This window comes from Solanum dulcamara, chromosome 1, assembly GCF_947179165.1.
Source record: "Solanum dulcamara chromosome 1, daSolDulc1.2, whole genome shotgun sequence".
Classification (NCBI taxonomy): Eukaryota; Viridiplantae; Streptophyta; class Magnoliopsida; order Solanales; family Solanaceae; genus Solanum; species Solanum dulcamara.
In genome coordinates this window covers 5,196,089-5,340,267 of record NC_077237.1, presented here as the reverse complement: position 1 = coordinate 5,340,267, position 144,179 = coordinate 5,196,089, and the positions used below count along the sequence as shown (strand labels likewise).

Genomic DNA, 144,179 nt, shown 5'->3' with positions numbered 1-144,179 from the left:
AATATTTTTCATCATTACAGGAGAAGTATTTCTCACTTCTCTAGGAAAATATGTTGGTATAGGAAAGTAATTAAGAGGATTTCAAATTAATTTCTTTATAAATAATTAGACAGTATCCTTAAAGTGGGTATTTTATTTGGTAGGAAATATTGATGAGTTTAGAAACGGACAGAATTTTGAAATGATTCTAAATCATAGGGTTCTAATAATTAAAGATAGCCACTTTTAATTTATTTTAATTAATAGAATGTCAGCCAAATGTCACATATAAGCTCATACATTAAAACTAAATTCTTTATTTCTTATGCCAATGTTGATATAGAATTGGTGATATTATTGTGAAGGAATTGTCATTTAAGATTGTGGAAAAAATTATTAATCCAACTGATTTTACGAAATACTTATCACCTTCCACTAGAATATGTATCATATTTATCGAGTTGTCAACTCAAAACATGGTGTCTATACCTCCTACCAACATAGAAACCAAATAAATACGCGTCTATATGTTATCAAAGTATGGATAGATATTAAAAAATCACCTAATTTTTTTTATCCTCGACTAAAATCTTGTCATGACCCGTTAGGTCATTTTGAGGACTATTCTTCTTTCCTTCATAAAAGACTCTTTTGTAAATTTAAATTGAGAATTTTGGACTATTCGGTAATTACGATTAATTAGTTGATGGATGATTTTAAATAAATAATTTAATTGGTGGGCTAAAGTGTTAATTTATTCAATATCTTATATCACTTTATTTATTAAAATAAGTTAGTGGGGTTTGTGACTTTTGGAACATAATTAGTTTGGAAAGAAAGAAAAAAAGAAAAGCAGAAACTTACCCTTGCGGACTGCGAAAAGAGAACTCCGCCCTTCATTCAAGTAAACAAACCAGTGCCAAACCTTAATTTTCTATAATATTTGTAGTCAATTATGAGTAATAAGGAAGTAGTGACATGGGTAATGATTGGGTGATGGAGAAACTATATTACTAGTTAATTTTTTGAAGATAAAAGAATTATACGGCTAAATTTTTTGAAAAGAGTAATTGTTTTATTATTGGCTAATGATTAGCTATCATTAATGAATCATTTGTAGTATAAAACTTGACATTGGATCCTACATTGTCATTTTATACATATATTTTTTTTCGTTCTTTTTGTTTTTTATTTTTTGCAGGTTATATTTTCATATATGGATATAGGTAATCAAATATTAGGTGAATATCATTAGCTTTATGACATTTGGAAGAATTGAGACTTAACCTTAGGCTTAAAATTTAGGAATATGAAATTTGATATATTAATTGATATCAAAATTAAAAACGTGATTATAAAATTGTGTGAGGTCATAAGTCTACGCTAGACATATAGTAGTGTGGGTATTGTTAGTTTTAAAATCTTATTGTAATTATTTATTTTATTAGATTATATTGATTTGGAAGCCTAACGAAATGAGAAGACTCAAGTCCAATAGTGATTGCTTGATTACTTGAGGCAAGAGAACTTGTAGACGCTAGTATTTCCTTGTTATGTGCGTTGGAGAGTAATGAGAATTGGACTAGGTTATTGACTATATGAGTGATCTTAAAAATGAAGATGAGGGGTATAAAATGACAATCTAATGACGTGTATTGGTGTGATCGATATGATGAGATTATTGACTTATTTTGGACATATGAAGTGACTATATTGATATGAGATGTGAAAATTATTATTGATATCATATTATTATTGTGAATTATATAAACCTTAATTAATTGCATTGGTTCTGATATATTGTGCTAAGACTAAAAAATAATATGAAATAAAGAGGTCGGGCCACACGCTTTATGTCAGGTGTTATGAAATAAAGGAGTCGGGCCACACGCTTTGTGTCAGGTGTTATGAAACAAAGGGGGTGGGCTACACGCTTCGTGGCAAGATATGTATATTGAGGGGATAGGCCACACACTCTGTGGCAGGTTACATAGACAGAAATGTCCCCCATTGGTTCCGGACTGTGATTCAGCAGATGTGTACTGATAGAACAGACATACATCATTTTATTGCATTGCATCGCATTTTTTTTTTGATATTTGTGAATTCGTGTTTATCACTTATTACTCTATATATGTTGAACTTGATTTGATATGATGAACTTGATGAGACTATTGATGAGTATTCGTGGACTGTATTATTATTATTATGCAAAATGTAGAGTTAAGCTGGTTTTATGCAGGTAGTAGTTAAAGAGGTTCGGTTGGAATGACGGGAGTAGTTGTATCTCTTGAGCTTTGCTTAGTTTTAGTTGTACACTTGCTGAGTACCATGTTGTTTGGTACTCACTCCTTGCTTCAACACTTATGTAGGTTGTGAGCCTGGACCTGATTGATCTCTTAGTGTTTCCTACCACATCCGAAGTTATCATTTTGAGTGTTGAGGTAGCTGATGCATCCATCTAGCGGACACATCTTACTCTTTTATTATATTTTAGTCCTATTCTAGACAAAGACATTGCGATTGTATTTCCTTTCTTATTTTGTATTAGTGTCTTGTATACGTGACAATCATTCTTGGGGAATTTTGAGTTTGTTTTACGTGTTTTCAATTAAGTTAAATTTTAATTCATTTCATTTTCTTTTGCATTTACTTTCCATTGGGTATTAGGCTGACTTGTCTTGGTGGGTTGAGATGAGTGTCATCACACCCGGATTCGGATCGTGACAAAATGGTATCAGTGCTCTAGGTTCATAGGTCTTACGTGTATACAAGATGAGTCTAAGTAGAGTCTTGAGGATCAGTACGGAGACGTCTACACTTATCTTCGAGAGGCTATGAGAACTTTTAGGAAATTTTCCTTTTTGTTCTTTCACTTAGTATCGTGCGTAATTGCTTGTGTTGGTACTGAATTGTCGCGTGTCCTTTTTGATAGATGGCTAGGACCAGAGCTACGGCTAGTGGTAGAGGAGGGGAGTCACTCCCCGAGGTTGATGTTGGGACCCCAACTAGGGATAGAAATAGAGGCCGAGCTAGAGGCCGTGGCCGTGGACTGGCGACAGGTAGAGGTCGTGCCCCTAGGAGCAACACTAGCTAGAGATCATGCTAGAAAGGCTTCTCCTGAGCTACAGATTGATGCTAGAGAGGAACAGGTCCCTCCAGAGCTTGCTACTGCACCATTGCTTCAGGCTACTTTGATGCGAGTATTGGATGCGCTCGAAGGATTTAATCAGAGTATGGGGACGATAGGTACACCCGAGGGTTCTCAAACTAGAGTAGGGGCCCAGACCCTAGGGAAACATCAGATTCCAATTGTTCAGGGTCTAGTGGGCCAGCCACCCACGGGCCGTAAAGCTGATAAGGGTAGAGTACAGGTAGGGAGAGTTCAAGGTGCGCTTTTAATCATGTTGACTAACGACGAGTAACGCCGATATGAAAGGTTCCAAAAAATAGATCCATCATAATTTTAGGGTGGGAAGATTGAGGATTTATATGGGTTTCTGACCATGTGTCGATAATTGTTGGAGACAGTGTGGTTAGCTAAGACTCACAAAGTTCATTATACTACACTCCAGTTACGTAGGCCAGCTAGAGAGTAGTGAAAAATGTATTTGAGTTTCAGGCCAGTTGGGTTACACTAGGTGACTTGGGATGAGTTTGCTAGTCCTTTTATGACCGTTTCGTCCCCTGGAGTGTGAGGGAATAGAGCCGATTACAGTTCGAGAGTTTCAGGCAGGAGGTTCTTACAGGTGCTGAGTATAAGACTCATTTCTACTAGTTATCCAGACATGACACAGCTGTCCTTCCTGATGAGATAGAGAGAATTCGCAGATTTGTGCGAGAACTAAACTATTCCATTCATACAATAGTTTTTCAACCTACCCATGAGGGTGCTTCCTTCCAGTCCATCGTGGGTATTGCCAAAGAGGCGGATTTAATAGAGAGAGAGGAGTTTGGAGACCCCAAAAGGGCCCATGCTTCTGGTCAGTTTTCGGGTACCTCATCTGAAGGTAAAAGGTCCTATAGAGTAGGTAGTTCTTTCTGGCGTAGAGGACCAGTTCATGCATCTATGCTGGATTTTGAGGATGGTCAGACACCTCGTGGGTCCTATAGTACAGGTCAGAGTTACCAGGGGTCATAGTAGAGACTGATGAATCGGGGTGGTTATATAAGTTCCTCAGGTTCATTATAAAGATTTTCGCACGAGAGAGCATGTTATACTTATGGAGATTTGGATCATCTTTCATAGCAGTGCACATCTTAGGGTCGAGGAGGAACCCAGTCTAGTTCTTTAATTTCAGTTAGAGGACCAGCGCCGCCGATCAAAGATCGAGGTAAAGCCTAGACTAGTAAAGGTGGTCCCATTCCTGGTAGGGATGCTGGTAGTACTATAGTCCCTCAAGGAGGAGGTAGAAATGTTGTGCAGGCTGGAGGTGGTAAGGGAGCTCAGTGTTATGTTTTTTTGGGAAGACCCGAGGCTGAGACTTCCGATCCAGTTATTACAAATATCGTTCTAATCTGCCATCGACCTGCATCTGTGTTATTTGATTCAGGTTATACATTTTTCTATATGTCTGCCTATTTTGCATCTGGATTTCATTTGATATGTGGTCGTATACCCGTGTTTGTTCATGTTTCTACATCCGTGGGTGAGCTCTTAATGGTGGATTGAGTGTATCGATCCTATCTTATTTTCTTGGCCGAATATGATACTTGGGTAGATATGATTATTCTGGAGATGGTAGATTTTGATATGATATTGGGTGTGGATTGACTTTCTCCCTATCGTGCTATTCTTGATTGTTATGCTAAGACTATTACCTTAGAGATACCTAGTGCCTCGAGGATTGAGTGGAAGGGTAATAATGGCTCCTATCCTAGTAAGGTTATCTCATATATTCGTGCTCAGAGGTTGATTGATGGAGCGTGTATGTCTTATTTGGCCTTTAATGTGGATACCAGTATTGAGTCACCTCCTATGAAGACTATTCCGGTGGTTAAAGAGTTTTCTGATATATTTCCTACTGATCTTCCTAGTGTTTCTCTGGATAGAGACATTGATTTTGCTATTGACTTAGAGCCTGGCACTAAACTCATTTTTATTCATTCATATCGCATGGCTCCAGCTGAGTTGAAGGATCAATTGCAAGACTTGTTGAGTTAGGGGTTTATTCGCCTTAGTGTGTTGCCTTGGGGTGCACCGGTTCTGTTTTAAGGAAGAAAGATTGGACTATGAGGATGTGTATTAATTATAGGCAGTTGAACAAGGTAATTATTAAGAACAAGTATCCTCTTCCCCGTATTGATGATTTATTTGATCAGCTTTAGGAAGCGACATTGTTTTCTAAAATAGACTTAAGGTACGATTATCATCAGTTGAAGATTAGGGCATCAGATATCCCTAAGATAACTTTTCGGACTCATTATGGCCACTATGAGCTCTTGGTGATGTCATCTGGGTTGACCAACGCCCCTACAATACTTATAGAGTTGATGAACGGGGTATTTTGCTCGTACTTAGATTCTTTTATGATAGTATTCATTGATGACATCTTGGTGTAATCCAAGACTGAGGTAAATCATGTCCGCCATTTGAGGTTGGTACTTCAGAAGTTGAGAGAAGAAAAGTTGTATGCAAAGTTCTCCAAGTGTGAGTTTTGGCTTGATTCTGTGACATTCTTGGGACACGTGGTGTCCAAAGAGGGGGATTAGAGTGGATTCGGCTAAGATTGAGGCAATTAGAGTTTGGACAAGGCCTACTTCTCTTACTGAGATTCGTAGTTTTCTGGGGTTAGCCAATTACTACAAAAATTTTATGCAGGTCTTCTCCACTATTACAACTCAATTGACTAGATTGACTCAGAAGACCATGAATTTTCATTGATCCGACAAGTGTGAGGCGAGCTTTCAAAAGCTCAAAACTTTATTGACTTTGGCTTCTATTTTGACGCTACCCGATGAGGGTGTGGGCTTTATTGTATACTGTGATGCTTTTGGTGTTGGTTTAGGCTGTGTGTTCATGCAAAAGGGGAAAGTTATTGCCTATGCTTCTAGACAGTTGAAGGCCCATGAGAAAAATTATTCTACTCATGATTTGGAGTTAGCGGTTGTGGTCTTTGTAGTTAAGTTGTGGCATCATTACCTATACGATGTGCATTGCGAGGTCTTCACCGATCATAAGAGTCTTCAGTATATATCCAGTCAGACGAATCTGAACTTGAGGCAACGTAGATGGCTTGAGTTGCTGAAGGACTATGACATGACTATATTGTATCACCCAAAAAAACCCAATATGGTGGCGGATGCCTTGAGTGGGAAGTCCTCAAGTATGAGAAGTCTTGACGCAATCCGAGTTGAGGAGCGACCGTTGGCTAGTGATATTCAGAGGCTGGCTAATAGCCTTGTCTGATTGCAGATTTTAGAGGATGGTGGTGTTCTTGCCTTTGTGGAGGCACACTCTTTCATGGTTGAGCAGATTCGGGAGAGACAGTTTGAGGATGAGAAGTTATGTACCATTCGAGACAAGGTATTGAGAGGTGAATCTAAGGAGGCGATACTTGATTCAGAAGGTGTATTGAGGATTGGCAGCAGAATTTATGTGCCTAAGGTGGGTGACCTGACTAGACTTATTTTGGACGAGGCTCATTGTTCGGGGTATTCTATCTATCCAAGAGCAGCCAAGATGTATCATGATCTGAGCCAGCACTATTGGTGGTATAGGATGAAGAATGACATTGCAGAGTTCGTGTCCAAGTATTTGACTTACCAGCAGGTAAAGCGTGAGCACCGCCGGCCTTGGGGTGTGAGTCATAGGATGTCTATTCCCACTTGGAAGTGGGAAATGATTACTATGGACTTCGTTATGGGTTTATCTCCCACCGTGAGTTCGTGGATGGTTATGATTCTATATGGGTGGTTGTTGATAGACTGACCAAGTCCGTCCATTTTATTCCAATTAAGGTGAGGTACACAGCGGATAAGCTAGCCTAATTGTAAATTAGTCAGATCATTCGGCTTTATTATGTGCCAGTATCCATTGTTTCGAATTGGGATTTAATATTTACTTCGCACTTTTAACAAACATTATAGCATGATTTGGGCACTAGACTTGCTATGAGTACAACTTTTCACCCACAGACCAATGGTCAGTTCGAGCGAACGATTTAGGTGTTGAAGGACATGCTCCGAGCTTGTGTTATTAATTTTGGTGCTAGATGGGATCAACACTTTCCCCTAGCGGAGTTTGCCTACAACAACAATTATCACTCCAATATCTAGATGGCCCCATTTGAGGCTTTGTATGGTAGGCGGTGTCAATCTCCTATTGGGTGGTTTGGTTTAGCTGAGATGGACTCTTTAGAGACAGACTTGCTTAGAGATGCTGTGGAGAAGGTTCGTATGATTCAGGGTAGACTCTTGACAATTTATAGTAGGCAGAAGAGTTATGCAAACAAGAGAGTTCAACCATTGAAGTTTATGGAGGGTGATCATGTTTGACTTTGAGTGTCCCCCATGAAGGGCGTGATACGGTTTAGAATGAAGGACAAGCTCAACCCTCGATTCATTGGCCCATTTGAGATTTTGGCGCGCGTTGGAGAGATGGCTTATAGATTGTCCTTACCACCTAGCTTATCGGCTGTGCATAACGTGTTTCATGTTTTCATGTATCGAAAGTATGTTTCTGATGAGGCCCATGTGTTATCACTCGATTCAATGGAGTTGGGTATAGACCTGAAATTTGAGGAGGAGCCTATAATTATTCTAAATAGGCAGTACCTAAGCTTACAACCAAGGAGATAGCTTCATTTAAGGTACAATGAAAGCACCGTTCAGTCGCAGAGGCTATTTGGGAGACGGAGGCTGATGTGCGTGCTTGATATCCCCATTTTTTTTAGGCTTCAGGTATATTCCTTTACTTTATGTTCGAGGACGGACATTGTTTTTAGTGGTGGATAATGTAATGACCCGTTAGGTCATTTTGAGGACTATTCTTCTTTCCTTCATAAAAGACTCTTTCCGTAAATTTAAATTTAGAATTTTGGACTATTCGGTAACTACTATTAATTAGTTGATGGATGATTTTAAATAATTAATTTAATTAGTGGGCTAAAGTGTTAATTTATTCAATACCCTATACCACTTTATTTATTAAAATAAGATAGTGGGGTTTGTGACTTTTGGTACATAATTAGTTTGGAAAGAAAGAAAAAAAGAAAAGCAGAAACTTCCTTTGTGGACTGCAAAAAGAGAACGTTGCCGTTCATTCAGGTAAACAAACCAGCCTTAATTTTCTATAATATTTGTAGTCAATTATGAGTAATAAGGAAGAAGTGGCATGGGTAAAGATTGGGTGATGGATAAACTGTATCACTAGTTAATTTTTTGAGGATAAAAGAGTTATACGACTAAAATTTTTGAAAAGGGTAATTGTTTCATTATTGACTAATGATTAGCTATCATTAATGAATCATTTGTAGTATAAAACTTGACATTGGATCCTGCATTGTCATTTTATACATATATTTTTTTTCGTTCTTTTTGTTTTCTATTTCTTGCAGGTTATATTTTCATATATAAAAAGGGCATCCCGGTGCACTTAAGCTCCCGCTATGCGCAGGGTCCGGGGAAGGGCCCGACCACAAGGGTCTATTGTACGCAGCCTTACCTTGCATTTCTGTCAGAGGCTGTTTCCAAGGCTTGAACCTGTGACCTCCTGGTCACATGACAACAACTTTACCAGTTACTCCAAGGCTCCCCTTCAATATTTTCATATATGGATATAGGTAATCAAATATTAGGTTAATATCATTAGTTTTATGATATTTGGGGGAATTGAGACTTAACCTTATGCTTAAAATTTAGGAATATGAAACTTGGTATATTAATTGATATCAAAATTAGAAATGTGATTATAAAATTGTGTGGGGTCATAGGTCTAGGCTAGACATATAGTAGTGTGGGTATTGTTAGTTTTAAAATCTTATTGTGGTTATTTATTTTATTAGATTATATTAATTTGGAAGGCTAACAAAAGGGGAATATTCAAGTCACAGAGTGATTACTTGATTATTTGAGGCAAGTGAATTTTTAAACCCCAGTTTAAGCTTGTAGATGCTAGTATTTTCTTGTTATGTGCGTTGGAGAGTAATGAGAATTGAACTGGTTATTGACTTATGCGTGATCTTAAAAATGGAGATAAGGGTATAAAATGACAATCTAATGACATGTATTGGTGTGATTGCGTGATGAGATTATTGACTTATTTTGGACATGTGAAGTGATTATATTGATATGAGATGTGAAAATTATTATTGATATCATGCTATTATTGTGAATTATATGAACCTTAATTGATTGCATTGGTTCTGATATATTGTGCTAAGATTAGAAAATGATATGAAATAAAGGGGTCAGGCCACAGGTTCTGTGTTAGGTGTTATGAAACAAAGGGGTCAGGCGACAAGTTCTGTGTTAGGTGTTATGAAACAAAGGGGTCGGACCACACGCTCTGTGGCAGGATATGTATATTGAGGGGATGGGCCACACGCTCCATGGTAGGTTACATGGAGAGGAATGTCCCACATGGGTTCCGGAGTGTGATTCAGCGGATGTATACTGATAGGACATACATGCATCATTTCATTGCATTGCATCGCATTTTTTTTGATATTTGTGAATTCGTGTTTACCACTTATTACTCTGTATATGCTGAACTTGACTTGATATGATAAACTTGATGAGACTATTTATGAGTATTCGTGGACTGTATAATTATTATTGTGCAAAGTGTAGAGTTGGGCTGGTTTTATGCAGTTTGTAGTTCAGGAGGTTCGGTTGGGATGACAGGAGTAGTTGTATCTATTGAGCTTTGCTTAGTTTTAGTTGTACACTTGCGGAGTACCGTGTTGTTTGATACTTAATCTTGCTTCTACACTTATGTAGGTTGTGAGCCCGGACCTGCTTGATCTCCTAGTATTTTCTACCACATCCGAGACTATCATTTCGAGTGTTGAGATAGTTGTTGCATTTATCTAGCGGACACCTCTTACTCTTTTATTATGTTTTAGTCCTATTCTAGAGACAAAGACATTGCGATTGTATTTCCTTTCTTATTTTGTATTAGTGGCTTGTACACGTGACAACCAATTTTGGGGGATTTTGAGTTTGTTTTACGTGTTTTTGATTAAATTAAATTTTATTCATTTCATTTTCTTCCGCATTTACTTTCTGTTGGGTATTAGACTGACTTATCTCGGTGGATTGAGATGAGTATCATCATACCCGAATTCGAATCGTGACAAATCTAAATTAAAATTTTTATAATTCTCAACTCACTTCATAAACTAATCTGACCGCTAGTATATGTTATAGAGTTTACTGATTAGATCCATTAATCTTGTGACTTTGGCATTATCATCATGTATTATATCCCGTTGCTTAAGCAACACTAATAAATCTTGTTGAATCATAATTGGTTATAATTAATTTAGATAAAAGATACTAAAATTTGTGTCAATGTAGTGATTTATTTGGCAATAAATGGCTGCGAGGTAGTTGATCATATATAGGGACAACAATCGTGACATCAATCAAATAAAATTAAATAAAATTAAAGTTGGTCAAAGAAAAGATAATAGGACCCTCAAACTTGGAGTAAAATTCCACCGTTTCAACTTTGAATCGACCATTGGAATAAAAATGATTAAATGGATCATTCGGTTGGAAATATAAGGTATTAAAATTAATACTAACATAAAATTCATCATTATCAATATGGTATTTGATGAGCATTTTAATATTTAGATACTTTTTTTTTTAAAAAAATGTTGTTTTAGCTCATTTCACACATTCACTAAGAAAAACAATAAGTATAAGGTACAGTTTATTAAGTTGTCTATTTATTAGATATTTATTGATATTAAACACTATTAAAAAGTAGTTCTTTAATATTAGTTTAGTTAGACATACTTTACTATATTTGACTTGAATTACTAAAGCGATACATTTTTTTTTTATTAAAGCGACAATTATTTTGGAATGAATTAAGGATGTAATACTCACCATTATGCGGTGTTTGATTATTATTTTTGTTGTCCGGAGAAAAACTATATACATGCATTATGAAGGAATCTATATTTATAACATTTTATATGAGATATAAGGTAAAAGAAAATATATTTGTGATTAATTTACATGGATTGAAATAACTAAAATGAACACTCTTGAATTAAATATTTTTTTAAAAAGAAAGTAAATAGAACATATTTTAAACCTTGCTTTACAATTTATCCTTTCTTACTCCCCGCATTGCAATTTTACTTTATTAATCCCTACATTATAATTGCTAGATTAACAATGAATGCATTTTATTAAAAGATAATAGCACTTTTGGTCCTTAGGATTGGTAAATTTTGATTTTAGTTCTTTTGAAATCTAATTAAGTATGTTTAATCTTGATTGATTGAAATGTGTATTTTGATTTCTTTATATAGGAAATATATTATATTTGAATTATGTTTAAAACTATATAACTGTCAAATATAAAGTAATAATACAAGCTTAATATAACCTGTATAATTAATAAAAGGGTAACATTTAAGAGAATATTTAGGTATTTAGCCTTATTAATTATTTAAGTGGCAGTAATAGAGTCCTACTAATTAGAAAAAAAACAGGTTGATAACTAAACCAGGAGTGCTAAAGTGTAATTATTATTATTAGGATCCATATTGATAGAGACACCCCAAATTAATGGACCATGCAAATAATATTATTGATTAGATTGCCAGCAAAATTTTCAACAAATTTGAAATTTTCCACTAAATGAAGAGGATTTTATTAATATGTTTTCCGTTTTCTATTAAACATAATTATAATCATGATAACGTCTTAATGATTGACCCCATTATTTTGATTACTAAGTGACAAAGCAAGACATTTGTTTGATTTTTTTGACCATAGATGGTGTAGGGGTCACAACAGAGCAAATCGTACCATTTTACTATAGTCATAAGTTTATTTATCGTCATAGTTGTTATCACAGTCAATAAGATTGAAATTTTGGAAAATAAATTTGATTTAGGAGGGTGATCCTCCAATGAACTAATTGCACTTCGGACTAATAAAAATGAACGAATAGAATATACTAAAATGCTCGAGAGAACCATATCGAAATAACTCAAACATATTGAGGGACTAAATAAGGCATTTAGTTTTTTTTACCACACATGGCGAACGTTTGTCCCTAAAATATTTGAACTTCTCTAAAGAAAATCAATTTTGATTGTTTATAACATGGAAATATATGCAAAATTATGAGTGCAACAGCCAACATATAATATTTTCGAAATTTTAGTAACTTCACACACATATAATAACATATAATACACAAACACACAATATATATATATATATATATTATTTATTTATTTATTTTATTTTTCTATCCGATGTTTAAAATTCAAGCCCTGATTAAATTTAGATCACGTTCTGCAGGCCTCATTTAGGTGTGACATTTCCAACAGGCTTTTTCCAGACTCAGGGCTCAAATCAAGATCTTTAGTTAAGGGTGGAGCAGTCCCACCACTGCACCACAATTCATGTTGGTTATATAAAAAAATTATTGTATTCAATTGAATCTATCATTTATTTGTGCTCCATCCGCCACTTAAAAGGGCAAATATACCTTGCTCCAAGCGGTGTTATGGGACATCGCTTTATTACTTTCTCAGTTTCAATTTATTTATCATGTTTTATTTACCGAAATTTAAGAAAGTAAAAAGGTAATTGAATCTTGTGCTCGTAAATTAGAGATACGTCAAATATATCAAAATGTCATTTAATCTTATGGTTTAAACTTTAAACTTGTCTTGTGAAAAATTGAAATTAGAGAGTTGCCAATAAAAAGAAAATACATTCTTTTTTGAAACAAACTCATACAAAGGAAAGTAGGACAACAAATCGAAATGGAGGGAGTAATTATTTATTTTTTGCTAAAACATATATATATAAATAAGAATTAGTATTATAAAAATATTGGATGTAAATTACAAATAATGACATCATTTATTCATTATAAATAATTTACACATTTATTCATTTTTCAAATATGGATATCGTTTACGAAAAATTTTGCGCACATTATTACCTAAGGGTGGTTAATACATAATAAAAAAGTTTCCTCATGTCTTTTCATATTCTAAAGATTGGAAAGTTCTCTCTAATTATTATACTACATGATAAAGCATTTAATTGGAAAAACATTTTAATAACTCAGTTAATTGACTATCTAAATTTTATCTTATTAATAAGAGTTCGATTGCCCTAACCCCTAGTCTAGTATGCCAGAAAACAATTATGTTTTCTCATATACAAATGTATTTTTTTAATTTTAGAATTAACAAAAAAAAACAGATGTATTAACCCAACCAACAGGACAACTAACACTTATGTTGGTTAACTAAAAATATTCAATGAGATCATGTAAATAGACAACTGCTTGGGGTTGGTTTAATTGACAAATTAAAATTTTTAATATGATAATCAATCGGTTTGATATATCGATAATTTTTTAAATTTATCAATAAATTTTATTTAAAAATTTAAATTGTATTTTATTTTAATTGAGCATCTGCACATATAATAAAGTATTTCTATTAGATTTTTTATTTAAAAATCTTGAAATATTTTTTTTTTGTGTTCTCAAGTGTCTAACAAGTGGTTAAGTTAACCACATAAATATGTCATCTCATTTAATTTGAATCTAAAGTGATTAATAAAAATATACTTTATCATGTGTTCAGTTAATCAATTAAAACAAGTTATAGTTTGAGCGACATCCCCATAATTTGAATTTGCTTGTGTTTTTTATATTTTTCCTTTTTTTCAAAAAAAAAAACTTTAAAATTGTCTAACAATATTTTAAAAATTAATTAGTCTAATATAAAACATTATTTTTCTTATAAAAACTTTTCAGAATAAATAAAATTCAGAAATTTGACTAAACAAACTATAAAAGTTTAATTTTTTTCATCTACTTTATCATCTCTTATTGTCAAATTTTGTTATTGATAACTTTGACCACACTTTAAGTTTCAAATGACTATAAATTTCCTCGTTAAGAGCTACGGTCGGTACAATTTGATTTTGAGGTTTATCGATTCTGATTTATTGGTTATAGATTTGTAGACATGTTAAATCATTATAGAATTATTAAGATATTGACTTATTGGTTATTGGTTTATTAGTTATTGATTGTTATGAGTTTGGTTATCAGTTTAACCGTTAAGATTTAACAAAAAAATAAATCATTGAAAATCACTTAAAAACAAGGTGACAAAACAAATGAACCATGCACATGAGTTGTCATATTGCATCATGTTCAAAAGCAAATATTGACACATTTTAGAATAACTGAGAGTTTGAAACAATCAGAAATAAAAATATGAAACTAAACCCTAAGTCAAAGACTTTATATACCGAATGATATAAGATATAACTAGTTAATTTACTATTGACTTATCGATTAACCCGTTAAGAAAAAACCTCCAACCGTTAAAAATTGATAATCTGATAAAAAAAATTAAAACCGTTATCGAAACGATTAAATCAATAATCCATTATCGCTAAATTAGTAACTTTTTTTTTTCGATTCAAGTTATCTATTTCGATTCGATTTTGAACAGCTTCAACTAGTTTATTCAACATTACTCCATATGTACACATTAAATTAACTAAACTTTTAATATTATATAAGTCAATTTATAGATTTCATGATGATGTTACAAAATACTATCATTACGAAAGAGTTTTTAATACGTAAATATTGTCTAATGAATGCACGAAACCTGGAAAACTTTCAAACAAAAGAAGACAAACAAGAAATAATTAAAAAATAGAGGCACAACGTAAGTTGAATTATAAAATTAAAATTTATCCTATCAAAGTTTGATTATATCAGACCAAATTTTAAAACTGTAGTATTAAGTATTTTATCTATTTTAATTTATTTATCTGATTTTAATATAACACGAATTTTAAAAAAGTAAATAAAATTTTAAAATTTTATAATTTTAACTCTTAAGTATATCATATAAAAAAGTTAAAATTAAAAAATTGATAAAAAAATTAAAATATTCTTTTTCAAATGAATCAGCAAGAAAATAACACAAATAAATTTAAATGACGAAAATATCTATTTTTAATTATCTGAGACCAAATTTTAAAAATATCGTATCGAAAATCGAACGTTCAACAATAATGGGTCTTTTAAATGAGATGATAACTACTTTCTAATGCTGGCGCGTGTACAGATCTTCCACACAAATGTCTCTATAAAAAGACAACATTTGTCCTACTGAATATTTTACTATTTCACCCGCCAACTCCAAAATCTTTTTTTTTTAATTTTCAAAATTCTATTTTTTTATAATTTAAAACATTTTCAGTACCCACTGTTCATTTTTTTTTAAAATTTGGGTTTTCTTTCTTGTTTCCAACTACAACTTTTGAGTGTGAGATTTTGAGAAAAAAAGAGATTTTTTAATTTTTTTTGTAAGTGTTCAAGTATGTGGACTTAAAATTAGTGTTTTTTTTTCTTGATGATGGGTACGGGGAAGAATGAGAACGTTGGATTTAGTAGTAGCTATGATTATTCATTCAAGATTCTGCTTGTTGGAGATTCTGGGGTTGGAAAAAGTAGTCTTCTTCTCACTTTTATTTCACACCATCCTCCTCAAGATCTTTCTCCAACTGTTGGTAAATAAAAATTGAAACACCCTTTTTATAGTTTTGTTTGGTTTTTGTTGTTGTTGTTGTTTTCCTTTAAAGTTTTGATCTTTGTTAGATATATGTCATATTTTTGTTTTTTGTTTGGTTGAGTTTGATTGGAAACAGTCTCTCTGTCGTCTCAAGTTAGGGGTAGAGGTAGAGGTAAGGCTGCGTACACACTATTCTTTCTGGACCCCACTTGTGTTATTATAATGGGATGTTGTTGTTGTTGTTTGATTCTAATAATTTCCGTTCCATAGGGTGGAGCTAGAATTTTGAGTTGATGGATTTTGGAGGATAGATGGAGCTAGAATTTTGAGTTAATGGATTCTAGAACATGGGCAAAGCTAGAATTTTGAGTTAATGGATTTTTGATCATAGGCGGAGCTAGGACTTTGAGTTAATGGATTTTGGAGTATAAACGGAGCTAGAATTTTGAGTTAATGAATTCTGGATCATGGATGGAGCTAGAATTTTGAGTTGATGGATTTTGTATCATATGCGGAGCTAGAATTTTGAGTTGATTTGAGTTGATGGATTTTGGATTATAGGCGAAGCTAGGATTTTGAGTTAATGGATTTTGTATCATAGGCGGAGCTAGAATTTTGAGTTGATGGATTTTGTATCATAGGTGGAGCTAGGATTTTGAGTTGATGGATTTTGGATCATAGGCGGAGCTAGGATTTTGAGTTGATGGATTTTGTATCATAGGTGGAGCTAGGATTTTGAGTTGATGGATTTTGGATCATAAGCCGAGCTAGGATTTTGAGTTGATGGATTCTATATCGTAGGCGGAGCTAGTATTTTGAGTTGATGGATTCTGGATCATAGGCGGAGCTAGAATTTTGAGTTATGAATTTTGGATTTTAGTTCATTGAGTTCTTAATAAGTTATGTATATATATTAAGTGGAATTTTTGAATACATATACAGAGTTTGAGGCTTTGAGCTAAAGCTGCTGGTTCTGCTGAAATCATAGGCCGAGCTATATCTAGCCCCGCCCTGATTTCCGCTATGGTGTTCCTCAGGTTACTAACCTGGGAACTGACCTGTATTATGTGTTACTCTTTCTGGTACCAGATATAATTTGTTTTGGCAGATTTGATTTGTTTTTGAATAGTTGACATTTTTGACAAACGAGGAGTATTATTACAGTACCTTTCTTTTTTTCGAAATACATCATTGCTCCAATTAGTAGTGTTAATTGAGTGAAATATTTAATGAGAGATAATTATATGTCTTTCTTAAGGAAGGACAGGCATAAGCATGTATTTTTATTGCACTTGCGATGCACATATTTGACATTTTTGACAAACGAGGAGTATTATTACAGTACCTTTCTTTTTTTCGAAATACATCATTGCTCCAATTAGTAGTGTTAATTGAGTGAAATATTTAATGAGAGATAATTATATGTCTTTCTTAAGGAAGGACAGGCATAAGCATGTATTTTTATTGCACTTGCGATGCACTTAAATTTCGTTTTGTTTCCTCCAGAATCAGAAGATTGTTCTACATTAGTTTTTCATTAACAATAGGAGAAATCTCCTCTATTAAAGCACCTAGTGGCTTTATATTCTGTTTTTCCCTCATTGAGAGGGATGAACGTCTTTCAATTTATTACTTTGATTACCTAAGGAAATGGAGAAAGCGGATCTCTGATGTTTTATTTGAAATGTTAAGGTGTGGACTTCAAAATCAGGATGCTAACAGTTGGCGGCAAGAGGTTGAAATTAACCATTTGGGATACAGGTAATAAAATATAACTTTGACGTTACGCTATTTTATATTGGAAATTATACTACCTTATGGTGCCAAAAATAAAATAAAGTACAATATGTTCAGTAAAAGCAGTATTGGTAGTCGGTAGATGTGTGCCTTCTTCCTAAAAGTGCACTGATATAAATATCATGTTACTCAACTTATACTTCTTAAAAGTAGCCAAATTCCCCTTTTTTGCAATTTTAAGTAAGGCTTTTGAGTATCCGTCATCTCTCTGCAGCTGGACAAGAGAGGTTTGGTGCATTAACAAGCTCATACTATCGAGGGGCTCACGGGATAATACTAGGTAAGACATCAGAGATAATTTCTCTTACTTTCTGAATTAGTTTATGATCGTTAGATAGGTGGCTTAATTTATATCATTGCTGCAGAAGTGAACTGCTAAACCATGTTATTTGTACTTATTCTTTTCATGGAAGTGCTAGTTGCTATTCTTGGTGTTAACTAATATTGATCTTTGCTAATCTTAGTGTATGATGTAACAAGGCGAGAGACCTTTACAAACTTATCAGAAACTTGGGCGAAGGATATTAAGTCTTACTCCACGAATCCCGAGTGTATCAAGATGCTAGTTGGGAACAAAGTTGATAGGGTGAGTGTGCTTATCCTTTTGTATCATGATAACGTCGAATGTTAGGTAATCCATTCATTTGGTGGTTCATTTGTATTTGAAAAGAAGTCCTATTTACGCCGTGGAAAAGAATTACTAAAAGAGTGAAATGCTTTGATCATTTGATGATTATTCTCGAGTCACTGTCTATGAACCTAATCTACAAATGCACGTTGCAACTCAACTCATTCAAAGTCAAATTTTCTTGAAGTTGGAAGTATTTCACACCTCGCTTTTGACATCCAAAAATATTACTAAAGTCATCTGTGATCATCTAATAATTTCCCTCAAACAATCATGCTCAAGTATTCTCATCTTTAACATATATGCACCAAAAAAGAAAAATATCAAGCTCAGCTACGGTGAAGTTGCTCATTTTACTGACAACCTATTTCCAGGATAGTGAAAGAGCTGTAACTAGAGAAGAAGGCCTGGCATTTGCAAAGGAGCACAATTGTTTATTTCTTGAATGTAGTGCTAAGACAAGAGAAAATGTGCAGCTGTGTTTTAAAGATCTCACACTGAGGGTATACTCAAAAGACTCTTTTTTCCGCTATTGTTGATCAAAGTTTCTTGTGGGCACGCGTATAGATGTTTGGTTTACCAATACACAGGGTAGAGTATCTAGTTGTTTCGAAATGCAGGGAAATAACTCTTTGTACAGCTATATTTTCTGAGCTGATGTCCTAATTGCTGTAACTTGTAAGTTTAAAATATGAGACATATTTCTTTAGTACGAATGCCACACTATGCTTTTTGTTAGTTTGGTTCGTTTGCCAAATATTTCACTTCAAAGCATTAGTATCTAAGACTTGATGAAGCGGCTAGGAGAGATGTGCTTTGAACTGTTCTGCGTCTCTCTTCTGGTCCTGAAAGACGATAGCTCAATTCTGCAGTTTATCAGTTGGAAGCATTCAATGTATTTTCATATTGCCTGCTTGTTTAACATATTAAGTTTTCTTCAACTCCGCGAGCTAGTTGTTGCAGCGTGTGATTCCGTACACTTGATGTTTTGGTAAACTACTCGAATTTTGCTTTTACAGATGCTGGATGTACCAAGTCTACTGGAGAAAGGTTCTGCAGTAGTGAAAAAACAAATTTTGAAACAGAAAGAAGTGCACAAGTCTCAACGTAGCGGAAACTGTTGCTCCTAGTTGAAACACTTGTTACACTAAACTGCAACTGTGAGTAAATCTTGTAAATGAGCAATGCTCGTTACAAGGGTGTGCTGTCAGACAACGACAAGTTCATCGTTCGATCTAGTGAACGTGCTGTTCTTTTTTTTTTTCCGCTGGCTGGCCGTGGCTAGATTTTGTTCATGTATGTAGATGTAAAGTTTTTCTTTTCATTTGTTAAATCTTTTACAAGAATGGTGTCATAATAGTGCTTCTATATCTCACGGGGAGATGTAGAAGTTTTGTATCAAAAACAATTTTGTGGCTTATAGAAAGTTTTTCAATATAAAATGTACAATATCAACATCTCTTGGAGAGGTGTGATCAAAACAATTTTTGGCTTATACAGACTTGTTTAAGGGAAAATAAATTGTATCAAGTTCCCTCTTAGATTAGATTGGTATTATGATTTACACTTTCTGGTTGTTTCATATTGTATTGTATTGTATTATTTTTCGTCGATATATAAAGTTACACATAAGTAATTTGAAGGCCAAATATATAGATAGCCCCTCTAACTTAGACCCCAAAAAAGAAAAGAAAAAAAAAACCTCTTTAACTTACTCTCATTTTTCAAAATGAAAAAGTAGTTTTAGCATTTTTTTCTTATTCGCAATGAATAAGATTCTTTTTTAACCTATATTGAAGAAGCGTTCTTTTTTTTTTTGTATTGAGTTAAAGAAAAAAGTAGAAAAGAGAGTATTTGCGTTAAATCCAGATAGCCTGGATGATATGAAAAAAATAAAATATGTGGTGTTATTTAATTTAATTGATTGTTTAAGGAAGAAAATCGAAACACCTTTTTCACGCAAAAATACAGAGAATTTCAAAAAAAATTATTTCTTTTTCTAAAAAAAATCAATATTCGTTCACAATTTTTATTTTTACTAAAACTAAAGGACGTATGTCAATTTTTAAAATACAAAGCTGCTGTTAAAGAACATAAAACAAAAATAAGAAAATCATAAAAATTAGTATTTTGTGTTTAAACGGTTCATAAAAAATAAAGTTTAAGGGTTAAAATGGAACAAGACTAAAATACAGCACCAAAACAAAAAATGAGGGCAAGTTAGATAGGCTCTTTATGTATTTGGCCTAATTTGAAAGATAAATTTACAAGAAAAGTAGAGTAGGAGGTAAAATACTAAAAAGATAGAATGATAAAGGATAAAATATGATTATTAGATTCTATTAGATAATAAATAAATACAACCTGGGGAAAAGAAAAAAGATAATGACACAACCATACCAAATTGGTACCCCAGAAAATGAAAATTTTCATTTTTATATGCCGATGAATTTAACGATATGATATTATAAAATTTAAGTAATAAGTAAAATAAATATTGTATTTAAACTAACAATATAATATAATACAATCGGTAATAACTGTAACGACCTATTAGGTCGTTTTGAGAAGTAGAGCTTTTTATTTCATAAAATACTCATCCCATAAATTTTTAATGGGTATTTTGGACTATTCAATAACTATGATTATTTAGTTGAGGGGTGAATTTAAATAACTAATTAAATTAATGGATTAAAGTGTTAATTCAATTAATACTCTATACCAATTATTAAAGGAAAATGATAGGGTTTATTAATTTTAATACATATTAGTTTGAGGGAAAAAAACAGAAGAGAACAGCGACGAGCAAGTGAAAGAAAAGGGTTTTCTTGCTTTTTTCCCCCTCAACACAGAACGCAGAAACTGGGAAAAATAAATACGGAGGAAGAAAGAAAAGAAAAATAAAGGAGAAGAGAAAAATAGAAATTTTTATTCCAAAGCATCAAGGTAATTATTCTCATCCTTTTCATTAAATTTTTATGTGATTATGAACATATTTTTAGGGTATATTGGTGGACAAATAACGCTGAAATAAGAAAATATGACCCTAGATGTCTTCACATAAAATCTTGATTTGGGGGTCGAAAAAAGATCCGTTTTAGCTGAAATTTGACATGTGGGTTTATATTATCATGAGTGAACATAATCGGAAAGAAAATTTCAGATTTGACTTCAATGACTCGGGATGACTTTTTGACCCAATTTTTGATCCAAAAATAAATATAGCAATATGGGTGTCATTGGATTCGTATTCTTATGAAGATTATGTATTTGAACAGATTTTGATAGTTCGGAAGCATTACGAAAGGCTCAAGTTTTAAAGTGATTATTTAATTTAATTGAGGTTTAACCCTAATTTTGAAATTCAGAAAATATGGGAGTTAACATGTTAAGTAGCATCAAAATTAGGAACGTGTTTATAGAATTAGGTGAGTTATTGGGTCTAGGTTAAACATATATATAATATTGGTGTTTATGGATTAGTTTACTTATAAATATTATATATTTGATAGATTGAAATTGGTCTGAGGCATTAAAGAAAGGAAAGACATTGGTGGATTAGATTGCTTTACTTCGGTTCTTCGGTTGAGGTAGGTTATGATTTTTATTCTATATCATAGATAGACTCTTAATAGTGATTGATATCCATTGAGTAATGTGTAAAGTTTACTACGCATTTAATTGTTGTGGTTTGGATGATTGATATGTTGTTGTGATTGGTCTGAAATTCGGAGGCCATGAAATTCATAATCTTGAACTTGCCTATCAAAAATGGTGTCTTGAATATAGAAGGCTTGATGAAATATTATTAATGAAGTGAAATGTAATAATAAAGAATGATAAGGCAATTATATCTGGATCGGGTGTCACGAGCCGACATGGTATATTTGGATCGGATGTCACATTCCGACACGGTATATTTGGATCGGGTGTCACGTTCCAACACGATATATTTGGATCGGGTGTCACTTTCTGACACGATATATTTGAATCGGGTGTCACATTCTGACACGGTATATTTGTGTCACGTTCCGACACGATATATTTGGATCGGGTATCACGTTCCAACACGGTATATTTAGATCGGGTGTCACGTTCCGACATGGTAATATTAAAGGAAAATAAATTAAAATGACTTAATACTACCCAATCTCCAATAACTCATTTTCCAAAAGAGTGTGATATGGAGGCTTGAGTCCTCATGTGTGATCTTAATACTGTTGATTGGTTATGAAATTGTTCATTGTGTTGTCACTTGATCTTGATCTTGTTGGTTGCCACCTGTTAAGTGCTACGGTTGATTTTCCGCTATTACTTATTGCATATTGATTCCTATTTTGAGTCGGCCGATGATACCTACTCAGTTAATGTTGTCCTGTACTGACCCCTACTTGTATCTTTTCTTGTTTTATTTTGTGGAGTGCAGCGAGTGTTCCACCGACTTTGACTCGACCATAACTCTAGTCAGTCTCCAGTTCATAAGATTTCAGGGTGAGCTATCCTTCTAGCTGGCGATGGAATCTCTTGTCATGGCATGGTGTCCTTAGTTTTCGGACACGTTATGTTATATATTTATTTGGTGTTTGATAATTCGAGATTTTGTTTTAGAATTTAGATGTTCTTCATGTGATGACTTTCAGGTTTTGGGAAAAACGTATTTAATTGAGCTTCCGCGTTATTGTCATATTTATTAGTTGGGGTTTGTATCGTTGGTTCTCCCACCCAGGAGGTTAAGTGTGAGTGCCACTCATGGCCCATTTTGGATCGTGACAATAACTATCCAAACAACCTGTTAGCTATGTTTTTGATATTGTTCGATATGTTTTTGATTATGGTTTTAATATTTACAATAACTTATAAAATTTTAGATTGTGATTTAACATTTTTTCACCGGATAGAATTCTTTAGACTATGATCTAAAGGTTCATAAATTCCAAAAAAACAATATAAAAGGGTCATTTTTTCAAATATATATATATTATGATTCTAAATTATATGTTGTGACGTGGAAGAGACGATTACGAGAAAGAGAATTACAATGAGAATTTTTTGGATGTATAACAACATTTGTAATTTACTACTTTGTCTTTTTCTTTAAATATTTTAAATTAAATAATCTCTTAGGGAAATAAAAACATTCACAAAAGTTAATATCCTATCGATTACAAATAAGTAAAATGAACCTTATTTAAGGCTATCTAATTAATAATTAGTTGGCAGGCTCCAACAAAAATATAGTTGTATTGGTCTTAGACAAAAACAATGCTATGAAAAAAAACAATGACATAATATATAAATATGACTCTTAATTTTCTTTTAGCTGACAATTATGACCTCTAACTTTACTAATGTACAAGTACACATTTTAACTATCCAAAACTTGAACAAATAGATAAATTCGTCCTACATGACAATTTTGTGTCATGTGTGGCGTCCTACGTGTATTGTGTCACGTAGGACGTGTGTGTCTACTTGTTCAATTTTATACAAGTTTAAGTGTCAATTTGTGCACATCCAAAATTGGAGAGCATAAATATGAAATGAGGCCAAGTTAAAGTTCATATTTATGTATTATGCCAAAAACAATTTATAAGAATCTAATTTTCATATTTTGACTCTTTTCTTATCTTAAACCTATATATAATTAAAACCGCTTGTAGCTTCATTAGTCATCATTATAGTGAGATTAATAAGTTACTAAGGAGATAATTAATGAGGGGATTACCAATAAAGCTAGTTCTTTTCTTGGTTTTATTCTCTATTTTTTCCATACAAGTTATTATTAATGGAGAAGAAATATTTCTTGAGTGGCATGTTGATGAAGACAATAATATCAAACCAATTTCTGTGGATCAACCAGTATGATCTCAAAACTCTTCCAACTTTTTTTTCTTCTTCATTATTTAGAGTTGTTTTTACATTGGAGGAAAATTTAAAATTTCAATTTTATAGATTCTGAATTTAGAGGCTAAATCAGGATTATAGCTTTTAGATTTGAGGATACGGTCTCAACTCTCAAGTGCTAGTAATTTAAATTTGGATTGTTGTAATCCTTAGGTTGATGGACGGAGTTAATTGGATACATTTCTTTACACTCAAATTATATATGCCAAAAAAATAATAATTCATATATGTAATTATACTCATTTTGAACTCACCGACTTTATATTTACTAAGTCTTATAATTTTAATTAATTTTTTCAGGTGATAACTATCAATGGTAAATTTCCTGGACCTTTATTGAATGCGACCACCAATGATAATATTCATGTCAATGTGTTCAATGATATGGACAAATATCCTGTCCTTATTACATGGTACTATGTTTCTTTTTTTTTTTACTATTTATTCTAATTTTTAGATTCAATTAATTTTCTACTTACGTTATTGGTAATTAAATAAATACACTTTTATTTTTAGTTATCTTTGATGTTATGTTCTTAAAATCTTAACAATACCATATGTTAAAAAAAAAAATGCAAATTCTAAAAATATTTTTAATAATATCAACATACTATTATTCTTTTTTAATTTCAGCTCTGATCAAATACGACCATATAATAATCGAATCACCTAAATACGACCAAAGATTACTCCCGCCCTCACTCCTCCCTACCCCAAACCTCCTCCACCCCCTCTCCGTCCCACCCCACTGACTCCACTTCCAATACCATAATGTTCGTCTAAAAATGCTTTTGAGACACATTTTTCATGAAAAATATTTTCCTTTCATACCAGACATATAACAGACATATAACAAGGCAAGTTTTCTTTATTGGGCCTATAGGAATGGGATCCAACAAAGGCACAACTCGTGGCAAGATGGAGTATCGGGTACCAACTGTGCGATCCGTCCCAATACTAATTGGACTTATGAATTTCAATTGAAAGACCAAATTGGAAGCTTCTTCTATTTCCCAAGCCTACATTTCGAAAAGGCCGGTGGAGCATTCGGTCCAATTCGAATTAACAATCGGGTCATGATCCAACCCCCATTCGCGGAGCCCCACGGAGATTTCGATCTTCTCATTGGTGATTGGTATGGAAATAGCTTCAAGGTAAATAATCTTTTTTGTTTTTGTCCCTATGATACTTGAGATTGGATTTTGTACTTTTAATAGTTTCACCACTTAATTACTCACGCGTTATGTTAAGTTTGTATTGTTATTTCATATTTGATGTTGATATAATTTTACAAATAGTCAAATATAACATATTTTTTATGTGAAGGGACCTAAAACATAGATTTTAATTTTGCATATACCATCACAAGGACCAAAAATAATGTTTACCAATAAGTTAAGAGACCAAAAATACCATTATCCCATAAAATTTATGTTATTTAAACTTACATGGTTCATCTTTCTAACAAAAAGTTATAGTTTTTTCACATTTATTTATTTCCTTGCATAAATAAAGTTAAATTTCCTTTAATTAAATAATTTTGGACTATGTGAAAAAAATGAATAGGTTATTGGAGACAAGTTGGCACATGAAGGATACAATAAAACTCCAAACATGATGCTTATGAATGGGAAAGGCTCATATTTAGACCCAAAAGCAAAATCCAATGAATCCTTCACAATAAATAAAGGTAATAAGCCCAATACCCACCCCCACCCCCACCCCCTCCCTTTTTTTTTTCCTAATTATCATTTAGATTTTGTCCTTATTTTTTTTTGAAGTTGTGCAGATATAGCTCATGGGACTGAGAAAATATTAGACTGTCGTCTAATGTCAACAAAATTAACGTTTTCTCACAAAAATTTAGTGCGACCATTTAGTTAGAAAACACAATAAAAGTAATATTGACGTTTAATTTATTTACAGGAAAAACATACAGATTGAGGGTTTCAAATGTGGGAAGCGAATGGAGTTTTAATTTTCGAATCCAAAACCATAGCATGTTATTGGTGGAGACCGAAGGCTCGTACACCAATCAAATCGCGTTAAACTCTCTCGACGTCCACGTGGGCCAATCATACTCTGTTCTTGTCACAGCTGATCAAGATGCTGCTGATTATTACATAGTTGCAACTGCAAAAATGGCTAATTCAACTCAACTCAAAACTCTTCAAGTCGTTGGTGTATTGCACTATGAGAACTCTACCAAACCTGCTGATGGGCCTATTCCAAATGGGCCTGACCCATTTGATGTGAACTTTTCTATTAGTCAAGCTAGATCCATCAGGTAGGCCCATTTACTTGCAACATCCACTTCAATTAATTGCCCGTTTGCCTTCAAATGAACTGATCTTTAATTTTTATTTTTCAAATGAGTTATTTTTTTTTTCCTTTTAGCAATCGAACTATGGCTAGTGAACATAACTTGAACTCATGCCCATAGAACTTGTGTAATATTATAATACAAAAATATAAATTTATGTCCCGTGAAAAAGTTTTGTTACGAGAGACATAAATTAAAGAAAAAAAAAGTAGAGACTTGGGTAAAACAGTAGTGTACGGCCTAGCTACTTTTCATTTTTTCAAAAATAGGCAGTATTTAAAAATTCTTTGAAAAGTAGACACTTTTGATGCGGAAATATCATGATAGTGTAATGGATTGCAAACTTAAATAAGTAAAAAATTCAGGATAGTACCACGATTTATAAAATCCACGATATAGTCATTGATTTTGAACTTAAAAAAAGGTGAAACTCCATGATAGTGTCCGGAATGCGGTGATAGAGTTTCACCTTTTTTAAGTTCAAAATCTATGACAATGTCGGAAAAATCACTATTTTTGAAATTTACCCTCCTTTTCAAAATCAAAGTTATTTTTCCCTTTTTTGCATGAGAGTTTCAACTTTTATTGATAAAGGAAATTAATTTTCTTGCAGGTGGAATTTGACAACAGGTGCAGCAAGGCCTAATCCACAAGGGTCCTTCAATGTATCAAATGTGACATTGTCACAAACTTTTGTTCTCCAAAATTCATTGAACTATAAAAATGGTACTATAAATTTTGCAATCAACAATGTCTCTTATGCCACCCCCAAAACACCATTGAAACTGGCTGATTATTACCTTAACGGCGTCGGAGTTTACGAGCTTGATAAATATCCGGCTAACGTTAGCCTACCGGAGGTTGTTTATGGAACATTTGTTGCGTCTGGAGAACATAAAGGGTGGCTAGAAATTGTTTTCAAGAATGAGTTACAAGTCATGGATTCTTGGCATTTGGATGGATTTGGCTTCTTTGTTGTTGGGTAAGTATAAAAATATGGTTCATTTTTCTAGTCTTTTGGTATTCATTTTAAGGCCCCATTAATTTAGATTCGTGTCGAAAAATTCCACTCTTGAAGGGTAAATGCTCCTTATCGAACGGGAGGACGTTGAGACTTTAAGTTAAAGACGTAGTACTTATCACCCCATAATAATCCTTGATATTGAAATATTTTCTCTATACATTCGTTAAAAATCACTATTTTTACCATTGAAATTTCTCATGGAGAAATGGTCAATGACTATTCCCATAAATATTTTGATTGAATTGGTGAGAAGAGAAAAAATAGTAGTGTTTTCACATAGAAAAATTAGGAAGCTTCTCAATATTTCAATGAAAATCTGTTTTCTAGCATGCGTTTTTTCAGTGAGCTGATTCGGAAGAAAATGAATAAAAAAACCACACAAAATTTTCATTGATTCGCGGTAAAAAAACCTATATTTCTAATAATAATAACAGTAAAATTATAAAACTATTTTTTTGTCATATTAAAGTAGTTGAACTTTATCCATTTTAACATTAAAGTCACAACTAATTTTTTTTGTTACATTAGAAATTATATAACTTATCCACTATAAGAGTAAAGTTACCTTGATATCCACTATTTGGTGGTATTGTTGTTATAGTGAGTATATTACAAATTTACAATTATATACCTTAATAGGAATGAATAACTCTTTAACTTTATCGTATAGTTTGTACAATTTAGTAACTTAATATCATTGTTGGTAACATTTTATTACTTTAATATGACAAAAAAATATTTTATTATTTCATTTGTTAAAATCTCAGGTATGGTTTTGGAAATTGGACTCTTGAATCACGATATACATATAATCTTTATGATCCTGTTGTTCGTTCTACTGTTCAGGTAATTAATTTTTTAATTTTTTTTTATATAGTCAAATCCCTTAGAACTTTATATTATATGCTAAAATTTTTATGAAATTAATCATAAACATTTTTTTTTAATATATAGGTTTACCCAAAAGGATGGACAGCTGTATATGTATATCTAGACAATCCAGGAATGTGGAATTTAAGGTCACAAAAATTGAAAAATTGGTTCTTAGGACAAGAACTTTATATTAGAGTTTATGACTCTGATCCTAATCCAGCCAAAGAACATATTCCCCCTAAAAATCTACTATATTGTGGTTAGTATTTATAATTTTCTTTAAATAAATTTATTTATGTAAAAAAAAAAAAAGAAGAGAGAAAAATATTATTATTATTTAGGACGGAATATATAATGTCCGTTTGTTTTTTTTTTGAAAATTATAGGAATCGTGCAGGCGCCTCCACCAGCACCACCACCACCACCACCACCACCAAGTCCAGAACCAGTACCAAGCCCCGTAGCTCCAGTACCTCCGCCTCCTGCAGTACCATCGTCTACAACTATTACAAAAACACAATGGTGATTCATTCATTTATTAAAAAAAAAATTACAATGTTTTTAATTACTATTCTAATTTAATATGTCACATTTATTTTTTATTTCATTTAATTTGTTTTGGTTTTAAACTATTTTGACAGGTTTCATATTATTGTGGCTATTTTTGTGATTTTAATCATATGAGATGAGAAATGATCAAGTAGTGTTGGTGCTTTAGTTACATGCAAATCAGTTTATGTTGTGAACCCAGTTGGATCCGTAAGGGCTTATGGGCTAGAATTGGTGAAGGGTGTTGACTGATTTAGTTGAGATTATTAGATCGAGTAAAATATTGAAAAGTTTTGCGTGAGATCCAGACCCAAGAATGAGTTACAATTTATGTTCTTTGTCTTTTTAAAATTATTTTATGTTTTGTTTTGCCTTTTATTATCCTTATTATACTATATACTTTATATACTTGGCTATTATCTATATTGTTATACCATTCAATTAGGTTTGGGATTCAAAAACTATAATAAATATATATTTTTGCTATTTCACTCAAAAGATCATTCGATCCGTAATAAATATGTCCGATTAATTTTTTAATGATACATTACCTAATTTTTAAATCACTAAAAGCACATAAGCCACAACTCATCATGGTAAGACATGCAAAAAATATTATAAAGTCATGACCAGAACTTGGTTTATGACTTAGTTGTCACCTTAATTAATTATATTTTTGTCCTTAAAAAGAAAAAAAGATGAATATTTTCGAGTGATATGTCATGTGCAATACAAACGTGGTTACACATACAAGACTCTCCATACTTCACTTCAGATCTAATTCATGTTATTTGATAATCATTATCCAACTAATTGCTTATCTTATTATAAAAATTTTAAAAAATGAGCCAACAAACCTACCTTACAATTAATTTTATTAGAGCCCGTTTGGTTTGACTTATAAGTTATTTTCAGTTTTTTTTGAATGTTTGGATGACCAATTTAAAGTCATTTTGTGCTTAAAATAAGTCTCAATAAATAATTGGATTTGCTTGGATGAACTTATTTTAAGCAGCTTATACGTTGAAAATAGCTTATAAGTCAAAAAAAATAAATTGGGCTGCATCTACTTATTTTTTTTTAAAACTTATAAACAGTTTTCAACTTATGAATTATTTAAAATAAGTCCATCCAAACAGGTTCTTAGTCTCAACCTTTGTGGGGACAACTGGATCTTTAGTTTTACAACAATAACATCTCCAATTATCAATTTTGTATATAAAAATTTCCACTAATGGATCTTTATATTAGAGAAGTGACTTCAAAATTTAAATTTAAAGTTCGAATTTTAAGATTCTTAACATTAAAATTATTATATTTTAAAATGGCCGAATCCATCGGTGCCCCCTTAAAGTTGGCATCAACTTTTACTTAGACACCTCAACTAAGCTTTGTTCATTTTAGACATCTGAAGTAAAGTTCCGATGTGTCATTTTGACACTTTTTTACAATCACCCAAATATCTAAAGTGTGTGTAATACACTTGCCGATGATGTGTCAAAGTGACCAATTAAATGAAGACATGTGGCATATATATCAAAAATAATTTTAAAATAATGACTTTTGAGTAGAAAAAAAGTGGCCATTAACTTGATGACATATGCCATTTTTTACCCAAATAATAATTAAAAAAAAGAAGAAGAAATTCATCTTCTAATAAAAAGTGATTTTCGAAAAAAAAAAAACACCCCCACCTAGTTGTCTTCTTTACCCACCCCATCCAGTTGTTGTCGTCTTCTCCACCTCCACCCACCCCAACCCCAACTCCTTCCCCACCCATATTGTCTTCTCAAAAAACACTATCAAAAGAAACTATTTTGAAAATTTATTTTAAAAAGATATAATTTTTTCTACTTTACTTTTAAAAAATCAATTACTAATTAACAATAGAAGGAAAATAAGAACTAAATCTAGACAATGACAATGAGATTACAAAATCGAGGAAAACATCTAGAAAATGGAGAAGAAGAAGAACAAGAAAAAAAAAATATTTTTTTAAAAGTGGTCTTCACGCGATCAAAATGGGTGCAACACACGCAATGTGCCAAATCAGCACAAAGTGTCAAAATGACACATCAGAACCTTACTTGAGGTGTCTAAAATAAATAAAGCTTAGTTGAGGTGTTTAAGTAAAAGTTGGTGCTAACTTTAGGGGGCCACAAATGGGTTCCGCCTTTTAAAATTATAGGTTAATATTTATAATTTATTACAATTTATGTCTCACATTTAAAATTTGACGAGTTCAGGTGAATCCGATATGGAAAGGCTAAAGTCGTCCCTTCCACTACTAGAAATCACCTAATTCAGGTAGAATTTCTTGATGGAAATTATTTCCATTGCAATACTAACAAACCTCTTAACGGAAGTCTGTCGAAAATCTTGATACCAAATGTCGCAATAATAATTTTTTTATGGATTCAGACGGAGTAAATTCTATCTATATCAATTGAAATTTTCGATTCTTAATAGGTCTATCAAAAAATAGCGTATTTCTAGTAGTGTCAGACAAATTTAGTTGCTATTGATTTAATAAAAAAAGAGAATATTTAAGAAAGATAGTCTGAAAAGATCATTTTTTTGTATTCATTTTATAAGTGATTGTTGGAATAATAATTCAAAGTTGGAGTAGAAATTCTAAGTTGTTTATGATTTGTTATTTGATATTTATTTAATTAATGTCTAGTTAGAATTTATTTGTCATAGTTTATATAGAAATATGTTTTATAATGTTAGTTTAATTTGATTTCTTACTATTATAAATAGGGATGTTGCTAGGTTATTTTTCAATACACAAAAACACACAAGAATATATAGAAATACAGAATAGAAAGATCAAAAGAGATCTTATAGTAAGATTCAAGAATTCTTGAGTTTATGAATAAAATAATTTTCCTTCAAATTGATATCGAACTTCTACGATCCTGGTAGAGAATCAAAGAGTTTCTGCTGCTGGTGGGCGGCTATGACCCATATATGATGTTCGTCTGGCCAATAATCATGATGACAAGCGCCAGACGAATGATATATGCATGAAAACATAATGCTAGGAGGAAGGACTTACAAAAACATTGCAGAATTAAAGAAGTGCAAACAAACATGGCACAAAAGGAAGAAACTCTTCTCTAATTAAAAGTTGGAGAAAGTAAAAAAAAATAAAAATTGGTGGGACGGCATCAACAAGAGTTGGAGACAAGCTCTAACACTAGACTGAGCCTACTGGCCGGGTAGACCGGACATACAATCCGGGTAGATCGAGCCTTCGGGCCGGTTAGACCGAACCTACAGGACGGATAGACCGGACCTACGGGCCTAGTAGACTGAGCCTACAGACCGGGTAAATTGATTTTACGGATCGCGTAGACCGTACCTATGGGACGGTCAGATTGTACCTGTGAGGCAGCATATATGTATTGCATCACTTGAAAGTTGGAGAGAAAGTGCTCCAATACAATCAAGAAAAAAAATTGAAGATTGAAGAGAAGTTCTCCGAAACAACAATAACGACAAGAATGAAATTGAAGATCGAAGGAAAAGGCTTTCCAATTCAACAACAATGACAAGAAGAAAAAGACAAGAGTATACAATTTTAAATTATGGGAGAATTTTGGAATAATAATTCAAAGTTGGAGTAGGAATCCTAAGTTGTTTAAGATTTGTTATTTGATATTTATTTAATTAATGTCTAGTTAGAATTTATTTGTCCTAGTTTATATAGGAATAGATTTTATAGTCCTAATTTAATTTGATTTCTTACTATTATAAATAGGGATGTTGCTAGGTTATTTTCAATACACAGAAACACACAAGAATATACAAAAATACTGAATAGAAAGATCTTGTAGTAAGATTCAAGAATTCTTGAGTTTATAAATAAAATATTTTCCTTCAGTGATCAATAAATCTTAATTTTTTTATAATTAATTAAAGGATAAAAAAAGACAGATTTAGTAAATTAAAAAAAAGTGGGGCAAATTTGGTTATTTCCACATCTTGAATTACAATGGTCATTGGCCTACCTTGAGTTCTCTCCATCCAATTCTCCCCATTTATCTCTCATTAATTATATCTATTTTTTTTTTGCAACCTTCCTATAATTAGTTTTTTTTCCCTCTCCCTCTCTAATAAATGATAGATAAAATACTAATTAACCTCACTTGTTATATACATCAATTTCTAGTGGTGCATTTTTCTCACTCCTTTGACTAGTTTTCTCATTCACTATATTTACATATCATCAACTCTTCTGCCATCAAAGCTTCCTCTTTTTGTGTTTTTTCTCCCTACTTTTCCTCTTTGTTTCTTTTCTCTCATTCCTCAAAAAACAACAAAAAACTTCCTTTCATTTCACATATTTTTTTTGTGTTAGGGTTAATTAATGTGGAAGACATTTGATGGTGGATGAAGGGAAACTATGGAGGCTCTTGAGGAAGTGGTAGGTTGTCCCTCTAAGGACCTCTTCCACATTGTTAAGGGCAAAAGAACCAAACGCCTTAGACTTCAATCTCCAAATATCCCTTTCTCCGTCACAACATCACATGATTCATTAAACGCATGCAATAATGGAGTAGAAAACGTCCCTAGCAACAACAGCAATAACAATAATAATAATAGCGACAATATTGGTAAAGATAATAGAGATGATGTCGCTTGCAACAACAATGATATTGAAAGAGGTAGTGGCAATGGAGAAGGCATTGCATGTAACAACAACAACATTAGCAGCAACACCACCACCAACAACGACAATAATAATAATGAAACTCTGTCTTCAGGCGCTTCGTCTGAGGTATTTATCAACACGTTCACCGAGGAGGAGGAGGAAACTGCCAAGTGTCTTGTCCTCTTGTCCAAAGGCCACGACGATAATCCCCTTCCTCCTAGGTTCATCAACAATAATGTCGATTTTTTCAACGAGGATTTAAGGATGCACCGAACGAAATTTAATAGCAAAAGGTACATTGAGACGTCTACCAACTCAATAGATGGTACAAAAGCAGGAATATATGTGTACGAATGTAAGACGTGCAATCGTACATTCTCGTCTTTTCAAGCACTAGGTGGACACAGAGCAAGTCACAAGAAGCCCAAGACATTAAACACCGAATTTAACAAGAAATCATATTTCAATTTCTCAGATGAAGACGATTATTATCAACAACACTCACCATCAACAACAACAACATTGTACAACAAAAACAAGAATAATAACAACAACATCAACAAAAATTTGCCAAATTCTTCCAACAACAAGTACTACTCTTCTCCTAGGATTCATGAATGTTCATATTGTGGTGCTGCATTTACCTCAGGACAAGCTTTAGGTGGTCACATGAGACGTCATCGCGGGGGCGCTAGAGTAAATTCACCCTATTATTTGAGCAATTTAAGTCCTGCAACATCCATAGATCAAGAATTTGGTAACAATAATAATATTATGAAGAAACAAAGAGATCATGAGTTGTCTTTAGACCTTAATCTTCCAGTTCATCAAGATGATCCTGTTGTATCCTTAAAGCAACAAGATCAAGAACAAACACAAAGGCAACTTGTTGATTGTCATTATTGACAATAATGCAGGTTCATTTTTATTTTTTTTTGTACTTTTTAACCATACAACTATATAAATATATATATATATTTTCTCATTGTTATATACAAATTCTTTTTATTCTTTATCATCAATTGAGTGGGTATTATAGTAAAAGTCACTTCGTATTTTTATTTATGGTGCCAGCTTTATTTGCTTCATGTTAATTCTCCTACTACTTGAATCTGCCACCTGAATCAACATTTATGCCGAGTATGCGGTCTATCGGAAACATTCTCTCTACCCAATAACAGTAGAGATACGATCCGCGTATATCATACACTCTCTATACTTGTAAAATATATTACACATTGTTGTTGTTAATCAGCATGCATACATACCGTTTTGAGGATCTCCATTACATTACATTACATTACATTATTCTTTCTCTATTTCCTTCACCAACGTGAATAGCAATAATAGCTTTAGAGTAGTTAGCATTGGCCTTTTTAATTATGTTGGGTCTTTTGTATTGTACATCACCTTTTTTTCTTACTCATGTTATTACAAAAAAATGTGATGATGTTTGATTTAACACGAAATATATATAATGAATTAAAGATGTGTGACATGTAAGACACAAATACACTATAACGTACCAGTATTCTTTTATAAATATAGTGATGAGAATTTCCTGTCTCCTATTTTAAATGAGTGGCGGCGAAGTCCTAACAAGTCACAATTAAACGTCAAATTAACATTTATTTTTTTATATAAAAAAGTAGATTAAAAAATGTGTAGCATAAAATGAGATGAAAGAAGTACTAGCTAGTTAACAGCTTATTCAAAAATCTTGGATCCAAAGTTCCATAAATCTTGGATCCTCACATGCAATTTCTTTTTCTTAGTTATTTGCCACTATACACATCTCTCAAGATTGACAAAAACACACACAAAAAAAAAAAAACTCCAATTTTTTTTCTTTCTAATGAAGCTTTTGTTTAACAAGTGACCTTTTAGATGCATACTAGCTCATATCTCATGCATGTGCATCTTGACAATGATCAATTAAATTATTTATAGCCAATTTTATTTTAGTTTTTTTAGGGTGACATATGAATGATATCAGAACCAACTTGTGTACACCACGATTATTCTATCAAATATCTATAGCTACCTCCTACCAGCACAAATATCAAGTAATTTGATCCTTTAAGTTAAGGTTAAATTTTGACAAAGTTAATTTTGGGATACATATGCTCACTTTACATCTATTTATCTCCTGTAAAGTTTACACGAATTTAACGGTTTAAAAGTCAGAAACCAAACATCGTCTGAATTAATTTTCACTTCTCTTTTAAATTTTAAAAGGACAGCCCAATGCACTAAGCTTTCACTATGTTCAAGGTTTGAGAAGGGTCGGGCCTCAAGAATTTATTGGACGCAGCCTTACATTGTATTTCTACAAGAGGTTGTTTTCCACAACTTAAATCTATAACCTCCCGATCACATGACAACAATTTTAACAATTGCACTAAGTCTCCCTTTTTAGTTTCATTTCTTTATTCAAAACATTGGAATAGGTATAACTTGTGAAAATGCATGCATATTTGTTTGTGGAAGACAAGTAACTTGCATGAAAGAATTTATTTAGGTTTGTGTATTGCACGTAAGGAAAGTTGTCCCAAGAGACGGGCAAAGTTCACTTCATGTCCTAAATCTACCCCTTTATTATATTCCACTTCTGCCAACACCATATCTACACAATCTTTTTTTATCCTTCCATTAATTTGAAAAAGCATGAGTAATCACACCATTCGATACGGTATTAAAACAAATAGAGATACTAGATTTACGTCTCACCGTCATCATTGACCCCAAAAAATAATAATCAAATGCTTCGCCAAAGAAAAATTTATCAAACTCAAATACATGTCATGACATAATTCGATCGATTAAGTATCACATCGCTAATCTTTTAGATGAGATAGTCGTAGAATTCATAGAATTCAACGTATTGAAAGGCATAGTTGGAAGAAAAAAGAAAATGGGCAGTTGATTAAGTACAAATAATAATTATATATACTTACCAATTGATTATGTCAGTGCACAAATAATGTCTACTTTATGAAGCACCAACAATTCTGAAGAATGCCCTGTACATGTGATCGTTTGACAAGAGACTATAGAGAAAATAATATATGCATTAGCTTTTATATTATTTAATTCCTAGTTTGGTATTAGTTATACACTATATATTCAATATTATACATAGTTAACCATAGCATTAATAATACGGACTACATAGTACTATTAAACCCTATTCATTTAATACAACAAACGAAACAATCGATAAAAATTATGTCAACATAACTAATTTCAATCCAGCAATACTAATACACCTACTTAGTACTATTCGTATACACCCTACCAACTGACCTCTAAAGTCTCTCATCTTAAATGATTGTCGATATGATTAGATTAATGATTTAAGAAATAATTGGCTCTATACAACACTAAAGAAAGACAGTGTTCCCCAAGTCATTATTTATTCTCTTTCAGAATTCATTAAAGAAGCAAAATAAGGCAAAAACCAACATGGAAATCAAACAAGTTGACTCTTAAAATTTGAAACAAAATAGGTACTTACACGACTAGAAAAACAAATGTTGAATTTAAGATACTAGTATTACGCAAATATTTGACATATAAATTCTCTCTGATTATCAACTTAATAATAAAACATAAATCACCTTACTGGTAACTTCCTTGTTAAATAAGCAGAGAAATGGGGTCATTTTTGTGGTATATTTTCTTCTAACAAACCATTGTGGTATATTATTTCTTGATCCTCCATGGCCATATTTCTAGAACTGAACATAACAAGTTACAGCTCATGTACAAGTTTCAACAAGCAGAAGGCTGAAGGCAGAAACATTGCTGAACTGTGAAAGTGATGATAATGCACGAGCATAACTCACCGATACTGGTTTCCCTTTTCATGAAAGAGCAAACAAAATTTTACCTTGGCTCAACAAACACAGAAGTTGTCCGGGCAGGCACGTTAAAGCAACCCAAGGATGCATCATATGTTGAGTTTTTAACAACATCATCGGTTGAGTTCATCTAGAGACGCAAAAGTGAACAATGAACAGCATGAATGTCATACAAGTAGCTAGTAATGCATGAAGATGAGATTGTACGAATACTTCTATCAGATTCCTTCTACTTCTATTGGTACTTCTTTTCCTCTTTCACACAGTTATATTGTGAAACAAAATGTAAGACACTCTTTATAAACTCCGCAGAGAGGCTTGTAACATGTGTTTATGGAAACACATTAAATAGTCTGGCATATTCAGCTATGCATGTAAGAATTGCAACATAAAAGAAAAAAAGAATACCTGTACTGGGTGCAATTGAAGAGATTTTGCTCTTAGTGCAAGATTGGCAAACGATACATCAGTTGGGCAAGGATTAATGATGACAACTATATAGGAATAACTGGTAAAATGAGAAAAAATTATTGTCATTCAATTAATGGTTCAGGTATATATATCAACAGAAAAAGTGTTGAAATTTGCTTTTAGTTATTGCAGTAAATTTTAGAAAAATAAGTTGTTTAGTTTAAATGAATTTGAATTTTGAATTTTAGTTAGGTTTTTAGAGTTGTTGAGGTATTTTAGGTTGTTTTAAATTATGCAGATGTATTTTATGTTGGTTATTTAAAGTCCCTCAATGCTTAGTAAAATTATTGAAAAGCAGTTGAAAGCCATTTCAATCCAAAGAGAGTCATTTTAACCCCTTTTTTGCTACTCCGTCCTTTTAAAAAAACCAACAGTGGTATCAAGAGCTTCATTGATCTTACGAGATCTGTGAGTTCTTTCAAAGCACTGCCATACATTTTTAACCCATAAGGGCTATCTTTTTAACCCGTCAGGGTTACCCATTTTAACCCATCAGGGCTATTTTCAACCCGTGGTTTTTTTCAACGCACAAGCTATTTTAAACCAATTTTCAACCTAAAAAAAAAGGATGTCAAGCAGTAGTCTCTCTTTGAATGCCCAAAAAAGTTTCACTGAAAAAACTATCAGATTTGGTTAGTGAAAATGAAATCATATTTTATGGCCTATGTCATATGTGTTGTTGTTATGGAAGAAAAATACTTACAACAACACTTTGTAAATCCTACAATTGTCCAAATAAAAGCACTTTCAAAAGAAGTTCTACACAAGACAATGTCATGGAATGTGTTTTTGAAGCACAAAATCAAAAGAAGAAAAGTAAAGAAAAAGAGAAAGATCAATATCCAAAAAATGTGCAAGTTCAAAAATAACTGAGAAAAATTCAGCATCAATTGCTAGAGCAAAAATTGAGGAGGAACAGTTTTTTAAATTGCAGTAACTAAAGCAAATGAGGAGTGTTGAAATTTGCTTTTAGTTACTGCAGTAAATTTTAGTAAAATAAGTTGTTTAGTTTAAATGAATTTGAATTTTGAATTTTAGTTAGGTTTTTAGAGTTGTTGAGATATTTTAGGTTGTTTTAAATTTCAAATTATGCAGATGTATTTTATTTTGGTTATTTAAAGCCCCTCAATGCTTAATTAAATTATTGAAAAGCAGTTAAAAGCCATTTCAATCCAAAGAAAGTCATTTTAACCCCTTTTTTGCTGCTCAGTCTTTTAAAACAACCAACAAAAAGCAGCAATTTGGAGGCCTAACGACTGATTAGATTTACCCACATTGGATCCAATTGAGAGAGCCCTGGAACTCCCTGGTGGCCATCTTCAATGCTCATTACTATAAGTCCAGGAATCCATGAAGGACCAGTATTATGAAATCGTACTCTTTCCTGGAGGAACATGTAAATCCGTGACGTTGAAACACTGAAATAATTGCAAAATACTGAAGAAGAAAGGAGTCGATATTTTCAATTAGACTTCATCGATACATATTTACATTCTAACCTGGATAGCATTGGCCGTCCTTAGCCGGAAGAGTGGTGAGGAGTATCGTATTTGCATTAGATTCAAAAAGTTTTCAACAGCTGAAAGGATATGACTCTTCTGAGGCTTGTAGGATGGATCTGCTAGTCTGGGTTTGATTCTGAAAATAAAAAAATTCAAAGAAGGAAATACTTTTAGATGAGTCACAAATAGGAAAACCATCTTGATTGTATGTATCAGAACTTCACCAAAGAAGCAGACAACACGTGCACCTCAACCCACCCCAACCACCACATTGGCCCAAAGAGAAAAGTCCCAGCTCTCTTTTTTTCTCATGGAGGAAATATAACGCTAAAGGGTAGTAATGAAATCACTAACAGTGGCCAGTTTCTTTCATTCTTCTCCTTCGGAGGGAGACCAACACCCCAGTTGTTAGAGTTGTAGCTAAAGTCCAGCCTGAAAAATCACAGTATCCACACATCCACAGTAACATAAGAGCATTTACAAAGGTAAACACTGATTAGAAGTAAAAGAAGAAAAGTAAGATTTAGGACCAGAAAAGGCGTCCATATCTAAACCAGAAAATGAACAGTAAAAAGCTAGTCATCTAAGATTCTAAATTATCGAAATACGTCGCTGAAGAAAGTAACTTGCGAGAGGGAGAGGTGGTAGACCTGTTGAACCAATCACCAGAGTTGTAAGAGTCACGGTCTATTGATTTTGAGCGCAGCATTTCATCTCCAGCATGGAAAAACGGGATTCCCTATGAAAGGTTAGCAAGTATCAGTACTGCAAGATTAAGAAAAATACCACAATTAAACTACCTTATAAGTTAGCATGATAGGTATGTGTTATACTTAATTTATCATGCAAATCACAACAGTAAAACAGTATTTTTCAAATTATACAAAGTTAACTAGTTAAACTTGTGAGTTGCAAATAGCAAAGAAGCGCCCAATACACAGGGATGAATGAATTACAAATAAATACCCCGGAGAAAACAAGGATACATTTGTTTCATCCTTTTACTCTTGAAAAGGGTACTTGAGAGAAAGAAAGTGAAGAATTAAAAACGCACCTAAAGTATCCCGAATTTCCTGATCACCAACTATTTTTCAAAACATACCTCAACTATCAAATGTTTCTTGTTCCTATCAAAACACACGTCGACTATCAAATTTCAAAATACCGGGATGCTTGAGCTGTGTTTTTGACCATTAATTTGGTAAAGTTGTATCGTCTCTGTGGCCCACTACAAGGAGATCTTCTTAAGGGACCAAATTAGAAAATATTCCCTTGCTTCAGAAAAGAATGGCACTATAAAGATTGGAAAAATTATTGGGAATCAAATAGTTCCTTTCTTTAAATTACGAGATCTTTTGATAACATTCTTTTATGGAGAATTACATAGATAGACCTTAAACTTCCCACCAATTGTCAAGTAGATACATTAACTTTGCAGTGACCAAATAGACACCTCTTTCAATCCAATAGACTTAACATGTGAAATGCACTTGCTATTAACATGTCAATCTAACAAATTAAAATGACAAGTGTAATTTGAAAAAGAAAAGAAAAACAACAATCTTTAATTTTTTTTTAAAAAGAGAGAGGAAATCCCTTCTCCTCCCCCCTCTTCTCCCCCCCCCCCCCTTCAAATCGTCCTCTTTCTTTTCTTTATCAATCCTGCTGCTTCCCATCTCCGCCCCTTTCTTTCCTTCTTCTCCACCAGATATTTTTTACTAAAATACTTCTCCACCACTGCAATTTAAAGGAGATTGAAATACAACAAACTTGAAGATTGTGGTAAGTTTAAGGGGCTATCTAATGTATTTCACCTTCTTTAACACTTTGACTAACACTTATTGTTATTTATAGTACTCTCTGCGGTGTACCAAAAATGACGTTAGATTCTTATGATCTTAAACATGTTGTACCTATTTCAATTAGAGAGTGTCATTAAGGATAAAATGGAATAGTTAGACTTAAAGAGTTTCCAAATATAGGCGTCAATCATTTTGGAAGGGGCTAAAAAGGAACGACTCTCAACTAAAATGGAATAGAGAGAGTACTTTTATATGTTTTCTATATATATAACTTAGCTTTCAAAAAGGTACCAAATAGACGTCCAATTTAACAATGCATTGACCTTAGAACTCTCTCATACTTCTCCACCACTGCAATTTAAAGGAGATTGAAATACAACAAACTTGAAGATTGTGGTAAGTTTAAGGGGCTATCTAATGTATTTCACCTTCTTTGACACTTTGACTAACACTTATTGTTATTTATAGTACTCCCTGCGGTGTACCAAAAATGACGTTAGATTCTTATGATCTTAAACATGTTGTACCTATTTCAATTAGAGAGTGTCATTAAGGATAAAATGGAATAGTTAGACTTAAAGAGTTTCCAAATATAGGCGTCAATCATTTTGGAAGGGGCTAAAAAGGAACGACTCTCAACAAAATGGAATAGAGAGAGTACTTTTATATGTTTTCTATATATATAACTTAGCTTTCAAAAAGGTACCAAATAGACGTCCAATTTAACAATGCATTGACCTTAGAATTCTCTCATACTTCTCCACCACTGCAATTTAAAGGAGATTGAAATACAACAAACTTGAAGATTGTGGTAAGTTTAAGGGGCTATCTAATGTATTTCACCTTCTTTAACACTTTGACTAACACTTATTGTTATTTATAGTACTCCCTGCGGTGTACCAAAAATGGCGTTAGATTCTTATGATCTTAAACATGTTGTACCTATTTCAATTAGAGAGTGTCATTAAGGATAAAATGGAATAGTTAGACTTAAAGAGTTTCCAAATATAGGCGTCAATCATTTTGGAAGGGGCTAAAAAGGAACGACTCTCAACAAAATGGAATAGAGAGAGTACTTTTATATGTTTTCTATATATATAACTTAGCTTTCAAAAAGGTACCAAATAGACGTCCAATTTAACAATGCATTGACCTTAGAACTCTCTCATACTTCTCCACCACTGCAATTTAAAGGAGATTGAAATACAACAAACTTGAAGATTGTGGTAAGTTTAAGGGGCTATCTAATGTATTTCACCTTCTTTAACACTTTGACTAACACTTATTGTTATTTATAGTACTCCCTGCGGTGTATCAAAAATGACGTTAGATTCTTATGATCTTAAACATGTTGTACCTATTTCAATTAGAGAGTGTCATTAAGGATAAAATGGAATAGTTAGACTTAAAGAGTTTCCAAATATAGGCGTCAATCATTTTGGAAGGGGCTAAAAAGGAACGACTCTCAACAAAATGGAATAGAGAGAGTACTTTTATATGTTTTCTATATATATAACTTAGCTTTCAAAAAGGTACCAAATAGACGTCCAATTTAACAATGCATTGACCTTAGAACTCTCTCATACTTCTCCACCACTGCAATTTAAAGGAGATTGAAATACAACAAACTTGAAGATTGTGGTAAGTTTAAGGGGCTATCTAATGTATTTCACCTTCTTTAACACTTTGACTAACACTTATTGTTATTTATAGTACTCCCTGCGGTGTACCAAAAATGACGTTAGATTCTTATGATCTTAAACATGTTGTACCTATTTCAATTAGAGAGTGTCATTAAGGATAAAATGGAATAGTTAGACTTAAAGAGTTTCCAAATATAGGCGTCAATCATTTTGGAAGGGGCTAAAAAGGAACGACTCTCAACAAAATGGAATAGAGAGAGTACTTTTATATGTTTTCTATATATATAACTTAGCTTTCAAAAAGGTACCAAATAGACGTCCAATTTAACAATGCATTGACCTTAGAACTCTCTCATACTTCTCCACCACTGCAATTTAAAGGAGATTGAAATACAACAAACTTGAAGATTGTGGTAAGTTTAAGGGGCTATCTAATGTATTTCACCTTCTTTAACACTTTGACTAACACTTATTGTTATTTATAGTACTCCCTGCGGTGTACCAAAAATGACGTTAGATTCTTATGATCTTAAACATGTTGTACCTATTTCAATTAGAGAGTGTCATTAAGGATAAAATGGAATAGTTAGACTTAAAGAGTTTCCAAATATAGGCGTCAATCATTTTGGAAGGGGCTAAAAAGGAACGACTCTCAACAAAATGGAATAGAGAGAGTACTTTTATATGTTTTCTATATATATAACTTAGCTTTCAAAAAGGTACCAAATAGACGTCCAATTTAACAATGCATTGACCTTAGAACTCTCCCATTCTTGTTTTGAGTGCCTTTTAGCTACCTCTAAAAGGCACTCAAAACAAGCTATGTCAATTAACACTGAATTTGATCTGTGTACTTTCCCTATCATCAACTATAAACATCGTACCTGCAAATCTTTCTACAGCAAAGTGAAAGAAGACTAGAAAACAATAAAACTTCATTTCTTTTTTCTTTTTCTTTTTCGAGAAACATATAACATTATCTTTCCAAGGCTCAACACAAGGCAAAGCACATAGAATCAACATCTCATGGGTTATAGCAACATTATTCAAGCCATTAAGATGATATTATCAACTATCATATTCCTAACACCTGATCAAACAGAAAAGAACATCACAGGCAGCTTAGGTTCTAGCCTACTTATGGTCCATTTTCATGTAAAAAATTGGATCACAATACCACATTGTGTGTTCAAGTCTATTATTTCTAATGGTTTAATCTCAAACTAATAAATCAGCCATATGAATCCTCTATATCCATTCCACTCCATTTGGATCCTTTTTGTACAATGCTCAATAATTTGTATTTAAGATAATTTAGGCTCTTTAACGCTAGAGATCCTCTATCTCAGTAGCGTCCTTGCACTGACATGCATATCTCTAAACAAACTAAAAAAGATACTGCTCAACAGCAGACCAAATGCAAGTGTACCAATACGACTAAGCCTTTAATGCCAACTAGTTGATATCTACATTTGCAACTATTAGTTTCCATTGTGTTCAGTTCTTCATTAAGTTTGTATAGATTCCTAGAGATTGTAGATGTTTTGGTACAACTTTCGTTCTATGTGATTTTAGATCTACCTAATCCTCTTTAACACTTCCAATTGTCATAATGTCACACTCTTCTCTTCTCATTAGTGCATTTAAAGGTCTACATGGGACATGACAAACCATCTCAGATGACCATGTCTCATTTTATCCTCTATCTGGGCTACTTGTATATTCCGTCAAATGTGATCATTTCTAATTTTATATAACGGCACATCAATCTTATTATATGTTAAAAAAAGTTATATGTATTTCTACGACACTCATATTGTGGACATGTAAGACCTTGGAGGCCCGACACTCACCCATATAACATCACTAGTCTCACATTGTTCTATAGAACTTGTCTTTTTTACTTCACCAAGTATCTTCCTATCAACATAACCCAAAAGTGTAAAAAGACAGAAAAACATAGAGCAAAGCAGCTTTAACAAGATTTTACTTGCAATAGCCGTAAATATATATATTAACATATAGAAAGTAGGTAAAAGTTAAAGTATAAGGCACATTAAGTTTTCCAAGGAACAAACATAATCTGACCTGAGAAAGGGCTATTACACTGGTCGCTAAGTGGTTCATCCTGGTCCTCTCCTCCACAGAAATGTCCTTTGGAGTCTATCAAAGTGAAGCAACTAATTTATACAGGAACGAAAACAATTGGATGTATAGGTTGCATGTTACCTACCGAGTTTCAGCCCATGTGCCATTGGTCTTCGAGGTTTTCTTGATTATCAAAAAAGAAAAAAAACTTGCATATTGCAAGAGAAATCATACCTTAAGACTAATGATGTCGAACAGTGTCTCATTGTCATGAGCAGACACGTAGTTAATCTGCATATAATAAAAGCAATTCAATTGTTTTGGAATGTATATCCATGTAGAACCAACTGGGAAAAATGTTTGACAAGGTTGTGATAGCGATTTCATTGTCTTACATAATAAATGAGGCGGTAAATATAGCTATCACTGAACTGAAGTTGTTCAATCATAGAATGCAATAGACACGTAGTTCCTTACTATTTCATTGGGAGAAGAAGCATATCCGACTGGTGTCCCATCATGCATCAGCACTTCGGAACCTTTCACCTGGGTAAAAAGAGTATACAGTATTCAACATATCATTTCCAGTGTCAAGTTACATGTACATACTAAAAGATAAACTTTCAGTTCAGCTCGAAAGGTGGTACACTGTGAAACTTGCCTTGGGCAAATCCGACATTGGAACGGGAGGCATATAAGGGTGACTTTAGATTCAACTGTTAAGGCGGTCTTAATCTAAATGCATCTTTTGAATATTTCACTTGAAAACATCTTGCAGCTAGTAGTATTTTTCGTTAGTTTCTACTTTCTAAGACTCTGAAATTTTATTTCCAAAAGAAGATTCATGCAAATGCAATTCCACGTGGATTTCTGGTCAGATCGACCCTTAGGAAGATAAATTATCTAGTTGGGGCACCCCATAGGAAGTAGTTAATACATGCATTTATTTAGCTGGGAGAACTTACCACACTTGATGGTAAAATTGTGATTGAAAAAAATTATTTCATGACCTTTGCAGTCAAATGTAGAAACAAGGCTGGGGCAAATGCATCCGGGACAAGGTAAAAAAAACTCTAAGCACCTGCCTTTCAACATAAACCAAAAAGCACACAGCTTTGACAGAACTACAAAGATAACACATGGTATGACTCACAAACAAACCAAATCAGTTTGAATCTGTATCTGCAGTATCAAAAGGATGTAAGCAAAAAGGATAGCCGTTCAAGTTAATAAGATGAAAAAATGATTAAAGCCTGTACTATCTCTCTGCACACAAACTAAATCGGTCAACAATATTAAATTTTGATAAATTGGACCAAACCTACTTATTTAATAGCACGCCGTAATAAGTTACAAAAGTTCTCTTTGGCTTATTGGCTAATGAACCTATCAAAGGGACAATAGGTACAAGAGTATCGACTTTCTTAATTGCCTTATTCATTAGAAATGAATAGTAACAATTATCTTATAACTTCAATCGAAATGATCATCAGAAATGAACAGTAATAATTATCTTATAACTTCAATTGTAATGAGTTGCTGTGTCATTGCAATGTGAACATGATGCAAATCAAATAGCAATCGAATCTATGGATACCTCTTGACCATCACAGTTTGTTAGCACAAAATCCCTTAAGTTTGCAGCCATGCCCACCTGAAAAGTAAACATGCTCTTTGATAAGAAAGAACTCAAGAAATATTTAAGCCATGATAACTTTTCCACCATAAATATGTGTATTAATTCCCATTTTTTTTAATCTCATTATAGTCGTCCTCGCAAAAAGAAAAACGAAATTAGAAGGTTCTGGGTAGAGACGATATTATAGTACCTGATTTAAACATACACAAATCGCCCAAAATATTTGAGGATTATAATACTCAATTGCATCAAATTTTTCAGAATCTTTCCCTTTTGTCTCAAAATGATCATCACATTTCACTTCTTGATAGTAACACGGAGTGATCTCTAACTAGAATGTTTAAATAACTATCTCATTATTTCAAAAAGGGGGAAAATAGCCTTTTACCTTTTCATATATCCAAATTTTCGTTCTCGAATAAAAATAAGAACTAATTCTATGCCTGACTTAACGAAAATAAATTGATGAATCCAAACCCTCATAAATGAAAGGGTCCTTCAAATGTAACCTATGTGTCACTAAGTTGAATATCTAATGTTCTCTCTCAAACCCATCCAAATCTTTCTATTCATAAAAGCCTTCATTTTTCACGATTTTTTTTTATAGATCTGCTTGAAAAACCCATATCATTGTCTTACTCAAACAAGACAAAAAAAAATCTGTTCGTAAAGGCTTTCCAGTATAGGACGGTCAAGTTATCCAGTATATGGACCTCCAATTTTTTGGGAGTTTGAGTGCATTTTTGAAAGATCCGTATGAAGCACCCATATTATGTCTTACTCACATAAGATTGTAACGACCTTATTTTGTGACTTTTGTTGATTTTTCTATTTAACCCTCAACTTTTATAAATAATTTATGACTTGTGGGAATGAGTGTCATGGTTTTCATATTAATGAAAAAAAATTATTATTTTGTTGTTAAAAATATTTTTTTTTTAAAAAGGAAATAAAAAAATAATAAAAGAAAAGAAAATATATATATATATATAGAATCTGATGGCATCAAGCCATCAGATGTAAACGAGAAAGCGAACAGAGAAACTGGAAAAAAAATACGGAGGAAGAAAGAAAAGATAGGGGAAAAGAAAAATTAAGGAGAAAGAGAAAAATAGGGATTTTCATTCCAAAGCGTCAAGGTAATTATTCTCATCCCTTCCATTAAATTTTTATGTGATTATGAACATATTTTTAGGGTATATTGGTGGAGAAATAACGCTGAAATAAGAAAATATGATCCTAGGGTTCTTCACATAAAATCTTGATTTGGGGGTCGAATAACGATCCGTTTTAGCTGAAATTTGACATGTGAGTTTATATTATCATGAGTGAACATAATCGGAAAGAAAATTTCAGATTTGACTTCAATGACTCGGGATGACTTTTTGACCCAATTTTTGATCCAAAAATAAATATAGCAATATGGGTGTCATTGGATTCGTATTCTTATGAAGATTATGTATTTGAACAGATTTTGATAGTTCGGAAGCGTTACGAAAGACTCAAGTTTTAAAGTGATTATTCAATTTAATTGAGGCAAGTGAATTTCTAAACCTCAGTTTAAGCTTGTAGATGCTTGTATTTCCGTGTTATGTGTACTGGGGAGTAATGAGAATTGGACTGGGTTATTGACTGTATGATTGGTCTTAAAAATGGAGATGAGGGGTATAAAATGGTGATCTAATGACATGTATTGGTGGAATTGATATGTTGTGATTATGAGTTTATTTTGGACATGTGGAATGACTATGTTGATGTGAGATAGGAAAAATTATTGTTGTTGTCATGTTATTATCGTGAATCATATGATCATGAATTGATTGCATTGGTTCTGACATACTGTGCTGAGACTGAAAATGATATGAAACAAAGGGGTCAGGCTACACGCTTCGTGGCAGGTATTATGAAACAAAGGGGTCGGGCCACACGTTCCGTGGCAGGATGTGTATATTGAGGGGACGAGCCACACACTCAGTGGCAGGTGACATGGACAGAAATGTCCCCCATGAGTTTCGGACTGTAATTCAGTGGATGTGTACCGATAGGACAGACATGCATCATCTCATTGCATTGCATCGCATTTTATTGATATTTGTGAATTCGTGTTTACCCTTTTATTGCTCTGTATATGCTGAACTTGACTTGATATGATTCATTGATGAGACTATTGATGAGTATTCGTGGAATGTATTACTGTTATTATTGTACAAGTGTAGAGTTGGATTAGTTTTATGCAGGTTGTAGTTAAAGAGGTTCGGTTGGGAGTACAGGAGTACTTGTATCTATTGAGCTTTGCTTAGTTTTAGTTGTCCACTTGCTGAGTACCGTGTTGTTTGGTACTCACCCCTTGCTTCTACACTTGTGTAGGTTGTGAGCCCGGACCTGCTTGATCTCTTAGTGTTCTCTACCACGTCTGAGGCTATCATCTCGAGTGTTGAGGTAGCTGTTACATCCATCTAGCGGACACCTCTTACTCTTTAATATGTTTTAGTCCTATTCTAGAGACAAAGACATTGTGACTGTATTTTCTTTCGTACTTCGGTAATGTATTAGTGGCTTGTACACATGACAACCAATCTTGGGGGAATTTGAGTTTGTTTTATGTGTTTTTGATTAAGTTAAATTTTGATTTATTTCGTTTTCTTCCGCATCTATTTTCCGTTGGGTATTAGGCTGACTTGTCTCGGTGGATTGAGATGAGTGCCATCACACCCGGATTTGGATCGTGACAAAGATATATCAGACAAGTCATGTCACACATTGATACAACTATTTGGAATATATTTTCTTATAAAGGTTTTGGCTATGAGTTATTTGAAATATTTAGTTTTGGATCGTAATAAAGAAACTACCATGAATCTTATCAAGCAATAGGGATGAGTAATTCAGATTACGTAAAATTCCAGCAGTTCCAAATTGAACATTTTGGTTTCATGACTGCAAGTTTACTTCTTTTATTTTTATAGAACAGCAAAAGAAAGTTGCATTCAGAAAATTATTAACACTTTATTTTAATATTTTTTGCATGATAATGTGTTCAGATAGCTTTCTTTGTGCATATTTATTCTAACACGAATAAAAAGCAAAGGGTAAATATTCAATCCGAAACAAAGGGTGTAAATAATAAGAGTCAATTGTCTTTCATGCAAGTTTCTTTGGCCATTATGTGGTAAATGCTAAAATACCATGCTACTGGAGTAACGCTGAGTACCTGAATGTGATCCTTCGACACAGTAAGCATACGTTCTACATTGGCTTTATCACCAAGCTCATGATCGTTAGGCTGAAGAGCAGCATGTACAAGTTATTGAGATGGTGCTTCATGTGTATATACAATAACTATTCATATCATGAATGGATTATTTAAACTGAAAATAGACAAATGGCAGGAATTTATCACAAAAATTGTATTTCCAAATGCCTAAAAGTTTATCATTACCTCCAAATAAAGGCCAGTTACAAAACCTTGATGTAGAGGATGACCAAAAGGTGATCCACCCAGTAGAGCATCCCGAATGCGATCATTGAAGCTAGTAATGAATCAAGAACAGACAATGAGTAACATACTTTGACATAACTTCATGAGATAAATCAAGTAGGGACAAGGAAATATTCCCATTTAAGCCAAAGAGCTCTTGAAAGCATTATCCCACGCTAGATGGAATAATGTCATCTTCTTTATTTCCCTCGAACGCTAGAGCTTCACTTTCCAATTTATTATTGGCTCATAAGAAGAGCAAATTCACATGCAGACACATAAGGAATAGGAAATCATCTTCTTTAGACAGACAAATTGGAATAAACTCAGAAGTAGCACCTCCCTATTCCAGCTCCAAAAAGGTTGAATTGCGATGCATTTATCCCACGTCCGTTGTTTGCCACTTCACCGAAATCCCATCCTTCACCATATCTAAAATGAAAATATCATTGAGAATCAACTGATAAAAAGGAAACAGAGAATCACGGTAATGTTCAACAAATAAAAGTACCTAAATAATCATGGGCATAGAAGATGTAATAAGGATATCTTGTTCTAGATTTACAAGAATCTAAAAGACATCTACTATAAAACATGGCATATCTAGTAATAAGGAGTGATCATCGATGGTAACAGTCCTTACAGATAAATACTTGATCCATCCACGCCATTTTTTTCTGTTGACAAGCTATTCAGCAATGACTTTGCCTTCAACTGCATTTAAAAGACACGACGATCATAATGTTAACACGCTTAGCTTTGAGCACCAATAATTTTAAAAGAACCAATTAATCAAGAATTTGAATACACAAGGAGCATAATTAACTATCCTCTTGTTTCTAGCTTTACTAACTACTGAAATGCACAAATAAGTGTAGTCCTACTCAGACGATCGGCAGCAAGTAGACATGCCTACAACCTGAGTAATCATGTTAGTCTGTGCATGTCAACATTGTTATGTGACATCATAATTTCCATATAAAGATGTCAATTGGAAATGGGTTAACCATAAAACTGCATAAAGTGAAACATTTGGTTAAAAAATCAAACCATAAACAAGAAGAAAAAAAGAATATCCTCTTTTAGATTTAAAGAAAACAGCCTCTTGTAATCGTGTCTAAAATCAAACCCAATACCCTCAGGTTGTCTTACTTATTTTAGACAAGATAACTGCAACACAATAGCATATCTCCTGCCTATAAAACAAGTATGACAGAAGATACCGCACAAAAAATAGTTTTATTTTCAACACACGTTCTATAATCATAAAACAGTCAAGAGGCTGTTTTCTTTAAAGATGACTCAAATAAAAATGGCTTCTAAAATCAGTCAATGGCCCAATAGATCCACAGATCATCAGAAAGATGCAAGAACATTTATTATTTAACATCAACAACAACATACTTACCGTAATCCCACAAATAAATATATATATTACTACAACCTCTATCACAAAATTCTTTCCATACTTCCATTGTTAGATTGTCCCAAAATATTATCCATTTCCTTAATATAAAATTTTAATGCATTTTCATAGGACCCACTATTAGTCTTCGAAACACAACCTTTTCCTCTATGCTATTCTTCCAAAACACAAAGGTTTATATAAGGCCAATATGTGTCCAAACAAATATGCCAGATTGCTAGGACTCATCATTTCAATGTTTTCTTAATCTCCGTGTCAAGTAAGATGGGCCTATCAAATTGGGACAAATGGAGTAATTAGAACTGGGACTCAAATATTAGGTTCCTAGGGGATAATAATCTCTGCTTATTTTATCTTGATCTTTTTCTCCATGAGCTGTATGTTAACACGAGATATCCCAATTCTCAGAGGAAGATCCACTGGTAATTACTAGGACCGTATGATAGATGCAACAGCCTAAAATAGAGAACTAGCTTCTCAACTTTTTAGCCTTCATTTATCTTTCAATCTCATGCATATAACTTGTACCAAAAACCACAGGGAGCATTATCTTGTAAAATTTCATCTACAAATCGAAAACTAACAAGAAATAATTACTACATAGCATTTTGCCTTCCTAAACGGACGAAATGGAGACAAAAAATTTCTCTGACCCACAAAAAGAAAAGCTTGAAATATTTACCATTGTACGCTTCATTATGTGACCCATCAGGTCAAACCGAAATCCATCAATCTGCAGAAGATGAACAAGACACAGTTAATTTGTAGATCTTCCTAAAAGTGGTAAGCTTCACAGTTGTCACAGCGTGCATATATGCTCTTTCAGAGAAGAATGGGAATTCTTACTCAAGGACCAAAGCATCAGTGTGTACACTCATAGTTAGGGGTGGGCATAAAATACCGGAAACCGAATTACCGAACCGAATCGACGATTTCGGTATTTCGGTATTCGGTATTCGGTACTTCGGTTCGGTATTCGGTACCGAAATTTAATATTTCGGTATTTCGGTTTCGGTTTCGGTATTTATAATTTTCCCGTTCGGTATTCGATATTTACCGAATACCGAAATTATTTCTGTTGGGCCCCTTAAAAGATGACTTTTAAACATAAAAGGCTACAGGCCCATTCCTATAATTTAACTTGAAGTCCAGCCCAGTTTAACAGCCCAATTAAGTAGTTTTTCATTCCCTACATCTAGCCCAATTGAACAAGGGTTCCTAACTTCCTATGCTTCTCTACAGCAATAGAAATGGCAGAAACGGCTGCATCTCTTTTCTCCTGGAGCCTCTGAAGTGAAGCATGCTCTTTAGCAATAACAGTTGCTTGATGCTTCTCCAACATCTCTGTAGATTGAACAATTTTTGTCTCAAACTCCTTCTCTTGGTCTTCCAGTTCAGTGAAACGCCTCTTCAAGGACTTCTGAAGCCCATGAAAGTGTTCTTCAAGTTGCTTCCATTGCAAGTTGAGAGTAACAGCACGACGACTTTCCAACTCAGCCCTTCAGCTTCACCTTCACCGCTTCACGCCGCCATCCGCTTCACTTGAAGGTAAGTTCTCTTTGCTTCTTCTCTTCCTCTTCCTCTTCCAGTCTTCCTTCACATTCTGTCTCTATTTTCCCCCTAATAATACGCGTACCCTAAATTCCATTTCAAATAGATTATGAAGTTTTTGTCCTTTTTTGAGTTTAGTTGAAAAAAGTGGACAAATATATCTATACACCACGATTTCTGACTTGTGTGTTCTGAAATCTGAACCCATATACGAATTGCTTCTCACTCAGCAAAATACCACACTGACTTGTGTGTTCTGAAACAAGACTCACATATTTGTTGTATTGACATTTTCTGAACCAAGACTCACATATTTGTTGTATTGACATTTTCTGAACCAAGACTCACACAAGACACAACACTTGCCTCCTAACTGTAAGTCATCCCATCCCTCCTTCTAATAACTACTCTTAATTTTTGTATATGGGAATGTGAATTTTTTATTTTATTTTTGTGATTCTGCATATTTTTTGTGTGTTTTGAATGATTGTTAATTTATGTCTTAAGATTGAGCAGGTTTCATTTTTTATATACTATAAGTGAAGAGGAGGAATTCTATGATACCATCAAAATGTGCACTGCCGACAAAGCCCCTGGAACTGATGGATTCACTATGGCCTTCTTTCAAGAGGCTTGGGAAATAATTAAAAAGGAGGTCATTGAGGCTATGATTCATTTTCACCACAACTATCATATGGTTAAATATGTTAATACCTCATTCATTGCTTTGATTCCTAAAAAGATTGGGGCAGTTGAGCTCAAGGATTACAGAGAAATCAGCCTTATTAGCAGTGTTTACAAAATTGCTTCTAAGCTTTTGGCAAAAAGACTTAAAACTGTTATTTGAAGCTAGTCTCTGGTAGCCAGAACGCCTTTGTCAAGGGAAGGCAAATCACTGATGCAATCCTTATTGCTAACGAGGCAGTGGACTGGAGACTCAAAGTTGGAAAGCCAGGGGTGCTGTTTAAATTGGTTATTGAAAAAGCTTTTGACAAAGTGAGTTGGTCCTATTTGATCAATATGTTGAGACACACAGGATTTGAGGAGAGATGGTTAAGATCGATTAAATTTTGTATCTCAACTGCAAGAGCCAAGTACTCTGTTTTGGTGAATAAGGTGCTAGTGTTGCAGCTGAAGCATTTTGTTGCTGTTGTTGCATGTTGTATGCTGTTGCAGGTGCTGTTGTTGTGTTGCTCCTGCCAATTTAGTGCTGCTGCAGGTGTTGCCGTGTTGTTGTTGCAGGTTGTTGCTGTTTTGGTGGCTGTTGTAGGAAGCTGCTGCAGGTGGTGTTGTTTTTGTGTGTAGTGTGCTGCTGTTGCAGCATGCAGCAGGTGTAGTGTTGCATCTTATGTTTGTTGTTGTTGTGTGTTGCAGCTGAAGCACTTTGTTGCTGTTGTTGCCTTTTAGTTTTAGGTTTTATTTTAAGATGGTTTGTGGCTACTTATCTTGTAAAAAAAGTGCTTGCATTTGTGTTGATCTTATAAAATGCAGAAATTTGGGTATTACCGAATACCGTACCGAACCGAATTTTTATTTACCGATTACCGAATTACCGAACCGAAGTTTGAAAGTTTGGTATTTGGTATATACTTTGAATTACCGATTACCGAATTATCGAATCTAAATTTTGAAAATACCGAACCGAATACCGAACGCCCAGCCCTACTCATAGTGAACACAAACTGGGATATGTGATATCAATTGTGTGAATTAAGTAAGATGAAGTTAACTGATTTTATTAGTTATGAGTTGGTTTGACATATAATAATGTAAAACATACACTTCTGTGTTTCTTGAGGAAATCACTTAATAACTGTTTAGGCATTTTCCATGTTCAGCCATCAACATCAAGAACATAAAGCATGGTTTTGGTGCGATGGTTGAGCAATAAGAACTGCTTATGGGACTGTTAAATCCGTGAACTGCCTCATCTAAAAGCTCAGACTGTTAGAGAGGGGACACTTCTATTTATTTACTTTCGGTCTTCCATATGTCCCTTCACATGTCGGATGTTTTTCTTGGGTCCAGCGTGTGAAATAGCTTGTTGTTAGGTAGCGGTAAGACTTGAACTCAAGACCTTTGAAGCTCTTTCCACTCTGATGCCATTTTGACTGTATAAACCATCTCATCTAAAAGTTTAAGCTGTTCGACGGAGACACTTTTTACTTATTTTAGGTCTTGAACAGAGCCTTTGGGGTGGTATACCTGTTGTTTCTGATAGTTTAAACAATTAAAGTGGAAATGAAGCGACAAATTGCTTAACAGGCAGTTAAGTCAACCACAAGAAAATCAAGGAATCACTATTCCATTTAGCACTAGCAAGTGTTTTCTTGTGCTAATTAATGACTAGATAAGATATATTAGTCAATCCATTATCAGAAGCCCATTTCATTTCACAGAAAAATATATCATTTTAAGAGCCTCCCGTCCTACTTCAACTCATAGGTAGCATAAAAAACATCAGTTTCTACTGGGATTATGGTTCCATGGTTTCTGAATTTAATTCCATTTCAAGTACTTTTGCATGCTATAGATTAGTAACTAAAGTCACATGTCAGACATTCTCTAAGTTGACTTACCAGGTTTGGAGACTCAGTCTGTCAGTCATGACATATATCCAGTATAATATTTCAATGCCAGACTTCAGAACTAAAGCTTCTCGTCATTATAAACTCCTATAGCAACAAATCTGAAGGTGCTCCTATTCTCATGCTTGTGATGGCGAAGTAGTTCAGAGTTTTTAACATTAAAGTTGGATAATGATATTCAATATAAGAGTTCCTAGCTTCAGACTTCCCACAAATCAATTGGTCTGGAGCTTACAGAGGTTTCATTTTCTGGAAGATCCTGCTGTCTACTTATGGTCTAGCAATCCACATCCATCTCCCTTCCGATCTTTTAATTTCAAAAAGCTTTGATGACAACTAAAACAGCCAAGTTAACATAACAATTGTTGATCTCATAAAAATTAAACTACTAAAACAGCAAAGTAGAGTTGCTTAATAAACTACATACATTCACACTGTCCCTAAAATATGACTATGCAGGCCATAGACCTAAAATATGACTATGCAGGCCATATCCTTAAACAGAGTATTCAGCCAAACAAAACAAGAAGAAACCTTAAAACAGAAGAAAAAATAGCTTAGGCTCTACAATTCCTATATCATAGTAATTGCGTTCGACGGTGGAGGGAAATATACCTTATAATGAACTGCCCAGCACTTGAGGTCGTCAAGAATTAAGCGGTCAGCCATGAAATGCTCACTGGCAGTATTGTTTACGCATGTGCTATTTTCGATGCCACCATCAGCATTTCTCCTTAGAAAGTAACCTGGAACGATCTATTGATAGCAGACCCAATACAAAATACGTATAAGGAGACCAACTTTATTATAAGGCTATAACCATAAAGTTAAATGAGGTGGAACACAATAATTAGTCACCTTATCCAGAACAGAGAAGTCACTAAAGGGACCACTTGCATGTAAATGATTGTAAACAACATCCAATACAACACGTAGACCAATACGATTAAGTGCCTGTAAACCAATTAAGCCTTAGAGTGGCATCAAGGAATTGAACAAAATATAGGTCGATGGTCTATTCAGTATAAATAGAAAGGTTGATGGTCTATTTAGTATAAACATAAGAATGCACAACAAAGTTTGATCTTTAGATAAAAGAAGATCTACCTGCACCATTTTCCGAAACTCAATGATACGACAAGGACCATTTGCATTACTAGCGTAGCTTCCCTTTGGAACTCCCCAGAGAACAGGATTATACCTTTTCTTACGCAGCCAACAATTCAATTTTCACACACTGGCCAGGAAACTACAATCAGCTTAGACACAAGTTGAAACTCTAAGAACAGTATCTCACCCCCAATTATAGCCATCTTCATCTTGGATGGCTGTGATAAGAGCTTGCTGCTCCTCAGAATCTGGTGGAAAAGAGTTGAGTTTCTCGATATCTGATAAAGACATCACATGAGAGACCAGGAAGCAAATATGAATGAGATGAGATTCCGAGGAAAGCCCAAAAAGGCAATTAAGAACCTCAGAATAAAATCTAGAACAGACGTGGCACTAAACTAATTTGAATAATTCTTTTTTTAGCTAATTATCCACCCTGTCATGTTAGCATGTGACAAAACAGCAGATCTGGTTTGAGATAAGTAAATCCCTCGTTTTGGTCTTTTATTGCTTTATTTTCAAATTACCAACTTCAGCTTCATTTTATAATTTGTGCTGAAAAGAAAGGAGAATAATGGAAATTCTAGAAAACTTTAATGGGGAACCCGCTCTCCTAACTGAAAAAAAGTTGAAGTGCTTTACCTGTATTCTTCCATTTATGTTTCTCATCTTCGACACCAGCAAATTGAAAGGTTGGCAGCAGATGGACATGAGTGATACCAGCACTTGATAATCTTTTCAAATGTTGGACACCAGCTGAGTCCTTCAAGCAGAATGAGATCAGGGCCACATGCTTATGGGACATATTCATTGCCACCTAAGTTCAGCACTTATGTGCTAGAAAATTTCCTAATGCATTGTGCCATGGTGTCAACTGTGGGTGCTGGATTAGATGTTTCCATTACCCATTATTCAAAAGCTTGTATAACTAACACAAAATCAAATAGCTAATACAGCACTTAAAACCTGGTCGTGGATTAACAACACGGGAAAAAAAAGTGCTGCTATAAAAGCATAATGCACAAATAAATGAACAGAATGAAGGTGTGACACTTGACTTGCAAACTGATGCCAGACTAGTTGTCAAAATTCAAAAATGCACCAATGGGCTACCAAATTGGGCCAAACTTTTATGATGAGCTAGGTGGCGAAGCCTAAAATGAGACACTTATATGATATGTACTGTTGGTTTAAAGAACTACCCAAGTTTTCTTTCCTAAAAAGTGTTGACAACGACTTATAAGACCAAGCCCAGGTTGCAAGGTTCAGATTCTTTGTCTCTGGTGAAGGAGTAACCTTTGTCGTAATTCTTGCTATAATTAGGTAACATTGTCATTAATGGCTTATCACAAATAGTACAACAGTAATAGTTTTGAATGTATACTTCTTACTGATAACTTCATAATAATATTAGGGATCCTCGTTCACTATGGCCTTCCAGCTCAATAAAAGAACGAGGGAGCTATATGCTTTCCCGTGAAAGTGAGGACTAAATCATTTTTCATGGAAATTCGACTGGAAAGTTATTAACAAGAATGAGAGAATTCATTTCTTTTGGAGAAGTGTATCTCTCTGTGTGCGCGCGCTCTTGTATGTGTGTGGGCATCCTCACTTCAAACCTCAAACACACCATCAGATAGGTGTACCAATCTAAATCACATCTCCGGCTATCGTCCATCATTAGTTGCATCACCCATCACACACTACAAAGTTATCAGGTACAATACTATAGCAGTCTTTTTCCTGTCACTTCAAATAGCATTTTATGCCATAAACACATTTAGTATACCTATTAGTTGTAGTCCAGTGTAAGTTTACCTTCTACAAAGCTCAAAACTCAGTAGGATAGCGAAGCAAATGAAGACATGAAATACCATTTCTCAATACACCTACTGATTAAAAGCTTGAACTCTGGCCCCAAAAACTTTACACCGATATAAAACAAATCAAATAGAAAAGTAAAGCTACCTGCAACGTAAAGGCGAGATAACTGCCCTGAAATTCATGAGGCACAGTAGGGTCATTGGCGCTGGCAAAGTGAAAATCATAGGAAAAGGTAAGTGTTTTACAGTAGTGCTCAAAAATGCATCTTGATTATATATGCAATACAAGTTTCTTCTCTTGTAAAGTGAACTGCTTGAAACATGTTATCTAAGGAAATGAGTAATAGCCAAAACCATGTTGTACGAGTAAAAAAGAAAAGTAATGCTGGTGGGATGCAGTGAAATTTGAACATACAATGCACAGGGCTTCTGGATCTCAACGAATATTGACTAATAATTATACAATTACAACTCATTAATGTTATCATCAGGGAATGATTGTAGACAAATATTCAGTAAGATGTTTCCAATAAGAATTCAACATCAGCAAGATCACTTATCACCTGAAATCTCTAACATGCAGCTCATAGACGCTGACATCAGAAAAGGAAAGAAGATTTGGCTTCACATCTTGTAGATTATCCCATCCTTCAGGTTTTACATCATCAGAATCAACATCAACTAATAATGTCCGCTTGCCATCAGCAGAGAGACTGCCCATACAAAAGCAACAAGGTGAATGTAGAGAACAGATATTAGACACAGTAATAATCGCACTAAGGAAGCAGCAAGTTACAATCAAAATCAATTTCTTTGAGAGCAAGTGATTAAAACGGAGCGGCATACCCTCTGGCATATGGATCATTGCTCACACATTTCTCAATCCGCAAGCTACTAGGATGGTAAACAGATACTTCATAAACATAGTAGCAACCTTCCCAATGCCTTGGCCCTATAGCACTCCAAACACCATCGAACTCCTTGAGCTGAACAATTTCTACTGGGTCAGCTTCTGATGGACTCTTATAAATGATAGCTTGCACTGCCTGGTTTGGTAGGTATAATCAGAAAAGTAGATTAGTGAAATGACACATTGGTCCCTCAATCTCAGTCAATAAAAAATATTCATTACAACCAAAAGCATAATCTTAGCAGGAAAAGCTATGAGACAAAAGAACAGAACACACTTGAGCAGTTGGTGCCCAAAGGTAGAGAGAGACAGCTTCTGTAGCAAAAACAGCACCAAGGGGCCCAGTATAGGAGAATAACTCATCGAGAATACCAGGTAACTGCAATCCAGTAGCACTTGCACATTTTCCATCAGCTACAAACAACATAAACCCATCACATTAGACATGCTTACACATACGTGTGATACAGAATGTGGGACTGTTAAATCAGCTAAGCTAGAGAATAAAAAGGTATTGAAGTCTCAAATCAATACAAACAAATGGAGGAACTACGAAGAAGTGTTGAAGCAGCAAAGGACTGATCGAATGTTTATGTTTGATACTGACAATTTAGAATAGCAGTATATTTCAATAATCACCACTAGATGGATTAGTTTTCCCTGAAATATGACCATACTACAGAACCTGAAACTCAAGTTCATCAACTATGGGTTCTACCATAAGATATGAATGTGTCATTTTCTTAAGAGCATGAATGAGAAATGCTTTTACAAATCAAATCTGAACCTCTAGGGTGACTGGAGAGCTATACACTACAATGCATTAGATGGAAAAGTATCATTTCAAGTAAAGAGAAATGTGGAGGTGTGGTTCCTAGTAAGTGCAGTCTCAGACTCCCTCAAGTGATAAAAACTCAAAAACAGGGGAACTACTTACAATTGAAGATGCCAACAGCTAATTGGCACTTGACTAAATTTTGGAAGTCCAGAGTTGCAGGGACTTCAAATGCTGCATAATCTCGAATATGAGGAAATTTTTCAATTACCTAAATCAGGAAAAGATGTAAGGAAACAAAAGAACACACATGAATTTACTCCATCTTTGCATCAATCAGAAGAAACATTCCTTCCAACAACTAAAAAATCCCATTATAGGACTCAGCGATTCACCTGCCGTGGAAGTCCATAATTTGTCCATTCAAGTTTGATTTTCACATCATGGCCTGTTATGTACAGAAAAAGCTTAAAATCAGATCTGATTATCATCATCAAACGGAGTACCCGAGACGCTACCTAGAGTACACACCTTGAATTCCATCATCAGCAACACATAATCCAGCCTTTCTACTAGCATATAAGTAACATTCACCCTCTCCAGCACCCACATTCCAAGCAATTATCGATTTGGTAACCCAAAATGCTTTGCTGTAGAATAGACTGTCCTGCAACCATGAAAACTAAGCACTAAGGACTCCTACAGTTTCAGATATAGAAAAAGTACTCCCTCCATCCCAATTTATGCGACACTCTTTCCTTTTTTATTAAATCTCAAAAAGAATGACACATTTTTATATTTAGAAACAATTTAACTCAAAACTTCTTATTTTACCTTAATGAGATGATTTATAGCCACACACAAATATCTTCGTCTTATTTTAAACCACAAATTTCAAAAGTCTTCCTTCATACTTAAACTATGTGCCCAGTCAAACACTATCACATGAATTAGGACAAGGAGTAATTATAATAGTACCCATGCAAAACTCATCATCACTATTAAAAAAGAGTTAATTTCACATACAGTCACTCAACTAACAATTTTTATCTGAGTAAATCACTCAACTTTGTTTTGTAAACACAAAAATCACTCAATTAATAACAATTATCTCAATTTTGTTTTGTAAGAGAAAGTCATTCAACTAATGATAATTATCTCAGAAACTCACTCAACTTTGTTTATTAACTCCCCTATTATGTCGTTTCGATTCAAGTTTTAAAACATTACATAACTAATACAATTCTTTTCACATTGCTAATTAAACAATCATGTATTGTTTTGCACGGAATAAAATGTGCAATAAATAGAAATATCAGCAAAATTTCCGTAAGTTGCAAAACCTGAGAGCACGAAGGGTTTCCAGATTGGTGCTGAAGGGACATTGTTGAGCAGCACCGGAGATTTAAGGGACGACAAGTTCTCAAATTGAAACCGGATCGGTACCGAGTCAAGGAACTCAGTTGCAGCCTCGAGTGAGTTGGAAGAAGGAAGCGAGTGAACTCGGAAGGAGCAAAAATGGTGGAGGAAAGTAAAGCAGACATTTGAATAACAGTTACTGACATTTGATATTCTTTTTGCTTTTTTAGTTTTGTGTCTTATTATATGGTATTTGGTACATTTTTCCGTCTATCTATAACTAAATAATGTTTACATTACTAATATATTTTATTATATATTAAGATGTGTATTATCAAAATATCATAAATTTTTATGCATTAGTAATGCAAAAGATACAACTGTTTCTCAAAATCTTTCCTACATTATTTTCGTTTCCATCATATTTATGAAAGATATTTTTATAAATAAATATTTTTTAAAATAAATATGTAATGTATGTTATTTTTACCATACCGAACCAACATTGCATAAGAAAAATCTCTACATAACTAATATAAGTATTACTAATGCAACATTACTAATACACTATATTCTACATTAATCTTATACACTCTACCATTTTTCTTATTAGTTTTCACGTTTTTTTTCATTATCGTTTTCTTAATATCTATTCTAATTTATTGCATTTGAACTAACCGTCCTTCAGAAATAATTTTTACTTTTATGAGATAAAAATAAAATATGTCTATACTCTATCATTATTAAACTTCACTCGTGAGATTTCCTTTTTATTTTCGCATTCCAATATGATTATTCTTTAGTTACATCTCAAATGGTGGCTAGATTTTAAATACATACGCGTGAATTGGCTAGCCAGCGACATTGTTACATCAATTTGGGCATCTTTAAAGGTCAATTTGAACTATTATTTCGGGCAAAACCAAATCATCTTTAACGATTTGTCCAATTTGGCGGATTATAGACTTTTGTGTCAATTTCGACAAGAGTGCGTGGGACAATTTTTATATTGTGATAATGGACTTTTTTTCTTCCATTGATACATATTTCAGTAACTTATTCGTAGTTGTGTACCCCTGAAACACTGGTACAAATTATAGACACGTGTTTTACATGATAATTTACGTTCTATGCAATGTATGCCAAATAGCATATATATGATGGACATTCGGTGTTTACACCAAATTGACTGTGTAAACGTAGTATAATTAAGAAAATTAATGACATATAAATATGCATGTTAATTAACCATAGTTAAACGCTAAAAGTCTTATGTATAAATACATGACTCCCCTATTGACTTAGTGTAATATAATATGTATCCTTGAGTTTCGGCATGATAACAATCTTCCTCGTTTAGGATCAACAGTATCATTTTTCTTGCCTTGGATATGAATTTTGCCTCAATATTAATAGGATCAAATATAGTGTTCAAAAAATTTGAAGAATAAAATCTGATCTCCTTGAAATTCAATAAAAAGATTACTGCACATTGTTACTGAAATTACATATTGTAGTAAGATACTAGCAAAAACTAACCTTCAGAGATACCTTACATACAAGACCGTTAACATTTCTTCCCTTTATTATTTTGTTATGTCCATTGATGAGAAGTCTATTTACGATTAAAACTCTTTCATGTACATAAAACAGAAATTGCGTAATCAGCATATGTTACTTTAATCGAAAAGATAGATATTCATGTTATTAATTTGACCATGTGTGACCGTATTTTTTTTATAAAAAAATTGTCCAACTAGACACTGGCTTTCATTTATAAAGGGAAACGTTAGTAGACTTTGAAGCAGGGCTGGCTGGATAGGGTTAGAAAAAAGATAAGCGTTTAGGCTCCCAAAACCTTCAGTCGCTCCTGCTTTGAAGTCACGTGAGGAAAGCGTGCAGGTGCAAATGCAAGAAGCCAAGAACCATGGCTATTTTTTGTTCTCTGGGATAGAGAGATTGTTTCTGAGTACAAAGTATGAAAAAGAAAAAATTACAGTGAATCAACTACAACATGATTCACTAACATAAAAATAAAGAAAAGAATATATAATGAATAAAAATTAAACAATTCCAAATTGTATACATAAAGTTGGACCTTTTCCAAAAAAAAAAAAAGATACATGCAGAGACGTTGGCTGCATGCAAATTAAAGTATAAAAAACAAACATAATACACCTCTTCAAAGCGTAATGGTATTCGATTCTGTAATCTCTGTATAATCAACATTTTCACATTCCGATCCCAACTTCACAAGCTGAAGAAGACTACCAGTAGCTAATATCGCTTTCGTATTCAAATCATGTAAAGCCCTTTCATATAAACACCCAATTGCACTAATTGCACTTTCGTACAATTTCTCATCCTTTTTATGTCCCATTAAACAATGCCCCAAAATCCTCAACATCGGCTGCAGCAACTCCCATGGCAAATGAATCCTCCTATTCACCTCTCCGTTATAGTTACTACTTTCAACAACGCTCAATTTCCCTGACGACCAAATCCTACAGAATTCGCAGAATTCAAGTTTAGATTCAACTGGGATTTGGGGGATTTTGCTGTAATATAATTCTAACGCAACAGCGACGATTCGACCTCGTTTCATTGATCTAACAGTGCCGTATGGTTCTAAGGATGGGGATATTACAGCTAGATTGAGCTCCGTTGCGGAGTTTTTGGCTGCTTTGTTTGTTTCGTGATAAATACTGGAATGTGATAGATCTGGAATGTTAACCGTAATTGATTGGGAGTTGCGAATGGAAGTTTCATGAGCGTATAATGCTAGTAAAACAGCTTCGAATCCAGCTAATGGTTTATGGAGATTTACTTTAGAGAGATAAACACCGGCGATTACGGGTATATATCGGAGGACGACGAGGTGGAGTTCGGGTTCGTTCGATTGGAATGTATCGTAAAGCCATCGGCAGAGATTGTCGTCGCCGGCGCCGGAATCAGGTTGACGGAGGAGTTTAGAGATCTGTGCGGCGGTTTCGGTGTCACGGAGGAGGCAGACTGCGGGGGTTTCGGAGGAAGAAAGTGAAGGAGGAACGGAAGGGAGAATGGAAGTTAACGATTGGATTGCATCGTGAGCTTTTGTGTAGGAATCGGACCATCGGATGTGTGGTTTGTTTAGGGTGGTGGAGGAGTCAGTTTCTTGGTCGCCGGCAGCCGTGGTGACGGCGGAGGGGACGGTGGCGGTGGATTCGTCGGACATTGATATTGAATTGGGAGGGGGAAAATGTTGATTAGAGGAAAATGTTTATTGAAGGTAATTAGGGAGATTAAGAAGAAAAAAATTGTAGGTTGGAGAAAATTAAGGAATGAAAAGTGGATCTTAATGTATAGCGTTTGTTTAGAGATGAAAAGGAATGTAATTGGAATTAAGGAAAGGGTCCTATTTTTTTACTTAATAAAAGATTAGTATGTATGATTTAATCAGAGAGTAATTAGTTTTCTATTTTACCTTTCTCATATTTTCCCTTCCAAATGTAAACTAAGATACCCAATGTTATCTAATACGTTAGGTTTTTGACTGGTGATGTATATGCATTCTTATTTTATGAAGATAAATTGATTGTTTTTGATAGATTATTAGCTCAATTAATGAATAATAAGATTAAATATGAAAAAGAAATACATTATGTAGTAAAACAGTTAGGTTGAACATAATGAAAAAGACAATAGTAGGAACAACAAATAATTCAATGATTTAAGCAAAGAAAATAATAGGTAACAATAAAATTGAAAAATATGATAATACAAGAATAATATTAACAATACAGGCAAAGAAAATTAGATAACATTTGATTACCTATTAACTTTATGCCTTAATTCTCTAGTTTCATACACATCTATCTAGGATTATGTGTTTGGATAATAGGACCACAAGATTGTGTCCTCCTACTCTTTAATACACCTTATCTAGAACTGTCAAAATAGGTTTGGTCCATAAGGTCGGTCCAATTCAATCCTTGAATTAAGTGGGGTTGAGCTAAATTTTTTCAGCTCATTTAGGAACAACGGTTTTTAGCCCAACCTCATTTAGCCCGTTAGCATTATAGGCTCAACCCGCGAGCCTCAGAGGTCAGCCCGTGGATCGTGAATTTTAACAATATTTATTATATATATATATTTTAAGTAGTGTTTTATTTTGCCAAATCTTCAACAACTAGTCAATTGAAGTTATTGTAACTATGAATCTTTGACCTCTTTTACTTTTGTGTTTATGACTAATTTTTTTATTTCTACTTTCTTGTCTAGTTTATGAAAAAAATGATCATGCAATGTATGTTATTCTGATGAATCCTATGAATGTTTTGATTGTTATATCTTGCCAATTTGTTATTTTGTAAGTATTCCACTAAAGTATGTGCAATTCATGGACATGCGAATTTTAGACATATTGGTATTGTGTTCATTAATATTCGATAGTCTTTTTAAGAGGTCAATATTATCCATCTTTTGATTGAAGGATCAACCCGTCTCAACTCGTAGTTCGCTTAGGGCTGGGTTGAGCTGCTATTTTATAGGTCCTTTATTTAAAAGGGTTAGCCCGTCCTAACTCATTTAACTCGTTAGCCCTTTAGGATTGGATTGAGTCAGTCCATTTTGACAGGTCTAGCCTTATCTCCACCCCTCATAGTATTATACATAAATAATTTTATAATTATATATTTTACTTATATATGAAACATAAAAAATAAGTAAGACACTCACTTATTTTTATGAAAAACATTTTCTTTTCACGGAAACATATCCAAAATATTGAATATGCCATGGTGATATATGTATCTACTAGGTGTATATGAGTCATTTGCATTTCTGCCCCTATTTTGTGTTGATTTATAATTTTTGCCTCTTAATATAATTTTTTTTTGCGGAGTATAAGTTTATAATTTTGCATCATAATATCATGTTCCGTGTTTAATTTTTAAAGGTAAAAAAAAAATCGCTCATTAATTAAAGAACAAATTATGCAATTAAATGGGTATATATGTATGTAGTTCATATTAGATTTGAAGGTCCAAAAAACAGAAGGAAGCCCAAGGGCCAAGACAAAGAAACAATTGAAGAGCAAGGATTGAAGGACCAAGAGAGTAAGTCAATTGTTAATTATCCAAGCTTAAAAAACTAGTATTCTATTTATTTAAGGTGTAAACAATTATTGTAGTTAAACACTCTTACTGAGAAAAAAATATGTTAAGAAAAAAGAAAGAGAAAATGAGTATTTAATTTCACTATATATTCCTTTTAATAATTATTTCAAATGGTACAATTTCATAATTTTTGTTCTATTCCAAACTAGGTTACATGCTTTGGATACTTAACATACTAAGGCCCTGTTTGGATTGGATTATTAAGTGTTTTTGAGCTAGAATAATATTTAAGCACTTTTGAAGTATTTGTGTAAATTTAAAAAGTCATTCTAAGCACTTATTTGTAAGCTAAAAAGACAAATATAAATCAAAAATCATAAGTTAGAAATATAAGTTAAAAGTAATAAGCTCATCCAAATAGACTCTAAATTTATCGTAGAATTCACCTATCTAGTTTACTTTATCATCTCATAAAACACGTGTTAGTATTAATCTTGATAAATACCAAATACATAAGTTAATTTTATTGTCTAATTGTTGATTGAGCGTATAAGGGCGACTTATGGGTGAGACTGACTAATAAAGCCTCTCATTTAGACCCTCAAAAGTCAAAAAAAAAAATTAAGTGTGAATTTTGTAATTTTATTTCAGGTAGACAATGTTGAAAATTGTAAAAATAAGTAATACGTATATATGAATAAAAAATATTTTGAAATTTTGAATTAAATTACTTAAATTTTCATATTAATAACTAAAGTTCTTACAATATAATCCAAGATAATATATTGCAAACACGTAACTAACATCTAACTTAAATTAATCCTTATTATCATAAATTACAACATTATAGTGTAAAGTTAAAATATTTTATGTCTTTTAAGAATACCACACTAATAAAATTAAGTACGTAAAAAAAAGAGGTCAACTTTAAATTATTATTTTAGTGTGTGTATGTGTATATTCTTAAGGTTTTTGATTACGGAAAATGAACACTTTGTTTGTGATGTTAATATAATATAGTGCTATTGACAATTGTAAGATAAGTCGGGCTACTAAACTTTAGATGAAAATAAAAAGAAATAACTTCTATACTGTTTCATAATTTTTGGCTCTAATATCAATTGTAATGACTTCAACTGAGAACAAAGATTTGAATTGCAAATAAAAGGAAATTCAAGTTTTTGGGACGATTACAAGAAAATATAATACTGAATTAAATTATAGTAACTAGAGTAATTGGGCTTCCATAACTATGCTTGAATCCGCTGAAAGAAGGGGAAATCGAAAATTTAGGACTTGCTCTCATTAGGAAAGTAAAATACATTCCTAAATGAAAAAGGGAAAAAGAGTATTTTTTTTGGTTATTATAAATAACCAATTCAAATAGAAGCGGGCTAACCGTTATTCCTAATAATTCAACTTCATCTTGATTGGAAATGTTCCGAATCTTCTTTCACTGTTCTTATTTGAATCTTGGCTTCATCATATATATCATTTTCATCATCTTAATCCTAATGTAAGCCACATATACACCTTTAGACCACAAGCATCCTCAAAAAACTTCTCTTGTTACTTTGTCAACAAATTACTCTCTTCCGATATTTCTTCTTAATCAATGACTTCATTAATTAAACCTTATATCCAAGTTGGTTCTCAAAAATGAATACATTTCTCTTCGTCTTCATCTTCACCACATCTCCAAAACTTTCATGGTGTGACTCAACAACTTAATATCTCATTTAATTTAGTTTATTTAATTATATATTTAATTTACTCCATTACTTTCCCTCAAACCTCTTGTCCATTAGTTAGGTTCTCCCCTTATATTCCGCTTTGTATTCATTTTGAAGCTTATGAATAAAATTATCCTAGTTCCTTAGCTTATCTTAGCACTAGTGATAGATTATTTCTTATCTTGGGTTCTTCATTCAAATTTGTTATGCAACAAATAACTGTAGACATAAAGAGCTGTATGCAATAAATAATTTCTTATTTTAGGTTCTTTATTCAAATTTATCAATAAAATTAGGTTTTTTCATATTTTATATGAGATGTAATTTATTTTTTAGCACTTTAAAATTTGTTGCAAACAAATTGACATACCTAGTGGGACAAAATCTGTTCTTTATCTCTTCTCACAAATCAAATATGCAAATCTGAAATCACAAAATCGCAAAGGTGGAAGAATGAGTACTTCAAGTCTCGTCTTTGAACTTCATCAAGTCTACACTCCGACAAGTCATAAGTAGGGGGCATTTGTAGATATCGAAATTTTGTAGGACTCTACAAGACGAGTCCTATTTCAATTAGGGTTCTACTCAACCATAAAGCCTAATTCATGCCTATATAAAGGGTATTATATTTCCTTGAAAAGGCATCTCAAAAATTCCACAAATTTATGGAATACAAATCATCCTAGCTAGTTCAAGAAATACATCACTAACGGCCCTCGAATCACGATGGAGATCAAATCAAATATTTATCAATAAAATTATATTTCTTCATATTTTATATGTGGTTATAATTTATTTTTTATCACTCTAAAATTCGTTGCAAACAATAATTATTACTAAATATGTATATAATGTATTTATCAAATTGGTGTAGAGTTGACTTTCTTCCCACCTTAGCCCAAAACAAGAGCAAGAAAAAGAAAAAGGGCAAGAAAAACCTTCCCAACCACCAATAAGATTGATGATTATCATGTGCTAAGCATGAGAATGAACAGCTTCAATGAAAGCAACATCCAAATTTTACTTTTGATTTTCTATTATCCATTGACTAATTTCATTTAATTGGGTGGTTTAAAATTTAAATCAAATAATGAGCATGACCTTTGTGTAACCATCACAATTATTAAAAATTTCAAGGATTTGTTACCATATTCACAAACTAGTTTAACTAACTGTACTTTTGGTCCATCCAACAAAATTATTTGTTAATTTAATCTCCCTCAAAATGAATGGAAAAAAAAAGAGGGAAATTTAAATGGATATTTCTTATATATTTTCCTAGGATTCTTTTAATATGCCAATGAGATAAAAGTAATTCAATTTCCTTTATTATTATATTTGCATGAAAGTGAAAGTAAAGTAAATTCGACTATAGATGTCATTTTAATGGCAGACATAAACCATGTATGGTAGGTACAATTACTTGTTGCTTCTTTAAGTTATAATATTGTATATCATAATAATAATCAAAAGAACTTGGAAAATTAATGAAGGTGACACAAAAAGGCAAAAAGGGAAAACAAAGCTTTCATTAAACTAAATCATCTTCTCAATGATGACAAACAAGTCTACAACATCATAATCTCTCAAGATACACCTTGCATAATATTTTTATGCAAAATTAAACCAAGAGAAAAAAGATAGCAAAGTATACATATAGTAAAAAAAATCTCCAATAACTCATATTACATAGAGATATAATTAAAATCAAAGATCAAACTCCTCTCTCCATCCAAATCAAAGGGCTTAAAAACAAAGCACCAAGTCATGATCAAGAATCCAACACCTTTATAGTGAGACATTGATCTTGAAAAAACCCCAAATATATAAATAAGTAAAAGGCCAATCATAATTAGGCCTTTTATCAAAATCCTCTAAATCTTGGTTAGCTAATAATTAAGATGATTGCTTAGTTTCTAAGCCAAACCAACTAATTTTACAAAGATCCTAATTGGATGGAAAAATGGCATGCATATGATATCCATCCATTTTCATGTTGATAGAAATTATTACATCCTTTTTTAAAACAAGATGAAAAGGATGGATAATGCATATGCTACTACCTAAACTTAACCAAACCAGGGTTATGGCGAAATGGATGAAATTCCTCCGCCTTCAGGTAACTCCTGATGGGAGCACTTACTTTTCCCTGTAACGGGCCCTACACTCTCGAATCCAAATTAGTCGAGCCAGTAAATTTCAGAAGTAAAAAAAATATACTAGTGAGCTAATTATAGAGGTGGGAAAAGAGAGAAAAGCACTACATGTTGGTCAATGATGACTGGTGAACAACTTTTTGATACTTTGAAGTAGTAGTATCAATGCCTTCAACAGTGTTAAAACCAGCAACAACCACATCTCTTTTTTGCCCAAAACATGTTCTGGCACCGGGGGAGGTCCCGGTGCTACTACTCAGGGCAGAGTCCTGATGTAGTAACCGCGGAGTACAGGAGGTAATAGTGACAGGAGGAATGTCAATTGAGTTGAGTTGTGGTGGTGGATGTTGCCATTGAGGAAGTGGCCCTGCTAATAAAAGTGTTTGAAGTAATGGCCCTGCTTCCATCACAGCTTGCAAGAATTTGCCCTTCTCTGGCAATGGCTTCTTGATAACAACATTTTCCATTAAATCTTGGACTAATAATGGAGGAGAAACAACATTGTTTTCATCACAATCTGAGGAATTAGAAAGTACACAAATGTTGTTGTTGTTGTGGTTAGAGTCAACTACGCCTTTTAAAATTTGGTCATGTTCTTGATTATCATGACTAATTGTTGTGCCACTAGAAATAGGTGCACTTTCTATAACAACATTATTTTGGTTCTGTTTCTGAAATTGGAATTGTAATTGTACTACTTGTTGTTGTTGGAGCAATTGTTGTTGGAGTAGAATTTTCTCCGTTCCAATCCTTTGACATTTGCGTTGTGCTTCATCTCTTTCTTTCATAACTCTAGTCAATAGATCCTTGAGTTGCAAAATCTCCTCATCTTTTCTTGCAAGTTCCTCATGGGCTGAAATCACAGTGTTCTCCAATTCCAATGTTGTGTACACCAAAGAATGCTTCAATTCCTCTATTCCCTATCAAAATTCCAAATCCACATTACTCACAAAAAAAGAAAAAAAAAGGACAAAACCGGTCGTTTTAAGGGGTTTTAAGCTATCTTGCTCGAAACTCTTCAAAAATTGATGACAGATGCGTGTTAGACCCTCCAAAAGTAGTACATTATTTTGGAGGATCCAACACTGTTACAACATCACTTTTGGAGAGTCTAAGCAACATATGACTTTTAAGGGGAAGTTGAAGAATGAACATGAACAAGAATGTTAGTTGAAAAATCAAGAAACAAGAAAGTTAGTTAAAATTTACCTCTTCTAGGAAGTAGTTATAAGGCCAGCTAAGAGGGCTACATTGATCTTCCATTTTTTTTTCTCTTTCTTGTATGTGTGTTTGGCTTGAAGGAGCTTAAAACAAAAGAGGGTACATAAAAAAGAAATTGAGAGTTCTTGAGACTGACTTATATAAACTAATTTAGTTTGCTTTTTTTTGATGCTACTATAGTAGTAGTACTAGTACTATTACTACTTTATCATTATTATTATCTCACTCTCAACTCTTAAGAGAGGCAAAATGTTTGTGGAGATAAAACACAAAAGGCCAAAAAAGAAAAAGGGAAGGGAAAAAGGGGGGATTGTGGTTAGTGGATATAAATCACAAATATAATCTTGCTACTTATACTTGTTACTATAAGATTCTTAGTACAAGAGGGCCATTTTCTTTTTTCTTTTTTAACTGTTTTTTAAAGTAAGGAGGGAATGTGAACTTGGGGCCTAATGGGGGCTACAATGAATCTCCTTCCTATGAAAAAAAAAGAAGAAGAAGAAACACACACATGAGTGAACACATTAATTAAAAGCAGTATCACATTTTTGACAAAAAAATGTTTTGTCTAATTTATGGGCATTCAAAAGTTTTTTTTTTTTTTTTTTTTTTTTTGCTTTTTTTGCATAGTCTTGATTAAGAAAAAATTGGTAATTTAGTGTTTCAAGGAAATCCCATCAGACTTTGGCTCGTCGGTAACGAATTTTCGATAAAAAATTATTTTGATGGATTCCGTCGAAAATTAGCAAGATTCTTGTAGTGTTACATTTAAATGTGAATTTTTTTTTAATATATACTAGTAAAAATCAAATTGGGATTTTATTTTATATACAAGTAGTAAAAGATCATCTTTTTTTTTTTTGCTTTTTAGTGAATTTTTGGAATGTTTGAAATATAATTCTATTTTCTTTATATTTTGTATAAATAATATTTTGAGAGGAGTGATTACCATACTTCTACACAAGCTATTTTGCACCATTAATACACAATTAATTAAATATACATGTCAACTTAAAACATGGCAAGATTATGATCAAGATCATCTAGAAACAATACCTCATTCACAAGACCAATATGACAATTTAAGATTGCACTATTTGCATAATCAAGACACGTTCAATTACAATATAGATTAAGAATTTGTAATTAACACATATAGTTAGTATAGTTTAAATTCAAGCAAAAAAGTTCCCTAACAAATCAAAATATATATGGGGTTTAGCTTGCAAATCTTGAACTAAAGATTTGTTTAGGACACTTTATACCAAACAAGTGGAATAATATAATATGGATCCAACAAGGCTAGTCTGAAAATGTTGATTTATCCACAATACATTTTTTTCCCTAGGTTCACACTTTTATAAGATTTTTAAGGGGTTGATAAATTAGGACTATAGGACTTGTGCATGTGGATAGTGGACTTAGACAAAATAAGTAAAAATAATAATAATTATTATTGTGAGTGTGTATCATATTTTTTTATATGATCAATGTGTTAGAATCAACTTGTGAATATTTCAATTAATTTATAAATAAAACATATGTTATTTTCTATCTGTATAGATATTGGATAATTTTTTAACATGAAGACGGAAAGAATAAATCATCTAATGCCTTTTATTTTTTTGTTTTACTAGAATTTGAACCTAAAATCTCATGATATGTACATTTTAGTGATTACTAAATCATATTATTAAAGCTCGTATTATGTGTGCACATGAAGATAGGACGGACTACGAAATCACCTCTTTAGCTATAAATTCAACAAAATTTAATATTTTTAATTTAAATCTTATATTTATAAATAAAATAATTATAAATTTAAAATTTCTTTTTATAAATTAAAAATTTTGACTCGAACTTTATAAGTTTATATAATGATGAGTATTGAAAGTTGTGGAATATTTAATGTAATTAACTGTTTGGTCAAAATAAAAGATAAAGGTGAGTAATGATGGGAATGATACACACATTCCATCTAAGGAATTTTTTAATTTCATTTTTGCCTTTGATAGTATATGCTTCTGGTTAACCTTTTTGACCCTAATAAAGATAAAATTGTATGGACTAGGAATCATAGGTTAAAGCTCGTATTTCTCTTTTTATTGTAAGCCAAAAACACTTAAAAGGTGGTGCCTTGCATTTGTGTTTAGATTTTTAGGAATTAATTTGAGTTTTTATTTTAAAAATTGTGTTTAAATTGTGCCAATTTTCTATTAAGCTAAAATGAAATATTGAACCCCATTTGCCACTTAGCTAGTTCTTTGGCTTATGCTCAGGGGTTCAATGTTAAATATATACACATAAATTAAAAAATTTATCTTATATATACAGTGTAATTTTTTAACGAAGGAAGTTCGAATGAACCCCTTCAACTACACGTGGGTCCGCCCCTACTTATGAACACACTGTTTGTAATATTATTATTTTTATTGAAAGATTTCACTCACTTAATAACACTACTAACAATATAACTTGAGAAAATCTTAATCTCCTCAAGTAATTGAAAATTTTGCTTTCTTTTTATTTTTTAATCCTTTTATAAAGAAAAGAAAATCTTAATCTCCTCAAGTAATTGACAATTTTGCTTTCTTTTTATTTTTTAATCCTTTCACAAAGAAAAAGAGATCACCTAAGGCTTTTAATTATCTTTTTTTTTTTGGGTGAAATGTGGAATAAAGTCTAATAAAAGATACTTACTCGCCTATAAGTGGAGTAAGTAATATAGGAAAAGTCCAAATCGTTCCATGTACAATCCAAAATTGTTTGTTTTAGCCTTGCATTTGGACTTTTACATCATGTTTGAAAAGCCACAATGTAATTGGAATTTAATGTAATTATATTTTTTTTGGCATGTTTAGTATATTGAGTAATTACTTGGTAAAAGAGGAATTGAGTGTAATTGAAGGCGAGTAATTACACTTTTCAATTTCCAAGGAAAGGTAAGGAATTTGTATAATTACATCATGTAATTACATGAAACTTTTTAAAATTCTTCTTTTATTTATTTTATATTATTATTTCTACTACTTTTTTAAAAAATATTTTTATTATTATAATATATTCTAAATATATATTTTTTATTTTTTTATTATATTTCATTTCATTCTCATTCTCAACCTTTACTTTTTCATATAATTTATTTATTTATTATTCTATTTCTTTTTAAAAATAGTTTTGCTAGGATTCAAATTTTTAAAAACATATTTATTTACGTTGTGTTAAAATTTGATATAAGAGCATATGTTAAATTTTTTATTTTGAATTTAGGATTTATGTCATATTTTCAATTTCATTTGTTTTAGTACTATTGACTCGATATTTCACATTACAAAATATTTATTTTTTAGTTAAACTTGATAGACTTTTTTTGTCAAATATTTTAATAATTTTATGACATTATATTTATAATATTAAAATTTTTATCAAACATACATTTTATGATGTTCATAAAAATATTACTTTTAGTTTATTTGATTAAATTATTTAAAATATACTAATTTTAAAATATAAATAATTTTTTTATATAATATTAGTTAAGAACATATGTTTATTAATTAATATTTAATTTAATATCATTTATAAAAATTCTTATTTGTCTAATATAAATTTAGAAAATTAACTTTTATTTTTAAAATTTAATATAACTTGTAATTATACTTGTGCAACCAACCAAATAGAATAATTATAATTACACTGTAGTAAACAAACAGGTCATCATAATTACACTATATTGGTAATTACACCAAATTCAATTGTCAGATGACTTTCCAAATAGACCTTTAGTTTATTTGTACTCTTATCGGTAGCAAATTATATTGTATTCGACTTGATCACTAACAGAGCTTCAATTTGGAATTGATGTGAATTTTACTCGCCTAAATTCTTTGACAAGAAGGACCCGTTCATATTTACCCCTTAAATTGTAACTCCATTAGAGTTCAAGGACAAAACGAGATTTTCTCTAATGATAAAAGTAATACTAAATCAAAGATTTAATCAAAGGTAGAATTGTTCAATTTTCAAGTAACACAATGATAAATTTGACTTGTTTTTGAATAAATATAAAACGAAACCTTGAATATAACTTATACAACAACAACAACGATCTAGTGAAATCCCACAACGTGGGGTCTGGGGTTTGAATATAACTTATATCATCTATAATATGTATATTATCTAAATTGATAGGAGTAAATTTTAGGAGGTTTTGGAGGGAAGAGATAATGTTTATGGGGAGGAGGAATTAATGGTAGGGACAACATGAAAACCTTTTGGACAACAAAGTAGGTTTTAGGAGGAAAAAAACAGAAGAAATAACGGCTTTTATTTTGACCCAATTTCTTCACAATTTGTTTTTTCTTGGGCTCTGTTCCACCACGCGTTGGCGTGTGGGTCCATTTACTTTATGGGCCCCATAAATGTGTATTCTTATTGGCTCATGTTGAGTGGGCCCCTGTGTTCTATTTTAAAAATAATAAGTTAATAAAAAGAAAAAGAAAAAATTACTTAATTGAGTGTTTTTTAAAAATTAATTACTGATTTTAGCGATATTTTTTATTTATTACAATTTATAGCAATACATAGAAATATTATGATAAATATACACGTGTATTAAAAGTAAATTATGCATACAATATAAATGTATTATAAGTGTTTTAAAATATATATTATGTTCGTGTAGTAAGAAACTGACATAATATATTATAAGTCCATTAAAGTATGTGATAAATGTATTGTACATCTATAAAACTTGTATTATATATGTTTTATAAATAGTTCTTTGCAATATGTATTAAAACTGTATTATAAATGTATTATAAGTGTTTAGTGAAATTTTTTTTATTGCTATAGATGGTAAATATTTTCTTAATATTGTATATTTATGTAAGTTTTCCAAATAAAAATTAGGGGTACGAAAAGGGAAAATGGATTTACAAAGTGAGAAATTGATAATTGAATTCGCACCAATAAAGTAAAAATTCAGACAGTCGATAATCAATTGAGCTATTAAGATTTTTCTATTTATAAAATTTGATGCAAAATTTGATATTGGGCTGAATATAAAAAAGGAAACTTACATAAATATAATATATTAAGAAAAATATTTATTATTTATAGTAATAATATATTTTTTCATTGTACACTTATAATATATTTATAATACATTTTTAATACATATTACCGAGAATAATTTATAAAACTCATATAATACAAGTTTTATTCATGGATAATATATTTATCACACACTTTAATACACTTAAAATACATTGTGTCAATTTCTTACCAAAAAAGCATTATATATTTTAAAACTCTTATAATACATTTATATTGCATACATAATTTACTTTTAATACATAATAGATATATCATAATATTGCTATATATTGCTATAAAAGATAATAAATAAAAAACATCACTAAAATTAATAATTATTTATTAAATAGTATTCACTGAGGTAATTTTTCTGATTGAAAATGACTTAAGTTTGTCCTCGTTCTTCTTATAAGATATTAATGTTTTGAGATAAAAAATATTCCTCCATCCAACTTAGACCATAATTGTCCTTTAACATATTAAAAGGATGAAAATTTTTAGCCGTAAAGGACAATTGGGGATCATAGCTGAATGGAGAGATATTTTAATACGTAAATTAATATAAATGGTAATTTAATGGGTGGATGAAGGTTGAATTAAACTTTTTTGTTGATTTCAGTGTATTTCAGATTCTATTTTCACCTTCAAACGAATAAAATATCATTAATTCACTTGTCTTGATTTTTATTTTTAATACATCAAGTACATTTCGTTTCGTTTATGTCCGTTATATTAATTTGTTGAAATTAGTTACTGTGTGTTATAATTTTCAATTTCTTCAAATTCATTAATGTGAGAATTATTTATTTGAAATAAAAAATGTTATGGCTCTTCAATTCCCTTTTTTATTTTTTATTTTTTATCATAAGGAAATATTTCTTGAAATTTTTAAAACTATACTAGCAAAATATTTTACGGATTATATGCCCCTTGTGTGGAAAAAGACATTATGGAAATAATAAGACTATATTAGCTGGATTATTTATTCAACTAAGCCAATTTTTTGTGTAAAATACAGTGTTTTCAATTGTACATTCACTTGACTTGTAAAAGAAAATGTTTATTTCCAAAATATAATTATAAGTGAAAAGGATGTTATGCAACTAGATTAAGAATAAGTGTAATTGTTGTTATTAATAATAATCTATTGCGTGAAATATGCTGCCCACTTCAATATTTAGAGTTATTGATTTATTTTAAATGTATTTAAGTTAAAATAGTTTTTTAGTATTTTATAGTATTTGAGTAAAATAAAAAGTACTTTTAATCACTTTTTTTATAGCCAAAATGACAAATAAGCCAAAAGCCCTAACTAATTATGACTTTTAAACTCAAAAATTATAAGCTCATCCAAACAGACTCTCAGACCTCCACAACGACTTGGAACAAATAAGAGCAGGAGCTATCATATTAAGTGTGAATTTGAATGAATTGTAATAGCTTTATATGAACCCAATAATTAAATCGAGTTATGGATTTGATATAATAAATTTCAAATTGTACCTCCACTTTTGAACAAATTACTAGCACATTTGGTACACATGACAAAATTGGTCTTTGGCGATGGATGAACTGACGAGGTCTATTCAGGAAGAGGTTTCATGGTGTATGTCATTTGCGGAAGATATAGTACTGATTGATGAGACATGGAATAAAGCTAATGATAAGTTGGAGTTTTGGAGACAATTTATGGAGTCAAAAGGTTCAAATCGAGTAGGATCAAAATAATATATTTGGAGCGACGCAAATTTAGTGTTTTGTTGGATGAAGCGGGCGCGTATTAGGATAGAAGGCTGGTAGGGATAGAGTGTTATCTTGCCTTTTGATGGTTTAGGGTCTGTCATAGGACTAGTCGTGCCACTATAGTTGTGTTTTTATTGCTTTAGCTTATCACATTATTTGTTGTAGTTATTTTTTTTCTTCTTATAGCTAGATTTTACTTTGCTTTTCTTTTTAATTGCTATGCTTTCTTTATTGTTTTCTTCTTTTTTTACTTGGGTATGATACACTTAAGTCGAGAGTCTTTCGAAAACAACCTCTCTACCTCCACAGGGTAGGTAAGGTCTGCGTAGATCTTACCCTCCTCATACCCTACTTTGTGAAATTCCACTGGATATATTGTTGTTGTTGTTGACAAAATTGGTCCTTATGCTTTGCTTGTGGTTAGGTTTAACATTTTTACTATTTTCACTTAAACATATACTTATGCAAAAAAAAATTCTCATTTGGTGTCTGGTATCTAGATGGAGTCTGATTAATTCGGATTCGCGTTGCGTAGGACCCCATTCGGTTGAAAGCGGTTTCTACCAATTAGGATTTTTTTCATACTCAAAACTCGAATCTGAGATCTCTGGTTAAGGGAGGAGCAACTGCATTCACGGCACCATATCCTTTCATGGTACTTGTACAGTTTGATGTAAACACTGACTGAATAATAATTTGTTCAAATATTACTCGAAAAATGTAAATCAATACTCCTAGAATTCTTTTTATCTGTCATTTAAGGTCTTGATACGTCCATTAAGAAAGCCATTTGATAGTATTAATCGTAAATAATTTGACTAGATTAACCTATCTCTTCCTTAATTGTAATTAGTGACTATATGTCTTATAATAGTATGTATTATTATTAAAGAGAAAATGATCTCTTATGGTCATTTATAAATTTAGATCGAGAAAAATGACATTCTCAAATCTCTTATATGTTAAAATAAAGATATCTCGACTCTCATAAATAAAAAGGACATAAAAACTAGAAATAATTGTGTAAAGGATCACAAAATCAATTGACCTTTAGGGAGGAAATGATCACTTCAAATTCAGTTTATCTATAAATGGCAAGCAATTTTCAATGGAATAATAAGTAATTTTGGAGTGTCTTGAAAGTCAAATCTCATTCATTTTCTCATGAATCTACAAAAGAGAATTAAATAAAACACACACACACAATAAAAAAGATACATGAAGGTGAAGTTGCACACTAAGCCAACATGATTTTTACAATTTCTCTTTTTCATCCATAAATTGTATCACACTTATACAACATTAATTCTCACGCACCATAATTGGTATTATGCATTAACCCCTCACACGTGTCAACTTCCTATTGCCTTAAATCTTCTTCTAAATCACTGGTGAATTTCGACTCGCAGATTCACGAGAATTCATTAATTTTGCACATGACATGTACTCACTTCGTTCTTTTTTAATTGTCATGATGCGTTTTTCGAAAATAAGTTTGACTAATTTTTAAAACTAGATTAGATTATAATAATTCGATATTTTTAAATAAAATTTTAAATATTCAAAAACTATAAGAAAAGTACTATGAATTGCAATTTTGTTCATATCAATATGATGAAAAAATACATCTTAAAATGTTAGTCAAAATTCATATTGTTTGACTCTAAAAAAGGAAACTATGACAACTAAAAAGAAACAGAGAGAGTATATAATAAGAAATTTGTTACTTCTTCCATCTCAAATTATTTGTAGTGATTTTTAAAAATAGTTATCTCAAATTATAATTTATCATTTTCGAAGTTCAACAAAAAGTTGTTATTTTTTCCCTTTCATTTTATCCTTAATAGTTAATGTTCTTAAAAACTACAAACACCTCAATAGTAGGTGATATGTTTGATTGTTCAAATACAATGAAGGGTAAATTAAATAGTTAACCTCCCCTTAATTAATCTTTTTTAATGGTCGTGCAAATGAAAATTACGATAAATAATTTGAAATGACGAAAATTAAATATTTACAAAATATGTTATTAGGAATTCAATTATTGTGTATATTAACTTGTGATCGTTGTAGAAATCATAAACTACCAATATATCCTGAATTTGCCTTTTGTTTCTAATATGAATATTTACAAAACATGAGACAAAACCCTAATTAATTCAACTAATGTGATGGAGGGAAAATGATGCAGTACTTAAACCTAATCATATAATTAACATTTCTTTTGCCTTCCACTAACCATATAACTAACTCCACTTGATATAAATTACTTTTTTAAAATCCATTTTATCCATAGTAGAATTAATTTCTAATTAATAAATGGATATATAATTGATGGGATAAAAACTAGTGGGTGAGACAAAATAATTACAAACATATGATGTTAAAATTGCAAGTCGGTTTATGAGTACTAATCCATTTACATTAGTGTGACAACCTTAAAAAAGTAATGCTTCAATGGTCTTTTCTAACCACCAACGGCCAAATCAGTTAGACTCATAATGATAAATTTTTATTTTTATTTTTCCTTAAGAAATTCGATTAATTTGGATTCGTCAGATTGTCTCACATTAAAGATGCGTTTTTATACTCAGAATTTGAATTCAAAACTTCTGATTACCTCTTAACACTATGAGATTGGTGTAATCCTTATAAATACGAAAAAATTACATAAATACACAACTTATTTTATCATATTTTCTAAAATTTCCTACCATTTGAAAAAATTCTAATAATTCCTACTCTCTCTTATTCTAAGATACATCACTTTACACAATGTATCGATCGGATACATCACTTTACGTTATGTATCGATCAGATACATCACTTTACGTGATGTATCAAGATGTATCCAAATTCCACCAAATTTAAGAGATTTTTATAATTTGAAAAAAAATAAAAATAAAATTAAATTACCTCTCAACACTATAGAATTAGTATAATCCTTACTAAAAATAAAAATATACTTACTACTTCATCATAATAATGTTTGATGGTGCATCATAATAAATATATCTCTCCTTATAACCTTTTTTCCCTTTTATAATCTATCCTTTTAAAGTCATGAAGTTATTTTATTGTCATATTAATGGAAGTTTGTGAATTTTGTTAGTATAGAATTTGGAGTAATTAACTGTCATTCAAAAGTTTTTTTTTCCCCTTTCAAATAACCATGAATCAAATGATAAACACATTTATTAATGTAACGTGGTAATTTTATTAATTAGCATATATTTATGAATAAAAATAAGTAATCCGTTATATAAAAAGAGAAAACAATATATCGGAGAAAAATCGATTTACCTTAGCTTGAATTAATTCTATAAACATCACAATTTTTCTTTGACTCAATCAATTCAATTAATACCCTTCTAAACCTTCTTAATATATTTGCATCAAGTTGACCAAAATATGGCATAATACTAAAAATCTCTCTTAATTTACATTCACTTCTTGTAGGACAGTATTGGAGCAATTGATGGCACACATGTTAAAGCTAGATTACCGCAAGGTCAAGAGATACCATATATTGGACGTAAAGGTTATCCGTCTCAAAATATTCTTGTCGTTGTTGATTTTAGTATGTGTTTTATATTTGCATGGGCTGGGTGGAAAGGAGCAGCTCACGATAGTCGTATTTTTGCTGAGGCCCTTCGTAGAGAAGAGCTCAACTTTTCACATCCATGCGAAAACAAATATTATCTAGTTGATGCAGGATATTTACACATGAAAGGATACATGGCTCCCTACAAAATAAATAATGTAAGATATCACCTAGCTAAATTTCGCCGCGGTGCAACTCGACAATTGTGAGAGCAAGAGGATGCATTGAGAAATTTAACTATTTACACCCTTCTTGTAGAAATGTAGTAGAGCGAACATTTGGCGTTTGGAAAGCAAGATGGTCTATTTTGAGAGACATGTCATACTAACACATTGACATACAAAGGGACATCGTACTTGCTACTATGGCCATTCACAATTATATTAGAAAGAAATGCAATGTGGATGATGCATTCCAAACAGTCGAGAATGAGAGCTATATTCCATCGGTTGATTCTAATGATATTAGCACAACTTCAAGAGCTAACAATGTAGATGTCGAAGATGTAGGAGAACAAAATGATGTCTATTGGATGGGGTTTCGTGATATGATTGCTAGTGACATTTCTAATGCTTGATGCTTGTATTATACGAATATTTTCCACTTCTTGCATTTATGGTGGAGTGATTTTGGTTGGAAACAAAAGATACTAAAGCAACCACATTACTCCAACAAACTTCATTAGAAAGCGTAAATGAGACATGTATTTATAAAAAAATTAACTTAAATAAATATTTTATAGCGGAAGTGATTTTACATTATAAATTACTTTTGATTAAAATCAAATTTAAAGTTTAAAAATCTTTTAAATCAACTTATTATGGTGTTAACAACTTTAAGGGTATTTCAGTCATTTTGACAGAAAATAAGTGCTTAACAACACTTATTTGTCAAACACATCAACAACTTATTTTCAGCATAAGCATTTTTATCCAAACACTCAACTGCTTATTTATAAAAATAATTTTCAGCACATAAAAATTCTAAAAATACTTCATACATAAAAGTTATTTTTTTTAAGTTCATCCAAATGGGCTCTGAGTCATGGGGTTGTTTGGTTGGTGGAATAGAATAACAAAGATATTTCACTATGTTTGAGATGAGATAGTTAATTCCATCATGTCAAATGGTGGGATAAAATAATTCTACATTCCTCAATATTCAAAACCAAATATAGATTAATATAATTCCACATTTATTTCAGAATTATTATTTTTATCCCATCGATCAAATATCCTAACTTTATATTTTTAAGATGTCAATTCTTGATAAGACACCACTTAGACTCACTAAAGTTCATTTTCTTGTTGTAATGGCGGGAAATTTAATTAACCACAACTTTCCACCACTTTGAATTTTGATTGAAATATATGTAATATTAGACTATTAGTACACTACCATGAAAACATGAATTTTCAATAATATTGTCAAAAAAATTGCAATGAAAATACTTCAAATTAAAATTTGCTCGTATGATCGCAATTATGCGTAAAAGTGAATTTAGAATCTAGAGTACGTGAGTACGGATTTGAAGTCGATATATTCATATTTTAACTTTTTCACATATATAGCTCAAATTGAAATAATTAATGGCCACAGAGCCAGAGTCAAGATTAATTGAAATTTATAAGATATATGTATATGTATTAAGAAATATTTATAAATACTCAATTGTTAATACCTTATTATTGGATATTAACTTAAGGTCCCTGTAGTTTATAATAACTTATAAACTTTAAATTCTGAATTCAACTCGTTTAATATATCGTACTCATTTCAACGGATGTCATTGGACCAAAACCCACTACGATTCTTTTTTTTTTTTTGGGTTGTAGTATCCACAGTGATATCCAGTCTATTTTCACGTTACTATAAATTAACAAATACATGCACCGTTTTGTGGAAAAGATTTTTTTTATATATATCACAAAGATTTTATCTTCATTTTTTTAATCAACAAATGGGAAGAAAATAAAAAAGGTCCTCCTTTCACTAATTATATTAATTTTAAAAGTTCGTGCAAAAACACGGTTTAGTGAACTGTATAAGAAAATGATGGATAATGAAGGCATGAAAAAAAAAAGTCTTTTTCTTCCTTTTTCAACTTCACATTTTTGAGTTGCATGTGAAATTTTGTTAGTTTTCCTATAATACTAGAAGATCTTTATTCTTATTTTTTTCTATTTTTTGCGTGTCAATTTTGTCTTATGATTTACAACAATAACAATATTATATTTAATGTAATCTTATAAGACATTATTTCTATCTCATACGGATATTAACTAATTTAGAATTTTTATTAAGAGGGATTGAAAAATAAAAATATATTGTATGAAATTTTAACATGAAAAGGTGAATTTTCAATCTGCTAAACAATTGAGTTAACCTATAGTCTTGTGTTAAGGGATTCAAAAATCTTTCTATATATATACACATAAAAAAAATTACCCTATATTACAATATAATTTTTTAACGAGGAATTGAAATGAACACCCTCTCGCCACTATTTTCGAAAGAACCCCGACTTAATGCAAACAAGTTTTATCTTATGTTTTATGACCTTTTAAAACTTTTAGAAGGTTCTGTATCACCGTTTTTGAATAATCCCATGGTCATAATTAATATTTAGTGGTCTTTATCTGACCCTGACTTCTAATTAATTTTCTAAATTGTCTTAAATTTCTTTTTAATTTGTCGCTATCAACTCATGTAGATGAAAGACTGGTGATAAATTAAATTAATTGGAATAGAAAAGAGTTGAATTATGTATATCGTCTCATCCAAAAATTTAAACTATTTTAAATTTGATCAAGTTAAAAGTTCGTTCAATATGCAAGCGCAATATTTACTTATGAATATCGGTGAGACTCAAAACTACGACGAACATAATGGACACTTCCCTCCTCTAATAACATGTATAACATGAATTAAATATCTAAACGTTTAAATTGGTAGAGACAAAATATTTTTTATTTATTTAAGTTAGCAAGAGGAAGAATGAGACACCTAAGGATTTTGAAAATGAAAGGATAAAGCTCCTGGTGTGCATTATTTTACGTGATACAAACTTGTCTTGATTCGTTTATTTATATTTATTTAAATGAAACTTTCACATCTTTCCATTGAATTTCAAATTTTAGCAGATAAAAAAAAAACAGTCCAATGCACAATGTATTCCATGTTTACAAAGTTCAAAATAGGGTTGCATCCTTGTTCACAAAGTTCAAAAAATGTTTGCATCGATGTAATGTAAGTATCTTACTGTGACATAAATCTTAGTGTCTAATTCCACAACTCCAACGGATTATCTATAGCATTGAAACACTCTTAATACATAAAAAGGGACAAATCGATGCACAATGTATCCCGCGCTCACAAATTTTTAAAAAGGGTTGCGTCCTCATTCTGAAAGGATGTATTGTAAGCATCTTATTGTAATGTAATGGCTGATCCCACAACTTGAGCTGGGATCTGTAGCATCGTAACACTCACCACATAAAAAAGGACAAGTCAATGCACAATATATCCCGCGGTTTATTAAGTTCAAAAAAGGGTTGCATCCTCAGTCTCGTAAGCATCTTACTATGATGCAAACATTAGTGACTCATCCCACAACTCGAACCTGTGATCTATAGCTTTACAATGTTCACCGCATAAAAAAGGGATTAGTCTAATACATGATAAATCCGGTGTTCACATAGTTGAGAAAAGGGTGCATCCTCATTCCGAAAGGGTTGGGTGTAATGTAAGCATCTTACTCTGACGCACATATTAATAGTTGGATCCATGACTTGAACTTGTGATTTATAGCATTCCAACGCTCACCACATAAATAGTAAAAATGAGAGCAAAAAGCTTTCGGCAATGCTGGTAGATTTTAATTTCCTAATAGACAATATAATCACAGTAACTTTTAAAATAACTATCTAAAAACATTAGGAGAAAACCGTTTTTAGAAAATGGTCGAAATGCCACCTGCACAACTAAAACGAAAAATTGCACAATATCCTAAGTTTTACCTCAACATGCTCTGATGAATTTGCCATGATTTGTGTTCCAAGACCCAAATCCTTGTCAAAGAGGGAGACTCTGTTCACAGTGGTATGATTCTAGTTTTTTGAAAAACTACATAGCTTATCGCTAATCCCTTATATTCCGTCCTGACAGTGAGCTAGCTCCTTTCAAAGTTGCAAACATAATCCCTAGGTGGCGATGTAAGCTTACCAAAGAATTCTGGGCAATGGTGAAAGTAATAACTAACCATATCCTCCTTGACCACGAGGTAATCTCCGATCCACACTAATGGAATCAGACTGAATGTACTCGAGATATCTGGGATTCTGTGTCAATACAATGAGTAGTTTTCAGAATGAATACAGCATTTCTATAAGATACATAAAATGGGAACAATGGTAACTGGATTATAGGATATAATCAATCAATCCTTCTAATTACAAGCACAACATGCTTGTTGAACTACGAGCCCTTCATGCTGGACGAATCTAGCTTGATGACAGATCTTTGTTCTACCAACAATTGAAACAGATTCTAAAGAAAGCATCAACATGTTGTAGCATGGATACGATTGCTAATCTTATTTAATTGATGACAACAGGTACTTAACGCATAAACTAGGGCACCCTTCACCAAGCATTCAGAGAATGCAAATGAAGTGGCCGATGGTCTTGCAAAGCATGGAGCAAGGATGAAAATTTATGATAACTCAATGCTATATATCATGTACCGCCTTCTTTTATTGCTTCTACTTTTATCAATGACTGCATAGGGTCCGGATACTTCAGAAAGGTGAAAAATATGAAATGTCATTTAATTAGTGTTAATTTAAGTATCTATTTCACCCCACACACACAAAAAAAAGTGATAAGATTTATCATTTTGTATTTCGGAAACAGCCTCTCTACCTCCACGAGGTAGTGGTAAGGTCTGCATACACTCTAGCCTCCCCAGACCCCACTTTGTGGGATTTCACTAGGTATGTTGTCGTCGTTGTTGTTGTTGTTGAGAAGATTTATCATTTTCATGGTAGTTTGACTTGGGAAGTCAAATAAACTAATTTTACAAGGCAAATGAATTCTTGATATTCACTTTATGCAAAACAACTGTTCAGTTGTAAAAATAATGAAATTTGATGTCAAGTACTGAAACCTGTTACATGAAATGGAATAAGCAAGCACCTATTTGTAATAACTTTTCTTAAATTTTTCTTGTCGAGGTATCGTTACACTTAATCGTTCATATAATATATATCTGCTTGATTTTTGTTTGCATTTACATCTGCAAACTCAGGCCCCCTCCATGCATGCATCTACCATCCATACACTTAGGTTATCATTAATGGTTAAATCTAACTGATCCCTTAAATATATAACAGACCTGGTCAACACAACTCTGTATGCATTTAACTTGAACAAAATCATCACCTATTACCAGAGAAACTTCCAACTTCCTTCCTATGTTGAATTCTTAATCTTCTGTACTCTACAAGCAAATAAAGTGAAGAGCAAATCCCCATATTGGGCCAACATATGGACGGTATAAGTAACATTAGATTTGTGCGGCAAGTACGCCGTATGCAGTCATCAGTCCAAAAGCATAAGATCATCAATCACCATAAAAGAAGCATCTAAATCAAGATTGTACAGGCAGAATTTTTTGTAAACATTTACTTGGGAAACACATAGGCGATGACATGTTTGATGGAAGGGGAATAGAACTTTGAAGGAGCAGATATGGAATTAGGCATACAAGTTTCACAAAAAATTATAACACTGAACCTGAAAAAAAGTACAACGGAGAAACTTACCATTCACCACTTGTTCCAATATCAAAAAAGTTAACATAAAGAGCAGCTTGTTCATTGCGGTCTTCGCATTTTTATGTTCACAGGAATTTCTTTGTACGACTGAACTTTCTTAGCTGCCTCCCTTGATGGCCTACTCAGAGATGTTCTTTCGAAGGGTATAGGTTCAAACCTCGATGAAGGATTGCAGTGTAGATCATCAGATGATATGCATATGGATGTCGAACCATTTTCTTGCACTGGATCACTTATTGGTGGGCGCAGAGCACATTTGTCTTGTACCGCGAAAGAGTCTTCACCGAGTTTCAGCGCCTCAGGTTTAAACCTGGCAGACTGCCTCCTTACACAGGATCTGTAAAGACAACAAATTGCAATGAAAATTCTCTTAACAATGTTTAGAATCTGTAACTATATTCTTCAAGTTAACATGCACAGCCTAACCTTTTATTTTCCGTCTTATCCTCTGATTGAACTTGCTCAGAAGAACCCACGCCTATGCATCAGAGATAGAGAAACAATATACAAGCAATAGTTCCTAAGTACTTATTGACAATAAATATCACATCACACCAAGAGGTTACACTCACTCTTTGACCGAAGTCTCTTTTTGTGATTTCTGGCTTTCTCAACATCTCCCTTTCCTAATGATAGATCTCTTGCTTCCTCACACTTCATGGGTTTCACCTTTGAATATTGACAGCAAAAGAGTATATTAAATCAATTCTACGACGTTATGGGATTACCAAAAGCTGCTTATGTACCTCATCATTCAGATCTTGGCACATATTTGTTCTCGGTTGCTCCTAATTGAACAAGAAAACTTCCTTAGACAAACAGAAAGAAATGACATATTTCTACAACCACATACCTAGTGTAATCCCACAAGTGGGGTCTGGAGAGGGTGGAGTGTACGCGGACCTTACCTCTACCTTTGTAGGTAGAGAGACAGTTTCCAATAGACCCTTGGCTCAAGGAAAACCATATCAAGGCAGATCGAAAAAAGAAATAACAGAAGTGAAGAAATCATGGCAAAATACTTCAGAAAGCATGACAGCATTCAACAACAAAATAGTGCGATTAACATATTGGAGATGCCAACAATCAATAATTGGACAAAGATGCAGAAATAATTTGAATTATCTCTAAACTGTACTCACTTCTGCTTCAAACTTTCTGACATAAAGTAAGCCCTTTATGCATCCAAGCTCATGTTGTAATGTTTTGACCTGATATCAGTCAAATACCATTTACATAAGCTTATGGGGAAACCCAACCTTAAAAGAATATCAGATGAAAGCATCCGATTGCTTACCCTATCTTTATTTGAATTTAATTCCTGAGGGGAAAAGAAAGAAAAAAAAAAGCAAATAGTTTTAGCACCATGAAAGAAGATCATATGTTCAGTTCACGAAAGAAAACTTTGACAGGCTCGGAAATGGAAGGGAAAACAAACCGCAAGCATTTTACTGTTTCCTTGAGCAAGCAACTGATTTTGTTGATGCATTTTCCGCACATTCATTCTCAGTTTCTGTATCTCTACTCCAGTTATTTCAATGATCTTGCTATGGAGAAAGAATCAAGGAACCGGGCAACAAATCACAAGTAAAAAGGCATGAGTACCATTACAAAGCACAAAAGCGAACCAAAACTATTCCACAGGGAATGTGTTTTAAAACCGGAAAGTAAATGTGATTCATCTGCAATTAAAGGATACTTTCTTTCTGCTAACATCTTCGTCAATGCCAAATTTTCCTGGATAATTTCCAATAACGCAAATTAAGCTAAACTAAAGCTAAGTCCATAGATTTAACACAATAAACCACTAAACAAACACAAAGTGCACCTTCTGGATCCTTTCTAGATACTCTTTCGAAGCAGCTGGGAATTGTTCTGGAATCTTATCTTGGCTAGACAATCTCTTTCGCAACGGTAAGTTACTGATATCAGCAAGCTTTTTCCTTGGACTATTCCTGCAATTACCCTCCATTGCTTTCCTTACTTTTGCTTCATTCACCAATTTCCCCTTCCGTAGACCTTAGTTTCTTCGCAAGAAACAAATTTTCCTTTAGTTTTACAAATAAAATTCAACTCTTTTTTTTTGTTTGTAAAAGAGAACTAAAACGTCAAGTAACTACTCCGAAACTAAGCGAGGGAATGAGACCCTAACAACATCTCAGCATGCGAAGAAATACTAGAAGGCATGTGTGAATGTCATTCACAGCAAGACTCCTGACTAAAGGCTAAATTGGCTAAACCGTCAGCTAACGAATTAGCGTCCATTGCTTTCCTACTTTTGCTTCATTCACTGATTTCTCCTTCCCTAGACCTTGGTTTCTTCGCAAGGAACAAATTTTCCTTCATTTTTACAAATAAAAATCAACTCTTTTTTCTTCTTTTTTTTGTAAAAGAGAACTAAAACATCAAGTAACTAGTCCAAAACTAAGCAAGGGAATGAGACCCCAACAACATCTCCTGCAACAAGGGAAGAAATGCTAGAAGGCACGTGTGAATGTCATTCAATACGAGACTCCTGACTAAAGGCTAAATTGGCTAAACCGTCAGCTAACGAATTAGCCTCCATTGCTTTCCCTACTTTTGCTTCATTCACCAATTACCCCTTCCCTAGACCTTGGTTTCTTCACAAGAAACAAATTTTCCTTCATTTTTACAAATAAAAATCAACTCTTTTTTCTTCTATTTTTTTTTTGGAAAAGAGAACTAAAACATCAAGTAACTAGTCCGAAACTAAACGCGGGAATGAGACCCTAACAACGTCTCCTGCAACACGCGAAGAAATACTAGAAGGCACATGTGAATGTCATTCAAAGCGAGACTCCTGACTAAAAGGCTAAATTGACTAACCATCAGTTATCGAATTGCAGTAGAGACCACCCAGTTCCTAGACAAGAGGTGAAGAATGCGGTTGACAGTAAAATTCAACTCTTTAGCAACAGACAATCTAACAACTAAGATTAAATCAACAATTAGAACAATTTTTTTAAAAAAAATGGAATTTGTACTGAAATTCACAACATATGATAATTACTTCATTGCTAATAATCTTAATATTCTCTACTTCATCTTTCCGTCGTACTCTATAAGGTTTCAGATAATCGGCAATTAAAATTCAAATAAGAAATGCGCAAAATAGGAATGCGAATTAGCGCTATAGTCAAATTGAGGAAAGGATAAAGGAACTTACAACTCGATTTCGCCGGAAACCTCGCCGCCGAGGGCTGTTAACTTCGCCACCGATTGGCTGTAAACTTCGCCGCCGATATGCAATTTGAAATTGGGAAAGAATGTCAAGTCGGACTTTGGGTCCTCATTTACGATCCATTTGTAATCAAATTGAATTGAAAATATAATTTACAAATAGGAGTTGTTTAGACGGTAAATATGATTTTGGGCCTTTCATGCGCAACTTAGGTGGAAGGGGAAGAAGGCCTCTTTTCAGGAGGGCACGAGCCATCAGTGAGATATCACCCTGGATGGGCTACAATTCCAACTTTTTGTCAGGACTATGGGTCAAGGAATAGTCTCAGATAGGGCTGTATAGAAACTGCATCAAATCGATAAATCGAATCAAATCAGGAAAAAAAATTCGACTAGTGATTTGGTTTGACTTGATTTGGTGTTTGAAAAAAAAACCCGATCATTATAGGGTTGGATTGGTTTTAACTAAAAAAATTCAAACCGAACCCAAATTGTCCCGATTATAGATATACTATTTTTAAATTATGTTATACATAAAAATATTTATTAAAATGTAATTTATAAATATTTTTTTAAAATTTTTTATAATTTTTGTTTTCTTTCTTACATTTAGATTTGGACTTGAGAAACCCATCTAAATAATATACAAAAAAAGTTCATCTTATAAAGTTATATTGTAAAGTTAAAACTTCAAACAGTGTTCTGCCTCCATCTTATATGTTGATATTTTGTACTAGAACTCTTTTTAAGAAGCACTGCTCTGTGCTTTTTATTAGATACTATGAAAAATCCGAGAAACCCAAAAAAACTCGAAAATTTGAAGAAAAAAAACAAAAAAACCGAGAAAAATTGATATAGAAAAACCCGACTTTTATTGGTTTGGTTTGGTTTATAGATTTAATAACTCGACACAAATGGTTTGGTTTGGTTTGATTTGTAAAAAATTCGAAACAATTCGGTCCATGTACACCCCTAGTCTCAGATAGACAGTTGTTTGTGCATTTTGCCCAATTCAGGCCCATATACTTTGAATATTATGTAGAAGGGAAACTTATATAAATATACAATATTAAAAAAATATTTACCATTTATAGCAATAAATATTTTTTTTCAGTGAACACTTATAATACATTTATAATACAATTTTAATACATATTGCAGAGAACTATTTATAAAACATATATAATACAAGTTTTATAGATGGATAATACATTTATCACATATTTTAATAGATTTATAATACAGTATGTTAGTTTCTTATTACACAAACATAATATATATTTTAAAACACTTATAATACATTTATATTGTATACATAATTCACTTTTAATACAAGTTTAGATTTATCATAGTATTGCTATATATTGCTATAAATGGTAATAAATAAAAAATATCGCTAAAATCGATAATTAATTTTTAAAAAGCACTCAATCAAGTAATTTTTCCTATGTAGAAATGGCTTGGGCTGAAAAGTTTTTGGCGAAGTATTTAACTTATAGCCAGTTTTATTAATGGGGAGCTACAATAGCATGTTTTCCATTAAATTATTAGCCAACCAAAGATCGTTTACCATGAATGGTTGAAAAGAAGAATTTATCACATAAAACATCAAATATGATGAAAATGTTGCAATTTTGTTGAATCTTATTTTGCCTAGTTATTTTGAGGTTCCCAGCATTTTTGTTTAATGGTAAAATCACGATACATAATGTATGAATTATGTATATGTCACTAGTTCAAATCCTATCACGGCAAAAAAATCTAATATTTAAGTAAAGAAGTATACACGGACAATCCCATTATTCATTATATTTTGACTCATACATTAGGTACGGCTAGAAAATGTATAAATAATACGTACAATGTACAATAGAGTAAATTTCATGAATGCTCACTTATGTTTGAAAAATTGTCTACTAATATCACTGTTGTTTCTTTTAAGAACTATAATATCATCCAACTATCTTTATTTTCCTCAAAAATATACTTGACATATATTTTTATTATGTTAAGTATATTTTGAGAAATATAAAAATAGTTGGGTGATATTTTAATTCTAAAAAAAATAAAAATAATATAAATAAGCAATTTTTCAAATAGGGATAGACCATTCAGAAAATTTACTAATATATTATATCGCGTATCGCACGCGAAAAAAAAAAAGGAATTTGCAGACTAATATTAATCACTAATTTTCTACTCACCCCAAAACCCACCGACACCTCAAAAGACAAAAACGAGTGAACAATTTATTTATTTAAAAGACTGCCCCTTTTTATAAAATAAAATAAAAAGTTCATTTTTTTAAATTACTAAAATGAAAGAATATAAAAAAAAAGTTGGGCTGACAAAACGGATGACCCTGGATCATTTGCAAACCTAGACCTATAAGTAACTCAATGACAAAAAGAATCTCTATTATATTATGCTGTAAGATGAAATTTTACTGTACTTCTATAATATACTTTATTTTCATGCACTGCATGTGCATATTCTTTTACAGATAATTTTCTTAACACTGAATTGAATATATTTTCGTGTCTCAAATTTTGGATTTGCCGGTAAAATCAACGGATTTTTAGATTGACAAATTTCTGAAGATGATCGTACACATCACAATTTTTACAAATATCACCACAGAGAAAGAGGAAAGAGAAAAACGTTATAGAAGACATCACACAAATTTTATCACATGATTAATATATCTGTTTTGGACTCGATATGATAAAGCCCAAAAGAAAATAAAAATTCCATACATGCCTAAGAATCAACTATCTCCAAATCATAAGAATCAACTATTCCAAATTCAAGTTCATTTATCAACAATAAAAAAAAAATCCCAATCATTTTAACTGATTTTCACACCAGAATTTGCAGTATAAGGTTATATTATTTTTGAAAACAAAATGTCAACCAAACGCAATGTAAAATAACATCAAATTTATAATAAATAATGTTGAAAATGACTTGTTGGGTTTTAGGGATGCTAATTGGTCCATTAACTTGTCGTGTTCTTATCAATAACGTATAAATACAATACTATGAGTGTTGGAAAATACATTTTTTTCATCATATAATATGATGGCCGATAGGGTTGCACTCTAATATTAGGACAAAGGAAATTCATCCGCTTTATGAGAAATCTCTCTAACCAGTAACATGAATCTTGATTGTTGTAGATTTGTTTTTCCAAAAAAACATATAAGTCTCCTAACTAGTATTTTCAATTAAATACGTCAAATAATTTTCTTATTCATGACAATAAAACAAGAAAAAATTATTTAAATACACAACTTATTTTATCATATTCTCTAAAATTTTCTACCATTTGAAAAAATTACAAAAATTATTATTCTCTCCTATTCTTCGATACATCATTTTACGCGATGTATCGGGACATACGTTATGTATCCAGAATCGAGACGCCATGTATCGGGACATTGATAAATGTATTCAGAATCGAGACACGGTATATTGGGACATTTTTTAAATGTATCCGAATTCCATTAAATTTAAGAAATTTTTGTAATTAAAAAAAGAGTATGAATATGATGTAATTAGTTTTTCACATTATGAGATTGGTGTAATCCCAGCCAAAAACAATCCCTCAAGATTAGAGAGCACTGATCACTTTATTCATCACATGCAATTTCACCTTAGCATGTAGCAAAAAACATTTCAACTTTTAATTTGACATAACATGAGTTGTTTTGAGGATAAATAAAGAAACAGAATATAAACTTTTTAAAGATTTACGAAGCATTTTATTCAATAGTACTTCCTTTATAACAAAAGCTGCAAAAATAAACATTTTACCTTTTCCTTTTGGTCATGTGGTAACACGTATATATGTTTATCTTTAAACAAAGTATTTCCATACTTGCTAACATGGATCCCATATCCTTAATTGGTTATAAAAAATCAAATTCGTCGAATTTAAATCTTAAATTCACCTTTAATTGTGTATGGATACTACCTCCATCTTTTGAATCTTAAATCCGCCTATAATATATATTCATATTTTTATTGTATGTGAATTTGGGTATGGTAGCTATAGAAATTATGAGTCTTTACTTTTTTGGTCTGTCTATTGATATTTGCATTATTTTCAGACAGTATCTGTCTTTTTTTATACATACACTACATATTATATTAAAAAAAAAATTATATATATTATTGAATTTTTTACTAAAGCTTTGCCAAAGGACATACACTTATATAACAAAGTGTCTTTTGCAACTTAGTGAAAAAGCACTCCAAAACCAAAAATAAAACTTAACTAAGCTTTTACCTTTCGTCTCAGATTATTTTTCATGTTTCTCTTTTAAACGCACCTTATAATTAGGAGTGACTTTTAACTATTTTACCCTTTCTCTTTCCATTGAATATTTGCAAGACTTATGTCCCATCTCCTCATAATTAAGGTGTTTGTAGTCTTCAAGAATAATTATTACTAAAGTTAAGACGGAATGAAAATAATTATATTTTTCCTTTAACTTTTAAAATAATAAATAATTTAAAATAACTGTATTTAAAAATTATAATGACATCACGACATATAATTTGAGACAGAAAGTATTAAATATGTGTTTGAAACACAAAATAAGAGGAAAAGGAGGGGGAAAATAAGTAAAAAAGTCAAGCCACCATGGAACATATTATTAATAAGAAGATAATGAAAGATTTATCAACTTGTTTGATTTTAGAAGCAAAATTATACTTTTCTTTTCTTTCACAAAAAGTCCTAATAATCCACTTAATGCAAATCACTTAAAGCACTTGATCTTTGATTATAATTTTTTCATGCATGCATATGGATGTTTATTTCATATTTTTTCCCTCTAAAATAAATGAAGTTTAATGCCAAAATATTGGGAGAGTATTAATCACCACGTCATATAGTGAAAGTCTCTTTTGTGAAATAATTGATCAATTATCACAATCCAACACTACAAATGTTTTTCATTTTCTTGATAGGTCCAATTAACTAAACGTCTTTTGACTAGTACATGTTAATAGACCGTTTGAATTATCTGATTAAAAGTAATTGATAAACGATTAATAGGGGTGAATGTATCTCATATCGAATAAGTTCAATGGAATTCAATATTTTTATGTCAAATATATATGAAAATTATTAAAATTTAAATAATAAAAATATACCTTGTATAATTGTTATTTTCATGTTGTGAAAAAACTTTTTTTTTCTTTTGAAAAGTAATAATAACTCCAATGGAAACAAAAATTGGGCGGTGGAGGATTACATTATACTGACTCATTATCAATGTTTAGATTCGATGTTTCAACTTCATGATATTGATGTGTTTTTGACTTAATTATATTATTATTATTATTTTGAATATTTCCCTTCACTAGAATTCTTTTTGGTATTTTCTTAACTTATTTTTGAAGAAAGCATCATCAGATTACTCCATGAGGAGTACTTAATTACTTAATTTATGACATATAATAACTTTGAGAAAAATTTAACCCAAGATACCCTCTTTTGGATTTTCCACAATGTCCCCGGCTATTTACTGAGTGAGAAGTAGATGATTTATTATAGATTTGTTTTTAGAAGAATATATTTTTTTTCAAAAATTCTACAAGATTTGTTCGTTTATTTTATACTCTTTTCGTCTGTCATGATAAGATTTTGCACCATTCATAAGAAAACGTTAATTAGGAGCGTTATTTGACTAATATATTCCTTATTTATTCTTTAATCTTTATTCATTTACGTGTCTCTTAATTCTAGAATAATTAATGCTAAGGGCAAAATTGGAAAAAAATAATTAATTCTCTCTTGGTTGTTTAAATTGACAACTATTTTGGGACAAATATTTTTAGTATTCATGACAATTAATATGGGAGAGAGGGAGTAGTATATGTACTACTTGACCAACAAATTAAATTAGTTGTGGATAATATTTAAAAAGATGTATATTAAAGGATTTTGCATTCCAATAATTAAGCCTAAAACCAATTTTGTAAGTTTCAAAATGTAATGATATATACCACTGACCTAATTAAAGTCCATGGACAATCAATTGTTCTTCTGCTCTCTTGTTTTTTGGTTTAGGGTGGGGGGGGGGGAGGGAGGTTAGGAAAAATACGTATTTGTCCCTCTATTGTTAAAAAAAAAATTAATATTATCTTCTGTACATATATAAACTATAATATAACGAAGGGCAATATTACACTTTTTTCAATAATAAAAGGATAAACATCTCATTTTAATGATGTAATGTTCATTATCATAATGCTTAGACATATGCTCAATCTCACATTTTTTCCTCTGGTAGCCTATTTTCAAATTATTTAACCTAACTTATTTTCTATAGAACAATTCTATTATTGTGTGTGTGTGTGTGTGTGTTTTCCTTAGCTATTAACCTAGTATTGTTTGGAGCTCATGTAACTTGATGCTTTTTTGATGTCTTATGTGGTGTCTAGAATCCTAGTTCTAATATGATAAACCATTTTGGAAGGGTTAAATAAATACCAACATGAATTGTAATGGTATAATTGAATTGTTTTTATTTTTAATTAGAATTTATAGATTTTGAGAATTCGAATTCTGAGTATGAAATACTTTTTTATTGAAAATCATGTCTTCAGAAATGGACTCTATAATCCACGAATTTAAATAATTAAACTTAAATGTAGGTATTAAATATCCAGCGAGAATCACCCCACTCACCCCAAAAAAGGGGCTAAATTAATGGCATGAAATCCACTATATGATAATTTATAATTAACATAATATCCACTTCGATCTATTATGTTTTCCCAATAATTAGATTGGTGGGATGAATTACTATATTATATTTCCTCAATGACGTATTATATTGATTGATTTTAAAATTTGATACACAAAAAATTATGACATTGCACCTACCTCATTCATTCAACTAATCTTGTGAAAAATGTCATAGGAATTCCTACCAAAAAGCATATAATATATATATATATATATATATATATATATATATATATATATATATATATAAATATATATATATATATATATAAATATATATATATATATATATAAATATATTATTGGGAAATAACTTTTAAAATTAAGTATATTATTCTATTTTAATAACATCATGCATTTAATTTGCAATTGAAATACAACTTAAGCATGCAAATGCTTTTAAATCATCATTCATGTTTTCATGTTATTCATTTAAATGAACTTTTCTATAGAAGGCAAGTTTCATAGCTTTAAGATTTCTTTTCCAATTCTATTACCTCCCTTTTATATTATTTGTTCACGTTGATTTATCAGACTCCTTCGTATATTTTATCAAACCAACCTTATTAATGATTCTTTGAATTTGACTATTGCTAATTTATATAGTTATTTAATATCAAGGATGGTATGAAATTTTTTTCTCTTGAATTGTTAAAATGGACAAGTAAAATGAAATAACTATTTTTAGTATAGGGCCAAGTAAAATGAAATGGAGGGAGTATGAGTCTAAGTTTTTTCTTTTTTTGTTTCCCACCCAGTATCCGGTATCCATATTGGAGCCCAACTAAATTCGAATTGGCGTCGAAAAGTCTCACATTGGAGAGAAGTGAGGGTAAAGCGCTCTCTACCAAAAAACGACTCTGTATCTACTGGTTAAGGATGAAGGAATACTTATTTGTTCTGTATCGATCTAGCTCATTAATTGAATTCAATTGCTGCTCATGTTGAACACAAAAGATAATATTTGTATTTAATCTATGTTCAATCCATGCTGATATATACTAAAAGAGCTATACATTTTCGATAAACTACTTTTTTGGTAAAAAAATCTCAAGTTTTCTTCCTAGTTTAATATATATTTAGATATGGATCTTACATGAAACAATTAACAAGTAAACTAGAAATGTTAAGTAAATTAAAATTAGGCCTTAAACTTTTCTTATATGATGTATACATATACTATTGCCTTTTATTAGCGTTGCATTTTTTTAGAGGAATTTTCGTATATAACCACTCAAAAATACCTCAATTATGCTCCATAGCTATAGTTTGGATAATTACATTTCGTAACTATAACTATAATAACGTTTGTATAATTCGCTATACAATTTACAATTTTTGTAGAGCATTTGTATAATTTGTTATTCAATTCGCAGTTTTTGTATAGCGTTTGTATATTTCGCTATACAATTTGTGCACAACGTTTGTGTAATTCGCTATACAATTCGCAGTGTTTGTATATTTCGGTATACAATTCGCGCCCAATGTTTGTATAATCGCGCACATCATTTGTATAATCGAGCACAACGTTTGTATAATTGTGTGAAATATACAAAACTCAAACTGTAATTATAGTTAAATGTTAGTGGCGAGCCATAATTAATTCAAACTATAATTATGTTAGCTAATTAACTAGTATACGTTTGGTTATTCGCGTAATTTTTCTTTTTTTTTTTATACATCTTATTTGTAGTGTAGTATTCTTAAACACAAGACCATTAATTAACTTCATATAGTAATATAAATTTCTTTACATATATAAGTAGGTAGGTACTAATATAAGTTAATATGATGTTAGCCTTATGTTTGTAATATGTTATCTTGAATATTATTATAAAAAAAAACTCTATTTATTAATATGAACATTGTAATAGATTAATTCAAAGTTTTAAAATATTTCTCAATTATTAAAAGTGGTGGGCTTTCTTTCCTTTTTTTAAAAAGTTGTGCTTTTTTTCTTTTCTATAAATTTCAATATTGTCTAATCAAAAATATATATAAAATACACTATTAAAAATTAAAAATTTTGAGACACGAATTTTTAGGGTATAAAATGAAAGGTTTTATTAGCCTCCCCTTTGAAAGTCTCCTTCCATGGGATTGAGTTTTGGTATTTATTTTATTTAAATGTAAAACTTTTCGACATAAATTCAAAATTAATTTGATTCTAACTCGAATATCAAATAGAGAATAGAATTGTTATTTATTTATTTTAAGAAAAAAACATCTGTAATCATTTACAATTTATTAAATATAAATTTGTAGAATGGTTCAATTTATATTAAATTCAAGATATATTAGTCCAAATAAATATTTTGGATTAATAAAATTGGGTCAATTATTTAAGCCCAATAAATGTGGATTTAATTAAAAAACTAAATCCATTGATTTGGGTTATAAAGATGACTCCACTTTGTTAAGCCCAATATCATCTCATCCTAGAGGCCCATTTTCATGCCACGTGTCAAAGTTAAGTGGCAATCCAAGTCAAATTAAATAAGCCACTAGAATTATGCCATGTGCCAAAGTTAGGTGGCAATCCAAGTCAAATTAAATAAGCCACTAAAATCATGCCACATGTTAAAGTTAGGTGGCAATCCAAGTCAAATCAGATAAGCCACTAAAATCATGCCACATGTCAAAGTTATGTGGCAATCTAAGTCAAACTAATGATGCCACTAGAACAATGGCACGTGTCTATGTGACATGTTCTGACCAATCAAATTAAAACTCTTCAACAAAAAAATCTGATTGGTCAGTTCAAACCAACCAATCAAATCACACCCTCATACCACTCCCTACAACTATAAATAGGGGTTCTCATTATTCTGAAAGGGTTTTTGGGAAGAACAAGAAGCAAGAAGAGAGCTCGTGAATCAAAGGCCGCAAATTCTCTACAAAGCTACAAAGTTCAAGCAATCAAATTCAAGCTCAAGTTCAAGAACAAAAACGAAGACAAATATCAAAAAGTTCGAGATCAAGTTACTTGTTCATATTTATCGTTCGTCATAACCATACAAGTGTTCGTGACGAATAATTAAAATCCAAATTCGAAGACGAAGATTCAAGATCAAGCTATTCAAGCCCTTGACTCTAAATCAAATTCAAATTCAAGTTCAACGTGTTTCATATTATTTGAAGAATCAGAGGATTATTATAGAGATTGTAACCGCATTACATTTTGAAATCAAATATTACACTTTGTTACTCCAATTTTCCGGTCTTGATTATTTATTTTTCTCGGCTCGAAAATTTGTTGTTTACAACATCATAGTCACATCAAACAAAATATACTACTAGTCTAGTAAAAGGTTCTTCAACAAGTATTCATAAGAATTAAGCATTCAAAGGTTTTTAATTCCATGATGTTTGCTTGGTTGGGAAACTTGGCATGTTTTTCTTAGTCAACAACGGAAACATTGATAATTGTAATGTTTGTTGGCAAAATAATGCACAATTTTAAATCATTATTCATGTTTTTCGGATATTAATTTTAGTGGTTTTTTCTATTAAAGGAAAATTTTCATAGTTTTAGGATCTCTTTTAAAACTATTTTCTAACAAGCATGTTGCTAAGATTGGATTTTATCAGGTGTAATGTTTATCAGTAGTTCTTTTTGGGACAACTATTTAGTAAATAATTATTTTTTAAATTATTTATGTTACAATTTATGAATTTTTTTATACAAACTAAAGAACCGTTTTGACTAATTGAAAATTTTATGAGAAAATATTAGATTATGATTTCAATTTTTTTGAAGTTATTGCAAACGTTAGATGATAGTCTAATAGTTTGTTTGTAAGGTTGAGCAATATATGCTCAAACAACAAGCCTGAATATAACGTTGTATAACTTTTATAAATAAGGACAAAATCCGAATGACTATCTAAAAAGAATTATTTGTATAAATCAACCATTTATTTATTTTCACTTGGTGAAATTTATTTGTTTTCGCTTTACTGAATTTTGTGCCTCGACGGCTCAAACAGACATGTACGTTAGCTGATTATTGCTTTATATAAATTATTGGGAGTAACTATTTTTTTTTAGAGCTGTTGACAAGGGCCTTGCCGAACAAAAACTTATTTTTAAGTTGAGATATAATTATTTGTTTCTTGATTGTGTGTCAATTGCACCCCTCGAATTTGAAGCATGACAAACTTAATATCATCTTCCTTTACCATTTTATTAGAATATTCTATTTTGTTAAGAAAATTTAACCGTTTTATATATAATATTTGAAGAATTCATTTTTATTCTATTTGTTCAATATAATTTATCGGGAAATGACTCAATTAAACTTCCTTGCTTCGCTTTGGCTTTGCTCCTGTATATATAAAACGATTAAAAAAAAAAACTTAAGTTCTACATACATACCAGTAATAATATAAAAGTATTTACACGATCAAATCAAATAAAAGACAATTATAAGTAATTCTGTACATAGTAACTTGAAATTGACATTGGCAGGACACAACTACTAAAAGAAATTAATAATCACCTCTTCTTATTATTGCAATTATGGCCTTGTTTTTTAAATTTTGGTAATATAATTTAAAAAATAGGAAATATTTTTTAAAAAAATGGAAGGGCCCTACCATCTTATTATTGCAATAATTGACTTGTTTTGATTTTTCTTAGGACATTATGGCCTTAAAAAAGGTAGGTTATATAGTTAATTTGGTTTAGGACAAATCTTAACATTCACAATCACAACCTTTTTTTAAAAAAAGGTTTTACCCCTTGTCTAGGCCTAGAAAGTAAATATTTTTACGGAATATAATAATACCATAAACCAACCAACAAGGATTGTAGTGGAGTGATAAGTACTCATTTATTCTTAACCAAAAAGTCTCGGATTTGAGTTCTCTTGGGTACGGAGTCGCCTTTGTTAAAAAGCGTTTTACCCCAAATGTGAATCTTCTCAGAGTGAATTTAAATTTAGTCGAACTCTAATGTGAGTATCGCACACCAAATAGGAAACAAAAAACGGAAAAAACATAAACTACCATCTAATATAATAAAAATTAAATAGAAAAAATATATCTTTCTTCCTTTCAATAAAAGAATCTCCAGCCCCTAAAGTAGAAAAATCCCAACTTTCCTGTCCCCACAAGAAGCTGCTGATACATTTTGGATAAGCCTCTTTCTTTTTTAAAAATAAAATAAAATTTCAATTTTAATAGTGCTTTTGTCTCAATTATTCTCAAAATTTGAACCATATCAATATGAATAGGATAGAGCAAGTATAGATTCTTTTCATTTTAATTAAGTATTTAATTTCACTCAACATAAAATTTAAGAAATAAATAAAAATTTCTAAATCTAGTGGTTTTAAATTTCTTAAATTTAAAATTTTGAATAGTTCTTAAATTTTATGACCTTATTAATTTGTTATGTAAAATACTAAAATTTTAAAAACTTATTAAATATAGAAGAAAACACTCATTTTAAAATAAATTAAAATTAAAACACAACACTTAAATTGAGATGGAAAAAATTCACACAGAGTATATAAATGTTTGCCAGTAGGGAATGTGAGTGACCAACAAGGATTGTGGTAAGCAGTAAGTACTTCTTCACCCTGAATTAAGAGGTCTCGGGTTTGAGTCCCTATGAATACGGAATCACCTTCGTTAGGAAACATTTTATTCTTTAATGTGAGAATTTTTGGCGCGAATTTGAATTTAGTCTGACTTTAATCAGTGGCGAAGTCAGAAATTTGACTAAAAAGTATTAAAATATAAAGAAGCTAAATAGCATAGAAATCAAAAAATATCAATATATATAATTTTATCTATCCAAACAATATAATTTTTCTACGAAGAGGTGTCGATCGATACCCTTCAAGTGTATATGACTCCGCTACTTACTTCAATGTGAATACTCAAGTTGGAAACTAAAAGAAAAGCAGGTAATGTGAGGCAGGAGAAGGCGGCAAAAAGAGAGAAAAACAAGAAGAGCCTCTTCCCCTCTTTTCTCACAAAAAAGAACTAAAGTTTCCTTGTGTGGGAATTGGGTTTTGGCTTGCATACATCATATATAGCCACCATATATCACCAAAACAAACAGAAATTTCTTTTTTCAAACAAAGATATACTACTACTACTAGCCTACAAAAGTCTAAAAACACCATTATTATAATTTTTTGTTACTAGTGCTCAAGTATATTATATATAAAACATTATGTTTTCCAAAATATTTCAAGAGCAAGAAATCTCTTCCCTCCATTGAGAGAGTTCCTTCTACACAAGAAACAAAAACTACAAAGAATATAACTTCATTCAATCAGTTTTTGTTACACTTACAAAGATGCTTTCTGTTATATGCATTCTCTTGTTTTGTTTGTTAATCTCTTTTTCCCCACAAATTACAGTTTCCCTTAATGTCACACTTCCTCATCAACATCCTTACCCTGAAGCTGTGGTTCAACAAGTACAAAGGTGATTATAACTTTATGCATAACATTACCTCATATGAGCAGAAATAATTTTTTTATTCCACAAAAGTAGGAGTAAGGTCTGCATGTATGTTACTAACACCACCACATAGAATTACACTGGATATGTTTTGTTGTTTTTGGATATCCCTGTTTTTCCAAGAAAATCCACAACTCCCATCTGGGTTCCTCTGTTTTTATTTTCAAGAAAATCCACAAAATCTAATTTGAGCTTTTCTTTTGGTTTCTCCAGAGGTGTTCGATATTTGTTTTAGTACTCAAACTAATCCGACTTTGCATCAGAAAGTCCACATTGAAAGTAAAACATTTTGTACCAAAGAATGTCCAATAGCCAGAATTCAAATTCGACGAGATCTCTTATTAAGAAAGAATGAGAAAGTACTTACCACATTGGCTAAAACTCCGTCTGGGTTTTGATTCTTTCCTGCTACAATGTCTTCAAATAGTTAAATTTCACCACAAATATCAGCCTCTCAATCTTATTTTTTTTCCCAAATAAAGCCCCAAAAGTTTCTTATCTTACGGCATATATTAATATTCGAGCTCTAGTTTTGCTTGCATTCTTCATCGACGCTTGCTAAATGTATCACTCATCTTACTTCCCACGGAGTGTTAAGGAGTCTTTCTGTGTGTTATAATCTTTACGGGAATTTATAGCATATATTGGTTGAGCTCAAAATTGGCACACATGCATATCCATTCTAGTGCTACTCTAGTCCAAACATATATAAATTCGAAGTTCAGATGGAATCGGATATGTTAAGTGCTTGATATTTTTTTTTCTATTTTGTTTACAGGAAGGTGAACGAATCGATATATAGGAGGCAACTATTGGACACCACCATAAATGCCCAATGCCAAACAGGTAACCCAATTGACGATTGCTGGCGCTGCGATCCAAATTGGTCTAAAAACCGGCAGCGCCTTGCAGATTGCGCTATTGGCTTCGGTCAGGGCGCAATCGGAGGTAAAAACGGCAAATACTACGTCGTTTCCGATTCCTCCGACGCCGACGTCGTAAATCCATCTCCGGGAACTCTTCGGTACGCCGTAATCCAGGAAGAACCACTCTGGATCATCTTCTCTGGTGACATGTTCATAAAATTGAAACACGAACTCATTGTTAACAGTTACAAAACCATCGACGGCCGGGGAGCAAAAGTTCACATTACCGGCAATGGATGTATAACGTTGCAGTATATTAGCAATGTGATTATACACAATATTCATATTTACAATTGTCTTCCGTCGGGGAATACTGATATACGGTCGACACCATCTCATGTCGGTCACCGGGGTAGATCGGACGGCGACGGGATCTCGATATTTGGGTCACGGAATATATGGATTGATCATTGTGCTTTATCGCATTGTACTGATGGCTTAATTGACGCTATTATGGGGTCCACTGGTATTACTATCTCTAATAGCTATTTCACTCACCATGATGAAGTTATGCTATTGGGACATGATGATAGATACTCGCCTGACACTGGAATGCAGGTTACATGATTTTCATTATTGCTCCATCTACGTTGCTCGAATTTTTCAAAAATATTTATTGTATCTATATTAGATTCTTTAAAATTGGTATATTTATGAAGAATCTAATATGCATCAATCAATATTTTTGAAAATTACGAGCAATGTAGTTTGAGTTTATTCATATGCTTATCTTCATGTGATGAGATTCAAATATATCTAAATATAAATTCAGAAATTAAAGTTTATGTATTCTGAATTATAGTCATTTTCAATTATTTTGGTTTGGAATGAATAATTTATAATATATCAAATGAACTTTTAAGACAAATACATGATTTTTGGCTACTTCTGTCGAACTCCTCTGGCTTTATTTATCCATCTATTTTTGTATAATATAGATATTTTTTTCTTCTAAATTCCATTTTTTTCTCTCATATTAAAATTTTGATTTTGATGTGTAATTCATTTGTGGATAAAATAGGTGACAATAGCATTCAATCATTTTGGAGTAGGGCTAGTACAAAGAATGCCAAGGTGTAGAAGAGGATATATACATGTAGTCAACAATGATTTTACTGAATGGCAAATGTATGCAATTGGAGGAAGTGCTAATCCTACTATTAATAGTCAGGGCAATCGATATACTGCGCCCGTCGATGCAAATGCTAAAGAGGTATTTTCTCCTCTCTCTTTTTTTCATTTTGTTCAAATTTTGATGCATAAAGTTATTCGATATCTATTTTCTCCTCCCTCGCTATAGAATCGGCATCTTACTCTTTAACGGCAAGCGCAGCAACGAGAAGTTTTCCTCTACAGAATAGACCAGTTGAAGATGGAAAAGTGAACGTTGTCGAGCCTAGGGCTCGGAAAGCTCTAAAGGTAAGTTCAAGAACCAAAACTCTGCTCTGATACCCCCTAAAGCGAAATAGGCACGCGCACGGAGTGTGGTAGAATTCCTCGGTACGGTAATTCGAGAAGTCCCTCCGAGGGAGACTCCCATACAATTCTTGCGAGAGCTGGACTAGCCTGCTTCCACTCTTTTTTTTCTTCTTAAAGACAAGGAGGATTAAGAAAGGCTCCATTGCATGTGCTCGAGGTAGAAGTTTTTTTAGAAAGATGTGAATGGAAAACTTGAACAAGGTAGACGGGATCTTTCCTACCCCTTTATATTTCAACTTCTTTGAAAGGTGAAATTCGTCGTAAACCAAATTTGTTATTTCAAATTACGTAAATCAATAGTTCAAACCGCACTCAACCCCATTGAAGACGAGAGTGAGGTACAACAAGGCCATTTCTCTCCTTCACTTAAAACATAGCCTATGATGATTCTCAATTCCTTTTTTTGTAACTGTTCATCCGTAGTGGAGGAATTCTGGTAATTTTTCCTAAATATGACCTTCCCCTTCCTAGGCGAACATGAAAAAAAAGAGGGAATTTTTAGTTTAGTAAAGGGGCAAAAGGAAGAAGAAAAAAGAAGATGGCTTGTGCGGTTAAGGTTGTTGTACACGACCTCATAAGAAAAGAATGAAAAAATTAGCCCTGTCTCTTGTTGTTCTTCCATTCCCGACACCAAGCCAAGTCCCTAGGCCCCATTGCTGGAAAGGCTCGTCTTCAAAACCGTACATGGAGCTTCCGCCTCATACGGCTCCTCTAGGGATGGAGGTAGGCCCAACCCAGACTTGTGCTCTGATTGACTTCATCAGCAATCCTGAGGGTCCTGCCCTTTCTCTTTATCTCGATCCATTGCCGATTTTAAATCAAAAAAGAAAGAATTACGTTTCTTTCGAAATCGTAATTGTACCAACGGACGTTCTTGATCGAGCAGCTCTTTCAACTGCCACCTAATCCCCCAACATGCTCAAGAACCGAGAGCCAACAAATATTGAACCCAAAAAGAAAAAGGAAGAAAAAGTAAAATTCAATCCACAAAATAATTTGATTTATGAACAACATAATTACGATAAAAGTATAATGCCAAAAAAATCCTTACCACAAAGCATAATGATTCCTTTTCAGTTAATTAATTTTAATAAGAATGTTTGCAAATGCAAACATATCCTTAATTAGTTGAACTTGATTTAAATATTAACAAGAATGTTTTATCTGTTTAACAAGGTGACAAAGCGCGTGGATACAGACGAGGAGGAGTGGAGTGGTTGGAACTGGAGAACAGATGGAGACGTAATGGTAAATGGAGCATTTTTTGTGCCATCAGGTGAAGGAGGACTTAGCAACCAATACGCGAAAGCGTCGAGCGTGGAGCCCAAATCCGCTGTTATTATTGATCAACTTACTCTCAATGCCGGTGTTTTTGGGGCCCCCAGGTACAAATATATTATCATTTTTACCCCTAATGTCCAAATAATTTCTTTACTTGATAATTAGAAATTACATGTAAAAAGATATTAATGGTTAAGTGGTCTTAACGGTTAGTGATGAAAAATTAGAGGAGATTATGATTTGATATTAGTAAACATAAAAAAACGTTATGTGATTTTTTTTTTCTCATCTGCTTTAGTTTTAAATAGGATAAAATTATCTGATATTTTATTATGATGCCCTAAACAAATCTCCCGTCGATAAAATATAGAAGAAATGTTGATTGTATTAGAAAATAAAACTTAAGACACTTGACGTTGTTTATTATTGTGCAGACCTAAGTCCAAAGAGAATAATACCACTTACATTTCATATAGTGTGATAGTGGAATAAACTTAAAAGGAACCCACTATTTTCTTATTTACTATGTTTTGATATACTTATCCATCCTAAACCAAAGAGCGGGGCTAAGCGAGGGGCATAGCGATACAGTGTTCATACTCGAGTTGCTCAAATCCAGTAGGAATATCAGGAATATCGCTTTTTTTGTAGAAAGCTCGACCAGCGAGAAAAAGTGTTTGGCCGAAGCCAAAAAGAGAAAAATACAATTTCTTATTTCGTAGTGACGGAGTTGATCAAATAGAAGATAGTGTGAATTCGTTAAAGGCTAAAGAATATACTCTCTTTGTTTCGATTTTTTTGTTTTACTTTCTTCTTTCTTCCGTTTTAAAATATGCTTTTTTTTCACATTTTTTTATTTTTAACTTTTTACCTACAGTGTTAAACCATAGGAAAAAAGACATATTGGGTACAATTTGCGCATCTTAGTTTGGAATTACAAATTTTAAAAGCATTTTTTAAATTTTTTTAAATTTTTATATCAAATTAAATTAAAGAAACAAATCGAAACAGAGAAAAATTATATTTTATTTACTTTATTAGAAAGGGTAGAATAAGTACAAAGCTATACATGATACATGGATCCACGTGATCATACGTTCATTGAGAATCTAAAAAGCCAAACGCTACCCCAAAATAGAGCCTTGTACTTTGTGCTGTCTTTTTCCACAGTTGAGTCCACATACATTTAAGTAAAGTCCTTATGTTTTTTTTTTTAATTTGATGTCTAATATTTATATAATTGGGATAGATAAAATTTGAAATTACGCTGAGAAATTTTATATTAAGTGTAAAATATTTTTTAATAAAGATGATTTTATATTAAGGACTCAAAATTCAAGATCTTTAATTAAAATGAAGAAAATTTTACTCAATAGATTCGAACCCAAAACTTTCGGGTTAAGAATGAAGATAGTGAGCTCAAACCTAGGTGCAAAGTACTATAAGTATTATGGTAGAAGTTCAATATATTTATTATGTAGAGGTGTGATCATATTTAAAGTGAAGAGTGTGTTTAATTGTTTCTAAAAAAGAGTATAATATAATATGAAAAGAGAAAGTACAATATAATAGAGGTGAATTTACTCTAACTATGCACCCACCTTTTTAAGTTAAGCTTATATAGTGTTAGTTGTCCTTGAAGTGGGATTGTTCTAAGTGTTGGTCATGAGTTTTTTTAAATTTTATTTTTATCCAATTTATAAGAATCTTTTTATTTTATACATATATATAGTACTAGTAATAATTAATTAAATTTAGGTCAGGTGAGGTTATTTAATTAAGAGCTTGTGAGATGTGAAGTTAGATTCTCCAAGTTCATGCATTCCAGTCCATGCAAAAGGTAGGGCCTAAAAATCACTTTTTATTAAAGAATTTGGACCCCACTTTTGATATTAATTGGGCTTATTGGACTACTTTCCCTTAAAGGTAGGGCCCACATGGCCTAGTGCTCAATTTATTTCAAGGTTTGGGTGGGTGGGTTATTTTTTTTTTTGGGGGGAGGGAATGCAAGTACTTGTACATATTAGACTCACTTCTCTTGTGTTTGTCGAAAACAAAATCTATAAACTCATAAAGGTAGGGATAAAACTTCCATTTGATCATAGTATTTTGAAGTTGAAACTTCAAAATATGAGCTATTGAAGTTGTAATATTTGGAACATGAAGTTTTATTTAGACATGCATCTTATTTGGACTTTTCTTTTAAAATTTTGTGAGTAGAAGTCTCAACAATCCACTAGTTTTTGAAACTTGAAGATTAATTTCAAAATCTGATCCAAAATCTATGATCAAATAGAATCAAAACACTAGCAAAGATTGTGTACATTCTACCTCTTTCATATCTCATTTATGAAATTATATCGAGATTGTTGTTGTTGTAGTGCTCTTGTGAGTTGTGGTTGCATACATAAATTCGTTTTTATTTTACACTTAATTGGGAAAGGTCTATTGTTCAATGTAACCATGTAGGCAATAATTCATTTCTATTCTTGTAATAATAGGCACCAATATAAATAAGTATTTCCTTTTGTAACTGAACAACTTTCTAGATATCTTAGACTCCTAGAAAATGTCATGTCAAAAAGACATTTCCAGTTCTTTAACCTATTAGAATCTTTTAATTAATATATTTGAATAAATAACAAAATTACTCACCCTCTCATGATTCTTGAAATAATTTTGAATGTGTCTTTATCAAAGAAAAATGAGACCCATAATGGCACATCTACTATTTGCCCACATGCATGTTCCCCAACAAACTATTTAAATTATTGAAGGGTATAAAAAAATGGGTAAAATTGAAAATTTAAATTGATAGATTCTATATTTAATTTTTTTTTAATAAGAAAGATATTGTGCTTTTAAAACTATGAATTTAATTTTCTTAAATTGATGGTGGTTAGTTCAAGTGGCAATGGTTGAGAAACTTTGATTTCGGTAAAATAATCGAGTCTTGCGTCATGCAAACTAAGTTTGACGTCTAAGTGGAGATAGTATGATGATTAAATCTTGGATTAGATTAGAGAACCCGATAGGAAATCTCAATAGTTATGACAGAAAATACTTTATTATATACGAGAAACTCATGAAAAAAAAAATAGACTTTTTATTTATGGATTTCAAAGGGTGCATTTGATCCTAAGGGTTGGCTAGACGGATTTTAGCAAAAATAAACACACATAGGCGGAAGTAGAGCAGAAAGAATGAGTTCAACAAAATTCAATAGTTTTGATCCACGTCTTATATCTATCTTCAGAATTTTCTTTAATATTACATATAAATTATTAATTTAAATTCCAAACTCAAATTAATTAAACTCTAAAATTCATAAATCTCAAATCCCGAATCCTCCTCTTTGATATTCATTTAAGTTTGTGGTAATTTCCTTATATTTATATATGTATTTTTTCTGTCGAAAATATTAGATTCATTTGAACTCATGTTTATTATACATCTGCCTCTAATAATACATTGCATTATTTTTTTCAAAAAAACCAGAGATAATAGTATTAGTATATCATATGGAGGAGGGACCACCACCGGAGCTAGGGGGAGCGGCGGTGGTGGGTCCACCGGCGCCGGCGATGATAGTGACTTCTTTGGAATGATATTTGGGAACGGCGCACCAGAAAAATTATCAACAACCGCTTATACTATCTTATTATCTGTTTTAATTATTTTAATTTTGTACACCAACCAATTATTATTACTCTTACTATAGCATTTTTTATTTTTTTTAATAGGTGAGAATAATATTATTATAATTATTCAAGAAAGAATCAAAAGTGAATAAGAAAAAATATTGCAATTTGACAAAGATCACTCTCAAGGGTCCTAATTTTTCTTTGTACATAATTGATTGATAGGAATGTCAAATAGAGGAATTTATGGGTGTTCATCACTTTGGTTTCACTTTTTTATTTGTTGTTTCAATTTATTTATGACCTACTTTTCTTTTTTATGTATCCTAAAAAGAATAATATTTTTTAAAATTTTTTGAAAATAGTTTAAATTAAATTTTATTCTACACTTAACAATGTGATATAAACGGATTATCGTCACATTTTTTACTTAAAAACTAAAAGAAGCTTAAAAAATAGAGAAATGGTGGACAATGAAGAAGAAAGAGACGTAGGAATAGAATATGCTTACGAAATAAAGTAGACTAAAACAAGAAAAAGAGGGATTCACTGAAGCAAAGTTTTTTTTTTTGAGAAATCTGTTGTCGTCGTGTTCACATCTCAGTTAACTTACCAAAAATAAAAAAGTTTCTATTCTTTTTTCAATCTAAGACATGATTGAATGCGGATCAATTTCATGAAAAAATTACATGAATATCTAAAATTTATTTTAAATCATAAATTTTATACTATATCCAAATAACAATATCATGTAAATTGAGATGGAAAATGCATAATGATCGATAAAAATGTCAAAGAAGTATTTATGGGTTGTTAACCATTGTGTCACCACTTGGTTTTCACTTATTTTTTTATTTTCTTTTTGTGGGGTTCCTGATTATGACTGGAATTGGTGGCTATTGGAATTTTTTGACTTTCTGTGCTAGATGATGGTGAATTAAAGTGTGGAAAATTGTATTATTAAATTTTAGAAAGATAGAATATGGTTGGCCGTAGTTCTTTTTTCGGATCATACATCAATTTCAGCGCCCATAATGGCTTTTTAGCCTTTTTCAATTTAACCAAACACATTGATACGATATGTTATTTGTTTTTTAGGCCTAATAATCCCATCACTATTTCAAAGACAATTAACATAATCTCCATGTGCGAGTGATTTGAGGAAATTCTACACATCCTTTTCACTTAATAATTATTCAACATTTCAAGTTTAATAATGCAAAATAACATTTTACTTGTGGCTCCACCATGAATTTTGGGGGTTGATTTCGCGATCAACAACATACACACTGTATTCCCATAGAGTCGGATCTGAAAATGATAGAGTCGAATTTTGATAGAATGTACACACACATTACCTCTACCTCAAATGTGAGGTAGAAAAACTATTTTCAGTAAACCCTCAATTCAAGGCAAATACAGACTAATCAATTAATACTAGTAAACAAATCACCAAAACAACACATAGTAGCAGAACAGTAACACAACTGATTAATACTACCATCAAACTACACGAAACAACAGATACACAATCAAAAATGTAAATTGACCATCTTTATTTAAAAATTAGTGGGCGTAGTTATTCAATAGGCGGTTCAAATAAAATTAAGAGTTGTACATCACAAGTAGTAAGTATATGTTGTGGGCCAACCATCTAATCCACTAAAGATATTGCACAAATTGAACATCACATTATCTTCTAGCATTCTTCGTGAACTTTAAAATTCCAAGACACTGTAATTCTTCATTTATAAGAACTGATAAGTGATTATTTGTAAAACTTTCCTAAACAACCTAATCACTAAATTATATCATTCGTAACATGTCACGTTACCAAATGAAGAGGGGCAAAGATACAAGAGGTAACACTTACCTAACCAACAAGTATCCCACCTCAAAGTATCAACAACACAACGTCAAACCGAAAGACCCCAAATTCGATTATGCAGAGCCATCATTTACTGAAAATTCTCTATGAAAATGTACGTAAACATATCACATCCAAGGTCAAGCCTTGTAACTAAATGTGTTGTACTCCCATGCATGAAGACACCCCCATAATAAGTATCAAACAGAAGTAAATAACACAACTGGACAAGAAAGGTAATTTGACCAAACACAATCCATGCCAAAGGCTACATGTTAAAGTCATCGCAAAAGCAAGCACCGCAGTTATATCAGTCTCGAAATTGAAAATGAAGAAAGTCTTATCAAACATCCAGCATTCCAAAAGTCAATGTCCTGCAATTCAAGAGTAATAACTTTAGATACTGATCTAGTCCCAATTCATGCTTCCCCGAGGCCTAGTTCATCCTTTGTTCTTTTTACAAACCATAATTACATGGATGCCCAATAGACCTTCCGTAGCAAAATAATCTGCATAGATTAATGACAAAATTATTACTATAATGTTCCTTTAGGAAGATTGGTGGAAATGGGAGCAGCAAACTGGCAATACAAATGACTTAGACATAAAACATTTTTGCCAGTTTCAAATTAAACAGATAAATTTGGCAGAGCATAAAAGGAGTCAGTTTAGAGCATAGCAATCTCAACCGAGCAAGTACATTAAGCATTGTATAGAGACAATTAATGAAAGTTTCAAATAGTTCATCTTTTAATGTGAAAAACATTGAGATTATCATCCCAAATATCTGCAAGTAGAATCTGTGCGTCATATAAGGCAAAATATTAGAGTATGAAGACCTAAATTAGAAGGATATAAAATCAACCAAGTTTATGTACATATAATTACCATCCAAAGCTATCACCAGCCTCCCTGGCTGCCAGAGCTGTTTCCTTTGCCCCAAGAGCTGGTTGATTTACCCCACGCATCACTCGGTCCGTTGCTCGCTTCTTTTGACTTGTTCACATTGTCAGTATTGGATTTGTTTGCAGTCCAAGCTGTGCTCGCGTTTCCTGAACCAGTTCCCTGGTTCCAACTTGTTCCCTTGCCATTCTGATCCTCCGTTTCACTAACAGTTGCCGGCTGACCCCACCCTGCCGATGTACCTCCCGTAGTAGCAGTAGATGTTTTCCAACTATTTCCTTCAGTCTTCCAACTGCCACCACTTCCACTTGCATTCTTTTCGGAGTCGAATCCTTTCTTCCATCCACCATCATCGGCATTACCTCCTGTAGTAGTAGTTGATGTTTTCCAACTATTTCCTTGACTACTCCAACTGGTGGTACTAGCACCACTTCCACTCGCATTCTTTTCAGAGTCGAATTTCTTCCATCCACCATCATCAGCATTACCTCTACTATCAGCACTCTTCCAGCTGCCTTTGTTATTGTTATCTTGGCTCCAACTGCTCTTATTAGATTTCCATCCCTCAGCATCATCACTGCCTGAGCCTTTGCTCCAACTGTAGGGTTTATCTTCCTGCAAATCATTTCTATTCTGCCACTCACCACTTTCATCCCTCCTTCCACGCCCTCTACCACGAAATCCTCCCCCATCTGATCCTCTACCTCTAAAACCTCCTCTGTCTCCTCTACCTCGAAAACCTCCCCGGCCTCCAAAGCCACCACCATCTGAACCACCCCTGCCTCCAAAGCCACCACCGTCTGAACCACCCCTACCCCCATATCCACCCCCATCTGATCCACCACGGCCTCCCCTCCAACTACCACCTCTTCCCCTGTCACTGTAAGAATCAGATTGCTGGTTGTTGCCACCGAAGCCACTTCCGGAATTCCAGTTACTTTTGCTGCTCCAAGAATCTTGAGTTCCACCAGCATCATTTGTTCCACTCTTCCACGAATTACTTTTACTCCACCCTGTAGATGGACCACCATCAGAAGTTTTTTTAACACTCCATGGATCATTTTGATTGTTTCCATTTCCATCTTGTTCGACTGTAGACTTGCTATTCCACGCAGAGTTGTTCCCTTCTGACTCTTTCTGGGTAATCTTGTTGTCCCAACCAGCAGCTCCACCCACTTCACCAGATTTTTTGTCCCAATCTGACTGGTTTCCGCTAGAACCTCCTATCTCCTTTGTGTCTGAATTTTTATTCCAACTAGAAGACCATCCATCATTTGATGGTTTGGAAGCATTCCAACCACCAGCTCTCTGGAAATCAGACGATTGATTATTATTATTATTATTATCTTCACCATCAGTAGTCCAGCTACTAGACTGTCCTTGACTAAAGGATCTTCCTCTACCACCTTGATCTCGTCCTCCTCGCCAACCACCTCGTCCTCTCCTGCCACCTGATCCACGACCTCCATCAAATTCTCTTGGCTTTCCCCAGCTCCCTTCTTGGTCCGTACCACCATTATTCCCACTCTCACCTTCTTTCCAAGCACCAAATGTACCACTTGTTTTTTTCCAACTTTCATTTTGATCAGACCTTTTTGACTCCTCAGTGGTTTGATCCACCGTCCGACCCCAAGATGAACCCCCTGCAGCTTCTTTACCCCAAGAAGACCCACCATCCTGTTTGCCCCAAGTAGATCTGGTATCTTCGCCCCCGCCAGATCCAGCTTCCTTCTTATTCCAAGCAGATCCACCACTTCCTTTGTCCCATGAAGTACCTCCAGCTGGCTTGGTGAAAGATCCATCATCCTTTTTGTTCCATGAAGATCCATCATCCTGCTTGCTCCAAGAGGTTTTGCTATCGTCAGCCTTGCTCCAACTAGATCCACCATCTTGTTTTTCCGCGACAGTCTCTGCATTTGCATCAGATTTCTTACCCCAAGAAGATCCACCATTGCTTTTATTCCAAGAAGATCCAGAGCCCTGCTGGCCAAAAGAGGTTTTGCTGTCTGGCTTACTCCAGCTAGATCCACCATCTTGCTTTTTCCAGTCATTCTCTGCCTTTGCATCAGATTGCTTACCCCCCCAAGAGGATCCACCTTCACCTTCACTCTTCTTCCAAGAAGATCCAGCATCCTGCTGACTCCATGAGGTTTTACTATCTGTCTTATTTGATCCACCATCTTGCTTTTCCCATCCAGTTTCTGCATTTGCATCAGATTGCTTACCCCAAGAAGATCCACCTGCTTGCTTACTCCAAGACGATCCATCATCACTTTTATTCCAAGAAGATCCGGCACCCTGCTGACTCCACGAGGTTTTGCTTTCTGTCTTGTCCGATCCACCAGCTTGTTTTTTCCAGTCAGTCTCTGCATTTGCATCAGATTGCTTACCCCAAGAAGGTCCACCATCCTGCTTGCCCCATGAGGTTTTGCCAGAATCATCATTATTCCCTTTTTTTTGCACAGATCTGCCCCAGGAATTATCCGTAATCTTCTCGGTGCCCTCTTGATGTGATTCAACCTTTTTGCCCCAGCCATCAGATGCGCCACTAGTGGCACCAGCAGTAGAAGTAGCTTTCCCCCAACCATCATCTTGCCCAGAGTCAGCAACAGTTCTATCACTACCTCCAGATGCACCCCATGATGCATTCCCAGTGTTACCCTCAGTGGCTGTAGCCCCTTTAACCATCCAATCTGCCAGAAAGGTAAAAGAAAGAGCTAGTAAATACATACACGACAAGTTAGAAACCTCAATAGATTGTTAGCTAGGCTGAATCTCATCAACTGCACTACTCGACGCTAACCATTCGATTGTACAATAGATAGTATTGTCTTTTAAATACAGAGTAACAGCAACAAAGTGAAGAACGGGATAAAAGAACAGACTCTTCCATTTTCAAATGAGAAGTATGGATCTAAAGAAAAATTGACATTAAATAACAATAGAGAAGACAACCAAAAGCTAAACAAAATCAAAAGGCAAAAGAAGCCTCTGCAGTCAGATACATCCATGTAGAAGAATAAATTCCGCATGCAGAAGAATGTTATAATTGCCAGACATGGGTAGAACAGTCGGTCCTGTAAACCTGTCACAGGACCTCATGGTGGACTTGTTGAAGAGCATCTGAAAACTCGGAGATGATTACATTAAAATATACACTTCTTAATGGGTAATGGCATGCAGATAAATTTGGGCAGGAGATATCCTCCCCAATTTCATTTGGAAGTAAATGCTAAAGCAACAGTGGCACAACATGACAAAGATGACAGGAATTATCTTTTAGGAGAAACTGTGAAGACTGGGAAATTGGGAGTTGCTAATCTACTGGAAAATCAGAAGGGGCCAGAACATCAAAAGGATGGGAAATACACTGTTAAGTCCGGGTACAGAACTTTGTGCAACATGCAGAGTACTGTTCCACAGCGACCTTGGAAGATACTCTGGAAGCCAAAGCACCAGTTAAGGTGAGTAGTTCTTGTCTAATAACTGCAAATGATGCGTATTTGACATAAACAGAACTACAAAGGGTGGGAATGGTGTTGTGCAGCAGAAGCTCCATGTGTGAGGAAAAGGTACACTACCATAAAGCTGTGGTGCATGTTTTTCAGCTTTTTCAATCTAAAATGGGCAATGCCATCGACCGGCGCTGAACTGCTAGCTATGTTGCAGGAATGAAGAGAAAAGTATATCAGAATAGGAAGACATGGATGACCATCCCTGCATGGATTTTTTGGGGCCAGCTGGGCGGAAAAGGAACAGAATATGCTTTGAAGGCCTAGTTAACTCAATACACAAACTTAGATACCCATGCTTATATCTTTTGGCTTTTGGTATAGGATGACAGATGAATGATGTTCCAAATCTTTACTTGAATTCCTCTACTCGCTAGAGCTTTTGTTTTGTCTGTAGCTGCACCTATTTGGTGATTTTACTCTAGAATAAAAAGTCCTAATTTATGTGGCACACTTTCCTCTTTAATCCGTCCCAAGAAAAATGTCAGCTTATTTTATTTGGCAACTATTTAATGGCACCATCCCCATTTTGCTCTTATAGGATCCCACGTAACACTTTATTGTGAAGAAAAGCCAAACTAAAGGTAAGCACTAAAGTGACTTTAATAAGGGCAATCTGGTAAACATAATAAAGTCTTCCTTTATTGTTTAAACTTTGTCCACTGTCAAACGGTATCACATAAATTGGGACGGAGGGAGTACTAATCATTCAAGAAAATGAGCAAAATGCTTCTTACCGTCAGAATCATCCTGTGTTCCAAGCAGGTCAAAAGGTTTTGATGAATCACCATCGACCCTATTGTAGAAAGTAAAGAGAGTCACAAGAAATCAAAATGTCAAAAAGTAATTGAAAGTGTCTCCTTGAATTTACTCAGGTAAAGAAATTGTACCCAAGAGACACGACGGAACTCTTTGCATGAACTTCCGCAAGATGTTCAGATTTGACTACAAAGACAGACCGTTTAGTGACAGTTTCCCATACAACATTAGAAGTCAAAGCAGGAAATGCATGAACCTGTAAGAATTTTTTGCTGGGAATCAAGCTTTACTGTAACATCAGAACGTCGTATGGCTATTACACGACAAAGATATCCCTTCAAAGGCCCCACTCGGATTCTCAGTGACTGCCCAACTGAAAACATTTCATTGTTATCCCCGCGCTTGACTGTTGAGGAAAAAAAAAACAGAAGTCAAAGGAACCAATATTTTAATTGTGAGCAGTGTCTTGATTCGAGGCATCAATTAGAAAAAGAGCAGACTCATAAAAAACATACAGCTGCTATCATCATCCTTCACTCTCCAAGATTTCTCAGGCGAAAGAGGGGATTTAGGGGATGATGAGAAATCTGCAAAACCTGAGGGACCAGGCTCACTTCCCTGGTTAAATAAAATATGCACAAGAAATTTAGGGAACAAATATGGACAACATACAAGATGAGTTCAAAAAAAAACAAATGTACAAACCTTCTCGTTCAATATACCACCACTGCTTGTAATTCTTTCACACATCTGACCTTTGACACAGAGATAACCATTATTTTCCTGTTCACTTTGGTCATATAGAAAGACGACACCTTTGTAAATCTGCTTCACAGTTCCTCGTCTATCCTGCATTTATTAATCCTCCATTACATCATTTCAGAAGACTAGTAACAAATAAAATGATGTTACTCCATCCCGAATAATAGTCCACCTTCCCAGGGGATAACCTGGTGGCCTTGGGAACCAAGGTTTCCAAAGCCAGCAGAAGCATCAGTGAATTAATCTCATCTACCTAACCTTTGGTGGGCAGTGGTCGGAGATAGCAAGTCACTAGTGGATTAGTTAAGGTGCGCCCGCACAAGTTGACTCAGACACTACCATAATCATCCCAAAAAAAAAGAAGGGAATAACAGTCAAACCTTCAAGGAACCATCTAAAACTCTAACCACATCACCGATTGAAATGGCATTAGTTAGCTGGTCTTTCACAGTGAATAGCTTCTTATCAAAAGATGCACGCTTCAACTCACGCAGTTGAATGCTCACTACCACAGGTCTCTCTGATCCATATTTCATGATCTGAGAAATAATCACTTTAAATAAGATATCATTCACCCAAAGCAAAACAAAGCCAATAGACTCGCATATACCTTAAAGCTATCATCTTTCTCCTTGCCAATAATAATGCCAAAATCATTCCTACTGTAATAGCATATAAGAACGATTAAGTAAACATGGCAAATACAGGGTGCAAATAACAAATTGGTAAACAGTAAGAGACAAAACCTACCCAAAAAATACAAGATCATCTACTTCAAAATTGTTTTCCATGCTAGAGCTTGAAGAACTCTCTCCTTTCTCACCTCCTTTCTGACCAACCTTAAAATCATTTGTGATTCTTTTTTTCTTCCGATCACCGTAAAGCTGGGTAAGCCAGTCTACATCCTGGGGTTCATCATTAGTAGAAGGTTCAAACTTAAGGAGTTCAGCTTCAGTAGGCATTACACCCCAATAGCTCAATGAATCAGTCCCCACTTTTTTGTATAGATAACCATCCTTCAGCATCTTTCCATCAAGAATTTCAAACATTAGGTTTGTATCCCGATCCTTACGGTATTGGATGAGAGGCCGAAAGTCTCTGCAGTTTAATTAAGGCAAAACATCATGTACTTGCAGACTATTATACTGGAATAGTAACAAATGGAGTATGTGTATTACTCGAGCTCTGTAGAGCTAATTAGTCTTGGTGCTGGAATAACTCCCTTCTTGGCAGCAACTCCTCCACCCTATAAATTTTAAAAACTCAGCTATCTGATTAACAACAACAACAACAACAACATACCCAGTGAAATCCCACAAGTGGGATCTGGGGAGGGTAGGATGTACGCAGACCTTACCACTACCTCATGGAGATAGAGAGGTTGTTTCCGAAAGCTATCTAAGTAAGTTGAAAGTAAAAGATGAAAAGGTATGGACACGTAAACATGCTACATTCTTCAAACAGTCTCAAACTAAATGAATGTACAATATTAGAAGTCTATGAATACTTAAGTATAGAGTTGTTTTAGGATCAACTGAAACTGTGACTAAAAATTAGGAATTGAAACCTCCCCCAGTCAAATAAAAACCATAAACCCAGGTAAAAATGTACTTATAACAATTCCCTGCTAGAGCAAACATCAGTGATAACAACCTACTATATCCTTGCATTTTTGCATTCTCTCATTTGAGACCTTCACATGGACATTTCACAGAAGAGCCTGTCAAACTCAAGACAACCTCTCTACAAGGAAATTCCAGCTAGTATAGATGTTACATGTGCCAGCACTGCTCAGAACCTATCAACCACCAGTCCTTCACTGCCCAGTAGCTGTGGCATGAGATCTATGTTTCTAACAATTCGGGGAATAAGCTGGACTCACCCTCTGGGCATTAAGAAGCAGTTGAAAGATGACACAAGTAGAAAATTCAAAGAGTCATCAAGAAAGTCTGGAAAATGATGCCTGCATGCATCTTTTGGTGTCTTTAGCAAAGAGAGGAATCACAATGTTTTGATGGCATTTCAACTCTTACCCACTTTCTGAAGCCAAAAGCATACTATACCTCTTTAGTTGGAGCGATCTCACCCCTGTACATAATGTTGGCTCCTACCTTAAGACTTTTACCAGTTTGCTTACTTTAGATTAACCCCATATCCTTTTGGGTTTTTTTTTAGCTCCCTGTTCTGAATAGAAATGCATTGGGCTGAAACTAACATCTGCTACTTCTGTAAGTTTGCATCTCCTTGATGCCACTAATGAAATATCTTACTTCCATGAAAAAGATGTTGAACTCTTGCAAGGAGGAAATTTAAAGCCCTTAAAAATGTATCATAAGAAGTCTAGTCATTATAATTTATAGGTGTATTGGCAATGATAACCAGTAATTTTTTTATCAGCGAGGATGACATTCAGCATTACGCAGCAGACTGCAGAAGATAATATAAGCTTAAACTAAATGAAAGTATTGATAAGATGTTTAACCTGGATTGCTAAGTGCATAATTAGTTAAAGACTTTTTAAGTGCTTGGTCAAAAATAAGCATAAATACTAATAGAGCATAGGAGCAAACATAAAAACAAAGAGGAGGAATTACAGTGCTTTGATCCAAAATTGTAATATTATATAAAAAAAATGAAAAGGACCTACAACGTGCAGTGCAGGAAATACTCAAATCAAAACCACCAATTAAGTACAAATGCACAAGAGCAATAGTTCCAAGAAGATGTGCATTTCTTAGAAAGTTGAGGTCAAAATAACCCAAAGCACAAATTCCCAGAAAACACAGGCAGCACCGTCCCTCCCTCCCTAACAAAGGGTTTTTTGCTCTTCCTTTTACTTCTGCTTTTTTTCTTTTTTCCCTTTTCGGGATGGGAAAGTGAAGAGAAGAAGGGATAGCATGTTATGCATCATATTTACAGAGTAATTCACATTAACAAAAACATAAAATAATTCTGAAAATCAAATGCAAATTATTACAAATTTGTCGGCAATGGCTTGTAAGTCTACTCTTGGAATCAGCTTCACCGTCACTTTCTTCCGTGTATCATTCACTGCCACAACCTACACGACCACGATGAAACAGTTAGCAAGCACAAATTTATTATTGTTGCATAATTTCTTAGACAAGTAAACTGAGGCCAATAAGCAGCATAAGCCGTATTGCATTTACATGTATTATAAGAGAGATTAAATAGAAGCCAGCTGATGGAATTAATTGTACCTGTGCTAGATCACCCTTGTATATTCCACTTTTGACACGTGCCCACATGCCCTCAGAAATCCCAGAACACTTCTTCCGGACAGCAATCAGATGAGAAACTTCATTCAGTGGAACGGGTGCCACTCTAGTTGAATATATACTACAAAGGCCTTTACATGCCTATACAAGGAGCTTGGCTTAGTGAGTGTAGAATGTCATTAAAGAATACTTTCATCAAAAAAAAAGTCAGTAAAGAATGCTCAGACTTCCACAGAAGCACCAAGGCCAGTTCAAGACCTAAGAATGTCATGATAAAACCAAAAAAAAAAAGGAAATAGGACCTCGTAAACATCACATTGTTTGTCAGACTCAATATAAATATATCCCTTCACATGATCAAGTGCAAAAGCGGATATTATCTGCAGCTTTGTTCCTAAAGCAAGCAAGTCTATGTACTTCTGCATAAGACAAAAAGCTGAGTGCCTTTCTCTTCCAACCTATTGAACAAAGCAAATACAAAAAATAAAACAACATAAGCTGTAAAACCAGACTGGCAGTAGGAAAGAACTAAATGACAACAATCTGACATATATGCATCAATGACATTTCACTTTGATGTCAATTACTATACCGTGCATTTAACTTTCCATATAGTTGGATCCTTGAGAGAAGGCACAAGTGTGTCCTGCTCAGATTGTTTCTTCCTCTCATCATTATCTTCTGCATAGGTAACAAAACTAGAACCTGGTTTATAACGCTCCCTTAACATTCGCTCTAGCTCTTCTCCATCCATCTCCTCCTCTTTGATCACTGGGGGTTGGGGTGTTCTCACAGGTTCATTCTTGATTTCAACATTACTTCCAAATTCTTCTTCAAGCAAATCTGCTCACACCAAAGGGAGAACCGCATTGATAAGATAAACAGAGTCAAAATAGTTCTGGCACGGTGTACCTATCAAAAATAAAAGTAACTCTAGCATAGTGAATATTATGTAGAAAAATCTACCATTAAGGCTTATAGTCTAGTGGTATCAGTACTGCCACTCATAGGTGTGGGTTCGATTCTCAATACCCCCTTCCCTAATCTCCCTATGCAAATAAAAAATGTTTAGCCCAGGTGCCGTGTTTATCTTAAGCCTAAACTGCTTGTAATTTGTTTAATCTAGAAGGAAGGTAGGTGGGCTTATAAGCCCTTTTTTTCAGCTTAGGCAATGCTATTGTTAGGACAAGAAGCACATGATTCTATCATGTTTTGATCACACTTCTTTTGAGCATAGGGTCTGTAGGAAACAGTCTCTCTGCCCCTACATCACAAAGGTAGTGGTAAGGTCTACATACATCATACTCTCCCCCGACCCTACTTGTGGGATTACACAGGGTATGTTGTTGTTGTTGATCAGTTAAGAGTTGAATTTATAGAGACAATAATAAAAAAGTAAAAATCGAGAGGCAGCATAGACCAGCGTACAATTTTAAAATGGACAATCAGAGAGATAACAAACAACAAGCACCTGTACAGAGAAGATTGAGATAAATCAAGCTGGCAGCAATGAATATGAGCTGCGTATAAGCATTAAGCTTAATATGAGAAAGAATAATATATTAATTGTTCTAGGCCAAGATAATTATGGTACTGGGGAGTTGTTGCTTTAAACACGCTCATATTCCCCTTTTATATAAATAGTACTCACAAAAAATTCCAATCAAAAGAAAACAGATAATCAACCACGCCTTGGACCGAGCATCTTCAAGGAATGTAAAATATAAATAGATTCATCAAATATATATATATTTTTTCCTTGTATGTATTATGTAGGGTACTGTCTATACAACAGTCACTGAGAAACATAAAATTATTTACAATCAAAAATACAAATTAAAAAGGAAAAATAAAAAACCAGAATTAGTACAAGACTGGTTTTGCTTAACATTAGCTTTTAGAACCCAAATTTACTACAGAAAAGTGAATTCCGTTGAAACAAATAACTTCCAAGTTTGCATAATGAAACCCTACATGTATTCCTTTTCTCTTTGTTCATTTGCTATTAGGCAAACAAAACAGAAAATTTTAGACAAAATCTCCATGCCAAGCTAATTGGTGAAACCAAACAAAGAATAAATAAAAATAGTACACCACTGGGTGCAATTTCAGAATAAGTTTTCAACAGCAAATTTTAGCTTTAAAAGCCTCAGTCCTCAAAAAGATCATAAAAACTTCAAACATGCAAAAGAAAACCACAAGTATGTGAATATGCATACTAACATAGCCTATTACATAAACAGATTCACCAAAATCCTAATTTCTCAGTCAGTTTTCTGAAAATTCCAAAACGCGAACACACAGAACAAAGCACAAAAAGAATTAGGTTACTTCTATGCCATCTCATATACCTTCAAACAACTTTTTACAGCTAATCCTTCAAAATGCTAGAATCCTAAAACCTTTATTTAACCTCAAACAAGCAAAAGAAAGCCACAAGTATGTGAAAATGCATACTAAGCCTATCACATAAACAATTCACCAAAATCCCTAAATTCTCAGTGAGTTTTTGAGTCATCCAAAACGCGAATACATAGAACAAATCAAAAAGGAACAAGGTCACTGCTATGCCATCTCGTATACCTTCAAACAACTTTTTACAGCTAATCTTTCAAAAGCCTCGAGTCTTAAAATCTTTATTTGAACCTCAAACATGCAAATAAGCAGTCCAAAAAATCTACGACATTGCAGACCGGTTACACAAACCGATTTACCAAAAATCCCTAATTTCTCAGTCAGTTTACTGAATTATCCAAAACGCGAACATACAAAACAAAGCAAAGAGGAATTAGGTCACTGCTATGCCATCTCGTATACCTTCAAACAACATTTTACAGCTAATACTATAAAATCCTCGACTCTTAAAACCTTTATCTAACCTCAAACATGCAAACAAATAATCAAAAATCTACAACAATGCAGACCGGTAAAGCTTATAAACAAACCGATTTACCAAAAATCCCTAATTTCTCAGTCATTCGCCAAGACATTCAAAATCTGAAATAAAACTAAAGGAGCTGAGTATCAGCTGTAACGTATACCTTCGTCGAAAAAATCAGAGTCACTAAAGTCGAAATCGTCGTCTTCTTCGTCATCGTCATCGACCTCGTAAGCAACGTCGTCGACGAACTGAAGAAAACTACGATCTTTTCTTTTCCGGCCATCGGTTTTATCGTCATCGTAGTCGTCGCCGGAGTCACGCTTTCGTTTTCCGGCCGACGACGAGGCTTTGCCGTCGGTGACTTTATCCTTACCCTTTTGTAAGACCGATTTTCTACCCATTTTTGCTTCTACAGCATCACAGAGAGTGTGAGAAAGAAATTGTAGCGATGAAATCACTGAAATGAAACGTCTTATATTTCCCCAAACACCTTTATATTAGGGGTTGTTTGATAAATTATGAATTATTTTATTTTACTTTATATTTGGGATAAAAAAAAATGACAGCTAGATTTACTAAATTCTTATTGCCTGATTTGAAAAACTATTGAATCGCAAGGATTTATCGTATGAAAGTTTGATGTGCTAAGTTTTGTTATGCAGTGAATTTGAGAAAGAATCGAACTATAAATATTTATTATATGTTAATTTGATGCACTAAATTTTTGTTATGAGGTAGATTTAAGAAATGATCATAGGTGAGATTAGTAATTACGAGATAAATAATAAAAAGAAATATTTTTCTTTACCTAAAGTTTTTTAGGAAAAATAAGATTAGCATTTAAAATAAGAATTTATTCTAATTTATTTTGTTTAAATCAAACTTGTAATTCTTAGTATATCTTATACATTCATTTTTAATTCAATGAATCATAACTATCTATTCATTGAATAATTCAGTTACTATTTAATGTTTCTAAAATCTCATCATTGACTTATTTACAAATTATCTTAAGTTTGATTTGGTAAATCAAATTTCATACTCAAGCATCTAAATTTAAAACGAATAAACTTGAAAAAAAATTGAATATGTTTAAATCAGTAAGTCTGAAATAAGCTATACGCACACTTTCCCCTTGTTCCCATGAAGTTATTAATTATGATATTAGTGTAAAAATATAAAGTAAAAAATAAATTTAAAAAACTACACTAAAAAAGTGGGTATGAAGAAGAAGCAGTAGATAAATAGTAATTTGGAGGATCGTTATTTAAGAAGTTAAAAGTTACAAATTATTTAAAATGTAGTCATTTTAGAACCAACTTTAAATATAGGGAATTGAAGTTTAAAATTTTAGGCATCAACTTTCAACCTCAAATCTTCAGGTTTAAAATTGAAATTGTCAAAGTTAGATCAAAATTCAGTTAAAATTGTTAAAGTTAAATCAAAATCTAGTTGAAATTGACAAATTATAATTTTAGACCTTTGGATCTGAAGTTTAAATTGACATTCAAACTTTAGGCATGATATCTGAAGTTAAGTATTAATAATTTCAATTTAGATTTTTAAAAAAATGAAGCTTGAAAACTTCTAAACCAAAATTTTGATATTGAATATTAGCAAGTCTGAATTTGAATTTTTGAGTATAAATTCTTTCATATCAATCACTATTCATGTCTTTCTTTGCATATTTTTAAAAACTTTCTTCATCTATAATTACTAGTAGGCCAAACTTATGTATGTTGTACATTAGGAAGGGAGAAAAATAGAATTGTTCATCACATAGCTGGTTCTTGAGCACATTGCCAAGTTACCAAGGAAGAAAAGTGCAACAAAAGGCTTCGTATGAAATTGACCTCTTTAGGCTATAATTTTAAATAAATACTTTGTGAAAGTTGTCTAGGTTTTAAATAATACATATATGAGTAAAATTCATACATAATTCTTTTTCGGTTCATTTAATTAAAAAGAAACAATTACAAACAAATACACTTGAAATATCAATACTATTAAAACTGACCCACATTTTATAATGCTACCAAGACTATCCATATTGGCATCTCGTGTTTGCTAAGCTTATTGAGAAGAGAAACCTTGGAGATCTTATCGTGAACATCGATGTTGGTAATGGTGGTGCTACAATTGCTATTGATGTCCTTACTGGTCCATTGAGTTATTGCTCACAACATGTTAGTACAAGTTTTAAAAGAGTTCAAAACTAAATTATGAAGTAATTTGGAATAATTTTGAGCTAAATTTTTGACCATCTGATTTTTTTGAATTTGTTAATTATTTGAATTGAATTTTGTTCTAATTGATTCTACACAACCATAGAGTTCAAAACTTAAATTTGCATTGGTATTGATTAAATTTGAGTTAAGTTTCAGAAGCGGCTCAAGAAAGATGAAAAAAAAGGTCATTTTTTAATATAATAATGTATAACAGTGTATAATAGTATATATGGGCATATAAAAACCTCTTATAATTTATAATTTTATATAATGTTGTATACTAGATATATAATATTGTATATCGAGTTTTTAAATATTGTTATAAAAAACTTCAGAATTTTGTACAATGCTAGATATTAAATATATAATATTGTATACCAATTTTTTAAATGTTATTGTGAGAAAATAGTGTGGTATGCGACTTAAAACTTAAAACTTGGATACGCATGTGCAATGTAATAAAATGGGTTGTATTTTTTAAGCAATTATCCCATTAAAAAAATAGTCAAATATCATTTCAATTTTTACATATAAATCTACAAGATATTGTCTTAAAATTTCACATATGAAATATGAAAATTCTATCACCACATCTAATTTTTAATTATTACTTAGATCGAAAAATGATTTATGAACGATATTTTTAATTATACCATATTTGAAGGTGGATAACTAGTATAAATTCTATTGACAAATAAGATAAAAGATTAGGAAGATAAATTTGTGCATTCTAAAATTATGTGGTGTTACCGTTTGGTTGCAACTTCAATCCCAAACCTCCTTTAGGTGCTAACAATTTAGTTATTTCTAGACAAGGGAACACAATCATTATTATTGTAATGACCGTCGGTCATTTTTTTGGAATTTTTGTAAAATGATCATTTTACCCCTTTCTTTAGATGCCCTGAGTCGTTTCTAATTGTTTTCGAGTGTTGATTTTTAGAAAATCCTATGAAAAGTTAAGTCCTTGTAAATTTTGAGTTTCATAAGCTTTAAGTATTAAAAAGTGGTATTTGGGGTCAATTGGAGCTACGGGTCTCGTAATGAAATTCCGTCAATTTCAGCAGCTTCGAAATGTCGAAATAGGCTTAGGAGACTTTACGGAATCAGTTTTGGAGTTGTAACGAAGATTTGAGGAACTTTAAGCCAAGGTTTGACTTTGATCAATTTTTGGAGTTTCGATGCTCGAAATGGAATTCCGATGACTTCGTTGGATTCAGGAGATGGTTTTTGGTCTAGAAGAAGTGTTGGTTGAATTTTTAGAGGTCCCGAGTCCATTTTGGTTTTTGAAGGCCTAAGTTAGTTTAGTTGCGACTTTTCGAGTTTTGGGTCAGCGAGATCTCAGATTCAAATTCTGATGATTCCATCAGCTCCGGAATGACCAAATTAGTCTAGTACCACTTTTGGAATGACTATCGAGATAATTGATACGAATTTGGGGCCATTTGGCGCTTTTAACTTTGAAACTTAGCCTATAGTTGACTTTGGTCAACATTCTTGGAAAACGCGCTCGAATAAAAATTCTGACAGCACGGTTAGTTTTGGAATGTTGATTTTGGTCTATAACGACCCTTCGTTCGCTTTTCAAGGCTTTCAGACTAATATCGAGGCCCGTTATGGGATATGACTTAAAATGGCTCTTGGGTGTAGGCCCACTTTTTATTAAAATGATCTCGTATGGAAATTATGAATGCGCCATTGAGTCCGGAATGTCAAATTTAGTGGGGTAGCATATTTGATTTCTTTTTATCGGATTCCGAACGAATTTCGAGCACCCCGTCGGAGATTTTGGAATTTTCCAAAATCATATATTGCAGCAAAAAGCTGATGCAGCAAAAAAAATAATCATTTTTTGTTTTTTCACTCAACTTTAAAACCCCATAACTTGAACATTAGGGCTCCAAATTGGGTGATTCAAAAGGCAAAATTGTGAGGTTTTTCGTGGAGAACTCATTGGAGAGATTGAAAACTGATTTGGAGCATTCGATTCAGGTAAAAATCGCGATTTTAATTGCAGTTGTGTCCATTTTCGGATTGAGTTTTTGAAGAACTTTGAGTAATTGTTTCTTGACCTATATAAACCCGATTTTGGTGATTCAAGGGTCAAAATTCAAGAGAATTTCGTGAGGATTCTCGTGGTAATCCCAAAAACGCGAGAAGAAGCTTCGTTTGAGGTAAAAATGTGTTTTAAGTTCCTGATTTAGTCATTTTCGGAATGAAATTTTGTGGAATTTTGGAAAAGTGTATCTTGGTCAATATAACTCCGTTTTGAGTAATTCTTGAGTCTAGATTGTGGTTTTTTTTGCAAGGAACGTCATGGTATAATTTGTTTTGATCGACAGATTTTCGTTTTTGAGAAATCGACGTGTAAAGAGGCTGTTTTATATTGTTTTCTTAGTTTGAAAATATGAGAATTGATTGTTTGATCGTCTTACGTAATTTCCCACCCCGAATTGTGTTATAAATCTGATTTGTGAGCTTGGAGTGACGTTTAGAACCTATTTGGGGGGTCAAATCTGAATTTTCGTATGTGGGTCCCACAATTCCCATTTTCGACCCCAAAATTGGTCCATCTCCAAAAATTATAAAATTAGTGTCTAAATGACCGTATCGACGTTGTGGTTCTATTTTTGACAGCTTGGCAGCGTTCCGAGCCCGTTAGAAAGGGAAAAGCTCCAGCACAGTGATTTGGAGCCCGCGTGTTTAGCCTACAGGTAGGCTACGGTTTTACCTATCTTTAGATTGAGCTGGAATGTGTGAAAGCATGTTGAAATAGTTGGAATTTGGGTTGGGTAGTTTGATTGTATATCTTAGATGGTAGAAATCATGCTTTAGGCTTATTATCGGGTTTTCGGATATTTAGAAGCATGTGTATCTTGTCGTTATTTGTTAGTATAATAAGGAGAGTTGAATGAGCATGTTGTTGATACTGTGGGGTATGTTGGCCTTAGTATAGGATGTAAACTTGCTTTAGATGTCCCGGCGTCGTTCCGATGGACTTAGATCCTTGTAGAATGGTGTAGCGGACTAGTGCTTGGTAGTTTGGCCTTAGTTAGGCGTTACCCTTGCTCTTAAGAATATCTTCATCCATAAATCGATACAATCGTGACTTTCGTGATGCATCAGCAATATTAGATTTCATGATCATTGCACTTGGCTCCAGTTCTATTTTTGGCGGCATAGCAGTTGACTCATTTGGGAAAAGATTTTTTGTACTGTTGTATTCTAGTTGGGAAGTAGAATGTTTGGCATCATGGGATAAATTATCTGTGAGCATCCGGGTACCCAGTTCCGGCCTCCATTCTGAATTATCGGGGAGCATCCGGGTACCCAGCCCCGGCCTCCGCCGACTTGCTAGTATGATGAGTATCCGGGTATCCAGTTCTGGCCTCGATCATATCGATGTGTTACAGCGAGCATCCTGGTACCAGTCCAGGCCTCGACCGCATCGATGTAATACGGTGAACATCCGGGTATCCAGTCCCGGCCTCGACCGCACTTATGTATTATGGCAAGCATCCGGGTACCCAGTCCTGGCCTTGACCACTTTGAACATTCGGGTGAGCCTCTGGGTCCCAGCCTCGACCCCTAAGTCACCACTAGATTGATTGACTCTTAGAGATTCTGGGTTTGGAAATGATATAGTACTTCAGCTCCTAACATCTTAGATTCTTGGTTTCCAGCCTTAGTAGTTGTAGCTATTCTGTGTACTCGGCGGGATTATGGGGGTTCATCCGGGTTTTTATTTAACTTGTGTACCAGTGTCCCGTCTGGGCTTATGGGGGCCCAGTTGGGTATAGTTAGCTGTAGTTCTCATAGGTAGTACTCTTTCCCTTCTTTTTTTTTGCTTATGTTGACTCCTATTTAGGCTATTCCTCTTTTTCATATTGTTTTTACCTTTTCTGCTCAGTCGGCCTATGATGCCTACTGGGTACCTGTTGTCTTGGTACTCATACTACACTCTGCATCTACTTTCGTGATGCAGTACCGAGCACCAGCTATCATCGTGGATAAATCGAGCCTGTTGCAGTCAACTTCTGAGACTAGGGTGAGTACTTGGCGTTTTTGGATCATTCCTGTCTCCTTCAGCATGGATGACCCGTCTTTTGCCTTCTGAGACTAGCCAGTTATTATATATATTTTCAGTCCACTTTCGGGACTTGTTCTCGTATTTTATTTTGTAGCAGCTCTGTACTGTGACTTCCAGGTTCTAGGAGGGATCTTTAGTTGTTTAAAACATGTTGTGGTTTACTTCTGCTTATTCATTCTGTTTACATTTATAATTCGATGCTCTTATTTAATTTCTGCCCTCAAACCCATTACTTGAAATTTCGGGTTGACGGATTGGCTTATCTACTAGAGGGTTATAGTAGGTGTCATCATGACCTAAGAAATTGGGTTGTGACAATTATTTAGATACGCACATGGTAAATCTCATTTTAATGTAATAGTTTCTAAATCACATAAAATTGTAAATTGTATTAGCTATACAAGTTTCATGCGACACACTTAATTGAGAAAACATGCAAGAATTTTTCAACCTAAGACCTCCTACTTAGGAGATTTCGTGCTCAATTATCTCAACCACGCTTGAGGATTAAATATCTACTAAAATATTAAGATCACTGAACTGTATATCGATCGTAACCCACACAATAGATGTAGGTTTAATTTTTAATCATTGTAATAGAATTATTATTATTTTTTAGAAAAAAAATAATCAAGATCCTGTAAGTAAATTCTATTCTGTTGAGACAACTCAAAACATGAGAATTTGCATGCTAAATTGAGACCCCTAATCTTAATTTGAAATTGATGTATTTATACTCCTATATGAAGTATAGTTTAACTTTAGCTTATTGTTCCATTAGCTAATAGATAAGATTCAAACTTTTTTTTGGCAAGAAATAACAATATTTGTTAGTCATGTTAGATATTGGATGATTTCAAAGTGGAAAATATTAGGTATTAGATGTTTTCCAAGTGGGCCCCACTTGTAAGTGGGCAACTTACCCACTTGACATTTAATCATCTTTTATGCCTATATATATGGGCATTGGAGAGATTGCAGATACACACGAAAAATATATTTACCTCCTCTATTTTCTACTTTCTTTTCCTTTATTCCCTCCGTCTTATTTTGGTAATTTAGTTTATATTATAACACGTTATCAGCACGAGGCTCCGGCTAATTTTTCAAGGTAACAAAAGTGGTAAGAGTTTTATTTAATTTTATTTTTATAAAATTGCAAATATTTCCAAAATTGAATTTACTGCTCTTGATATCTCTGGAAAAGACTACTCATCATGGGCACTTGATGCCGAAATTCATTTAGAATCAATGGGTCTGGCAGACACCATTAAAGATGACAATATGACATTCAATCAAGACCGTACTAAAGCCATGATATTTCTCCGTCACCATCTTGACGAGGGGCTAAAATTACAATATCTTACATTAAAAGACCTCCTTAAATTGTGGAAAAATTTAAAAGAAAGATATGACCACCTGAAGTTGGTCATGCTTCCACAAGCTCGTCATGATTGGCTAAATCTGAGATTAATGGATTTCAAAAATATAACTGAATATAATTCTGCTTTATTTAGAATTATAGCTCAGTTAAATTTATGCGGAGAAGAGATCACTGAGCAAGATAAACTTGAAAAGACATACTCCACATTTCCACCCGCGAATATGCTCCTGCAGCAGCAATATCGCGAAAAAGAATTTAAAAAATATTCTAAATTACTTTCTCACCTTCTTATTGCTGAAAGACATAATGAACTATTAATGAAAAATCATGATAGTCGGCCAGTTGGTTCTTTGCCACTCCCTGAAGTGAATCAGGCAAATTCTAACTAACGAGAAAGAGGCCATGACCCTAGTCGTGGTCGTGGTCGTAGTCAAAGAAGAAATTTTAATCATGATGCTCGGCTGACACCGAGAAATAACCAGCAATATAAAAGGCAGGGTAAAAAGCCAGAAGCTTTACCGAAGAATAATTCAGAAATAATATGTCATAGAAGTGGAGGTGTGGGGCACTGGTCACGGATTTGCCGGTCGTCAAAACGTCTGGTTCAGCTATATCAGGCATCATTAAAAAGGGCAGAAAATAATCCAGAGACAAATTTTATCTCTGAAGATAATATTGAGCCTATGCATCTGGATGTAGCTGATTTTTTAAATTTCCAGACGAAAATATGAATATTGACAGGACTAATAATATGTAAATATATTTTTTATCTGTATTAAATATGATGTTTGTATTTTTCTAATCAATGTAAATAAATAAAAATTTGTGTAATATACCATGTGTTAATACGTATTTTATTTTTTATTGAAGAAAATATAGAAATGCCTCAAATCTTGTTTGGATCAATGATAAATCACGAGGATATTTGTGTAATTGATAGTGGAACAACCCATTCTATATTTAAAGACGAGAAATATTTTTCCAATTTACTTAGAAGAAAAGCTAATGTTACTACAATTTCTGGTAATTCAAAAATGATAGAAGGCTCCGGAAGAGCTACTATAATTCTGCCTAAGGGGATAAAAATTGTTATAGAAGATGCACTATTTTCTTCTAAATTCCCAAGAAACTTGTTAAGTTTTAAAGATATCCGCAGAAATGGATATCAGGTTGAGACATTAAATGAAATGAATATTGAATATCTTGGTATAACCAACAGTGTCTCAGGCCAGAAATATATTTTAAAAAAATTACCAACTCTGTCATATGGCCTATATTATGCAAAAATTAATGCAATTGAAGCAAATATGATCGTAAACCAGAAGTTTACTAATCCAAATATATTTGTGCTATGGCATGATCGAATAGGTCATCCCGGATCAATAATGATGAGACGAATTCTTGAAAATTCAACTGGACATCCGTTAAAGAACAAAAAGATTCTTACAAATGATGAATTTTCATGTGCTGCTTGTTATCAAGGCAAATTAATTGCCAGACCATCGACCCTGAAGGTTGGCATCGACCCTGAAGGTTGGCATCGTATACATGGAGATATATGTGGACCTATTCATCCACCTAGTGGATTGTTTAGATATTTTATGGTCCTAATAGATGCATCATCTAGATGGTCTCATGTGTGTCTGTTATCATCTCGCAACCTGGCATTTGCGAAGTTGTTAGCACAAATAATAAGATTGAGAGCGCAATTTCCAGATTATCCAATTAAGGCCATTCGCCTTGATAATGCTGGAGAATTTACATCCCAAGCATTTAATGATTATTGCTTATCAATTGGGATAAAAATTGAACATCCTGTTGCTCATGTTCATACTCAAAATGGCCTTGCAGAGTCATTTATAAAGCGCCTACAATTGATAGCAAGACGTCTACTAATGAAAACAAAATTGCCAATTACTGTTTGGGGTCATGCTATTTTACATGCAGCAGCACTTGTACGTCTAAGACCGACACATTATAATAAATACTCTCCGTCACAATTAGTATTTGGTCATGAACCAAATATAGCCCATTTAAGAATTTTTGATTGTGCGGTATACGTGCCTGTAGCACCACCACAACGTACAAAAATGGGCCCTCAACGAAGGTTGGGCATATATGTCGGGTTTGACTCACCCTCCATAATTAGATACCTTAAACCATTGACTGGAGACTTATTCACTGCTCGATTTGCAGATTGTCGGTTTGATGAAATAATTTTCCCGCCATTAGGGGGAGAGAAAAAGGAACCCGAAAAAGAAAAAGAAATTGCGTGGAAAGTTTCATCACTATCACATTTTGATCCACGTACCCGCACATGTGAACAGGAAGTCCAGAAGATCATCCACTTGCAGAAAATAGCAAATCAAATGCCAGATGTATTTACTGATTTGAAACGGATAACTAAGTCACATATCCCTGCAGTGAATGTACCTATCCGGATTGATGTCCCAAAAGGACCATCTACAAGTATCATAGCTTCTGAATCCCAGACACGCCTGAAGCGTGGTAGACCATTGGGTTCAAAGGATAAAAATCCTAGAAAGAGAAGCGTAAGAAATAATAATGTTGATATTCCTGAAGAAGGTCAAGATTTAAGTATTCCTGATATTCCTGAAGAAATCAGTGAACCCGAGACTCAAGTGAATGAAGAACTTTCAATAAGTTCTACCAGTGATGGGATAAATCTAGATCGATCGAAAATTACGGCGGATAATGTTTTTGCATATAATGTTGCAATTAACCTCATGCAAGATAGTGAAAGTCTTGAGCCTAAATCCGTCGAAGAATGTCAACGTAGATGTGATTGGCCAGAATGACAAAAGTCAATTCAATCAGAAATAGACTCACTTGCTAAACGTGAGGTTTTTGGACCTGTAGTCCAAACCCCTGAAGGTGTAAAACCAGTTGGCTATAAATGGGTTTTTGTTAGAAAACGAAATGAGAGAAATGAAATTGTAAGATATAAGGTACGCCTTGTTGCACAAGGATTCTCTCAAAGATCCGGAGTCAATTATGAAGAAACATATTCACCAGTTATGGATGGAATAACTTTTCGATATCTCATCAGTTTAGCTGTACATAAAAATCTTGAAATACATCTAATGGATGTAGTTACAGCTTACCTTTATGGTTCACTTGATAATGAAATTTACATGAAAATTCCAGATGGATTAAAATTGCCTGAAGCATGTAAAAAGTCTCGAGAAATGTACTCAATAAAACTGAAAAGATCATTATATGATTTAAAACAATCAGGGCGTATGTGGTATAATCGCCTCAGTGAGTACTTGATAAATGAAGGCTATATAAATGATGTCATTTGTCCATGTGTTTTTATTAAGAAAACGGAATCTGAGTTTGTTATACTCGTCGTTTATGTTGATGACATAAATCTCATTGGAACCCCTAAAGAGGTCCAAAAGGCAATTGAATATCTAAAGAAAGAATTTGAAATGAAAGACCTTGGAAAGACAAAACTTTGTCTAGGTCTGCAAATTGAACATTTAGCAGACGGAGTTTTTGTCCATCAATCTGCCTACACTGAGAAAATCTTAAAAAGATTTTACATGGACAAAGCACATCCATTAAGTACTCCAATGATTGTTCGATCACTTGAAGTGGAAAAAGATCAATTTCGACCTCCAAGAGAGGATGAAGAAATTGGTCCTGAAGTACCATATCTCAGTGCTATTGGTGCACTTATGTATCTTGCTAACGCAACTAGACCTGACATAACATTTTCTGTTAATTTGCTAGCAAGGTATAGTTCATCCCCAACGCAAAGGCATTGGAACGGTATCAAACATATTTTGCGATACCTGAAGGGTACTATTGATATGGGTTTGTTTTATACTAACAAAAGTTGCGCAGACCTTATTGGTTATGCAGATGCAGGTTATTTATCAGACCCACATAAAGCTCGATCTCAGACAGGTTATCTGTTTACACACGGAGGGACTGCTATATCATGGCGATCTACAAAACAGTCCATTGTTGCTACTTCTTCAAATCATGCTGAAATAATAGCAATTCATGAAGCAAGTAGAGAATGTGTGTGGTTGAGATCGATGATACAGTTTATCAAAGAAAGATGTGGTCTAGAAAATAATGTTAAAATACCCACAATTATATTCGAAGACAATGCCGCGTGCATAGCTCAATTGAAAGGTGGCTTCATAAAAGGAGACAGAACGAAACACATTTCACCAAAATTATTCTTCACACATGATCTTCAGAAGAATGGTGAAATTGATGTACAATAAGTTCGTTCAAGTGATAATCTTGCAGATTTATTCACAAAGGCATTACCAACATCAACTTTTGAGAAGCTAAGGCATAAGGTTGGAATGCGCCGTCTCCAAAATATCAAATGAAATTTTCATCAGGGGGAGTAAAATACGCGCTGCACTCTTTTTTCCTTAACCACGGTTTTTGTCCCACTGGGTTTTCCTGACAAGGTTTTTAATGAGGCAGCATTCAAGGCGTATTACCATATGTGTGTACTCTTTTTCCTTCACTAGGTTTTTTTCCACTGGGTTTTTCCTAAGTAAGGTTTTTAACGAGGCACAACATCTATGAAAATTCATGATAACTATGTATATTTATTCTTTTACTAGAATTTTTCATTACACGTGGACATCCAAGGAGGAGTGTTAGATATTGGATGATTTCAAAGTGGAAAATATTAGGTATTAGATGTTTTCCAAGTGGGCCCCACTTGTAAGTGGGCAACTTACCCACTTGACATTTAATCATCTTTTATGCCTATATATATGGGCATTGGAGAGATTGCAGATACACACGAAAAATATATTTACCTCCTCTGTTTTCTACTATCTTCTCCTTTATTCCCTCCGTCTTATTTTGGTAATTTAGTTTATATTATAACAAGTCCAATATTATATATATATTCATTAATTTGATGTAAAATTCAAATGGATATAAATTTATGTTTACACTCATAATATTCGATACCATAGCACATTTCAACAGTCTCTATTTAACGAAATGATTGATAGAAACTTCATAAATTACTGAAATCAGGATTAAAACATTGATAGTGATAGTTTAAAGTTTTTTTAAAAAAATGTATACATATGAGGAAAATCCAAATAGAATTCTTTCATTGGTAGATGTTGTGTCTTTATATCAATATACTTCAATATTGAATAATTTGGACTGTTTAAAATTAAGTGTATATTTGACAGAAGTTATTTTGACGTGTTTCCAGAAAAAGAAAATTACCCAACAATACCGTATTCAAAACCCTAATAATATCAAGTGATACGTGATATATTACACTCTAAGAATTAATTTCCACTTCTTTCCTATCTTTTTGAAGCCTTTAATCTTTATATGATCGAACGGATTCACGATTTACTTTTTTTTAATTAGCTGGGATATATAAATTATATATTAATTATACATAATTATACATATAATATATATAGATTATACATATATTATACATTGGATGGCAAATGCGGAATGAAAATTTGAAGTTTATTATAGGTTCATGATTCTAAACTAATTATTTCTATTAAATAGATTTCTTATTCGTATAATGTTTGAACCAGAATTATTGGGTCCGTCCGTCCGAACCATTACCATAGTCTATAGCATTCGCCTGTATTTGGACAACTATTTGTAATTTAAGCAGCTGGTTGAACGACTATTTAGGTTAATTCTTAATGAAAAACAATATTAAGAATGAGAGTTGCACTTAATATTGATGAAATACAATATTAGAACTCAAACAAAATAAAACTAAACAATTTAGTTGAGAACCAAAAAAAAAACTAATATATTTTTTTTGGAGTAATTTCCAAACTATAAATCATTCTTGAATTATTCACAATATATACTTATTTTCCAGCAGTAGAAATCATCTTCATCTCCTTTTCATTTGCTTCCATTTGATCTCTAAATCTTTTATAAATGTCACTCTTGTAGTATTCCTTAGTTTTCATTACCAAAATCAAAGAAACAAGAGCTCCAAATAAATTAACACAAGCTAGTATGATAAAAGAATTCCTATAACATTGTTTACCAATGCAAGTCAATTCTTCACCATTGATCTAGTCAATCCTTTACTTTCTAGTTGCTTCAATGCCTCATTATCATATAGTCTTCCACAATTTGCACATTCAATATGTATGATCCAAGTGGACTAGCCAATTGACCGCAATTGAACAACGTTGAGTACGTAATACTTTAATCCGAATAGCTCTAATATTATAATAAAAAAAAGCGTCAATTGAACACCAAAAGAAAAGCCTATTAACAACAATGCCACATAAACTGAACCGGGGAATGGAAATGCGATGATGAGATTGCCGATGGCAGGCAAGAGGAGAGCAAAGGTCATCATAAGAGTGCGAGAGACTTTCCACTTCAAGAGAAGTTTTTCAGAAATAAAACCTGAGTAAACCCTACCAAAATAGTTCCATATGCTCATTAGTGACACAAATGTACTAATGGTGTGTTGTGGATACCCTAAGGACTCTCCAATTTGTCCCAAATTGTCTATTGATGTTAAACTACACCCTAGCCCACAAAAAGTTGCCACAAATAGAATCAACATGCCTATACTCAATAAGGCTTGTAGTATGGTATAATCCTCACCCCTTTTTGGCTTCTTGAATATGTCACTAAAACATCCAACGTCCTTCTTCTCTTGTGTTCTTGCCATGGAAGAATATTCCGGTAACTCAATGATTTCCGACACTGACGCCTTAGATTCCGGCAAAGGGGGTTCTTCAACAATAACCCTAGAAGGTGTACTTTCCAATTCTTTCTTTTTTCAACTTCCAACTTGAATACTCCTCCCTTATTACAACAAGTAATGGCAAAAATAACACCACACAAACTATAGTGGCACATGCAACATAACCAATGTGTGAGAAATCAAGGTACTTTTGTGCAATTGTCATCCCCATCAATAATAATGCCAATATAATTGATATAACAAGATTCACATGAAATACTTTAACCTCATTAGGATGCCTAGAAAATTTCTTTTCCCTAATGCTAAATATGAAAAGAATTGATAGCAATGCAGGTAGCCAACCAAGTAAAAGAATAAAAGTATCAAAGACTTAGAATTATCACCATAAATAGCCAAATAAAGTTGTGTAAAAATTGCACCAATTAACCCTACAAAACCTTCATCAATCCGGACATCATTCCTCTACTTTCTGGGAAATTTTTAACACATGTAACAAGCAAATCAGTATTAGCAAAATGTTGTGAATTAGCACCAATACGTATGCCATACTTTAGGTGTTGCAATATTTTTGAGTTTTTGACCAAAAACATTCTTAAACTATACCCCAAACTTAAATTACATTCTTAAAATTTATTTTTTGATAGAAAACATCCTCCAAGTATTTAAAAGTTAACAATTTTCATCCTTCAGTTAGATATTGTCAAAAAATTAAGGAATCCTACAAAAACATGTGCAATTCATGTGAACAAAAAGTTTTTCTGCATAATTCGATATCTTCAATAAAAAGCTCCAAAAAAAAGAATATTAAAAATCGCGGACACCATTGCTTGCTGAAACAAAAAATGTTAGGAAGGTGTGAAGATACATGATCTGCTCTTCTTCTCTTTTACCAACGGAAAAAAGCTGGAGCTTAATTATCTTTAACTTTTTTAAAGTCAAATGGTAGTTAGATCAATAATTTTTTGGTGCAATATGATATTAAGGTGATCAAAATTTTATTTATGTCTCGCATTTGAGTTTTTAATCAAAATTCTGATTATGTCTCGCATTTGAGTTTCATTCTCCATTATTAGAAGTGTAAGTCTCCTACAAACACCGCCTTAAGCAGATTCAGTTGAGAAGAAACATATTTCAACTAGTAATTTTTTAATATTAAATGACATGAAAAATAAATGAAAAAAACTGTGAATTAAATTTTTTTGCATAATGCTAAACTCAATTGCCCAAAAAGTTCACGATAATATTTTTGGCGTATTTTAGAATAATAAATACAAATGGGTGACTTGATTTTTATAGGATCTGTTAGTTTTCTGAAAAATTCTAGTAGAAGGATGAAAATTGTTAAATTTTAAATATTTGAAGGAAATTTTCTGTTAAGAATAATATTTCAAGGATGTAATTTAAACTTGAAGTATAGTTTAAGGATGATTTTGGCGGGTAGCCAAATAAAAAAATATCCAGTAAAATTCATTATTGACCCGACTAAAAAGAACGAACCAAGTTGGCGTTACCTCGGCTAAAAGACCAGAAAGGACACCAACATTAGCACCCAAATCTCTGAATGTACTAAGAAGATTGAGGGTAGATTGGTCATATCCAAGAGTCGATTTTATAGTTTTCGAATATACATCAAAATAAATATGTTGCACCTGCACCAGCCATGATCAAGAATGAAGCAAACATCATGAACGATGGTCCACCAAGAAATTGCATAATTCAAAATCACTAGCCATATTTTTGCTAAATTATTTTTTGAAGTGTTAAACAAAGGTGATATGAGTGATATAAAGGTTTTATTTATGGGAATTTTGTGTATATAGGATGTTAGTTTTATTAAGGATAAAATACTTATAAGCGTTATAGAGTGTAATTTGGTCAGAAGTGTGACAATTAAGGAGTCATTATTAATTTTGAATTGATGTATTTATATTAATTCCATTATTGGATATATAAAAGTATAAAGTTGATAGATATTTTGAATTGATACAGAGTCTTGGTATAAATAAGATATATTTAATTTGCATAATTAGATAGCGTAATTCTTGATTTGTTTATTGGAAATTAACAGTCGTACTCTATGCATATTCCTGAAGTAAATATTTATAATAATTATTCACAGAGTATAATTCCTTTTTCCTCAAGAAATTAGGGGTTGCTGGAGTTTTGGACCAATATCCTTTAAATTAGGGATTTTAATATTCAAAAAATTTACTACCATGAAAAAAATTAGAAGTGTCCCACAATTTAAAGTTTATGGGTTTGAATTTTTTTTAATTTTTATTTATTAATTGATTCATATTTTATAAATTTCTTAAAATAAATATAAGGTTTTAATTTGACCAAAGTAATTATAAATTCCATCAAACTTATAACGTTTATTCTAGGTCCTCCCCTTTTCACATATTATATTAAAAATAAAATAAAAATAACGTGTCACATAAATACATTATATAGCTGATAGTACAAAAAAAGTTATATTATTGAGTAGTTTAATATTTATACGATAACTTGTTAATTATTATTTTAATAAGTTTATGCACAATTTTAAACATGAGAATGAAGATAAACAAATCAGGGGTCGAGGTAGCTCTTGGACTACGGGCTCATCTGAACATATAATTTTCGATATAAAATATAAGTTTATATTAAGAAATTTTTGAAAATTTTAAAATAGTATTAAATATAAACCCATAATTTAGAGGAAACAACATTATTTTTGCTTGATTTTTTTTGCCATATAACTTATTTTTAATCTAAAATCAAGATATGAAATAATCAAAATTAATTACTATTTAACATACGACCCCTCGTAATTAAGCTTGATAGACTTATTAGTTGATAATGGCCACAATAATTAAGAAGGTTCATATTATATTATGCGTATGGAATATTCTAACATATATAAAATCTAAAGGATCACCGTCTAAGAGTACGATGGATAAATGTGATCTCTGTATCTTTAAATAAAAATCTTGATTTTGAGTTTTTGTGATGAAAAAAACTCTTGATATAGACCACGTAGGGGGGGGGGGGGGGGGAGTCAATTCACGATGATCTAACCTACTTCGGCAACCTAACTCTTAGACTCAACCTTTCTTTCTTTTTTCTCAATTTCGTTTCACACTTAGACAATGCCTGCGAAATCAGAAACACAGAAGCACTTACAGAAACAAGTTCCAATTTTATATTAAACTCGTGCCACAAAGAAGCACACAAAATTAGCCTTATAAAAATTCGACCCAAATGACTCTTTGACTGTGACTAGTCTGTCTGTGCCAATAAATAGGCCATAACACTCCATGGAAAAGCACCACCCAAATAGAGTGTTACTGGCAATAGATTTTCCTTTTAGCAATAATATTTATTGTCGCGAACAGTAATTGAGTGAATGTCACTGAATTCAAAATTGCTAAAGCCTTTCAAGGTATATATATATAGAGAGAGAGAGAGATGATTATAAATACCTACATTATATTATTGTCACAAAATATATAATAGCAATATTTATGTTATTATCGTTAAATAATTATAGCAAAATCCTTTATTCGTCGTAGTGATACCTGATGATATGCAAAGTTATTGATGATCCTCTTGGAAGGACGGGGGCAGAACCTCTTAGAGGGACGAGGGTGTCGTTCTTAAAAAGGCTTCGTGATTGTTCCTGCTCTCAATATATTAAACGGATAAGAAAAGTTCAAATAAAGACGGGGTCTTATTTTGAAGAAATAAATTATGTTCTATATGAAAAATAATTTCATTTCTAAAATTTAAATTCAAAATTTTCGAGATTTTTGATTACGAGGAAAAGAATATTCATCACTTACCACAACCTTGGGTAGATTAGTTATTCATGAGTCACATTAATTGGACCTGAAAGTTGGCATGCCTAAATGCTATTGAAAGTGAAAGCCTCCAAAATTATATGGTAAAATATCAAATTTGATATATCAACTCAATAAGTTGAATTGTATTTCTTTTCCACACAACTCGAAATCATTTTATGATCGGACTAATTCATATTGGACTCACTTTAGTTCATTTAAAA

At 32.8% G+C, this 144,179-nt stretch overlaps 9 protein-coding genes and 1 pseudogene across 15 annotated transcripts; 4 read left to right on the top strand and 6 right to left on the bottom strand.

Moving 5' to 3' along the window:
- Positions 1-15,418: 15,418 nt before the first annotated feature.
- LOC129899350 (ras-related protein RABC2a-like) lies at positions 15,419-19,703 on the top strand. The gene is made up of 6 exons (XM_055974294.1): positions 15,419-15,735; positions 17,430-17,498; positions 17,749-17,814; positions 17,999-18,120; positions 18,537-18,665; positions 19,182-19,703. The coding sequence occupies exons 1-6, from the start codon at positions 15,579-15,581 to the stop codon at positions 19,290-19,292; spliced, it is 654 nt and encodes a 217-aa protein (XP_055830269.1). The 5' UTR covers positions 15,419-15,578; the 3' UTR covers positions 19,293-19,703.
- A 5,977-nt stretch (positions 19,704-25,680) lies between these two features.
- Positions 25,681-28,970, top strand: LOC129886302 (monocopper oxidase-like protein SKU5). The gene is made up of 7 exons (XM_055960942.1): positions 25,681-25,756; positions 25,993-26,353; positions 27,003-27,371; positions 28,181-28,259; positions 28,368-28,545; positions 28,673-28,808; positions 28,928-28,970. The coding sequence occupies exons 1-7, from the start codon at positions 25,681-25,683 to the stop codon at positions 28,968-28,970; spliced, it is 1,242 nt and encodes a 413-aa protein (XP_055816917.1).
- Positions 28,971-32,990: 4,020 nt separating this feature from the next.
- On the top strand, positions 32,991-34,401 carry LOC129899341 (zinc finger protein ZAT5-like). The gene has a single exon (XM_055974282.1). It carries the CDS (start codon positions 33,247-33,249, stop codon positions 34,399-34,401), a length of 1,155 nt encoding a protein of 384 aa, XP_055830257.1. The 5' UTR covers positions 32,991-33,246.
- On the bottom strand, positions 34,139-61,745 carry LOC129899306 (pullulanase 1, chloroplastic). 6 transcript variants are annotated; one of them, XM_055974237.1, is made up of 30 exons: positions 61,508-61,745; positions 60,696-60,831; positions 60,560-60,612; positions 60,327-60,435; positions 59,667-59,803; positions 59,326-59,525; positions 59,043-59,192; positions 58,625-58,685; positions 57,299-57,419; positions 56,844-56,934; positions 56,654-56,747; positions 56,405-56,500; positions 56,162-56,302; positions 52,090-52,140; positions 50,625-50,695; positions 50,321-50,413; positions 49,943-50,033; positions 49,715-49,786; positions 46,462-46,518; positions 45,342-45,410; positions 45,099-45,155; positions 44,865-44,939; positions 39,982-40,070; positions 39,686-39,763; positions 39,329-39,467; positions 39,104-39,213; positions 37,767-37,866; positions 37,388-37,488; positions 36,453-36,545; positions 34,139-34,225 (listed from the first exon to the last, which is right to left on the bottom strand). In XM_055974237.1, the coding sequence occupies exons 1-29, from the start codon at positions 61,727-61,729 to the stop codon at positions 36,488-36,490; spliced, it is 2,922 nt and encodes a 973-aa protein (XP_055830212.1). In that variant the 5' UTR covers positions 61,730-61,745; the 3' UTR covers positions 34,139-34,225; positions 36,453-36,487. The 6 variants fall into 6 exon arrangements, with proteins under 6 accessions (XP_055830212.1, XP_055830220.1, XP_055830229.1 ...); XM_055974245.1 differs by lacking the exon at positions 36,453-36,545 and adding an exon at positions 35,022-35,090 and having other exon boundaries at positions 34,140-34,225; XM_055974228.1 differs by lacking the exon at positions 34,139-34,225 and adding an exon at positions 35,022-35,090.
- A 1,923-nt stretch (positions 61,746-63,668) lies between these two features.
- Positions 63,669-64,943, bottom strand: LOC129886293 (uncharacterized). Its single transcript, XM_055960932.1, has one exon. It carries the CDS (start codon positions 64,735-64,737, stop codon positions 63,706-63,708), a length of 1,032 nt encoding a protein of 343 aa, XP_055816907.1. The 5' UTR covers positions 64,738-64,943; the 3' UTR covers positions 63,669-63,705.
- A 4,918-nt stretch (positions 64,944-69,861) lies between these two features.
- On the bottom strand, positions 69,862-72,024 carry LOC129886289 (uncharacterized). Its single transcript, XM_055960919.1, has 2 exons — positions 71,718-72,024; positions 69,862-71,428 (listed from the first exon to the last, which is right to left on the bottom strand). Exons 1-2 carry the CDS (start codon positions 71,769-71,771, stop codon positions 70,613-70,615), a joined length of 870 nt encoding a protein of 289 aa, XP_055816894.1. The 5' UTR covers positions 71,772-72,024; the 3' UTR covers positions 69,862-70,612.
- Positions 72,025-85,960: 13,936 nt separating this feature from the next.
- On the bottom strand, positions 85,961-91,460 carry LOC129899294 (SHUGOSHIN 2). 2 transcript variants are annotated; one of them, XM_055974216.1, is made up of 11 exons: positions 91,197-91,460; positions 89,838-90,028; positions 89,709-89,746; positions 89,448-89,556; positions 89,307-89,330; positions 89,152-89,220; positions 88,756-88,797; positions 88,582-88,678; positions 88,436-88,487; positions 87,998-88,346; positions 85,961-86,513 (listed from the first exon to the last, which is right to left on the bottom strand). In XM_055974216.1, the coding sequence occupies exons 2-10, from the start codon at positions 89,979-89,981 to the stop codon at positions 88,049-88,051; spliced, it is 873 nt and encodes a 290-aa protein (XP_055830191.1). In that variant the 5' UTR covers positions 89,982-90,028; positions 91,197-91,460; the 3' UTR covers positions 85,961-86,513; positions 87,998-88,048. The 2 variants fall into 2 exon arrangements, with proteins under 2 accessions (XP_055830191.1, XP_055830183.1); XM_055974208.1 differs by having other exon boundaries at positions 89,838-90,036; positions 91,197-91,459.
- A 12,415-nt stretch (positions 91,461-103,875) lies between these two features.
- LOC129899285 (probable pectate lyase 13) lies at positions 103,876-112,024 on the top strand. The gene is made up of 5 exons (XM_055974196.1): positions 103,876-104,416; positions 105,231-105,936; positions 106,400-106,591; positions 108,034-108,242; positions 111,637-112,024. Exons 1-5 carry the CDS (start codon positions 104,286-104,288, stop codon positions 111,857-111,859), a joined length of 1,461 nt encoding a protein of 486 aa, XP_055830171.1. The 5' UTR covers positions 103,876-104,285; the 3' UTR covers positions 111,860-112,024.
- Positions 112,025-113,870: 1,846 nt separating this feature from the next.
- LOC129899275 (protein RNA-directed DNA methylation 3) lies at positions 113,871-126,170 on the bottom strand. Its single transcript, XM_055974184.1, has 16 exons — positions 125,863-126,170; positions 123,414-123,664; positions 123,124-123,279; positions 122,804-122,962; positions 122,560-122,643; positions 120,761-120,828; positions 120,333-120,680; positions 120,193-120,244; positions 119,963-120,121; positions 119,526-119,669; positions 119,336-119,438; positions 119,077-119,226; positions 118,952-119,006; positions 118,799-118,857; positions 114,535-117,242; positions 113,871-114,155 (listed from the first exon to the last, which is right to left on the bottom strand). Exons 1-15 carry the CDS (start codon positions 126,101-126,103, stop codon positions 114,547-114,549), a joined length of 4,725 nt encoding a protein of 1,574 aa, XP_055830159.1. The 5' UTR covers positions 126,104-126,170; the 3' UTR covers positions 113,871-114,155; positions 114,535-114,546.
- Positions 126,171-139,271: 13,101 nt separating this feature from the next.
- Positions 139,272-141,847, bottom strand: LOC129885256 (protein NUCLEAR FUSION DEFECTIVE 4-like; annotated as a pseudogene).
- Positions 141,848-144,179: the final 2,332 nt, after the last annotated feature.

Excerpts from the sequence above, each read along its gene's own strand:
- LOC129899350 (XM_055974294.1), top strand. The coding sequence starts at position 15,579 with ATGATGGGTACGGGGAAGAATGAGAACGTTGGATTTAGTAGTAGCTAT. Across the intron at positions 15,736-17,429 it reads AGATCTTTCTCCAACTGTTG|GTGTGGACTTCAAAATCAGG; the intron begins GTAAATAAAAAT and ends TGAAATGTTAAG. Across the intron at positions 17,499-17,748 it reads ATTAACCATTTGGGATACAG|CTGGACAAGAGAGGTTTGGT; the intron begins GTAATAAAATAT and ends ATCTCTCTGCAG.
- LOC129886302 (XM_055960942.1), top strand. The coding sequence starts at position 25,681 with ATGATGCTTATGAATGGGAAAGGCTCATATTTAGACCCAAAAGCAAAA. Across the intron at positions 26,354-27,002 it reads AGTCAAGCTAGATCCATCAG|GTGGAATTTGACAACAGGTG; the intron begins GTAGGCCCATTT and ends ATTTTCTTGCAG. Across the intron at positions 27,372-28,180 it reads TTTGGCTTCTTTGTTGTTGG|GTATGGTTTTGGAAATTGGA; the intron begins GTAAGTATAAAA and ends TTAAAATCTCAG.
- LOC129899341 (XM_055974282.1), top strand. The coding sequence starts at position 33,247 with ATGGAGGCTCTTGAGGAAGTGGTAGGTTGTCCCTCTAAGGACCTCTTC.
- LOC129899306 (XM_055974237.1), bottom strand. The coding sequence starts at position 61,729 with ATGTCAGTAACTGTTATTCAAATGTCTGCTTTACTTTCCTCCACCATT. Across the intron at positions 56,303-56,404 it reads ACTTCTCTGTTCTGGATAAG|ATCGTTCCAGGTTACTTTCT; the intron begins GTGACTAATTAT and ends TGCTATCAATAG. Across the intron at positions 40,071-44,864 it reads GTGTAATAGCCCTTTCTCAG|GGAATCCCGTTTTTCCATGC; the intron begins GTCAGATTATGT and ends AACCTTTCATAG.
- LOC129886293 (XM_055960932.1), bottom strand. The coding sequence starts at position 64,737 with ATGTCCGACGAATCCACCGCCACCGTCCCCTCCGCCGTCACCACGGCT.
- LOC129886289 (XM_055960919.1), bottom strand. The coding sequence starts at position 71,771 with ATGGAAGATCAATGTAGCCCTCTTAGCTGGCCTTATAACTACTTCCTA. Across the intron at positions 71,429-71,717 it reads ATAACTACTTCCTAGAAGAG|GGAATAGAGGAATTGAAGCA; the intron begins GTAAATTTTAAC and ends GAATTTTGATAG.
- LOC129899294 (XM_055974216.1), bottom strand. The coding sequence starts at position 89,981 with ATGGAGGGTAATTGCAGGAATAGTCCAAGGAAAAAGCTTGCTGATATC. Across the intron at positions 89,747-89,837 it reads ATCTAGAAAGGATCCAGAAG|GAAAATTTGGCATTGACGAA; the intron begins GTGCACTTTGTG and ends GAAATTATCCAG. Across the intron at positions 88,798-89,151 it reads TCAGAAAGTTTGAAGCAGAA|GAGCAACCGAGAACAAATAT; the intron begins GTGAGTACAGTT and ends TTGTTCAATTAG.
- LOC129899285 (XM_055974196.1), top strand. The coding sequence starts at position 104,286 with ATGCTTTCTGTTATATGCATTCTCTTGTTTTGTTTGTTAATCTCTTTT. Across the intron at positions 104,417-105,230 it reads GTGGTTCAACAAGTACAAAG|GAAGGTGAACGAATCGATAT; the intron begins GTGATTATAACT and ends TTTTGTTTACAG. Across the intron at positions 105,937-106,399 it reads CGCCTGACACTGGAATGCAG|GTGACAATAGCATTCAATCA; the intron begins GTTACATGATTT and ends TGGATAAAATAG.
- LOC129899275 (XM_055974184.1), bottom strand. The coding sequence starts at position 126,103 with ATGGGTAGAAAATCGGTCTTACAAAAGGGTAAGGATAAAGTCACCGAC. Across the intron at positions 120,829-122,559 it reads AAGCCATTGCCGACAAATTT|GGTGGAGGAGTTGCTGCCAA; the intron begins GTAATAATTTGC and ends TAAAATTTATAG. Across the intron at positions 120,681-120,760 it reads ATTAGCTCTACAGAGCTCGA|AGACTTTCGGCCTCTCATCC; the intron begins GTAATACACATA and ends ATTAAACTGCAG.